This window comes from Salvelinus sp. IW2-2015, linkage group LG2 (genome assembly GCF_002910315.2).
Source record: "Salvelinus sp. IW2-2015 linkage group LG2, ASM291031v2, whole genome shotgun sequence".
In the NCBI taxonomy this organism is placed as follows: Eukaryota; Metazoa; Chordata; class Actinopteri; order Salmoniformes; family Salmonidae; genus Salvelinus; species Salvelinus sp. IW2-2015.
In genome coordinates, this window is record NC_036839.1 from 18,183,216 (window position 1) to 18,325,975 (window position 142,760).

The following is a 142,760-nucleotide window of genomic DNA, read 5'->3' on the forward strand; positions in this document are numbered from 1 at the left end:
GCAAGTTTACAATATAGGTGCACACAGCTTGAGAGACAAATTTGAGGTGACAGACAGTGACACATGGACAGACAGTGACATTCAACACCGCCTTGCACACTCTTGCCTGCATCTAGCTGATATAGGGTGTAACCATTAGTCCAACTGTCACAAACTATAATTTCTATTGGACAAATTCTGGTTTGTTTATCCCCGTTTTGTTCCATTTGCTTCTGTTTAAGAAATGTTTTTCAACAAAATTGGTGGAATGAGTATGCGTAAAAACAGTTCACTTTCATAGGAGCCACGTTGTATTCCTTCTATGCGCTCTCCTCTCACCTTGTCCCTTTGCTTGTGGCCTTCAATACAACACATCAGCTGCATGTGACCAGGTGAAAAAACCTTTCCAAGCCAAACCACTACACACAGCCTACATCATTGTCACCATATTAGCTAAAGTAAAGTCATCGTCAGCTTAACTAATAGAACTAATGCGTTAGTAAACCCGCTAAAATCATGCAGTAATGTTAGTGTACAGTCAGTAAGCAGTTACACCGGCGGGACCCGGTGGCAATAAATGAGTAATACCAAAAGCTTACCTTGACTTGGAAGAGTTCCAGTGTTCTGTTGGATAGTCAGAGCCAGCTAGCTAACATAGCATCCTCTGTTTGAGCAGGGTGTTTCAGTAAGCTAAACTAGCTAGCTGCATTTGCTAGCTAAGGAAGTGAAACTGAAAGTGAAAAAAATGATAATATCTCTCTCCCGATTTCTCTCTGGCTTCTCCTTCATTTTGGAAAAATGTATTTGTTCAAGACTGTTCAACTATTGTCTTTCTCTCTCTTTGAGTCAACTACTCACCTCATTTTATGCACTGCAGTGATAGCTACTGTAGCTGGTGCTTATGTATTCAGTACTAGATTAATTCTCTGATCCTTTGATTGGGTGGACAACATGTCATTTCATGCTGCAAGAGCTCTGATAGGTTGGAGGACGTCCTCCGGAAGTTGTCATAATTAATGTGTAAGTCTATGGAAGGGGGTGAGAACCATGAGCCTCCTAGGTTTTGTATTGAAGTTAATATACCCAGAGGAGGTTGGAAGCTAGCTGTCCTCCGGCTACACTATGGTACTACCCTACAGAGTACTATTGAGGCTACTGTAGACCTTCTCTGCAAAATTGTTTTAAACAATTGTTTGGTGACGTGATTATATTCAGTATTGTTTTCTTAATCAATTGTTTGGTGACGTGATTATATTCAGTATAGTTGTATCTAAAAAGGATAACTTTTTAAATGTTTTAGAATTTACATTTTTAGGAAATTCACTGAGGAGGATGGTTCTCCCCTTCCTCCTCTGAGGAGCCTCCACTGGTTTACACAGTATACTAATACAAAGTAGCTCCATGCTGGCTGTAAACAGAGTGAGAGAAGCTGAAGCACAGGGAGATACAGAGGGAGAACTGGTCCTGCATGGCTGAGTTGGTAGCGCATGGCACTTGAACCACCAGGGTTGGCGGGCCACCCATACTTAAAATTTATGCCCGCATAACTGTATTTCGGTTTGGATAAAAGTGTCTGCTAAATGGCATATATTATTATTAACTGATAAATCACAGTGTGTGTCCACAGGGATCCATGTCACCATATAAGTATTTTCTATAGATGCATATTACAGTGATCTAGAGTCTGCATCATGTATGTCACAGTAACCCTCATCTGTCTCTGCAGTGCTTTTGGCTGGGAGAAAGGCCTGCTGCGTTCTTCCATCTTATTCATGTACCTTCACAGGAACACAAAGGTCCTTCCCCAGGACAATATCATGATGCCGAAACCCAGGAATAGATATACCAAGTGAATTGATGCTACAGTACACTGTGTTCTAGATATGAGGGGGAATCTCAACAAAAAAAAATATATATGTTAAACACAGTGGTGGTAAAATAAATGTCTCCCCAAAGATCAGTAAACACAGCATTATCCATCTTTGAAAATACTCCCTTTCACTGAACACATATTTTACAACCGTACCTTGAGCAACCGTAATAGATCTGGAGGAATCCAGCACGCAAAAGGGGTTTTCTCAGGTGGCTTTCCACTCATTTACATTTTGTGATTAAACACACCTAGCAATATGCAAAGTATTTTAGCTGAACGTAAACTTCCTTGGCCTTGCCCATTGCCACACTACTAAAGCCACTCATGGAGACACCATGTTATCTTATGATTGACAGAACCATGGGTTAGACCAGGATATAATAGAAAAAGGGGAATATAAATGGGTACTCCACTATAATACATTTATGATGCAATTAATTAAATAAAATAGCAGGAATTCATTTTTTAATTGGACACTTAATTGGATGAATAAGAATATATTCCGGTGTTGTAAAATTTGACTAGACTGGTCAGGATAAAATACTGCAGAAAGCACAATTAATTTAGAGACAATACAATTTTACACCCATTAAAGTAATTAAATACTGTGGCTTTGTGATTGAATTAGGTCAGATTCCATTTTGCACATTTACCATAACAACATTTGTAGGAAGGAGGATGTAGTTTCACAGCGCATAATGAATGTTTCTACTATATCAGAATAGAAAAGGACCACCTCTTGGCTCTTACCATCCTTGGTCTATGAATGCTTCTACACACATGTAAAAACAACACAATCACACATAAAAAGAAAATAAGAAAGTTAAAGATTGAGATACAGGTTATGTAGCATAAAACTTCTCTGAAAGAGATCATTATTTTTCAAAAAGAATGTTTGGTTTTATTAAACATATATTCATAATATACCTGTACAATTATAGCCATACAAAATGGGCCCTCAAAATAACCACAATATCAACATGAGTACAAAAAGGATTTCAGAGTCTCAGAGGTTAACCATAACTTGCTGTCAAGGACACTTTAATATGAAAGAAGAAAAAAAATTCAGGCAATACTTCCGCCAATTTCATTATTTTGGTGATGGTGTGTTTATGAACTGTTGCTCATCAAAGATGTTTGCGTATACGATTTTCATTCTCATTCTCTGTTTTATTATTGATAAACTGTCAAACTGTGTTATTTTGCACTTAGTGCCGATTATCCTTTCCCACTTAATTTTCAGAGAAAAATTACACTAAACTAAGCATCAATATCCAGCATTAAATACCAGTATATACTAATCACTTTATACTGTAGATCTAACACAGGGATACTGTTGACGTCAAGCATTAGCAATGAATTTAAAACTTTTAATAAAAAATACAATATAAAATGGTAGCAAATGCGTGAACAGATCAAACATGTGACAGAACAAAATGTTTAATGAAGGAAAAAAATAAAACAATAAAAATACCCCCAAAAATCTAAAAAGCTTGGGTGAACAACTAAAGCTTTGTATATGGCAGCTCTTTGAAGACTCCTCTAACCCTTGGCCGGCAGCCACTTCTGTGGTATATGATGGTTTGGTTTTCTTGCTAGGGGACCGCTAGCAGATGTTCCAGTTAGCTGGGTTATTTTTACAATCCCTTTCTTGCAGCAATACAATCCAGCCCAGCATGTGTCTTAGAAACATCAAGAACATTGTGGAGAAAGAAGAATTTTAAATCAAACTTTCAAATAATTATAATGTAGGAAACCGGTCCGGGGCACCTCATTTTTAAATGGCTTTATTTAAGGATATATTAAAATGGAGATTTAATTTTAATATCAGTTCTTTGTGGAATTCATTTAATCTGAATTAATCACTGCATTATCAAGATCAGTAAAACAATACTTATCTTACTCTGTGTTTTTCAATAGTATATTATCTAAGATGGCCTTTGCGTTTAGTCTTTTCAACCATTCCATTCTGTTGAACATCTAACCATTTTCTTAAGAATTTGAAATAGATTCATTGCATCTGTGCGTAGAATCTCTGCGTCAGAACATGAGATTTCTTCCCCACATGACAGTGGGAGAGTTTAATCTTGGCCATCTACATACATTGAGCCACCAAAACATTGACACTGTCCATGTTTTCCTCTATGTGGCTTTATACCATAACATTGCCTACACTTCCTATAACATTGCCTGCCTATTCTAACCCTTCCAGGCTTTGTATTTCTATCATTGGATAAATCCGTTGCACCATACCCATATGCTTCAATCTCTTATTGCACCCTTTTCCTGTCCCATCACCAGCATTCGTAAGCCGACCAATCAACATCTTTGCAGCTACAAGTCCTGTCCTACGAAATATCTAGACAGAAATGGGAAGACGTTCCCCACCAGGATATTCCCACAGTTCCCTAAAGGAGAATGAATTCTTCATTTCTACCGCAGAGGAGCGAGGAAAAAGTCTGGGTGTCTCCTCCCGTGCAGACAGCTGGACAAAACAGAATAAAGGTAAGCAGCGATGGCTAAAAGGCTTGGCTGGATGCTGTGGTCAGATGTAGTACTCCCTGTTGTCCCTGAGGGTGGCGCTGTCGTGGAGGTGGAGCTCTGTCCGGTAGGCTGATTCGGCCCGGTAGACCGGTTCGGCCTGGTAGGCTGCTTCTCTCCGGTAGGCTGTTTCCAGGTTGTGTCGGTGCTCCTTCTCCTTGATGCTGGCATCTCTCTGGGCTTGCCGGTGTTGGTAAAGGAAACGGGTCATCACCGCCACCACACACAGAGTGATGAAGACCACCGCTGTCACCACTCCTGTAGACGAGCAAGTGTTAGATATGACATCACAGGATATGTTATCAAGGAGACAACCACAAAAACTAGAGTAAGGTAAGAGAGCGAGAGAAAGGAAGAAAGAAAAATAGGCTAATTTCATATTAAAACAGGAACAATAAATAAAGACAAAATAGAGAAACAAACCTCCTATTACTGCTGAATCATGCCGGGTGTCATTGCCTTGCTGCTCCTTATCTTTGTTTGCTTTCGCAGCTTGATCTGGCAGAGAAGAAAAGAGAAGCCGGCTAATTAATTAACTTTCAGTAATGAGTGAATGAGCTGTGCAGCCAATGGATGTTCCTCAACAGGGTGTATGTGGCAGAAGATAACGTATTTTTGTAACTGTGTAAACAATGATAACAAAACTTCCATTAGGCTGTCAGGCATCAGCTCATTGTGGTGTTGATTCGTTCCTGATTTATCCCTAAAATGTAATAATGATGCTTTAAGCCGGAGACAAAACTGAACATCCACAGTTGATTCCACACACCTTCAAATGGCTTCCAGTATGAAAGCTGAAAAGCTGTGGCATAGTAAACAAACAAATATATTTGTTCGACCTGAGTTTTATCCAGTTAGCTAAGTGGAGACTGTGTTTTACAATAGCTTACCTGAGAGTGGGTGTGAGGTTGTTGAGTCAGCCAGCACCCCACAGTTAGACTCCACCAGATGACCCCGTACGCTGACCAATGAGCTGCCACGGTTTAGTAGTGCCGCCTTCAGTGGAGCCACGTGATTGAACTGGACTGATGAGAGGCAGCCAATGAAGCCCTTAGATCCTGCCTGCATCACCTCCTCATCAAAATTCTCTCCTCCTGTAATTCATAATTAACATTGAGCTGTTAAAGCAGTATAGTCTCTCACTGGAAAGAAAGTTATCCCACAAGAGAACAAGTTTATTGTGAGCTAAAACAAACAAAACGTATATCAAATCAAATCCAATTTTATTTGTCACATGCGCTGAATACAACAGGAATACAACAGGGCTACTTACAAGCCCTTAACCAACAATGCTTTAAGAAGTTAATAAAAAATAAATAAAAAGTGTTAAGTAAAAAATAGATAATAAAAGAAATAAAAATAATAACATATAATTAAACAGCAGCAGAACAATAACAAGCGAGGCTATATACAGGAGGTACCGGTACAGAGTCAATGTGCACCGGTTAGTTGAGGTAATTGAGGTAATACTGTATGTAGGTAGAGTTAAAGTGATTGCATAGATTATAAACAGAGAGTAGTAGCAGAGTAAAAGAGGGGTCTGGGTAGCCCTTTGATTAGCTGTTCAGGAGTCTTATGGCTTGGGGGTAGAAGCTGTTTAGAAGCCTTTTGGACCTAGACTTGGCGCTCTGGTACCACTTGCCGTGCGGTAGCATAGAGAACAGTCTATGACTAGAGTGACTGGAGTCTTTGACAATTTTTAGGGCATTCCTCTGACACCGCCTGATATAGATGTCCTGGATGGCAGGAAGCTTGGCCCCAGTGATGTACTGGGCCGGACGCACTACCCCCATAGTTATTGCGGTCGGAGGCCGAGCAGTTGCCATACCAGGCAGTGATGCAACCAGGTCTCTGACCTCCTCCCTATAGGCTGTCTCTTCGTTATTGGTGATCAGGCCTACCACTGTTGTGTGGTCGGCAAACTTGATGATGGGGTTGGAGTCGTGCTAGGTTATGCAGTCATGAGTGAACAGGGAGTACAGGAGGGGACTGAGCACGCACCCCCGAGGGGCCCCCGTGTTGAGGATCAGCGTGGCAGATGTGTTGTTCCCTACCCTTACCACCTATGGACTGCCCGTCAGGAAGTCCAGGATCCAGTTGCAGAGGGAGATGTTTAGTCCCAGGGTCCTTAGCTTAGTGATGAGCTTTGAGGGCACTATGGTGTTGAACGCTGAGCTGTAGTCAATGAATAGCATTCTCACATAGGTGTTCCTTTTGTCCAGGTGGGAAAGGGCAGTGTTGAGTGCAATAGAGATTGCATAATCTGTGGATCTGTTGGGGTGGTATGCAAATTGGAGTGTTGTTAGGCACAGGGACTATGGTGGTCTGCTTGAAACATGTTGGTATTACAGACTCAGTCAGGGACAGGTTGATCAGCGCATGCTCGAAGTACACGTCCTGGAAATCCGTCTGACCCTGCGGCCATGTGAATGTTGACCTGTTTAAAGGTCTTACTCACATCGGCTACGGAGAGCGTGATCACACAGTCGTCCGGAACAGCTGGTGCTCTCATGCATGTTTCAGTGTTACTTGCCTCAAAGCGAGCAAAGAAGTAATTTAGCTTGTCTGGTAGGTTCGTGTCACTGGGCAGCTTATGGCTGTGCTTGCCTTTGTAGTCTGTAATAGTTTGCAAGCCCTGATACATCCGACGAGTGTCGGTGCCGGTGTGCTAGCAATTTGTGCTTTTATGATGTACAAATGAGTCATTGTGGAAGATATGTATGTAGAGCATATTTAATAGATCTTCATTTGTATGCTTTTGATTAGAGGAGTGAGTGAGTAGGATACAGCGAGAGAGAGAGTGAGTTGGCTTTCTGTTTAGTTCATTGTATACAACTTTTATTTGCTCTCTGTCAGAATCCTTTTAGTCCCCATTAATGAATCTTTATTCAGCCTATATTAGATTCAGCCTCCCCATCAATTAATCTTTATACAGCCTTTATTAGATTCAGCCTCCTTTGCCTCCTGAATTAAAGATAAAGGTTTCTATGGCAACAGCAGTGAGGGATATACAAATAATTATGCTACAACATTGATGGTAAAATCTTTAAATCTACATGTCCGGATTTACAAAAGCTATTCTGAGAACGGGTTTGAAAATGTGGAGAAATAGGTGTGAACAGCATCACATAAAGTCATGAAACAACACACGTGTGTGCGTGGTCCTCATTTCATTATTCAAAATAGCTCCATGCATGGCAGTATCATTTCATTGGCGGGCTTACCGATGACTTTGCCCAAAGTCAAGGATCTGATTAAGATCAACTCCGCATCAGATGACAGGGTGTACTTTCTGTGGATGTCCTGATCGATCTGGGGGAATGTGGAAAGCAATCAAGTAATAAAAACGAGGAATACAGGAAATACTGATTCATCTAAATGGCTGCAGATTGCTGTAGTCCAGCTAAATTGATTGGGAACTAAAGCACTTTCATAACAGTATACAATATTGGCCAGATGCTGCGAAGGAATTACACTGCACAGGATCTACATCTCTTGTACATTTATCCATTGCTCACCTGTAGGTAGACATCTTTTCCCTGACGGTGGATTCTGATACGGTGGAGGCGTCCGTCTGCCAGGCTGCTGGGGCTGGGGCTGAACACATCTGGCTTCCTGTACACATGGAGACGATACCAGATCTGGAGACTCCCTGCAGAACACAACACAAACTGGGTGAAAACCATGCATTGAAAGATCTAAAACTCACAGTGCCTTCGGAAAGTATTCAGACTACTTGACTTTTTGCACATTTTTTCCGTTACAGCTTTATTCTAAAATCGATTAAATTACATTTTAAAAAATCAGCAATCTACGCACAATATGCCCATAATGAGAAAGCGAAAACAGTTTTTTATTTTTTATTTTGCAAATGTATTATTTACGTAAGTATTCAGACCCTTTGCTATGAGACTCAAAATTGAACTCAGGTGCATCCTGTTTCCGTTGATCATCCATGAGGTGTTTCTACAACTTGATTGGAGTCCACCTGTGGTAAATTCAGATGATTGGACATTATTTGGAAAGGCACACACCTGTCTATATAAGGTCCCAAGTTGACAGTGCATGTTAGAGCAAAAACCAAGCCATGAGGTCGAAGTAATTGTCCGTAGAGCTCCGAGACAGGATTGTGTTGAGGCACAGATCTGGGGAAGTTTGGAACCAAGTTTGGAACCACCAAGGCTCTTCCTAGACCTGGCCGCCCGGCCAAACTGAGCAATCGGGGGAGAAGGGCCTTGGTCAGGGACCAAGAACTCGATGGTCACTCTGACAGAGTTCCAGAGTTCCTCTCTGGAGATGGTAGAAACTTCCAAAAGGACAACAATCTATGCAGCACTCCACCAATCAGGCCTTTATGGTAGAGTGGCCAGACGGAAGTCACTCCTCAGTAAAAGGCAAATGACAGCCTGCTAGGAGTTTTCCAAACGGCATCTAAAGACACTCAGACCATGAGAAACAAGATTCTCTGGTCTGATGAAACCGAGACTGAACTCTTTGGCCTGAATGCCAAGCGTCACGTCTGGAGGAAACCTGGTACCATCCCTACGGTGAAGCATGGTGGTGGTAGCATCATGCTGTGGGGATGTTTTTCAGCGGCAGGGACTGGGAGACTAGTCAGGATTGAGGCAAAGCTGAACGGAGCAATGTACAGAGAGATCCTTGATGAAAACCTGCCCTAGAGCACTCAGGACCTCAGACTGGGGCAAGGTGCACCTTCCTACAGGACAACAACTCTAAGCACACAGCCAAGACAACACAGGAGTGGCTTTGGGACAAGTCTCTGAATAGTGTTCCAGTCAAGTCTCTCTTTAGTGGCCAGCCAGAGCCCAATCGAACATCTCTGGAGAGACCTGAAAATAGCTGTGCAGCAAAGCTCCCCATCCAACCTGACAGAGCTTGAGAGGATCTGCAGAGAAGTATGGGAGAAACTCCTCAAATACAGGTTTGCCAAGCTTGTAGCATCATACCCAAGAAGACTCAATGCTGTAATCACTGCCAAAAGGTCTGAATACTTATGCAAATGGTATATTTCATTTTTTTWAATATGAAATACATTCACAAACATTTATAATAACCTATTTTGCTCTGTCATGGGGTATTGTGTGTAGATTGATGAGAATTATTATTTTTGTTTTAATACATTTTAGAATTAGGCTGTGATGTAACAAAATGTGGAAATTCAAGGGGTCTGAATACTTTCTGAAGGCACTGTACCTTGATGCGTGGGACTATTGGACTTGTTTAAATCATGCATCGAAGTCAATGTGAGGACTATGCAAATATCTCTAATTATCATTCGGGCTAAAGTGTCACGACTTCTGCCGAAGTCGTTGCCTCTCCTTGTTCGGGCGGTGTTCGGCGGTCGACGTCACCGGTCTTCTAGCCATCATCGATCCATTTTTCATTTTCCATTGGTTTTGTCTTGTCTTCCCACACACCTGTTTTCAATCCCATCCATTACCTATTGTGTATTTAACCCTCTGTTTCCCCTCATGTCTTTGTCAGAGATTGTTKTTTGTCAAGTGTTGTGTTTATGTGTATAGGTGTGCGACGGGTCATCGTACCCATATTTGTTTTATGTTTTCCTKTGAGTGTTATGGAGCAGATTACTGGGACTATAATTTAAAAACTCCATTCTACACTCTATTTGACTCTCCTGCGCCTGACTTCCCTGCCACTTATACACGCAACTGTGACATAAAGTATGCACCAAAATGAAAACGTATTTTGAAATATCCATTCATTGCCCTTTTGGTGCTTTGGAAATGTTATTGCCTTTGTTTCTTTGAATTTGGCAATTTTCCATGAGCCGTGCCGATGAGATTTTCCCGAGAGTTGTTAATTCATTAAAACGCCAGAGGCTTGACAATAACCTTTAATTTAAATAGATAAACTTATCTCATGAGGATCACCTCACCTTAACCTATTCAATGCCTCACGCACATCTATCAATCTAAATTAGTTTGGAATGCCAAGAACCATATAAATGAAAATAGCATTATGACTGAATGAAAGAGGAGACAGGTTAAAGAAGGATTTTAAGCCTTGAGACAATTGAGACATGGATTGTGTATGTGTGCCATTCAGAGGGTGAATGGGTAAGACAAAAGATTTAAGTGCCTTTGAATGGGGTATGGTAGTAGATGCCAGTCGCATCACTTTGAGTGTGTCAAGAACTGTAACGCTGCTGGGTTTTTCACACTAAACAGTTTCCCGTGTGTATCTAGAATGGTCCACCACCCAAAGGACATCCAACCAACTTGACACAACTGTGGGAAGCATTGGAGTCAACATGCGCCAGCATCCCTGTGGAATACTTTCAAAACCTTATAGAGTCCATGCACTGACAAATTGAGGCAGTTCTGAGGGCGAAAGGGGGTGCAACTCAATATTAGGAAGGTGTTCCTAATGTTTTATACACTCCAGTGTGCTTCTCTATTGATGCCCCTCAACAAAAGAGTGATGAAATTAAGATCCTACATCTGTAGATGTATAAATAGCTATCCTCGAACAGCCTCAATGTTCCTCCCACACACACGACACTAGATCAGAGAGGCAGAGAGCTTTGCATTATCAAGTGAAGATGGGTCAATACTACAATTCCAGCTCAGTTCGGCGACTGGTTTTATGTTGTGTTTGAGAAACCCCTGACAGTGCCCGGGTGCCGGAGATTACCGTGGATGAAATGTCCTCCTGATCCTCCAATATTTACAAAGGCGTGACTCTTCCACATGCCCCGATGAACACAAACGAGCATAAAGGAGCAGCGACTTAAAGAAAAACGGGTGTAACTCAACACGATGCTGGTGGGCTTTCTGTTCTACTTGGAAGGATGTCAGATTAGAGGTCTACGGTGCGTGATCTGGAGTGTCCATGGCTTCGTTATGGATGAGGCTGAATAGGCCTAGACGCATTGCTGAACCTGGATCTGTCAAGGTTCAATTCTTTTTTTATTCCTGCCCGTTATGTAATGGATGGAAATATTCTCAACATTCCATATTTGTGAAGGGACTATAATTCCATCATTCTATAAAAAAAGACAGATTGCATTTTTTGTGTTGAAAGTTGTGCAAGGCAACTTGGTTCTTTCAGCCTTTTGCTGTGAGGTACAATGGGAGAAAACACTCCATATAATGAGATTAAATTCTGAATTTAGAGTTGCACTCTACTAGCTAATTGAGCCATTATAACCCCCTTTGCTAAAGCCTTGGTGGAGTGCCAACTTTTTCCAGAAATCTGGAAATATGTTCAAAGCATTGACAGGACACATTAGAAATTATTCAATTATTGTACGTACTACAGACCAGTGGAGGCTCCTGAGGGAAGGACGGCTTATAATAATGGCTGGACTGGAGTAAATGGAATGGTATCAAACACGTGTTAGATACCATTCCCTTCACTCCATTCTAGCCATTGCACTCCATTCCAGCCATTATTATAGCCCATCCTCCCCTCAGCAGCCTCCACTGTTACAAACAAATGAATGGTAGAGGTGTCCCTACCATTGAGTGCCAGGATTACTGCTATGTACTGCTGGCTGAAGGTGCTGACAGTGAGCAGCATGGCAGGGCTTTGTGTGGTCATGAAGCTGAAAGCCATGTTCTCTCTGGCCCTAGTGCTCTCTCTGTAAACTCTGGACGCCTGGGAGCTCCTGTTCTGCATCACAGAGAAAGGCTCCTGGAAGGTGTAGGTCACCGACGACTCTCTGTCAAATGACACAGACACCTCTGCATGGACACAGAGAGAGAGGACGGATCATTAGGGGAGTCATGCTATTATACACTGAATTCATTAGATCAATTGTTGATCACATTTTATAAGTTGTAGCTGCACTTAGCTGAACCTAATCACCAGTCAGAATTTATAAAAATCACCAACACTCCTGACAAATACACGTTCTGTCAATGTCATCGGACGAAATAGAACGACATGTACCTCCTATAAGAAACAGAACACCCTTTGTTAAGGAAGTGTCTGCTCCATGATAATGGAGGCGTAGATTAGTGTGCATGTGAGAGCCGGATCCTCTCAGACAGACCAGAGACAGCAGAGCAGTCATCTCATCTTCTCCCTCTTTGATGTCTTTTTCAGATGGACTCCAATCTGCACTCTGAATGCCACTGATCTCAACACCTCCACTTTAAGAGCAAAGTGAACACCTCTCAAAACATTCTGTTCTTTTCTCTTCCCCCGTTCTCTTCAAAATTATTCATGGACAAAGACAGATATTGCATAATTATAGCTTTGTCTAAGCACATTCTCAGCGAGTTTTATGTTTTCATAACTAAGTTTCATAACAAGTCATGACTTAGTGGAAAGAGAATGAAAAGCGCTCCACCCACACAAGAGCAGACGGTGGAAATAAAGAAGAATCTACAAAGACAGAACAGGGTTATGATAAGTCAATATTGCTTTCGTTCTTAAACATGATTGAAGGCAAGGATTGCTTAACTGGAAAGAGGCTCAGGAACAAGTATATCCAGTGCTTCAGAGAAAAACAAGCTATCTCAAAATATGCAAGAATCCCACAAGTCCCATAAGTCAATGGCATCAATATGTGTCAATGATTTTATAGAACGGGATGATGATTTAAATGGTTTCACTGTGGAGATCCGTCTACACTTGTAAGATTTCCAGATACAATGCATCTGACTACCTCGGTAGGTGTTGAGGAAGATCAGATCACAGTCAGATCTTTAATCATATACACTTGTCAAAAAAATGTGGGCACAATCAGAATGTGGAAAAGATCAGGACAAAGGATGCACGTTAGAACCAAGTATTAACAGGGCTTCTGTTGTAAAGTATGACTGTTCAAAACCTGGCAAGGTAAAAAAAGAGTTTCCACAGGGGAGTGGAGAAGTGTACATATGAGTGTAGTGGTTCACCAAACCCATGGTTCGGTACCTATTGTGGTTTTGTGGTCACGGTTCGGTTTGGTACAGCGGGAAAATGAAATGCCATTCACAATGTTCCTGGCATTGTCTGTTGTTACAGGGTTGTTATGTTGGGCATCTCAAGTTTCCACTCTGATGCTGCGTTTGTAACCATGTGGCAGGTGGAGTGCCAGGTAGCCTTGTGGTTAGAGTGTTGGGCCAGTAACTGATAGGTTGCTGGATCAAATCCCTGAGCTGACAAGGTTAAAAAATATATATATAATAATTCTGCTGTTCTGCTCCTGAATGAGGCTGATAACACACTGTTCCTAGGCAGTCATTGTAAATAAGAATTTGTTCTTAACTAATTTACCTAGTTAAGTAAATAAAAAAAGGTGGGAGTGTATTAGTTGTGAAGTTGTAAATACCAGTTAGATGCGTTCATGTGATTTGAACTCGTTGAGAATCGGCTAATGGCCAACAAGCTGCATAAAGTACAGCTATCATGCTAACAAAAAATTATAGAGTTAAAACACAAACAATAATAGATTGCTTTTTATAAATAATGTTTTGCTGTTGCATTTAACTGCCGGAAATGCTGTTCTATAGTCTGTTTCCTTAGTAGGTGACGTCAGAGGTCACCATGTGGGAGAAGTGGGTGCTCAGGATGATAGATGAGTTTCCCACTAGTAATTACCATTTGGAGGGCCGTTCAAGTGGATTTTTCCCAGTCGTATGTGGTAAATTCCCACTTAGTTAGGAACGCACCATGATACTGCCTCCTTGAGTGCCAGATGCGCAGTTGTGACTCTCATAAAGGGGGCATGTCTGTAGCACGGTACCTTTCCCACTCTGGGGTAATGTGATGGGCTGTCACTGTTAAGTAAGCGCAACACAGGGCGAATTGGCCAATTCATTGAAAACTTTGGCTTTGGCTTGTTTAAATAGCTGGGTTAGCTGGCAACGTCACTAACACAATGGGGCAGAAGTCCGTGAGTTGTTGTGACTCTGGATGGCCAGATGGCTAGCAACAATGACAAGACTGCCATGTGGGGAATCGTGAGTGTCTAGTTTCAGCTAGTTTCATCTTGTTCTTGATACCATGTCTTGTTTGAGGTGTTTTGACTGATTTCATGTAAATGCTAATATGGTTAGCTAGCTAACCAACAAATGTAACGATGTATTTAAGAGACAACAAGTGCTCATTGTGCACATTTATTTATGTTTTCAATAAACATTGAAGACTAAATATTGTTTACATGTTGTCAAGAATCTAAGCCAGCCCCGTATGTTTTGCCCCATATTTGCGCATGTCTTGGTATTTGTTGCTAAACAACAAACCCGTCTATAGAGCGGGTATTAACTGTTTGCTGAAATGGGTGCTAGTGGGAAGGTTGTAACGTGGCTCGAGCACGTTCACGAGGTGCTGAAACCCCTCATTCTCAACCACCATGAATGGTCGCATATCCGTATCTATAAACCAACGACTACAAAATATAAACACAGCCTACCAATCACTCTCTTTTTTGGCCCGGTCAGAATCAGCTGGCAAGGAATGCTTGAATGCAGAGGGGAGAAGATGTTGTCTTGTTTTTTCTTTGCGTTTCCGTCTTGCTCTGGCTGTATAGGCTATTCTCATTGAGTGTGGCGACATACTGTTAACGTTTAATCCACAACTCTCTGTCCATCATCGTTGTAATCTACTGGGAAGCCAAAATGGTCCCAAATTGTAGATTTAAACGATGCCGGAGGATCGGCCATCGAACCGTTCGGCATGAATATGTGTACTGTTACACCCCTAGCTGTACAGTACCAGTTGCATATGGATGTCATCACTCTATTGTATAATACATGCAGTGTGATGAGGACCTGGAGCATGTTCCAAGTACCAACTGTATTGTTGTACTGTACTGTAAATTATTAATAATTTCAAAGTTTAAGCCTATTCTTATGTCTTAATCATTGTGTTTTAAGTGTTTTTCCATTAAATAATTAATCATAGACAATCTCATGAGTGATCCCATTTACATCTAGTTTTTTGGGGGCATATCCTCACAGACCTTCCTTGCAGGAGGGTCCCCCGTAAGCAGACTGGGAACAGTCACAGACGTAGCCGCTGTTCTTCTCGATGCACCTCCCTCTGTTGTGGCAGAGACTGCTGGAGCCGCTGCAGTGGCCGGGGCAGCCCGCACTTACGCCCGGGGTCATCTTAGCCCGCTCCTCCAGGTTAAAGGTCATGCCGTTTATATTCAGAGTTCTGATGCAGCCCATGAAGCCCCTCTGCCTGGCCGCTGTTCCCCCTGGAGGAGGGACCACAGGTTATAATGACTTGATATGGCTTTTACAGTGTAACACATTTACAATTAGTATATCATGCATAATATTCCATAGAGTACTATCTGCTGTTCCTCCTAGAGGTGAGACTGCAGGTTATAACTAGTTAATAATGCCTAATAGAATGCTATAACAGATGTATAACTACTCTATATACATAATACAGTCCAGGAAACCCCTCTGCCTGGCTGCTGTTCTCCCTAGAGGAGGAGATGACACGTTATATACATTATAAAACATTTCTAACTAGTCTTTATACATATGAAAGCACCCCACTGATTTACTGCAACCCTTGATTTAATTCCAGTAAGCATCTAAGACATCTCTGGAACTATTCATGTGTGAGAGGCCTCATTAAGACTAACTATATGCAAATATGGAAGAATATCTATAACGATGAAGTGTTGGGCTGACCTTTCAAGCCATTATGAGCAGAAGAAACTGTATAGCCCCCGAATGACAAATCAAGATTTATGGCCAAATAAAGGTTTAATCTCAGGAAAAGCTCATTGGGAATTTCTTATAGGGAACCCATTCATGTGTGTAATGCCTTGGCATAACCAGAAAGTTGCAGTGAGATAATGATAATGAATATGAAAAAGAATATCTAATAGCATTATAATTCATACCTTGACCTACTGTCAAATTTGAGGACACTGTAAATCCTGAGATTGCAACTGTACCGAGACAATACAGTATATCTCTGGTGGAACTTGAGGGGGAAAGGCCACAATTAAAGGCCTACCAACACACAGCTGGTTGTTGAGACTGAGACTGAGACTAAGAGCAGAACAGCCCTATCCACAAACAGCTGGCTGTTGAGACTGAGACTAAGGCTATGAGGACAAGCCAGTCCTACCCACAAACAGTTGGCTGTTGAGCCGGAGGCGGAGGTGTCCATCAGATGAAGCTTCCAGGAAGCGCAAGGGCAGCTGGTCCACCTGCAGAGAGGCCTCCTTCACATTGCGCTCTGCCCTCACATAGTGCCACTGCCTGTCATTCAGGGGCACATGGGACTTGACGGCAAGGACCACCCCCCCGTTTCCCACGTCAAAGGAGAACGTCACCACGGACGGAGCTGAGGGAGCAGAACAGGATGAGAATAGCTGACAGTCAGGTCACAGAGAACTCATTCTTCACATTTTGTACTTCCATTTTCCTGTCAACGGTTTCTCACATTTTCCCTTCAATAGAAGTATATCCGCACAATGAGTTCTGAGAATTTCCTTTCCCACCCCCTGCCACCTCTCCAACCCTCTTTTATGCTCTTTCTCTCTCCAGGCACATGGGTCATTTTCTGCATCTTTTCAAAGCTAAGTTGACAGCTTGATGATATACCGCTGCAATTGTGCTTTATAATACATCTTATAATTTGGATTACATTATGAAGTTTATATCTGGATGGACAGCTTGGACAGCTTTTTGAAGCACATGTCATCCTATATAACTACTGCTGTACACACCTTTTATATTAATATATTGTACATAATGTCTATACACACCATTATATACGTAAAGTATATTTCAATTACAGACTCAGACATTGCTCAACCAGATATTTCTTAATTCCTTTATTATTTTGGGGGGGATTTGTGTGTATTGTTTTGTATTCTTAGGTATTACTGCACTGTTGGAGCTGGAAACATAAACATAAGCATTTCGCTGCACCTGCGATAACATCTGCAAAATATGTGTACGCGACCAATAAAATTGGATTAGATTTGTGATTTTATGTCACATGTAGTGCTCTCATGAAATTAAGTGCATATTATTTCTGAGCGTGTGTGTGTTTGTGCGTGCGTGCGTGTGTTTGTGCGTGCGTGTGTGTGTGTGTTTGTGCGTGCGTGCGTGAGTGTGTGTGTTTGTGCATGCGTGCGTGTGTTTGTGCGTGCGTGCATGGCCCACAAACTCACAGCTAAGCTCCACTCTGATGAAGTGCTTGAGGCCCAGGTTCTCCAGAAAGACTCCTGATGGGACGCTGGTCTTGAAGTAGAAGGAAATGTCAGCGCTGAGCTCTGCCTGGAGGGTCGGGAAGTGCAGGTAAGAGGACTCCTGGTAGAAGGACGCCGCATTCCACACAGACTCTAGAAAACAGGAAATAGACAATTCTTCTTAGATGAAAGTCTTGACTCATAATAAGGATACAGAGATGAGTGAAAAAGGGTTTATGTCTTGGAACTAAGTGGAGCGTTTGAACATACTCAATATTTAATCAGCATTTGGCCTGGGAAAACAAGGATGTTTAAAGGGACCATCTGTAAGATAAAAATTTAACAAAACAGAAGAGTTCACCTACTGTCACCATAACAACGCAGTGGGCCGATTCTGTAGAGCGCCTCAGAGCCTGTTCTGTTGGTGTCTCCAATCACGATCTCACTCACTGGTAAGTGCTCTTTGTAGGAGAGGACTCCTGTGTCATTAGCCCTACAATACAGAGAGGAGAGCATGCTCTATGTGGAAGGAATCAAACAATGATGGAACCCTCGCCTCCCCTGTCGTGACCCACTTAATCTCAATATTTGACACAAGGTAATATACTGAATACTGTACAAATGTGGAAATATAAGATGAGACAAGAAATATAAGATATGCACACAGATTCATAGCTAAATCATTTTGATGGACAGGGCAGTAGATACACAGACAGCTATATTTGCCTTGTTACCATGAGTCTGTGTCGGCATCACAGTTGCAGAAGTAGTTCATGTCCATGCAGTTTTCCTCCAGGCTGCAGGAACACTGCTGAACCCCCGGCAGGAAGCCTCCCCAGTAAGTCCGTCTCTCTCCACCCTGGTCCACCCACCAGGACAGGGGGCTGCCATCTGCACCAACCACAGTATTACAATTAGGTCCACATATAGAGTAGCATAATCTGTACAGCATCTGTTGGCATCCCATGGCATTGTGTCAATGAACCCTCAGTGATGCCAGTCAGACAGGCAGGGCTCATTTCCTGGAGCATCTGTAAGTGGCCCTGCTACAGTCATCCGTCAGACAATAGGACTCTGCATTAGAGACACTCCAGGCCTGTAGGGAGCAGCCCCTTAGCTCTCAGACTGTACTCTTAAGACAGGAGAGTGGTGGGAGAGTGGGGACTGTATAATAGGAACATTACATTGAGAGTAATTTGATAAGTGTGGGCATGGGGGGTTTGTAATAGTGGTACTGGTCAAGTCACACTGACTGACATTGACAGTGTATGTTGTGGGATAACGGAATACAGTGTACAAAAGTATGTTATCCAATATTCTCCTGCCTTTYGTCATCATGTCAAATTGACATTGTTACTCAATTGAAACAAAGCAGAATAGACCACCGAATACAGAAATGGTTTAGGAATAACAAATTATATGGAAATAAGATGAGTATATACAGTTGAAGTCAGAAGTTTACATACGCCTTAGCCAAATACATTTAAACTCAGTTTTTCACACAAAAGTACGTTAATCTCTAGACAGAACGCGTCTCCTTCCTGAGCGGTATGACGGCTGCGTGGTCCCATGGTGTTTATACTTGCATACTATTGTTTGTACAGATTAATGTGGTACCTTCAGGCGTTTAGAGATTGTTCCCAAGGATGAACCAGATTTGTGGAGGTCGACAATTGTTTTTCTGAGGTCTTGGCTGATTTCTTTTGATTTTCCCATGATGTCAAGCAAAGAGGCACTGAGTTTGAAGGTAAGCACTGAAATACTTCCACAGGTACACCTCCAATTGACTCAAATGATATACATTTGCCTATTAGAAGCTTCTAAAGCCATGACATAATTTTCTGGAATTGTCCAAGCTGTTTAAAGGCACAGTCAACTTAAACTTCTGACCCACTTGGAATTGTGATACAGTGAATTATAAGTGAAATAATCTGTCTGTAAACAATTGTTGGAAAAATGACTTGTGTCATGCACAAAGTACATGTGCTAACCGACTTGCCAAAACTATAGTTTGTTAACAAGAAATGTGTGGAGTGGTTGAAAAACGAGTTTTAATGACTCCAACCTAAGTGTATGTAAACTTCCGACTTCAACTGTACTATAATTTATGAGTTTGGAGTGGTGGTAATTCTACACCAGAGGATTTCCCCATATTCGTGCATTGATGCTAAAATTATGTTTGATATAGAAGGTAGCAGGTAGCCTAGTGGTTAGAGCGTTGGGCCAGTAACCGGAAGGTTGCTGGATCGAATCCCTGAGCTGACAAGGAAAACGTCTATAGTTCTCTCCCTGAACAAGGCAGTTAACCCACTGCTCCCTGGTAGGCRGTCATTGTGCATCAAGATTCTTTCAAAAAAGTTCAACCATCATGATGAATCGCAATAAATCAGTTGTTTGCTTTCCATTAGTGTCAGATATAGTTTGAGGATATAATTATGGTTTTGGCGAGTCTGGGATAAGAGCTAGGTTAATAATTCAACAAAATGCAGGGCATACACTTCCATAGATCAGCTTAACGGAAGTGGTGTCCGTGTCTTGTTTTCCAGTTAAATCAAAGTAATCACGAGGAAATTGGTTTCCAAACGTGCTCAAACAAAAGGGGAGATCTGATTAAATCTATATTTCCGTATAGGGATATGAGCTACCGTCTCAAGGAGTTAGGAAGAACTTATTTATCAAGACCCTTCCAGAGAATAAATTACTTGGAATTTTCAAATGACAGGAAAGACAAGGTGATGCTTTCATCTAGATAAATGGTGAGGGTAAATGTTTCCTGTTACTCAAATATGATGTTATGTAAGATCTTCCTGTCATTATCGTGAAAAGGTGAGCAATATAAAGTTTCCCTTTTTCATGCAGATGAAACATGTACATATGAAGTAGAAGTTATCATGTTATGATAATCCGCTTTTTACAAATCCCTTGTTTGCTTCGGTTCAACCTCTTTTAGTTTTACACATTATGCAGCTTATATTTAGCATTTGGATCTATTTCTGTCTCTGGGAAATGAAGTGTAGGCCTGGCCATAATGATAACCTTTTTCTAAAGCTTCTTATGATGTAGCATGAAAAAAGCCATATTTTACACAGCAGAATAGAAAGTGCATCACTAGCTAGGTTTCCATCCAATTGGCGACAGATTTTCATGCAAATATTCTAGAATCTGCATTAAAAAAATATTAACATTTCCCACCAGAGCTATGTTTCCACTAAACAGACTTTTTGAGGATAAAAAACAGTGTGTGATGACGTAGTCAAGACGAATGTACATTTTCGCTTAAGTTTTCATGTACTGAATAAAACCGAAGGTTCAATGCGTTTCCATTGCATTTTCAACTTTACCGACAGTTTTGTCACAAAAACTGTTGCATTAAATGGCAAATGTGCCTACTCTGGTCTTGGTACCTGCGCTCTAGCCAACAGCTCGCAGATACAGTGCGGGTAGGCTGTGAGGGTAGGCTAGTCTACATGATGAGATTATTATGGATAAGAGCGAGAGCAGTCAAGCATCGATCATCATGTCACCAGAATAAGACCTGCGATATTTATTGGAAAGCAGCATCAAGCTCATCACCGTGCACTTTCACCACCCTGTGAAGTTTATCATAACTTATTTTATCTGTAGCCTAATAAACTGAATGGTTTCCAGAGTCGTAGTGGTAGGACCACACACCATATCATCGCATGACTCCTAATTCACTTCGATATGATGGTTATTATATCAATATTTGTGCATTAAAGGCGTTTCCTGCATTATACATTTTACCGACACAAAAAGATCCCAACACGTTGAATGAACAAATGCTCTGTCTGCATTTATAAAATTACACCGAATCTTCCTGTTTCCATTATAGCTGTAATGATTTTTTTTTGTACTTTATGACTTTACTTGCATAAAAAACTGGATGGAAACATGGTTACATTGGTAATATAAGGAGCATCTTTTGTTTGCAAGTCCAATTACAGTGAGCCGTGTTTTTAAATCTCTTCTTTTTTAGACAACAACGGTTTCTGAAGCATTCAAGTAAACAATGAAAGCAATTATGTTTTGTTTCATATCTACTGGGCCTGAAAATAAAAGTATTTTCTTACTTTAATGATCTTGTTGTTTGGGCATAATAAAGTTGTTTATTGTCTGCGGTGACATTGTATTCACCTCATAGAGATCTGACTCCATACATTTTTCATAAATGATTAACCTATAGTTGGGTTCTCCCCAAGCGATGAGAAAACTGAGGGAATAAAGGGGTCTCACTAGCTAGATGAATTCTTCAACTCCCCGTGCGACGGCACACAAACAATGTTCAATAGAACTTATACAGCTGGGAATAGACAAACTCTACATGGACAAACAATGGGTATTAAATGGGTTGTGCTTCGGTTGCCTGCTAAGTGAAATGTGCTAAATATCTGTAACTGAACTGTTTTGAGGAGATAAAGTTCCAGTCATGTTACAAGCCAATACTGGAAATGCTCACCCCAAGTGTTAAAGAGGCGGGACTTCCTGCAGCTGTATACTACTTCCTGTTGACACTGCTCTGACCCGGCCACGAGGGCCATCAGTTGTTCAGGTGAGGCGCTGTAGTTGAACTTCATAACGTAGGGCTTTTGGAGAGTAGAACCCTGGACCCTGACTGGATCTGTGCTGTTGTGGGCCACCACTGTCCACACCTTGTCCTCTACACACACAATATGGAGCAAATAAACAGGTTTWAGTTTAGTTTATTTTGACACTTTTAAAAACAGATGTAAAAAGGCACATGCATAAATAGAATAATTGAGGAAGAGGAGTGATTTGAATATGATGTATGATTATTCATGATCCTGTACCAAACTGGGAGGTATTTACATATCTGACAGTCCCCCTAATTACCAGTCAGTCTCTGTCAACCTCGCTAGAGTGCATTCTGATTTTACAGATATGAAACGGTCTAATGTGGCTGCTTCCCAAATAAAGGGATAAAGGGAAAAGAAAAATGCATTTAATCCAGAATGTACCTATCTTAAATAAAGCCCATGAAGATCAATGAAATAGACTGAGATTGATCTGAATTATCATAATATTGTTGGATTATGATCAATGGCAATCCGATCTAAAGTATAATTCTGGCTGAAAATCTAGATTAGTCTGACAACAAGATCATAAAGGCCATGTCTAAATGTCTATGTAGGGTTGAGGGCCAGGATGGCAGCTCACCTGTCATGTTGCAGTAGACCTGTGTCGCCCCCAGAGGTCCACTGCCATCTGGATCAATGGAGAAGTAGCCCGAGGAGCTGCCAGTCAGCCTGTAGGCCTCACATGATGCCTCATAGATGGCTACAGAGGAACACACATGGGAGTAGAGAATGAAAATACAATTTGAGTAGGGTAAATGTAATAAAATATACAGGCTGTTACAAAAAGAAAAATGCTTGCAGAAATAGTTTTATTATGCGGATGTGTATATTTTTATTTGTTTCCATTTAAAATGTGATGGTGGCCTAGCAATAACTAAAGTGTCTCGTATTTCATCAAACACTCTCTAAGTATGCAAAACAATCTATGGCTAAACCTTAAAACAACATATTAGATATGGAAATAGTGAGACTAGATTGTTTATTTACACAGTGAAACAGAATGGGAATAGTGGTCAACCCTGTCGCATATACAGTGGGGCAAAAAAGTATTTAGTCAGCCACCAATTGTGCAAGTTCTCCCACTTAAAAAGATGAGAGAGGCCTGTATATCATAGGTACACTTCACTATGACAGACAACATGAGAAAAAAAACCCCAGAAAATCACATTGTAGGATTTTTATGAATTTAATTGCAAATTATGGTGGAAAATAATATTTGGTATTTTACACCTACAAACAAGCAAGATTTCTGCTCTCACAAACCTGAACTTCTTCTTTAGAGGTCTTCTGTCCTCCACTCGTTACCTGTTTAATGCACCTGTTGAACTTGTTTCAGTATAAAAAACACCTGTCCACACCTCAACATCCCACTCCAAACTCCACTATGGCCAAACCAAAGCTTCAAAGGACACCCAGAAACAAAATTGTAGACCTGCACCCGCTGGGAAGACTGAATCCTGAATAGGTAAGCAGCTTGGTTTGTAGAATCAACTGTGGACAATTTAAGGAAATCGAAATATACAAGACACTGATAATTCTTCCATCTGAGGCTCCACGCAATAGCTCACCTGGGTCCAAAATGTCACAAGAACGGGAGCAAAATCCCCAACACACGTGGGGACCTGTGAATGACCTCAGAGAGCTGGACCAAGTAAAAAAAAACCTACCATCAGTAACACCACTACCGCCAGGACTCCAATCCTGCAGTGCCAACGTGTCCCTGCTTAACCAGATAATGTCCAGGCCCGTCTGAAGCTTTACTAGAGAGCATTTGGATGTATCAAGAGAAGATTGGGAGAATGTCATACTGGTCAGATGAAACCAAATAATACCTTTTGGTAAAAACTAAACTCGTCGTGTTTGAGGACAAAAAATGCTGAGTTGCATCCAAGAACACCATACCTACTGTGAACGCATTGGGTGGAACACATCATGTCTTTGCGTGTTTTCTGCAAAGGACCAGACGACTGATCCGTGTAAAGTACAGAATGAATGGCCATGTATCGATTTTGATAAAAACCTCCTTCCATCAGCAAGGCATTGAAGATGAAACGTGGCTGCGTCTTCAGCATGACAATGATCCCCAACACACCCCCGGGCAACGAAGAGTGGCTTGTAAAAGCATTTCACAGTCCTGGGATCCTAGCCATTCTCCAGATCTCAACCCCATAAAATCTTTGGGAGTGAAAGTCCGTGTTGCCCAGCCACCAGACCCCCAAACCATTCAACGCTCCAGAGAATCTGCATGGAGAATGCGCCCTAAATACCAGCAACATGTGAAAACTGCGTTTGAAGACTTACAAACGTTGACCTTGTCATTGCCAACAAGGGTATATAACAAAGTATTGAGAGAAACTTTTGTTATGACCAATACTTATTTCCACCATAATTTGCTAATAATTCATTAAAATCCTACAATGTGATTTTCTGGATTTCTTCTCATTTGTGTTCATAGTTGAAGTGTACCTATGATGAAATTACAGGCCTCCTCATCTTTTTAAGTGGGAGAACTTAATGTGGCTGCAATGTGTGCTGACTAAATACTTTTTGCCCCACTGTAAACTCAGCAAAAAAGTCCTCTCACTGTCAACTGCATTGATTTTCAGAAAACTTAACGTGTAAATATTTGTATGACATAACAAGATTCAACAACTGAGACATAAACTGAACAAGTTCCACAGACATGTGACTAACAGAATGGAATAATGTGTCCCTGAACAAAGGGGGTCCAAATCAAAAGTGTCCAGTATCTGGTGTGCCACCAGATGCATACGTACTGCAGTGCATCTCTCCTCATGGACTGCACCAGATTTGCCTTCTTGCTGTGAGATGTTACCCCCTCTTCCACCAAGGCACCTGCAAGTTCCCAGACATTTCTGGGGGAATGGCCCTAGCCCTCACCCTCCGATCCAAACAGTCCCAGACGTGCTCAATGGATTTGAGATCCGGCTCAATGGATTGAGATCCGACTCTTCGCTGGCCATGGCAGAACGCTGACATTCCTGTCTTGCAGGAAATCACGCACAGAACGAGCAGTATGGCTGGTGGCATTGTCATACTGTAGGGTCATGTCAGGATGAGCCTGCAYGAAGGGTACCACATGAGGGAAGAGGATGTCTTCCATGTAACGCACAGTGTTGAGATTGCCTGCAATGACAACAAGCTCAGTCCGATGATGCTGTGACACACCGCCCKAGACCATGACGGACCCTCCACTTCCAAATCGATCCCGCTCCAGAGTACAGGCCTTGGTGTAACGCTCATTCCTTCGACGATAAACGCGATTCCGACCGCCACCCAAGGTGAGACAAAACCGCGACTCATCAGTGAAGAGCACTTTTTTACCAGACCTGTCTGGTCCAGCGACGTTGTTTCCAGTGATGTCTGGTGAGGACCTGCCTTACAACAGGCCTACAAGCCCCCAGTCCAGCCTCTCTCAGCCTATTGCGAACAGTCTGAGCACTGATGGAGGGAGAGTGCGTTCCTGGTGTAACTCGGGCAGTTGTTGTTGCCATCCTGTACCTGTCCCGCAGGTGTGATATTCGGATGTACCGATCCTGTGCAGGTGTTGCTACACGTGGTCTGCCACTGCCGAATCAGCTGTTCGTCTTGTCTCCCTGTAGCGCTGTCTTAGGCGTCTCACAGTATGGACATTGCAATTTATTGCCCTGGCCACATCTGCAGTCCTCATGCCTCCTTGTAGCATGCCTAAGGCACATTCACGCAGATTAACAGGGACCCTGGGCATCTTTCTTTTCGTGATTTTCAGAGTCAGTAGAAAAGCCTCTTTAGTGTCCTAAGTTTTCATAACTGTGACCTTAATTGCCTACCGTCTGTAAGCTGTTAGTGTCTTAACAACCGTTCCACAGGTGCATGTTCATTAACTGTTTATGGTTCATTGAACAAGCATGGGAAACAGTGTTTAAACCCTTTACAATGAAGATCTGTGAAGTTATTTGGATTTTTAGAAATTATCTTTGAAAGACAGGGTCCTGAAAAAGGGACGTTTATTTTTTTGCTGAGTAGTATACACTATATATACAAAAGTATGTGAACAACCCTTCAAATTAGTGGATTCGGCTATTTCAACCTCACTCGTTGCTGACAGGTGTAGAAAGTCGAGCACACAACCATGCAWTCTCCATAGACATAGATTGGCAGTAGAYTAGCCGTACTGAAGAGCCTAGTGACTTTGATAGGATGCCAGCTTTCCAACAAGTCAGTTCTGCCCTGCTAGAGCTGCCCCAGTCAACTGTAAGTGGTGTTATTGTGAAGTGGAAACYTCTAGGAGCAACAACGGCTCAACCGCGAAGTGGTAGACCTCACAAGCTCACAAAACGGGACCAAGGAGTGCTGAAGGGCGTAGCGGGTAAAAATATTCTGTCCTCGGTTGCAACACTCACTACCAAGTTCAAAGCTTCCTCTGGAAGTAACGTCAGCACAATAACTGTTCTTTGGGAGATTCATGAAATGAATTTCCAATGTCGAGCAGTCGCACACAAGCCTAAGATCCCCATGCGCAATGCCAAGCGTRGGCTGGAATTGTGTAAAGCTCATGCCATTGGACTCTGGAGCAATTGAAATGCTTTCTCTGAAGTGACGAATCATGTTTCACCATCTGGCAGTCCGAGGGAAGAATTTAGGTTTGGCGGATGCCAGGAGAACGCTACCAACCCCAATGCATAGTGCCAATTTTAAAGTTTGGTGGAGGAGGATTAATGGTCTGGGGCTGTTTTTCATGGTTTCGGGCTAGGCCCCTTAGTTCCAGTGAAGGGAAATCTTAATGCTACAGCATACAATGACATTCTAGATTATTCTGTGCTTCCAACTTTGTGGCAACAGTTTGGGGAAGGCCCTTTCCTGCTTCAGCATGACAATGCCCCCAGTGCACAGAGCACTGACCTCAACTCATCGAACACCTTTGGGATGAATTGGAACGCAGACTGCCCGACATCACTAATGCTCTTGTGGATGAATAGAAGCAAGTCCCCGCAGCAATGTTCCAACATCTAGTGGAAAGCCTTCCCAGAGGAATGGAGGCTGTTATAGCAGCAAAGGTGACCCCAACTCCATATTAATGCCCATGATTTTGGAATTAGATGTTTTGACATGCTTGTCAAAACATCTAATTCCAAAATCATGTCCACATCATGTCCACATACTTTTGGTCATCTAGTGTATTTACACAATAAAACACAATGGGTACAGAGGTCAGCCCAGTCATGTCCCATACAGCCGGAGAGCAGGCAGGGACTCACAGTTGTGGCATGTGGCTCCAGTGTATCCTGTTCCAGAGCAGTCACAGTAGAAGGTGTTCCAGGACTGGGAACACTGCCCTCCATGTTCACAGAAGTTGGGCAGACATCTGGAGAGACAGGGAAGATCAGACAGTGGGAAGGAATCCAAGTAACCTGGTACTAGAGAGGCAATGTCATGGAGACAGCAATGCTAAAACAATGTGGTTGTTCCTACTCTCTGACTGAACTGAACTAGCTGGAGATAATGGTTTTGATGACAGTGTTTTGATATTTGTGACATCTTCTTATTAACAACAAAACGACTAAGACTTAAAATTTTATTTATTCCAGACACAGTCTAATTTCACAGGGAGCGGTTTAAAGACGAGCATCTGCATACAAAACTCTCCAGTGACAATAGATTTAGCAAACAGAATATTGAGTTTYGATTTTCATAACAATTTTGTTATTGTTGATTTTTGTGTGGGGCTCAAATTCAAGTAAAGCAGGTGTTTGTGCKGGCAGTTGTTTGTAAACATGCATAGCTATGGCAGGTGCAAGCAACCCAACCCAACCCCACTCTCRTCACCCCTCTCCCTCTCTACCATGACATTTCTGCAAATCGTCTGAGGTCTCTGTAAATGTTAACAATATGCAGAAAAAGTACCAGTGAAACTGGCTATGGAAAGACACTGATTAATAGTGCCTTCCTCYTGCCTCTGTACCTTCTAAAATTACCTGCCTTTTAAGCTTGCATATATTAGTTAATTCCGCTTCAATTGTGAAACCTGTCCCAGGGGAGCTCTGGTTTAGTGGGGGTTGTACATACAACACAGCTATTACAATACCCATTTACCTATTTAGCACTACAAAAGGAGTCAACTGTTCMCCGAAAAATGTTCAGGTGATGGTTTAATTATTGCTGTGCTATTTTTATTCATGCACACAGAAAAGGCTTTCGTGGACCATAAAATTATGCTGCTCAACTTGCAGAACTGTTCCTCRGCAATAAACCGGACAATAAAGTTTTAGTGGTCGGAGTGAATGGCAAGGAAAGCTCTTCAACAAAAGGTACTATAATCTCTRCGAGTTTTTTTGTGTTATGTAATTAGTTCCCTCGCTGACAAAGAAATGAATTGCTTTTCTTTAAAGTATGTCACAAGCCAAAGTGCTGAGTTAGGTTGGGCATGTCCCTTAATGGCTTTATTGAACATTCCTAGGCACCCATGGCCCCCACCTCCACGGTGGCATGCGGAGGCCGCGGTCTTCCAGTCAACCTGCGCTGGCTGTTAGGGGACTGCCATCCTGAGCCTGGCAGGGTCCTGGAGGGTGACAGCTGCTCATGCATGTTTTAAAGCTGGAGAATTGGTGATGGAGAGAGACAGAGGGAGGCCTAGCTTTGCTATGTTATACTATTAATATACAGGCAGTGTTGAGCAGGGGGYAGGATAAATCAACACTGTTTCTAAAAAGGTAAGACGATAGAAAGAACAACTCCCAGGGTATGTCGTAATCTTGTTTGATTGCAGTGATTTGTCCGTTACAGTGGAGGTTACGCAATTATAAGTAGGTTGTCATTATATTGAAAAGGTTGAAGATGGAAGCTTTTTTTATTATGTTGGTTATTGGAACACCACAAGCATAAACACAGTGCTTAATCCTCACCACAGGAACGAAATACAAAGTCATTCAGAAATGGGTGCTGTTTAAATCACCAGTTCTCCAAAAACACTCCGTGTTGCAGATCCTGAAATAGTGTATAGTCTAATTACAGTATAGCTCTGCATGTAGACATCTGATTATTCATATTGTGCTTTGACTAATGTATTGGGCGCTGGTTCTATACATAAAAATAGCGAAACAATGTTCAAGATTTTAACACTAAGAAACAAGTTGCCTCTTTTGAGCTTTGCCACATAATTATTTTTGCTTACTGTTTCTCATGTTGGGTTCCCAATTAAAATATGTTCGGTGTGGTGTCATAACATGAGAAATTTCGCTCCCGACACTTTTGGAAACACTAAAGAAAAATAAGCTGCTCTCCTCATCATCACTTCTCAGTGGATCTTAGGTTAACTGGCTCCTGGGTTTCATGCATCCCAGTAAAAATTGTACAGTAAACTGTCAGTCTGGCAATCAGTCAATCGGCATTCTGACTCCAGTCACAGTTAATTAGAGACACAGTCGAAAGCAGAGTCCCAATCAGCTGCTTTTTCCATTGGGCAACATAGGAACCTACCACGTTTCTATAATTACTCTACCCTCCTCAGTAATTACTGTAGACCCTGTAAAGGCTGCTGACTTCAAAAGTCCCCTGCCTTAGAACATGTGTTAATGTTCATTTGCTCACACTTCAGCTGTGAGAAAAGGATTTCACAAGCTTCAGGTCCAAAATAAACTACAATGTTTTATACCAGCGCCATAAAATCAAATGAGGAGACAGCAATTATGTGCTTGCACAATCCAAACAGAGTTGCTAGAACATACCATATCAAACAAGGTCTGAAAATAATCAAGTGTTAAGTTTTGTGTTAGTTGCATAAGCAAAAAACAAAAGTCCCGTGCATATGCTTTGAGTTGAAGGTTGTCACCTTGGCACATCATTTCAAAATTCTAATATTGTATACAGCAATTGTGATACCTGTCATGGATGCCACATGTGTCAAACTGCAGCTCCTTGTACTTTCCCAGCCGTCCTTGTTGCACCCGGTTCAGGTCCATGGGCTGGCTGTTGATGGAGATGAGACGCATGCAACCCTGGAATGCCAATGTGGGGTTCTCACAGCCTGGTTCAGCTGGGGACAAGGAGGGACAGCCTAATGGAACACACAGCAGAAGGATGTTTACGTAACAAAACATCTGCCAAACCAGCTTCTACTGTAATAATGCAAAGTATTCAGACCCCTTGACTTTTCCCACATTTTGTTACGTTACAGCCTTAAAACGGATTAAATAAATTACATCTACAAAAAATACCCTATAACCTATAAAAACAAAAATACCTTCCTTTAAAAGTTACGAGCTTATGCCGCGACCGTTAGTGGTAGATGGTGGCATTCTGTCATCACAAGGGGGAGTTAGAACGCGGAACTATTGGTAGTCTAAACTGTGGCACAAATTTACTATCTTTTCGTAAATGAATGGAAGTGTTTTCAGTCTGAGAGTCTCTCTTCTCTGGCACTAGTGTCCTGCATCAGGCAACAACAACAAAAAACTGTTGGTGGTCCTGGAGTTAAGAGAGAACTTGGGTAAATACAATTGGGGAATTTCATTTGACATGTGGACTGACGATTTTTGAAAAATAGGCACGGTGGGCTTTTGGTTTTTCTCCCTCTAAAAACATAAATAAATCGTTCAAAATAACAAACTGGCTTTATTTACAAATTAGTAAGAATGTCTCACCCCATGTTCAAGTGTGGCCTTTTCCCCTTTATTCAGATTACAACAGCTCTCTTTCGGTTATTTGAAAACGAAATAATCTCCAAAATATCGTTGGTTGCAATTTCAGTTTAATCCACCAGAAAAGACAGAACAAATAATACAACAAATACTGTGGRTAAACTCAAATATACTATTTGATAATAAAAAAAAGTTATCAATTGGAACCTTTATCAAGTGGAAGGGGGAAAAAGTAAGGAACACGTCTGGCGGCCCTGCATTAAAGAACAAAATTGGTTAAAGAAAATTGTGATAAATAAAAATATATACCGGTTTCATTTCAGAACCAAAAAATTGACAGCTGTGCCATATAGATTGCAAAATAGTTGGGAAGAGATTTTAGATGTACCGATTCCATGGCACATGGTTTATGAATTGACATGCAATTTTCCGTTAGTTATAACCTACTGCAGGCCACCTCTGGGTTTGACCTTCAGAATTAATGATTATATTGAAGATAGAAGCCCCCTCTGAAATGAGTTCTGAGAGATGATCTGTTATCCAACAATTATTATTATTATTATTACTGAATGACAGAGCTGGTCTTGATAAATCAATCAGATTTTTATTTGGAAATGTTAGGATTATGATTGTAAAATTAATCTGATTGTGATTGTAAAATGAATCAGCTGATGCATTGGTCCAGAGGCAGGAGGTATTGGGGGAGACGTCATTGGCGGAGAATCAGGCGGCATTGGTGGAGAGTCAGGCGGAGAATAACGAGTTGAAGAGGGCGAGGAACTCTGGAACTCCACCTCCTGTTTGTGGACTCTTCAAACAATGTGCCATTGATGAAAATACCTGTTTATTTGTGAAAAAAATCACCCTTATTAACTCTTTAGTCATATCACAGTTCACATATTTACTTATGGTTTTGACTACACCTAGCAACCTGTTTAAATTATATGAGCAAAAAATATTCCATTTAAGATCCTATTATCTCACCCCATGTTCAAGATTGGCCTTTTTACCTTTATTCAGATTACAACCGCTCACTTTCGGGTATTTGAAAACAAAATCATCTCAAAAATATCACTGATCTATCGGTAGTCTAAACTGTGGCACAAATTGAATATCTGTTCGTAAATGAATGGAGGTGTTTTCATTCTGTTAGTCTTTAATAAATACATGTTTTGACGGTTTTGACAAAGTTAATCTGCTCATGTTGTGTGTGTTCAATAATTTGTGACATTGTGGTTCCAATAAAGAATGTAAACAAAATAAATCCTAATCATATTGAATAATCAGATGCGTGTTGCACTTTAAACATTTGGATAATAAAGCATATTTAAATTGGTTGATTTTAATACTTCTGACATCCAAAATTCTAACTCCACCCATAACTTTTGGACATTTAAACATTCCCAGAAGGCAGGGATTATTATAACCTACTGCAGGCCTAAAACCTATGGGTGCAAACAACGTTTCCATGATGGGCTATTAGCAGGACAACAGACTCTTCAACCTTTACAAAAGGATAGCTTGGCTAGGTGTGAAAAAAAATCCCCCCAACTTGAAATGTATTAAGTATTCTAAAGTTTTACATTTCTATCTCCAAACCTCATGCAACCGCAAAATGTCAGATAAAGCATATACTGTACAGTACTACTTCATCAACATCTTTATGCTTTCGTTAATAAAAATAATGATAAACTATTTCAAAATGCAGACGTTAATTTCAACTATCAGCAGGACTATAGACTCTTGCCGAGTTTAGGGGCTTTAAATATATTAACAGGTCCGTATCGATTTACTATGCGAATAAATATCACTGAATTACATAACATGGGGACTGGTCTTGATACATCAATCCGATTTTTATTTGGAAATGTTTGGATTATTTTGCTCTTCATTATCACAATATTGAAAACTTTCAAATGCATTCATGAATTAAACCGCTTTAGCCGACATGTTGCGGTTCATCTGATGAAGGTGCACATGGACCTATTTATATAATGAATATCAATTCGGAGGACAGAAATGATTAAATATTAAAGCATTAGACCTCTCACTAAAGGCGTCAGTCATACAAAAGTTATACTTAAATCCAAACTGGTTTTCTAGCAGATTAGTAAGTATGTCTCACCCCATGTTCAAGAATGGCCTTTTTACCTTTATTCAGATTACAGCTGTCACTTTCGGTTATTTGAAAATGAAATAATACAATAAATATTGTAGTTAAACTCAAATATAACAATTGATTAAAAAAAAACATTATTTTTCAATAAAATGTTTAAAAAAGGTTAAATCTTTGGAAATTATATCATAAATAGGACTGGTAGAGTTATGTCACACATGCAGCTAACATGGAAATGTCTGCTCTACCCAAAATTACAACCAACTAATTGCAGCATTACTGCAAAAATGGAAGCGGAAGGTGGAAAAAGTAAGGAACTTGTCTATCGGCCCTGGAGGTATTTTGAAAACAATAACAAATTATTGTTTTTCACAAGGGCTATTAGTAGGACACAATGTGGTCACAAAAACACCTCTCTGACATAGGGTCCTGCATAACTCTTGATGATGTCATTGAATGTCTCACCAGCTTTGATTCATACCTGGGCCTGCAGCACGCAAAGTTCTCTGTTTGTCAGACAAATTATTGTGACAAAACTACAGAACAGTACAAAACAAGAGAACACACATGGTTAATGTTCAMATTTTTTWAAATATATACTGTACATACAGTTGAAGTCAGAAGATTACATGCACGTTAGCCAAATACATTTAAACTCAGTTTTTCACAATTCCTGACATTTAATCCTAGTAAAAATTCCCWGCCTGTCACGCCCTGACCATAGTTTGCTTTGTATGTTTCTATGTTTTGTTTGGTCAGGGTGTGATGTGGGTGGGCATTCTATGTTGTATGTCTAGGTTGTCTGTTTCTATGTGTTTGGCCTAGTATGGTTCTCAATTAGAGGCAGATGTCAGTCGTTGTCTCTGATTGGGAGCCATATTTAGGTAGCCTGTTTTTCCTTTGGGTTTTGTGGGTGGTTGTATCCTGTGTTAGTGTTTTCACCATACGGGACTGTTTCGGGTTGTTTGTTTTGTATTTTTGTTATTTCATTAAGTGTTCTGTTTGATTTATTAAATTATCATTATGGACACTTACCACGCTGCATATTGGTCCGATCCTTGCTACTCCTCCTCAGACGAAGAGGACGAAACCRGTTACACTGCCTTAGGTCAGTTAGGATCACCACTTTATTTTAAGAATGTGAAATGTCAGAATAATAGTAAAGATAATTATTTATTTCAGCTTTTATTTCATCACATTCCCAGTGGGTCAGAAGTTTACATACACTCAATTAGTATTCGGTAGCATTGCCTTAAAATTGTTTAACTTGGGTCAAACGTTTCAGGTAGCCTTCCACAAGCTTCCCACAATAAATTGGGTGAATTTTGGCCCATTCCTCCTGACAGAGCTGGTGTAACTGKGWSAYGTTTGTAGGCCTCCTTGCTCGCACACGCTTTTTCAGTTCTGCCCACACATTTTCTATAGGATTGAGGTCAGGGCTTTGTGATGGCCACTCCAATACCTTGACTTTTTGCCACAACTTTGGAAGTATGCTTGGGGTCATTGTCCATTTGGAAGACCCATTTGCGACCAAGCTTTAACTTCCTGARTGATGTCTTGAGATGTTGCTTCAACATATCCACATAATTTACCTTCCTCATGAAGCCATCTATTTTGTGAAGTGCACCAGCCCCTCATGCAGCAAAGCACCCCCACAACATGATGCTGCCACCCCCGTGCTTCACGGTTGGGATGGTGTTCTTCGGCTTGCAAGCCTCCCCCATTTTCCTCCTCAAACATAACATAACATAATAGTTCTATATTTGTTTCATCAGACCAAAGGACAATTCGCCAAAAAGTACGATCTTTGTCCCCATGTGCAGTTGCAAACCATAGTCTGGCGTTTTATGGCAGTTTTGGAGCAGTGGCTTCTTCCTTGCTAAGCGGACTCTCAGGTTATGTCGATATAGGACTTGTTTTACTGTTTCCTCCAGCATCTTCACAAGGTCTTTTGCTGTTGCTCTGGGATTGATTTGCACTTTTCACACCAAAGTACGTTCATCTCTAGGAGACAGAACTCGTCTCCTTCCTGAGCGGTATGACGGCTGTGTGGTCCCATGGTGTTTATACTTGCGTACTATTGTTTGTACAGATGAACGTGGTACCGTCAGGCYTTTGGAAATTGCTCCCAAGGATGAACCAGACTTGTGAAGGTCTACAATTTTTTTTCTGAAGTCTTGGCTGATTGTCTTTGATTCTTCCATGATGTCAAGCAAAGAGGCACTGACTTTGAAGGTAGGCCTTGAAATACATCCACAGGTACACCTCCAATTGACTCAAATGATGTCAATTAGCCTATCAGAAGCTTCTAAAGCCATGACATAATTTTCTGGAATTTTCCAAGCTGTTTAAAGGCACAGTCAACTTAGAGTATGTTAACTTCTGGCCCACTGGAATTGTGATACAGTGAATTATAAGTGAAATAATCTGTCTGTAAACAACTGTTTGATAAATTGCTTGTGTCATGCACAAAGTAGATGTCCTAACCGACTTGCCAAAACTATAGTTTGTTAACAAGACATTTGTGGAGTGGTTGAAAAACTAGTTTTAATGACTCCAACCTAAGTGAATGTAAACTTCCAACTTCAACTGTATATAAAACGTGTAACAGAGCCTTTCCATAAGTCCACTCAAGTTTCTTCAACTGTCTTCTGACTGTGATTAGAGCGATGTTGACGTTGTGCTGTGATGCCAGCAGATTCCAGATTGCCTTTGCCGATCACTCATCATCTTCAACCATCAGTTAGTTGATGGCTTGAATAGTTTTGTTGGAAATGGAATACAATGTAAAAATGTGTAGCATACAGTAAAGACCAGCAGTCAATTTATTTAAGCATTCTTTTTTATCATTATTAGGCCAACTTTACAGTATTGTTGCCTACTGTACCTGTTCCCTTTCCTGGGATTTCGCGTTCGGCGTAACACAGGCGAATAGCACTGTCCGTGACCATATTCCCCAAGTCTAACAGTATTTTACTGACATGTTTAATTATTCAAGGCTCCTTTCTCTTCTCTGTGCTGGAGTTCTTTTAAGAATACAAAAGAAGCCATGCACCCTTGATGGGCTATCAGCAGGACAATAGACTATTACGGGTCCACCAAATGCATTGTTTTCTAACCACATCTGGATGGATCCATAACGAATACTATGGGAATAAATARCACTTAATGACAGAAATATTGGAATAAAGTAGGCTAATGAAGGCAACAAATAGTTGCTTACTGGAACACCCAAAGTCATCCAATTGTTATAATAGGATTTGGCGGAGAATGACGCGTTGAAGAGGGCGAGGAACGAAATGGAGTKKCAATCCATGCCAGGCACACCTGTGAGCTCTGGAATTCCACCTCTGACAGGCAGAGTCAACATATGTGGCGGGTTCGTCAGGTCYTCGGTTCACTCTGACATTTCCAGTTCTCTTCTGACAACAAAACTTGAGGAACTGCTCACCAGGCACAGCAAGGTCCGTCCGGACTGTTATGCTGTTCTGCTATTCCAAGGATGTGTAACCGAAGAGAGATAACACGAGTTGACACAGAATACCAACTGGGATGGATAACAAGGCAAATGTGGCTTACKAGTGAACCTCCGGGTGTTCATCATTAATACTGACTTTCAGAAGTTTCTGTCCATGACTGATGCAACCCGAAAAAGCATTAAAGACWGAGTTAATGAGTWSTTCAGGTCATCGAGAAAGTCTGGAAGTGGCCTGCTCTCCCTTATGTAAGGAATTAGGCACATTACCATGTTTACTATGTAATGTAGGGTATGTTTACTTGTCAGACTGCACAGTAYCCTAATAAACATATGCATTTTGAAATAGTAAAAAAATTCAATAGAATACAATAACGTATTTCTATCACGGTAGATGCTGTGTTTTTGGTTGATGGCCAATATTAAAAACAGTCAAATGCATTTGRGAATTCAATCGCTTTATTGTTGAATTATTTAAGACTCCTTTCTCTTCTCTGTGCTGGAGTTCACTTAAGAATAAAGTAGGCTAATGAAGGCAACAAATTGTTGCTTACTGAAACCCAAAGTCAAAATTGGTCATATAAGCTTTGACATGCTACCCGCGTGAGGTTAAACTTTTCAGCACAGTTTCACGCTGCTCTGAGAAAAGCATGGGGACTGGTCTTGATAAATCAATGAGACTTTATTTTCACTGAATCTCCCATTTGGGTATTGTTTAGCCTACAATTATGGTGTGGAAAGGCAAAGAGGCAAGAGAATCCGAGCAAATTACAAGAGAGACCCTTGTGAAAACTGTTCACCTTCCAACAGACAATGACCCTAAGCACACAGCCAAGATAACACAGAGTGGCTTTGGACAAGTCTCTTGTATGTCCTTGAAATGTTAGGATTATATTTGCTCTTCACTTTTACATGCCTGTCCACTTCCGCCGAAGTCGGCTCCTCTCCTTGTTTCGGGCGCGCGTTCGGCGGTCGACGTCACTGGCTTTCTAGCCACTCGCGCTCCATTTTTCATTTATCCATTTGTTTCGTCTTGTTCGCTGCACACCTGGTTTTCATTCCTCAATCACACTACATGTATTTATCTTGTTCCCCCTGTCTTTGTGTGAGATTGTTTTGTGTTACGTGTCTATTTTGACGCTCTATACTGGTATGCATTCATTTCCGTGTTTTATTTCACGACGGTATTGTTATTTGTTTGTACATATTATTGGGACTGTTTGCAAGTTTCCACTTTTGCCAATTGCTGGAGGTTGACAGTGGCGTACGTCTGTTGGTTTCTCCTGCCTAAATAAAGTGTGCGCCTGTTCACAACTCTCTGCTCTCTGCACCTGACTCCCTCCCAGTACGCACATCATTGACAGCGCCATATTTTACTAACGAAAACTCTGAAGTTTAGTTTTTAGTTTTTTTGGAATAGAAACACCATATATTAATCAAATTAATTAAGTTACAATTTCTTAAAAATCATATCATTACTCATGATCTTACAAAAAAGGTATTAAATTCTCTCGTCAGCCAATATTGAAACAGTCAAATGCTTTCCAAAGATCCCTCTGGTGGTCAAACTAGCACTAACTAGCATTAATGGCAACAATGGCTGACACATAACGTGCCATAGAATTCTGCGGCAGCCCGAAGCTGCTTGCCAGTATGACGCAACTTCTAAGGAAGATTCATGTTAAATTACATTTATTGGACATGATTTGAAAAGCACACACCTGTCTATATAAGGTCCACAGTTGACATGCATGTCAAGGCAAACCAAGCCATGAGGTCGAAGAATTGTCCATGGAGATACGAGACAGGATTGTGTCGAGGCACAGATCTGGAGAAGGGTACCAAAACATTTCTGCAGCATTGAAAGTCCCAAGAACACAGTGGCCTCCATCATTCTACATGGAAGAAGTTTGCACTGTTCCTGAGCTGTCCACCCGCCAAACTGAGCAATTGGGGAGAGGGCCTTGGTCAGGAGGTGACAAGAATGCGATGGTCCCTCTGACAGAGCTCTACAGTTCTCTGTGGAGATGGGAGAACCTTCCAGAACACACTATTCTGCAGCATTACACAATCAGACCTTTACGTAGGAGTAGCAAGACGGAAGTCACTACTCAGTAAAGCACATGACAGCCCACTTGGAATTCTCTGGTCTGATGAAACCAAGATTAACTATTGGCCTGAATGCCAAGCTTCACGGTCTGGAGAGAACCTGGACCCATCCCTACGGAGAAGCATGGTGATTGCAGCATCATGCTGTGGGGAAGTTTTTCAGTGACAGGACTGGGAGATTAGTCTGGATCACGAGCAAAGATATCCCCAGCAAATTACAGAGAACCCTTGATGAAACCTGTTCACCTTCCAACGAGGACAATGACCCTCAAGCCACAGCCAACTGATAACCACCAGGGTGGCCTTTTGGGACAAGTCTCTGTATGTCCTTGAGTTGCCCAGCCAGAACCTGGACTTGAACCCTATCGAATATCTATGGAAAGACCTGAAAATAGCTGTGCAGCAGCGTTCCCCATCCAACCTCACAGAGCTTGAGAGGATCTGCAAAGAAGAATGGGAGAAACTCCCCAAATACAGGTGTGCCAAGCTTGTAGCGTCATTCCCAAGAAGACTCGATGCTTTAATCGCTGCCAATGGTGCTTTAACAAAGTACTGAGTAAAGGGTCTGAATACTTATGTAAATGTGACATTTCAGTTTTTTTTTGGAATAAATTAGCAAAAAAAATCTAAAAACGTGTTTTTGCTTTGTCATTATTGGGTATTGTGTGTAGATTGATGAGAATAAGGCTGTAACGTAACAAAATGTGGAAAAAGTCAAGMGGTCTGAATACTTTCCGAAGGCACTGTATGTTGTATGCTAAGAGTGCTGAACTGACTTACTGACTGGAGACATGCAACCAGAAAATACAACATTTGTGATTTAGTGACAATCATGTACAGTTGTTAAACCTCTGTTATGGCAGAGAGAGAAGTCGCCCCAAAAAAGGAGAGCAGAGTTAAACCTGCCAAGACATGCCATTATATAAGTTGAAGCCTTTTAAAAYCAGCTTAGTAAAACGCCAGCTATCAGAAGATTTGAGATGTACAGTAAATGGCAAGTTTTGGGAAGCTAAAGTTTGTACAGGGATGTATTAAGTACATTTCTGCTTACAAGCCAATGTAAATTAAGAGCCACTAAGGCACTTGAGTGACGATGCCAAAGAGTGAGGCTTCTTAGGTATTACAGTCCCCAGTTTAATCAAGTCATTGCCTTTCTACTGTAAATACTAGAACATATATTCAAACCTAACGAAGTATTGGTCATATTATCTGTCRTCTTACCTCCAAAGTAGACGTTGTCTCCTGCGTCCATGTGGTCCGCCAGCTCGATGGTTGAGGACGGCTCGTTGTCCAGAGTCATGGTGACCTGGAGACTTCGGGAGCTGAGACTCACGGAGTGCCACAGTCCATCATTCACTCTGTGACCTGTGGAGACAGCAGGGTGTAGGTTCTGGGTGATTTGGAGACTTTAAAATACACTATCAATCTCTGCACATCACTGTTATTTTACCATAGCAACTACACTGTTCTAAAAACAATTTACGAAAAAAACGTACAGTTTTATATTTAGATATACAATCTGTTTGTCTGCAACAAACCTCTGCATTCACTCGGTTGCTCTCGCAGCTGTTGACTTTATGGCTCTCCCTCCACACACTACACACACATTTCATATAGTTTCCCTTACATTATCAAATAAACAAAGGATCACCCACAACCCCCATCTGTTGTGTTTGTAGTTCCATTCTGAGAAGGAACCAATGGTAAACCTCACTGGTATAATCTTTGGTTTTTGATTTAATTAAGCTCAGGCCTTTACAGTGAAGGGCATCCAAGCTCTGTGTGTGTCTGCTCTGTCTACAATCCCCTCTGTGCTTGCCATCTGCTCGCAGGGTTGCAGGCTAGGAGAATTACAATGGAATGTAATTAAATGTGCTAGATTTCAGGCAGTAAATTGTTTGAAACAAACAAAAAAGCACACCTGGTTCAAACATTGACTCTGAAAAGCCTCCAACATGCAACAGATGGAGGACAACCTCGGATTGTTACAGATAACATCTTGATTATGTTGCAGTGAGTGAGATCAGTCTCAAATGAGCACACAGAGACGGGTCAAACATAACTCTGTCTGACTGCTATGTCTTGCTAAGCATGTAAAAATAACTAAATCCAACAATATGGAATCCCACCTCCATGCATATTTCATCTCCCCATTGTTAAAAAATTGACAAAACCAAATGTTTATCTTTTTGTGTGACAGACCTGGGTTCAAATACTATTTCAGGCATTTCAATTACTTTTCAATACATTTCAAAACAAGTATTCAGATAACCTTGATTTGAAAAACAGACATTTTTCTCAATACATTGCAATCAATGGAAAAAGACAAGTGTCACAAGGTTGATGTTTATGTCAATACATTGCATTCAATGGCAAAAAGATGAGTGTCACAGGGCGGTGTATTCATTCCGCCGATTCTAGGGCTGTCCCTGACTAAAACAAATGTTGGTCAACCGGGAGTCGTCTGTTTTTGGTCAAAAACTATTGATCAAAAAAATAATTATGTGTATTTTCCATATATAGACCCACCCTATGTTTGAATAGAATTAACTATATGTATGTTACTTGAGCATGTCTAATGCTTTAAGCACTGCGATTTAAAAATGAAGACACAAATTACTAGAGGGAGCCAGAGATCAATTCAGAGAGATCAATTCCACCAGAAGACAAAAACCTGTTCCTGACCCTCCTGCTTCTSCTGCATGCTGCTGCTGGCCTTATGCTCCTGAAGTTGCCAGTAATAAGCAACATTTTACATTTGGAGTGGCAAGTTATCATACCATTTCTATTGATCTGCGTGCCAGTTATGATTTTCATATTCACATTTTCATTTCATGTGTCATGTGGTTATTCAAAATTATATATAAATGAAAATGATACAAATATAAAATTAACTTCTATTGCCATTGCCAATATGTAAAACATTTCCTACATAAAGCCATCAAATAAAAACATTGCAGCCTGCAGGTAGAAGATATCCTGATAAAAAAATGAATATCCTATAAATCACATTGGATATGCATGGCCTGTCTGCAAGGAACTTGAAACATTGTATCAGCTATTAACTTGGTCAGCCAAAAGCTCCTGCTAGCAAACTTGCAACATTGTATAAAATATTCTGGGCCCTCAGAGTTTCAGGTGCCAGTGAGCTCCCGGACAGACAGACACAGCTGTAGGCTATTTGCCCAAGGGATAAAAAGTAATCAGGTAGGCCATTTTTATGACGTTTCACCGGATCAGAGCATTACATTTTTTCCCCTTTCATGCTGAGTAGTTATTGAAAGGGAGAGAGCTGGAAAGATTTTTCAAATAAGCTAGGTTGAGGAACTATTCTCATTCTCAATGGATGTAAAAACAGACTTGTTTACTTGCTGTTTGAGGCGAAGAAAAATGGTGAGTTAAGACAATCTGAAATAGTATCAGATCCCCAAATGGGCACATTTATAAGCCTACATTTGCGCGCAGGCCAGGTAGCCTAGGCCTACTTCTATGTGTAAACAGGTGCGTGTTCTTACTCAAGACTGACAGGAACGCTCCAAACAAAAGACAATTAATACTTGTAAATGGAATGAAATAAACCAAAACCTTTTTCTKACAAGTGTAGCCTAGGTTGTGCGCTCCGCAAATAATGTGTCCACTCCTACGAACACAACGGTAAGACTGTAATAATAATATATTGAATGTATTAACAGAAATMACCGTAACCAAACAAACATAGTCCTCTCAGACAGGCCTGAATCCAACAGGTGTCTCGTGTGCCATATGTATATATTTTTTTATATATTTGCAACTGCTTCACTAAAAGAATCTTGGTTGAGCAACAGCCTATCGACCAAACAATCGACTAAATTGGGTCAGCCCAAGCAGATTCTGTTGAAAAATGTTTCTTAAAAGTTCTTAGGGATCAAATCCCCTTAACGGGATCGATTTGACAACATCCGGTGAAATGGCAGAGCGCCAAATTCAAATTAAATTACTCTAAATATTAAACTTTCATGAAATCACACATGTAATACACCAAATGAAAGCTACACTTGTTGTTAATCCAGCCAACATGTCAGATTTCAAAAAGGCTTTACGGCGAAAGCAAACCATGCGATTATCTGAGGATAGCACCCCACCAAACAAACACATGACATTCATATTTCAACCCGCCGGGCGCGACACAAAACTCAGAAATAACGWTATAATTCATGCCTTACCTTTGAAGATCTTCTTTTGTTGGCACTCCAAAATGTCCCATAAACATCACAAATGGTCCTTTTGTTCAATAAATTCCGTCGTTATATATCCAAAATGTCAATTTATTCGACCGCGTTTGATCCAGAACAATACCGGTTCCAACTCGCGCAACATGACTACAAAATATCTAGTTAGTTACCTGTAAACTTGTTCCAAACATTTCAAATAACTTTCCTAATACAACTTTAGGTATTTTTTTACGTAAATAATCGWTCAAATTTAAGACTGGAAAACTGTGTTCAATACCGGACGAAAACAAAGTGGAGCGTGCTTTCAGGTCGCGCGCCTCTAACAAACAGTACACTTCACTTGACCCTCGTTCTGAACTGCCCTACTTCTTCATTTCTCAAAGGAAAAATATCAACCAATTTCTAAAGACTGTTGACATCTAGTGGAAGCGATAGGAACTGCAAGCAAGTGCCTTAGAAATCCAGATCCCCATAGAAAACACATTGAAAAGAGAGTGACCTCATAAAAAATTATCCTGGATGGTTTGTCCTCAGGGTTTCGCCTGCCAAATAAGTTCTGTTATACACAGACATCATTCAAACAGTTTTAGAAACTTCAGTGTTTTCTATCCAAATCTACTAATAACATGCATATCCTAGCTTCTGGGCCTGAGTAGCAGGCAGTTTACTTTGGGCACGCCTTTCATCCGGATGTGAAAATATCGCCCCCTAGCCTTAAGAAGTGGAAGCAAAAGGAACAAAACGTGGATAAACATATCTGAATTTGTACAATAGAAACTATAGTTTCAAACTGTTGGACTAATGATTACACCCTAGATCAGCAAGATGCAGGCGAGAGTGTGCAAGGCGGTATTGAATGTATCACTGTCTATCACTTTGATTACTCTCATTTTTCTCTTTACCTGTGCACCTATGTTGTAAACTTTCATTCATAGGCTAGGTTGTAGCAACTTCATGGTGGATTTAGGGAAAATGTAAGTATCATGTAGTAGCCAATGTTACACTGAGCTGGGTGGAATATGAATGAGAGTCATCCAATATGCTGTAATAGAAATGAGGCTGTGCTCATAAAAAAAATATTGCCCTCCCTGATCTTAAACGGCACCGACCGCCACTGCGGTTAGGATAGGGTAAGGGTTGAGCTGGGAGTGGACATGAAGCTAGGGTTAGGGTTAAGGCCTAGAGTTAATGTGACCTCGAGTTAATGTGCTTTTGAGTGACATCGGGAGAACGGTTGAGACTAGAAACAAAAAATGTTGAACAGACGCAAGCCTACATATGACCATGTGCAATTAATTATTCACAGTGAAAACTTGGTCCACAGTGAACAAGGCTTTTCTTTCAAAGAAAAGCATTACCTACAGCCCCCACATAACTATGACGGCCCATTGACTGCGATTGAGCTAGCTAAATATCTGAGGCTCGCATCCGACCCTAACCCGCTAATATAGAAAATGTGCTGTAGGCTACAGTCAGAGACGACATTACAATTCTTTTGACAAGGGGATAGATGTATTTGATATTTGGTATTTGATAGTCAACTTGTCTATAATTAGATACATGCAGCTTCTCATCTGTCATTATATGTTGCTCTAGAATACTGAAATAAACCTTTGCTCACCAGAATAATGTCATAAATTGATAGAATAAATGCTTCAATCAAGTTGACATCGGTAAAGTTTTCTCTGTCATCTCTGCTTCGTTTGCAGAGCAAAGCCATTTAAGGACCGGGGAGAAAATGTAATAACACAAAACAAATTGAAATATATTCTGTGTAAAATTTCCAAATGACATCAGTTTGACCAGTTGTAAGAAATTATAAAGCTGTAAAAAATTACACACCATGTTTCTGATAAGATTTCAGGTTGGCTTGGGTGCACATTTTATGTGGTTGAAATACTATCAGCTTTAATGAAGCTGATAAAGATAGCACCTCTACAGATGGTCCTTAACTGGACATTTGCATTCTCTCAAGATGGTGAAATGAATAAATCATATTTCTTCACTCCAGTTCCCGAGTCAAAATGTACAGTTGAAGTCGGGAATTTGCATACACCTCAGCCAAATACATTGAAACTCAGTTTTTCAAATTCCTGACATTTAATCCTAATAAAAAATCCCTGTCTTAGGTCAGTGAGGATCACCACTTTGTTTTAAGAATGTGAAATGTCAGAATAATAGTAGAGAGAATTATTTATTTCAACTTGTATTTCTTTCATCACATTCCCAGTGGGTCAGAAGTTTACATACACTCAATTCGTTTTTGGGTCTAACATTGGGGTCTAACTTGGGTCTAACTTGGGTCTAACATTTCGGGTAGCCTTCCACAAGCTTCCCAGAATAAGTTGGGTGAGTTTTGGCCCATTCCTCCTGACAGAGGTAGTGTAACTGAGTCAGGTTTGTAGGCCTCCTTGCTCGCACACGCTTTTTCAGTTCTGCCCATACATTTTCTATAGGATTGAGGTCAGGGCTTTGTGCTGGRCACACCAATACCTTGACTTTGTTGTCCTTAAGCCATTTTGCCACAACTTTGGAAGTATGCTTGGGGTCATTGTCAATTTGGATGACATTTGCGACCAAGCTTTAACGTCCTGACAGATGTCTTCAGATGTTGCTTCAATACATCCACATAATTTTCCTGCCTCATGATGCCATCTATTTTGTAAAGTGCACCAGTCCCTCCCGCAACAAGCACCCCCACAACATGATGCTGCCACCCCCGTGCTTCACGGTTGGGATGGTGTTCTTCGGCTTGCAAGCCTCTCCCTTTTTCCTCCAAACATAACGATGGTCATTATGGCCATTATGGCCATTTTTGTTTCATCAGACCAGTGGACATTTCTCCAAAAAGTACAATCTTTGTCCCCATGTGCAGTTGACTTACACTTTTCACACCAAAGTACGTTCATCTCTAGGAGACAGAATGCATCTCCTTCCTGAGCAGTATGATGGCTGCATGGTTCCATGGTGTTTATACTTGCGTACTATTGTTTGTACAGATGAATGTGGTACCTTCAGGGGTTGGAAATTGCTCCTAAGGATGAACCAGACTTGTGGAGGTCTACCATTTCTTCTGAGGTATTGGCTGATTTCTTTTGATTTTCACATGATGTCAACCAAAGAGGCACTGAGTTTGAAGGTAGGCCTTGAAATACATCCACAGGAACACCTCCAATTGACTCAAATAATGTCAATTAGCCTATCAGAAGCTTCTAAAGCCATTACATAATTTTCTGGAATTTTCCAAGCTGTTTAAAGGCACAGTCAACTTAGTGTATGTAAACTTCTAACCCACTGGAATTGTGATCGTGAATTATAAGTGAAATAATCTGTCTGTAAACAATTGTGGGAAAAATTACTTGTGTCATGCACAAAGCAGATGTCCTAACCAACTTGCAAAAACTACAGTTTGTTAACAAGACACTTGTGGAGTGATTGAAAAACGAGTTTTAATGACTCCGACTTCAACTGTACATTTGATATATAATTTTACTGCAAGAAAAAATATTAATTCTGCAGGAGTTAATATTAAGGCTATGGGAGAGGATATAGACCTACAGTCAGTCTCCAGATTTCGGTTTCCATTTAACCCATCTGAACAGTAGGCTACAGTTCCATTGACGTGCCATAGACATATTCGAAGTCCCCGTCTTGTGACTGTCAAATGTGTATAGCATGCTACACAATCATCACACATAACTGCAACCATATTCTTTTACCACTTCCCAAACTCTCCATTTCACAGCTTTATTCTTATTGAATTAAACTCCGACATTGTCCTTTTTGCCTCAGTGGATCGACTAACTTTTTTCACCAGTTCCCAAAAGCTTTTGGCGATTGGCGTGTAGGCTATTTGGCACGCATAAAGCTTAGGCTTACGCAATATTGCCAGATAGACAACAAAATAATTATAGAAAAAGCTCAATGTAGCCTACCCATCCTTTAGCCATAAAATATTTAATTACCCTAACCTCGCTCGCCCTTCGGATATACAGTGCCTTTGGGAAGTATTCAGAGCTCTTGACTTTTTCCACACTTTGTTAGGTTACAGCCTTATTCTAAAATAGTTTTTATCTCCTCATCAACCTACACACAATTTCCCATAATGATGAAGCAAAAACATGTTTTTAGACATTTTTGCTAATTTATATATTTTTTAAATGAAATATTACATTTCAGAACTATTCAGACCCTTTACTAAGTATTTTGTTGAAGCACCTTTGGCAGTGATGACAGCCTTGAGTCTTCTTGGGTATGACGCTACAAGCTTGGCACACCTGTATTTGGGGCATTTTTCCCATTCTTCTCTGCAGATCCTCTCAAGCTCTGTCATGTTGGTTAGGGAGCGCTGCTACACAGCTATTTTCAGGTCTCTCCAGAGATGTTCAAACGGGTTCAAGTCCGGGATCTGACTGGGCCACTCAAAGACATTCAGAGACTTGTCCCAAAGCCACTCCTGTGTTGTCTTGGCTGTGTGCTTAGGGTCATTGTCCTGTTGGAAGGTGAACCTTCGCCCCAGTCTGGGGTCCTGAGCGCTGTGGAGCAGGTTGTCATCAAGGATATCTCTGTACTGTGCTCCATTCATCTTTCCCTCGATCTTGACTAGTCTCCCAGTCCCTGTCGCTGAAAAACATCCCCACACTATGATGCTACCACCACCATGCTTCACCGTAGGGATGGTGCCAGGTTTCCTCCAGACATGACGCTTGGCATTCAGGCCAATCTTGGTTACATCAGATGAGATAAAGGACTCTCAGACCATGAGAAACACGATTAAGTGCCTTTTGGCAAACTCCAAGCGGGCTGTCATGTGCCTTTTACTGAGTAGTGGCTTTCATCTGTCCACTACCAGAACAGGCCTGATTGGTGGAATGCTGCAGATATGGTTGTCCTTCTGGAAGGTTCTCCTGTCTCCACAGAGGAACTCTAGAGCTCTGTCAGAGTGACCATCAGGTTCTTGGTCACCTCCCTGACCAAGGCCCTTCTCCCCGATTGCTCAGTTTGGCCGGGCGGCCAGCTCTAGGAAAAGTCTTGGTGGTTCCAAACTTCTTCCATTGAAGAATGATGGAGGCCACTGTGTTCTTGGGGACCTTCAATGCTGCAGAGATGTTTTGGTACCCTTCCCAAGATCTGTGCCTCAACACAATCCMGTCTCGGAGCTCAACAGACAATTCCTTGAACCGTATGGCTTGCTTTTTGCTCTGACATGCACTGTCAACTGTGGGACCTTTATATAGACAGGTGTGTGCCTTTCCAAATCATGTCCAATCAATTGAATTTACCACAGGTGGATTATAATCAATTTGTAGAAACATCTCACGGATAATCAATGGAAACAGGATGCACCTGAGCTCAATTTTGAGTCTCATAGCAAAGGGTCTGAATACTTATGTAAATAAGGTATCTGTTTTTTATTTTTAATACATTTGCAAACATTTCRAAAAACCTGTTTTTCGCTTTGTCTTCATGGGGTATTGTGTGTAGATTGCTGAGGGATTTATTTAATTTAATACATTTTCGAATAAGGGTGTAACGTAACAAAATTTGGAAAAAGTTAAGGGGTCTGAATACTTTCCGAAGACACTAACTGTGGGGACATCGGGCTATGAATCAACCTGCACATCACTACCCTGTAACACTCACATTTTACKATTGATGGCAATGTATTGAGAAAAACGTCAGCTACTGTGACATTTTACCTTTTGCAAAAAACGTGACAGGATGACATTTTCCTACGATATCATGTATACAAGAAGTTGAATATTGCAATGAATTTGGAAATACACTTGGTAAGTATTTGAAAATAGTCAAATACACTGACTCAAATACATTACGTTGCATTAACTCAGGTATTTGACAATTGTATTTTAAATAAGTATTTAAAAAAAAAAATACATTCAAATACAATTTGGTCGACTATTTGGTACTTGTTTTGGGCTGTGTATTTGAAAATAATTAAATACACAGAAAAAAGCATTAAAATACGTAATAATCAAAAACATAATGTATTTGAACACAGGTCTGGTTTGTGAACTCAGAACTGAATGGATTCTCTCCTCTTATAAGCTTTACTCAATCTTTACTATCTCTATCAGACTATCTGTGTGTAAAACCACAAACATACTCTGCAGTAATAAAATGGGTTTCTCATTGTCTGCCTGCTTCACTAGAAAACAATAGCCTTTTATAATCTGAGTCCCCATAGGCAGAACCACTGATTCCAGCCCATAGTGTGGGTCATCTAGGCTAGAGGCTGTTGGCCTGGCCCTCACCGGTCGAGACCTCTTCTTTCTGCTGGGCTGACGTGTGGTGGGTCAGGCGCAGCCGGCTGTTGCTTATCTGCAGCTCCAGTCTCTGGGGCTCCAGGGACAGCTGGGTGGAGAGCAGTAGCCCGTCTGGGTTCCATGTTCTGAACTGGAAACGCACCGCGAAGCCTCCTGAAGCAGACGGCGTGGCCGGGAGCGACAGGAAGCTGCTGCTGGAGCTCAGGAATGTGGTGGACACCAGCTGGGGCTGCGAGCACGAGAAGGTCACGTTGCCCTGGTGACACACATGGAACACATAGTCTTACAGTCACCTTGCCCCGATCAAGATCAACTTTCAACATTTAGGGGTTAATTAAAAATCCTTACTAGCCCCCTTCTAGAAAGAGAGAAAGAAAATGGTGGGTATAGTACGAGACCAAAAAAAAGGAGAGAGAACAATAGAGAGAACAGTGGAATGAGATAAAATCAACTCTGTAGGGAGCTAGGTTACATGCCACTGCCAACCCCACTATGACTCCTAGGGACAGGAAGAGCCAGTACAGAGGACATGAGTTCCTGTACACAGGAAAAGGTCAGAGCAGTGTGGGGATGAACACATCATCGATCCTGGTGACATGGAGTGGCAGCGACATGGAGCACGTTAACTAAACCCTCCACAGGGACTCTTCCATCAAATCAACCAAACTTGATTTCAGTATCCTTCTATTTCAATAGGCTGACACTAACTCACACGAGTTATTGATAACTTATTTATGCTAATGCTATTTCAGTGTTAGCGGATTTGTTGTTAGAGGTTGGGTGACACCCGTTGTGTGTCACACCTCTTGTGTTTGGGGCTGTAATACCACTGAGACAGAGGTTTTCTCAAGGTTAATATCCATTAAGATGTATCATTTAGGGGCTGCACAAGGCCCTGACATCTCCGAGAGGACTACCTTAAATAATGCAATTTACCTCGGGCTACAGGAGGTAATAATACCTCTATATTGAATGGATCACTGAATACAGCTCCTGCTCCAACTCATCACTGAGCCCTGATCTCTTTCCAAAATAAGAGTAAGAGGAGAAAATAGAAGACTATTCTCTCAGCTCTAAGTGGTTCTTGCCATGCACCCTGTATTCCCATGGATACCTATCCGCAGTCTGTAATTTGTTATGCAACAACTGTTATGGTTCACTAGTTCTCTAAGGTTAGGTGTTGTTAACCTCCACTTCTAACACAATGGAGCATTATCACTTACATAAGTTAATATATTGGTAAWTCAGCGCAAAATAAATGTGGCCTTGGCCTACAGTTTATGCATTAAAAATGAGTAGCTGAAAAGCTTTTACCACACTGTAGATCTGAGGCTTGCGTCTCTTGGCTAGGTCAATGATGTTGATCCCGTTGTAGTAGAGGTTCTCGATGCAACCATGGAAGTTCTTCCTCAGGAAGGTGCCAGGCTTACCTGGGAGTGGGATGCCCCCGAAGCTGAGCTTTGATGAGGAAAGAAGGTGAAATATATAAAGAAATAGAAGAAAAGTCCTACGAAAGTATAGTGTCAGGTGTCAGGTTGAAACGAGATGCCAGGTTCTAATGAGATAGACCAAGTATTATTCTTAATCTCACCCTGGTATTGGGTTAATGTGTTTTTCTGACTGGATGCTGGTGGTGTAATCTACTCAGACCTACTGTAAGGAAATATTATGGATGTTTGGATAGACACACCTCATAGTCCACCTCAAGAGAGTCTCCTTCCCCCTTGGTCCTGAAGTGTTGCGTGTGGGTGTCCACGGTGAGGTTGACCTGCTTGTTGAAGCGCTCGATGAGAACAGAGTGCCAGTGCTGGTCATCCAGAAGACTGCCCAGAGTGACCGCAACACGACCACTGCTGAACCGCAACCGGGTGTCATCTGAAGACAAAAAAACTAATTGAAAATAGAAGCATGGCCTTTTTAGGATTTAGGACTGGTCGGACACCACAGAGTGTGCYAACAGAGGCAGCTGTTGTCTGTGTGTCTTGTGCTTTTTCTCCGAGTTGTAAAAGCAAGCAGACCAGAAACTGGCTACTCTTTATTTGACTGATGTTGCTGGCAAGATAACTGCTGTTTGACTCAACAGAAAAAATATATATTTATTCCCCCAGTGCTGAGTTAGTAGTGTAACGGACATGTAATGTTAGCCAATGCATTACATGTTTCATCCCCTCTCGATGAAAGTGCTGTCTGAAGTGAATTAACTAGCTAGCTAGCTATTAGCTACCAAAGCCAGTTCAGCTCTCGGGTCTAGCTACAGTATCWGTCAGGTAGCAGTATTTAACAGTTCTTGTGTGTATGGGAATGTTTTGTAGCCTTTGTTTCAATCTTGAGTTGATGGGTAGGTTACAGTCTGTGATCTGGGAATAATGGTCATTTCAATTATTGAACCATTGACTCTATTCTTGGATAATATAATGTATAAATGTACAGCAAGGTACATCTTTGTCATGCGTCATCTGAGCAGGATCAGATGGCGACAGGGTTCTCAGCAGGATCAGGCAACCAGGGAAGAGCAGTCTGTGATGGCGTGGAGGTGAACTTTTGCAGATGCAATACTTTGTCTGTGCAGCAAACACTGGACAAGCCAGAAGCTTCAAAGYTTTAAACAATTTTAAGACAATCTGACAAACCTCTAAAGATGAGTTCCAAACTGTATTAAGGGCTGATAGAGACCACGTAAGTTACTGTAGTTTAATACCATCCATAGAACGTACTATATACCAGTGAACATGAATATAATGCACACAGAAATGTAATTCCACTGCTGGAGGTGTAAAACACAAAAGGGGGCATATTTGCTTTTGTTACACCCTTGTGAAGGCTGGATGAATTCTGGCGAGGAGTATGTGCTTTTATCTCAGCATGTCTACAGATTCTCCCTTCTACCTGTTTTTGTTTGCTTGGAAATGTTGATACTGAAGACTGTTATCAGAATAAACTATTTAACCTAGCATTTATAGCGACTAAGAAATGCATTGCCATTAATTGGAAGGTTGATTATCATTCCACAAAGTCACAATGGATGGCAGAAATGTCAAGTTATATATCACTCGATTTGATTTATTACATGATTAAAGGTATTCATGTGCAACTTTCATAAGGTCTGGATGCCTTATATGGAATAATGTATGACAAAAGGAATCTGTATTGAAAACATGCCCACGTCAGGGGAGATCAATATTTAAGAAATCCCTAGCTGTTGGGCTGCTCAGTCCTGGCCCTGGGAGTCTGCCATACTGTTGGTTGTCACTCTGGCCTTAGACAAACACACCTGAAACCAATAATGAATGTTTCACTAAAATCCTAAAGCTGAGCGGGGTGTGTTGGATTTGGGCGCTGCAGGGCAGTGGACCCCTAGGGACAGCACGGGGCAATCCAGCTATATTGTGCAAGTAAAAACAGCTCTACAGTACTATTAGGCCTGTGATATGAATTACAGTGTCCTCCATATTTATTGGACAGTGATTTTTTTTCCCTTCTTTTGGCTCCATACTCCAAAAGTTTGGATTTGAAATCAAACAATGACTATGAAGTTAAAGTGCAAACGGTCAGCTTGAATTTGTGGGTATTTTCATACATAGAACGTAAAAAATGGGCTTCCATAAAGTTGTTCAACAATCTTGAGCAGATGGCCAGGATATGGATTACATCTACTTTCTACTTGGCCTGTCAACCGTCAAACCAGAGACAGGTGTGTTGTTGGTAAGTAGCTCAATTTGGTTTATAGCTATGTCATTACTTGACAGGCTATGCTGCAATGAAACTAGGCTATTATGCTGTGATATAAATAGCCTCTACCTGACGTGTAATGTAAGAGGAAGATTTGCATAGGTAACGTTGCACTTTTAGACAGGTCTGAAGAATGGCGTTGAAAAGTATAGTGGCCGTTTTATGGGCTCCTGACCAATTCTGCTATTATGTGTGTTTTCTTGTACATAATGTTTCCGCCGTTTCCTATGACGAAAAGAGCGTCTGGACATCAGAACAGCGATCACTACTCTCACTTTGAATGAAGATCTCTACTTCAAAGGGTTGGCGGCGCAGGACATACTGATCACTCCGGACCAGGCCCTAATACCGGACAATCGGAAGAGAAAGAGACGGCAATGTAGAGGCCGACATGCGGGCACCCTGATGAAACTACCCTCTCTTCTATTGGCAAATGTACAATCACTGGAGAACAAACTGGACGAGCTCCGTTCGAGACTACCCTATCAATGGGACCTGAAGAACTGTATTATCCTATGTTTCTCTATGTATCGGCAGGACAGAACGGCAATGTCGGGTAAGCTCAAGGGGGGGTGGTGGTGTGTGTCTCTTTGTTAACAACAGCTGGTGCGCAATCTTTAATAGTAAGGAATAAAGTGTCTTCGTTCTGTTCCCCTAATAGAATATCTCATGATAAGCTGTAAACCATACTATTTAACAAGAGTAGCTTTCTATTACCAGTCTATCTACGACCACAAACCGATGATGGCACTAAAAACCATCAAACAGACAAAGCGACAATACAGAACTATGATCGAATCCTACTACACCGGCTCTGACACTCGATGCTGGATGTGGCAGGGCTTACAAACTATCACGGATTACGAAGGGAAACCCAGGCATGAGCTGCCCAGTGACGCGAGCCTACCAAACGAGCAAATACCTTCTATGCTCGCTTCGAGGCAAGCAACATTGAACCATGCGTGAGAGCACCAGCTGTTCTGGATGACTGTCTGATCACWCTCTCCGTAACCGATGTGAACAAGACCTTTAACAATAGAAACGCTAAAAAAGTCATTTTGACTGCTCTTTTTTTATTATTATTACTCTACCATTTTCTTGTTGTCATGCTCCCCTCTGTCCTTGACTTTTCCTAAATAAGTCTATAAACACACTTTTGATGTTAGAATCTTAATATCACCAACATAACTTGAGTTATAACCAGTTTAAGGAGGGTCATTTTCTTAAATGGTTTCCCCCTTTGGTCCCTCCTTCTCCCAAGGGCCTGCTCCGCTCCTTCTTCCGACAGTTGAAAGTGCAGTGCCCAGCTGATAACCACCCCAATAATTGCATTGAAACTGAACTTAAACTATACCTAAACTATTTTCACACATATAGCAACAGATTAAGTCTTTCTTTTTTTTTTTTTTCTTATTTCACCTTTATTTAACCAGGTAGGCCAGTTGAGAACAAGTTCTCATTTACAACTGCGACCTGGCCAAGACAGCAAAGCAGTGCGACACAAACAACCCAGAGTTACACATTGGATAAACAAACGTACAGTCAATAACACAACAGAAAAGTCTATATACAGTGTGTGCAAATGTAGTAAGATTAGGGAGGTAAGGCAATAAATAGCCCATAGTGGCGAAATAATTACAATATAGCAATTAAACACGAGTGATGGATGTGCAGAAGATGAATGTGCAAGTAGACATACTGGGGAGCAAAGGAGAAAAAAAAAGAACAATATGAGGATGAGGTAGTTGGGTGGGCTATTTACAGATGGGCTAAGCACAGGTGCAATGATCGGTAAGCTGCTCTGACAGCTGATGTTTAAAGTTAGTGAGGGAGATATAAGTCTCCAGTTTCAGTGATTTTTGCAATTCGTTCCAGTCATTGGCAGCAGAGAACTGGAAGGAAAGGCGGCCAAATGAAGAGTTGGCTTTGGGGGTGACCAGTGACGGTGCCGGGTTGGTCCCTCTGGGGGTCGAGGCAGGAGGCAGGGCACTCTGGTGTCACCCCAGGTGAGAAGGCACCATTCTCACCCACAGCTCTCTGTTGCACACATGTTTTTGTTTGTTACTTTTTCTGAGTTTTCCCCGCATAAGGCGCTCGTCGATTCAGGTGCGGCTGGGAATTTTATAGACAGATCATTTGACCATAGTTTAGGGATCCCCATCGTTCCAGTGGCTATGCCCTTCCCAGTTCACACCCTAGACAGTCGACCATTAGGGTTAGGGTTGATTAGGGAGGCCACCGCTCCTCTGGGCATGGTGACGCAGGAGGGACACAAAGAGAGAATCAGTCTCTTCCTCATTGACTCCTGCGTTTCCCGTGGTGCTAGGCCTACCCTGGTTAACTTGTCTTGACCCCACTGTTTCATGGCAACGAAGGGCTCTTACGGGGTGGTCGCGAGAGTGCTCGGGGAGGTGTTTAGGGGTTTCCGTGGGAGCTACTATGGTGGAAAGTCCAGACCAGGTCTCCACCATGCGCATTCCCCCCGAATATGCCGATTTGGCTCTCGCCTTCTCCAAAAAGAAGGCGACTCAATTACCACCCCATCGACGGGGAGATTGTGCGATAAATCTCCTGGTAGACGCCGCACTTCCCAGGAGTCACGTGTATCCCATCACAGGCGGAGACGGCGGCTATGGAAACATATGTCTCCGAATCCCTGCGTCAGGGGTACATTCGGTCCTCCACTTCAACCGCCTCCTCAAGTTTATTTTTTGTGAAGAAGGAGGGAGGTCTGCGCCCGTGTATTGACTATCGAGGCCTCAATCAGATCACTGTGAGGTACAGTTACCCGCTACCTCTGATCGCCACAGCGATTGAGTCAATGCACTGGGCGTGCTTCTTCACCAAACTAGATCTCAGGGGCGCGTACAACCTGGTGCGTATCCGGGAGGGAGACGAGTGGAAGACGGCGTTCAGTACTACCTCAGGGCATTATAAGTACCTCGTCATGCCGTGCGGGTTGATGAATGCTTCATCAGTCTTCCAAGCCTTTGTAGATGAGATTTTCAGGGACCTGCACGGGCAGGGTGTAGTGGTGTATATTGATGACATTCTGATATACTCCGCTACACGCACCGAGCATGTGTCCCTGGTACGCAGGGTGCTTGGTTGACTGTTGGAGCATGACCTGTACGTCAAGGCTGAGAAATGCCTGTTCTTCCAACAGTCCGTCTCCTTCCTAGGGTTCCGCATTTCCACCTCAGGGGTGGAGACGGAGAGTGACCGCATCTCAGCCGTGCATAATTGGTTGATTCCCACCACGGTAAAGGAGGTGCGGCGGTTTCTAGGGTTTGCCAATTAATACCGGAGGTTTATCCGGGGTTTTGGTCAGGTAGCGGCTCCCATTACCTCACTGCTGAAGGGGGGACCGGTACATTTGCAGTGGTCGGCTGAGGCGGCCAGGGCTTTTGGTCACCTGAGGGCTCTGTTTACCTCGGCTCCCGTGCAGGCCCATCCGGATCCCTCTTTGGCATTCATAGTGGAGGTGGACGCGTCCGAGGCTGGGATAGGAGCCGTGCTCTCGCAGCGCTCGGGTACGCCACCGAAGCTCCGCCCATGTGCTTTCTTCTCGAGGAAGCTCAGCCCGGCGGAGCGAAACTATGACGTGGGGGACCGGGAGCTGTTGGCTGTCGTCAAGGCTTTGAAGGCGTGGAGACATTGGCTTGAGGGGGCTAAACACCCTTTTCTCATCTGGACTGACCACCGCAATCTGGAGTACATTGGGGGGCGAGGAGACTGAACCCTCGCCAGGCAAGGTGGGCCATGTTTTTCACCCGTTTTGTTTTCACCCTTTCTTACAGACCAGGTTCCCAGAACGTGAAGGCAGACGCACTGTCCCGGCTGTATGACACAGAGGAGTGGCCCATGGATCCCACCCCTATACTCCCGGCCTCCTGCCTGGTGGCGCCGGTAGTGTGGGAGCTGGACGCGGACATTGAGCAGGCATTGCGTGCAGAGCCTGCTCCCCTCTAGTGTCCCACTGGGCGTCTGTATGTTCCGTCTGCTGTCCGTGACCGGCTGATCTATTGGGCCCACACGTCACCCTCCTCTGGTCATCCACGCATCGGTCGGACGTTGCGCTGTCTGAGGGGGAAGTACTGGTGGCCCACTTTGGCTAAGGACGTGAGGGTTTATGTTTCCTCCTGCTCGGTGTGCGCCCAGTGTACGGCTTCTAGGCACCTGCCCAGAGGTAAGCTACACCCCTTACCCATTCCACAACGGCCATGGTCACACCTGTCGATCGATTTCCTGACCGATCTCCCCCCATCACAGGGAAACACCACAATCCTGGTTGTTGTGGATCATTTCTCTAAGTCCTGCCGTCTCCTTCCTCTGCCTGGTCTCCCTACAGCCCTACAGACTGCGGAGGCCTTGTTTTCTKACGTCTTCCGGCACTACGGGGTGCCTGAGGATATAGTGTCTGATCGGGGTCCCCAGTTCACGTCGAGAGTCTGGAGGGCGTTTATGGAACGTTTGGGGGTCTCGATCAGCCTTACCTTGGGTTTCCACCCCGAGATCACGGGCAGGTGGAGAGAGTTAACCAGGATGTGTGTAGGTTTCTGAGGCCTTATTGCCAGGACCGGCCGGGGGACTGGGCGGCGTTCGTGCCCTGGGCAGAGATGGCCCAGAACTCGGTCCGCCACTCCTCCACTAACCTCTCCCACTTCCAGTGCGTACTGGGGTACTAGCTGGTTCTGGCGCCGTGGCATCAGAGTCAGATCGAGGCTCCTGCGGTGTACGACTGGTTCAGGTGCGCGGAGGAGACATGGGACGCCGCTCATGTTCACCTTAAGCGGCCGTGCTGCGCCAGAAAACCAGCGCAGACCGTCACCGCAGTGAGGCCCCGGTGCGAACCGTGTCTGGCTCTCGACCCGAAACCTGCCCCTATGCCTGCCCTGCCGGAAGCTGGGGCCGCGGTTTGTGGGGCCATTTAAAGTCCTGAGGAGACTGAACGAGGTTAGTTACAGGTTACAACTTCCCCCCGATTACCGTATTAACTTCTCTAGGATAGGGCATAGCATTTTCACGTTAGGATGAAAAGCATACCCAAATTCAACTGCCAGCTACTCATCCCCAGAAGATAAGATATGCATATTATTAGTAGATTTGGATAMAAAACACTCTGAAGTTTCTAAAACTGTTTGAATCATGTCTGTGAGTATAACAGAACTTATTTAGCAGGCAAAACCCAGAGGACAAACCATTCAGATTTTCTTTTTGAGGTCACTCTCTTTTCAATGGGTTTTCATTGGAAATCCAGATTTCTAATTGACCTTCTTGCAGTTCCTACCACTTCCACTGGATGTCACCACTCTTTAGAAATTGGTTGAGGTTTTTTCCTTTGTTTAATGAAGAAGTACGGCCATCTTGAACGAGGGTAACTTGAAGTGTACTGTTAGATAGAGGCACATGACCAGAAAGCTAGCTACAGTTTGTTTTAATCCTGTATTGAACACAGATCATCCCATCTTCAATTTTATCGATTATTTACGTAAAAAAATACCTAAAGTTGTATTACAAAAGTAGTTTGAAATGTTTTGGCAAAGTTTACAGGTCACTTTTGAGATATTTTGTAGTCACGTTGCACAAGTTGGAACCGGTGTTTTTCTGGATCAAACGCGCCAAATAAATGGACATTTTGGATATTTATCGACGGAATTAATCGAACAAAAGGACCATTTGTGATGTTTATGGGACATATTGGAGTGCCAACAACAGAAGCTCATCAAAGGTAAGGCATGAATTATATTTTTATTTCTGCGTTTTGTGTCGCGCCTGCAGGGTTGAAATATGCTTCTCTCTCTTTGTTTACTATGGTGCTATCCTCAGATAAGAGCATTGTTTGCTTTAGCTGAAAAGCCTATTTGAAATCTGACACGTTGGCTGGATTCTCAACAAGTGTAGCTTTAATTTGGTGTATTGCATGTGTGATTTCATGAAAGTTTAATTTTTATAGTAATTTATTTGAATTTGGCGCTCTGCATTTTTACTGTCTTTTGGCCAAGTGGGACGTTAGCGTCCCACATATCCCAGAGAAGTTAACCCCTCGTTCCATGTGTCTCTCCTCAGGCCGGTGGTGGCTGGCCCGCTCCAGGAGTCTGAGGTGCGGGAGGTTCCTCCGCCCCCTCTGGACATCGAGGGGGCCCCGGCGTATTCCGTCCGCTCCATACTGGATTCGAGGCGTCGGGCGAGGGGCCTTCAGTACCTCGTGGAGTGGGATGTTTTGTTATTCTGGATGCCGTTGGTTTTGATAATTAAACTGCTCTGGTTATTACCCAGTTCTGCTCTCCTGCGTCTGACTTCCCTGCCACCAGTTACGCACCCCTTACATCTGTAAACAATTGTTGGAAAAATGACTTGTGTCATGCACAAAGTAGATGTCCTAACCGACTTGCCAAAACTATATTTTGTTAACAAGAAATTTGTGGAGTGGTTGAAAAACAAGTTTGAATGACTCCAACCTAAGTGTATGTAGACTTCTGACTTCAACTGTATTTACATTATGAAGCTTACCGTAGTCCCCCAGAACAGTTGAGCCAGTGTATTTGTAAATAGCACAACGGGAGAAAGCGGGAGCAGCTGAGTCCAGCTGTGTATTGACAGGGGTCATGTTTTATATTGAAAGTCAACATATATTTTTTTTCTTCAATAGAGTGATCAGGGACATGCAGCTATAGTTTTCCTTCACAGAAAATCCACACATTTGGCAGCTTCGTTTTCATCAGATGACAACAGAAGTGTAACACTGTTTGGCTGGTAGTCACACAGGTAAATGACCTTACAATGAAAAAGCAAGGTATCTTTTGCAAAAATTATGCATGGCCACCATATTTCTCATGTTTATCATAGAAAGAATGTAGCCAGCTACAGTCAATTTTGCATTTTACCAGAGAAAAGTAGGCAAAAAAAGTAGAAGATTATCTACACATCAGTCAGAGCCAGGTCTGCTGATAGAATGCCTGTTATTGAATTATCATCTGAGTTGAGAAGTGCAACTGAAGGACGAAATGTGTCTGATGCCATGCAGAAATTACAATAAGAAGCTATTTACATCTGTGTTTACAAAATGCAGCAAGTATTTCTTATGCGTTAAATTTTTTTTCCTATGTGAAAAACGCAGAATTCTGTATTAATCCGACCCCTACATTTAATTTGCTAGTTAATCTAAGTAAGTTGCTGAATTAATAAAGTGACAGGGCATCATATTGTGTTAGCTTTCTGCCATGTTTGAGAAGTCAAAGCCCTTTGGATTAGTTATGTGTACAGCTGCCAATGCTATCTTGAATTCCTTGCGTATTTTCTCCTCTCCGTTCTTGGCCCATCTTCTCCTCTCTCCTCTTCTCCGAGCAGGGTGCATCTTCAGCTTTCCCCTCTTCTCTAAGCAGAGAAGGCAGGCCTGTCGCCCTAATGACTACACACAGATTTAGCGTGTAGCCTACACATGCTGCTCCAGAGCCAGTACTGTTCTTTCAGACAAGCATGCCTCAAAACTTTGTTCAGTTGCAAAATGTCTCTCTCACATTCACTTGTAAATGTACATGCTGGATTGCCTATATTTGCAATTTGTTTGCAATTTTGTTTGCGCTCCCTAGCATATTTAGCTAGCAGCCTCCATTGAAATTCGCTATTACTTATGCTCATTTTGTTAGCAGATAGACACACAATGGGCTTTTTCTGTGTTTTTTGGCGCCCCCTTGTGTACTAAGCCAGTAATACTGTATARCCTGGTATGAGAGAAGGACATTGTGACGATACGAAAATCTGAATACCGCCCAACCCTAATTCTAATGTTACCCAAGGCCTTCATAAACACAACCAAGTGATTATTTTTGCATTAGCATAAATTAAATGTATTAATTWCACTGTGAGAATATAATTAGCTTGAAGGGGGGTCCGTCAAGGCCCAGCGGTTCTACTGTGAAACAGGTTAACATTCACAAGGCCGCAGGGCTTGAGGGATTACCAGGACGTGTACTCAGAGCATGCGCTGACCAGCTGGCAAGTGACTTCACTGACATTTTTAAACTCTCCCTGACCCAGATTGTTATACCTACATGTTTCATAGACCACCACCATAGTCCCTGTGCCCAAGAATGCCAAGGTAACCTGTCTAAATGACTATCGCCCCGTAGCACTCACATCTATAGCCATCAAATGCTTTGAAAGGCTGGTCATGGCTCACATCAACACCATCATCCCAGACACACTGGATCCACATACCGCCCCAACAGCTCCACAGATGATGCAATCTCTATTGCACTCCACACTGCCCTTTCCCATTTGGACAAAAGGAACACCAACAGTATAGTGCGTTTAGAAAGTATTCATACCCCTTGACTTACACTGGCTTGCGAATGTATTCACCCCCCTTGGTATTTTTCCTATGTTGTTGCATTACAACCTAGAATTTCAATTTATTTTTATTTGGATTTCATGTAATGGACATACACAAAATAGTCCAAATTGGTCAAGTGAAAAAAATTACTTATATATATTACTTATATATTACTTACTTATATATAATATATATATATATATTTAACGGAAAAGTGGTGCATGCATATGTATTCACCCCCTTTGCTATGAAGCCTCTAAATAAGATCTGGTGCAACTAATTACCTTCAGAAGTCACATAATTAGTTAAATAAAGTCCACCTATGTGCAATCTGTCACATGATCTCAGTATATATACACATGTTCTGAAAGGCCCTAGAGTCTGCAACACCACTAAGCAAGGGGCACCACCAAGCAAGCGGCACCATGAAGACCAAGGAGCTCTCCAAACAGGTCAGGGGCAAAGTTGTGGAGAAGTACAGATCAGGGTTGGGTTATAAAAGAATATCCGAAACTTTGAACATCGCACGGAGCACCATTAAATCCATTATTAAAAAATGGAAAGAATATGGCACCACAACAAACCTGCCAAGAGAGGGCCGCACACCAAAACCCACGGACCTGGCAAGGAGGGCATTAATCAGAGAGGCAACAAAGAGACCAAAGGTGAACCTGAAGGAGCTGCAAAGCTCCACAGCGGAGATTTGAGTATCTGTCCATAGGACCACTTTAACTTCTTATGGCTGCAGGGGCAGTATTGAGTAGCTTGGATGAAAGGTGCACAGAGGTGCCCAGAGTAAACGGCCTGCTCCTCAGTCATAGTTCCTAATATTTGCATAGAAAACACTCTGAAGTTTCTAAAACTGTTTGAATTATGTTTGTGAGTATAACATAACTCATATGGCAGGCAAAAACCTGAGAAGTTCCACTTCCTGTTTGGATTTTTTCTGAGGGTGGCAGATTTTCAACCAAGCTCTCATTGAAATTACAGCGAGATATMGATGAGTTTTCACTTCCTACWGCTTCCACTAGATGTCAACAGTCAATATAACTTTGTCTGYTGACTCTAATGTGAAGGGGGGCCGAAGGAGACAGGAATTAGTCACCACTGCCACGAGCTGACCATGCTTTGACCACGCGCGTTCACGTGATAGGCAGCTCCGTTCCATCGCTCAACTGAAGTCAATCTAATTCTCCGGTTGGAATGTTATTCAAYATGTATGTTAACAACATTCTAAAGATTGATTCAGTACATCGTTTGACATGTTTCTACTGACTGTTACGGAACTTTTGGACATTTCGTCACGTTATAGTCACGTTCATGCACTGCTGCTGCTGCAGCATAATGAGGTGTGACGCATCAGACTAAATGGCTAATGGAGTGTGCGTTTTGTCACCAACCTTACTTTGCTACCTGACAACTTTACGGTTTTTACTTTTTAATTGCCGTTTATATTTTTAGTTTTTCCTTCAAATCTTTCTTTTTTTTCATTCAACTTTTTCACTCCGGACGCTTTATCTGGACATGGTTCGTCAGCACCTTCAACAGCCGAAGCTAAGTAGTAACATTAACATGGTGCCTTCTAATTGCAGTCGCTGTACTCATAATATACAGGAGAACGATCGCCTTACGGCGAGGATAGCTGTGCTACAAGCCCAGCTTCAGACGCAATCGTTAGGCAAGGGTAATTTCAGTGTAGGAAAGGATGAAACAGCGTCTGTGCCACCAGTAAGTACAGATAGTAGTAGAAATCCCCTCACACAGTCCCCGCAGCCGGACAACTTTCTCATGGCTTCTGGAGGGAAATGCTGTAGGAATGCTCAACCGGTGTTGCTCATTCAGCCGACAGAAACTTTCAACCGGTTTTCCCCATTAAGCAGCGAGTCGGAGTCTGAGCCTTCTCTTGTCTCTACTCCTCCCGTTACGGGGTCTGAGACGCCGAAGCTTCCCACCATTAGCTCTGACAAATTGAAAACCCTAGTCATTGGCGACTCCATTACCCGCAGTATTAGACTCAAAACAAATCATCCAGCGATCATACACTGTTTACCAGGGGGCAGGGCTACCGACGTTAAGGCTAATCTGAAGATGGTGCTGGCTAAAGCTAAAACTGGCGAGTGTAGAGAGTATAGAGATATTGTTATCCACGTCGGCACCAACGATGTTAGGATGAAACAGTCAGAGGTCACCAAGCGCAACATAGCTTCAGCGTGTAAATCAGCTAGAAAAATGTGTCGGCATCGAGTAATTGTCTCTGGCCCCCTCCCAGTTAGGGGGAGTGATGAGCTCTACAGCAGAGTCTCACAACTCAATCGCTGGTTGAAAACTGTTTTCTGCCCCTCCCAAAAGATAGAATTTGTAGATAATTGGCCCTCTTTCTGGGATTCACCCACAAACAGGACCAAGCCTGGCCTGCTGAGGAGTGACGGACTCCATCCTAGCTGGAGGGGTGCTATCATCTTATCTACCAACATAGACAGGGCTTTAACTCCTCTAGCTCCACAATGAAATAGGGTGCAGGCCAGGCAGCAGGCTGTTAGCCAGCCTGCCAGCTTAGTGGAGTCTGCCACTAGTATAGTCAGTTATACTAGTGGCAGACTCAGCTATCCCCATTGAGACTGTGTCTGTGCCTCGACCTAGGTTGGGCAAAACTAAACATGGCGGTGTTCGCCTTAGCAATCTCACTAGGATAAAGATCTCCTCCATTCCTGCCATTATTGAAAGAGATCCTCGACTCTCAAATAGGGCTAACTTAATGTTAGATCCCCCTCATTCAAAGGCAGTTAAGTCAATGAACTTATCACTGATCATAATCTTGATGTGATTGGCCTGACTGAAACATGGCTTAAGCCTGATGAATTTACTGTGTTAAATGAGCATCACCTCCTGGTTACACCTAGTGACCCATATCCCCCGTGCATCCCGCAAAGGCGGAGGTGTTGCTAACATTTACGATAGCAAATTTCAATTTACAAAAATGACGTTTTCGTCTTTTGAGCTTCTAGTCATGAAATCTATGCAGCCTACTCAAATCCCCTTTGTATAGCTACTGTTTACAGGCCTCCTGGGCATATACAGCATTCCTCACTGAGTTCCCTGAAATTCCTATCGGACCTTTGTTTTAGTTCATAGCAGATAATAATTTTAATTTTGGGTGATTTTTAATATTCACATGGAAAAAGTCCACAGACCCCACTCCAAAAGGCTTTCGGAGCCATCATCGACTCAGTGGGGTTTTGTCCAACATGTCCTCTGGACCTACTTCCCACTGCCACAGTCATACTCTGGACCTAGTTTTGTCCCATGGAATAAATGTTGTAGATCTTAATGTTTTTCCTCATAATCTGGACTATCGGACCACCATTTTTATTACGTTTGCAATCGCAACAAATAATCTGCTCAGACCCCAACCAAGGATCATCAAAGTCGTGCTATAAATTCTCAGCAACACAAAGATTCCTTGATGCCTTCCAGACTCCTTCTGCCTACCCAAGGAACGCCAGAGGACAAAAATCAGTAAACCACCTAAACTGAGGAACTCAATTTAACCTTGCGCAATCCCTAGATGCAGTTGCACCCTAAAAAAACTAAAAACATTTTGTCATAGAAACTAGCCTCATGGTATCAAGAAAATACCCGTGCTCTGAAGCAAGCTTCCCAGAAAAATTGGAACGGAAAATGGCCCACACCAAACTGGAAGTCTTCCGACTACCTTTGGAAAGAACAGTACGTGCAGTTATCGAAAGAGCCCTCACTGCTGCTCGATCATCCCTATTTTTCCAACTTAATTGAAGGAAATAAGAATAATCCAAAATTGATTTTTGATACTGTCGCAAAGCTAACTAAAAAGCAGCATTCCCAAGTTGAGGATGGCTTTCACTCCAGCAGTAATAAATTCATGAACTTCCTTTGAGGAAAAGAATAATCGAATCATTAGAAAAGCAATTAAACGGACCTCCTCTTTAAAATCTGCGTATCCCTCAAAAGCTTCCAGCTTGTCCCTGAGGTTCCCTGCACAACTCTGCCAAGGACCTAGGAATCAAGAGAGACAACTTAAGTGTTTTAGTACTTATTCGTCTGACACAAATGATGAAAATAATTCCATTGGCCCTTACACCTTCAAGCTGCATACTGGGGAACCCTAATTTCCATCTAAAACCTACTTAAAGAGCTTTTGGGCTTCATGTGCTTTGGCCCTCCTATGTTTGAAACCAATAATAAATTTGGCTTCTTCTATCCACCAGATGTGTACAAAACTCCCCTAAAAGTGGCAAGTTTAATTAAAGCCCTCTTGAAAAAAGGCCAAACTTGACCGCAGAAAAAAAAAAAAAAACTATCGGCCTATTACGATCTTCCATTCCTCCCTCAAAAAAATTTAGAAAAAGCCTTGTTGGCGCAGCAACCTCAACTGCCTTCCCCCTGAAGACAAACAATTTGTTATACGAAAGCTTTTCAATTCTGGGTTTTTAAAGACCCCATCATTAGCACCTGGCGAACTGCACTTGTGAAGGGTGGTAAATGGACCTTTTTTAATGGCGGTCCAGACCGAGGCTCCTGGCAAATCTGTCCCCCTCGTGCACCTAGAACCTTAGTGGCTGCCTTTGATTACCAATCGATTCACCCACCAATTCCCCCTTTTGGAGAGATTGGAACCCAAAATTGGTCCTACACGGACAAGTTTCTGGCCCCTGGTTTTAGAATCTTATCTTGTTGGAAAGATATCAGTTGTCTCCTGTGAATGGTTTTCCCTCTGAACAAATCAACTGTAACATTCGTTGTTCCTCAAGGTTCCGTTTTTAGGACCCTATTGTTTTCACTATATATTTTACCTCCTTTGGGGATGTCATTCGAAAACAGTAATGTTTAACTTCCACTGCTATGCGGATGACACAGCTGTTACATTTCAATGAAACATGGTGAAAGCCCCCAAAATTGCCCTCGCTAGAACTGTGTTCAGACATAAAAGAAGTGGATGCTGAAAACGTTCTACTTTTAAACTCGACAAAACAGAGATGCTTGTCTAGGTCCCAAGAAACAAGAGATACTTCTGTTAAATCTGACAATTAATCTTGATGTTTGTATAAGTCAGTCTCAAATAAAACTGTGAAGACCTCGGCGTTACTCGAAACCCTGGATCTCTCTTTTGATGAACAATATCAAGACTGTTTCAATGACAAGCTTTTTCCATCTACGTAAACATGCAATTGAAATTTTCTGCACAAAAATATGCAGAAAAATTATCCATGCTTTTTGTTACTTCTAGGTTAGACTACTGCAATGCTCTACTTTCCGCTACCCGGATAAACACTAAAATAACTTCCAAGTTAGTGCTAAATACGGGCTGCTAGATCCTGACTAAGAAAACCCCCAAATCATATTGATCATATTACTCCAGTGCTAGCCTCCCTACACTGGCTTCCTGTTAAGGCAAGGGCTTGATTTCAAGGTTTTACTGTTAACCTACAAAGCGTTACATGGGCTTGCTCCTACCTAATCTTCCCGAGTTGGTCCTGCCATACATACCTACACGTAGCTACGGTTCACAAGACGCAGGCCTCCTATATTTGGTCCCTAGAATTTTCTAAGCAAACAAGCTGAGGCAGGGCTTTTTCTCCTATAGATCTCAATTTTTATGGAATGGTCTGCCTACCCATGTTGAGAGACCGCAGACTCGTCTCAACCTTTAAGTCTTTATTGAAGACCTCATCTTCTCAGGTCCTATGATTGAGTGTAGTCTGGCCAGGAGTGTGAAGGTGAACGGAAAGGCCTCTGGAGCCAACGAACCCGCCCTTGCTGGCCCCGGGTTTCCCTCTCTTCCACTGGGATTCTCTGCCTCTAACCCCTATTACAGGGGCTGAAGTCTGGCTTACTGGTGCTCTTTCATGCCGTCCCTAAGGAGGGGTTGCGTCACCTTGAGTGGGTTTGAGTCACTGACGTGATCTTCCTGTCTGGGTTGGCGCCCCCCTTGGGTTGTGCCGTGGCGGAGATTTTGTGGGCTTTACTTGGCCTTGTCTCAGGATGGTAAGTTGGTGGTTTGAAGATATCCCTCTAGTGGTGTGGGGGCTGTGCTTTGGCAAAGTGGGGTGGGGTTATATCCTGCCTGTTTGGCCCTGTCCGGGCGTATCATCGGATGGGGCCACAGTGTCTCTGACCCCTCCTGTCTCAGCCTCCAGTATTTATTGCTGCAGTAGTTTATGTGTCGGGGGGCTAGGGTCAGTCTGTTATATCTGGAGTATTTCTCCTGTCTTATCCAGTGTCCTGTGTGAATTTAAGTATGCTCTCTCTAATTCTCTCTTTCTTTCTTTCTTTCTTTCTCTCGCAGGACCTGAGCCCTAGGACATGCCTCAGGACTACCTAGCATGATGATCCTTGCTGTCCCCAGTCCTGGCCGTGCTGCTGCCCAGTTTCAACTGTTCTGCTTGCGGCTATGGAACCCTGACCTGTTCACCGGACGTGCTACCTGTCCCAGACCTGCTGTTTTCAACTCTCTAGAGACCGCAGGAACGGTAGAAGAATACTCTTAATGATCGGCTATGAAAAGCCAACTGACAGTTACTCCTGAGGTGCTGCACCCTCGACAACTACTGTGATTATTATTATTGGACCAAGCTGGTCATTTATGAACATTTGAACATCTTGGCCATGTTCTGTTATAATCTCCACCCGGCACAGCCAGAAGAGGACTGGCCACCCCTCATAGCCTGGTTCCTCTCTAGGTTTATTCCTAGGTTTTGGCCTTTCTAGGGAGTTTTTCCTAGCCACCGTGCTTCTACACCTGCATTGCTTGCTGTTTGGGGTTTTAGGCTGGGTTTCTGCACTTTGAGATATCAGCTGATGTACGAAGGGCTATATAAATACATTTGATTTGATTTGATATAGGGGACGCGCTTTGTGACTTTGGAATTGTTTACCAAACGTGCTAACCAAAGTAGCCAATTGGACATAAATAACGGACATTATCGAACAAATCAAGCATTTATTGTGGACTTCGGATTCCTGGGAATGCATTCTGATGAATATCATCAAAGGTAAGGAAACATTTATCATGCATTTTCTGGTTTCTGTTGACTCCAACATGGCGGCTAATTTTACTAATGTTCTGAGCGCCGTCTCAGATTATTGCATGGTTTGCTTTTTCCGTAAAGTTTTTTTGAAATCTGACACAGCGGTTGCATTAAGGAGAGGTATATCTATAATTCCATGTGTATAATTTGTATTATCATCTACATTTATGATGAGTATTTCTGTTGAAACAATGTGGCTATACACTATCACTGGATGTTTTTGGAACTAGTGAATGTAACGCGCCAATGTAAACTCAGATTTTTTAATATAAATATGAACTTTATCAAACAAAACATGCATGTATTGTGTAACATGAAGTCCTATGAGTGTCATCTGATGAAGATCATCAAAGGTTAATGATTCATTTTAGCTATATTTCTGCTTTTTGTGAAAGCTATCTTTCGCTGGAAAGATGGCTGTGCTTATTGTGGTTTGGTGTGACCWAACATAATCGTTTGTAGTGCTTTCGCTGAAAAGCATATTTGAAATCGGACACTTTGGTGGGATTAACAACAAGATTACCCTTAAAATTGTATAAAATAAATGTATGTCTGAGGATTTTTAATTATGAGATTTCTGCTTTTTGAATTTGGCGCCCTGCACTTTCACTGGCTGTTGTCATATCGATCCCGTTAGCGGGATTGCAGCCATATGAAGTTAAGCCGTTAACTCCGCAGAGCTGGGCTTTACAGAAGAGTGGTCAGAAAAAAGCCATTGCTTAAAGAAAAAAATAAGCCAACACGTTTGGTGTTCGCCAAAAMGCATGTGGGAGACTCCCCAAACATATGGAAGAAGGTACTCTGATCAGTTTAGACTAAAATTTAGCGTTTTGCCCATCAAGGAAAATGCTATGTCTGGCGCAAACCCAAAACCTCTCATCACCCTGAGATACCTTCCCCACAGTGAAGCATGGTGGTGGCAGCATCATGCTGTGGGGATGTTTTTCATTGGCAGGGACTGGGAAACTGGTCAGAATTGAAGGAATGATGGATGGCGCTAAATACAGGGAAATTCTTGAGGAAAACCTGTTTCAGTCTTCCAGAGATTTGAGACTGGGACGGAGGTTCACCTTCCAGCAGGACAATGAGCCTAAGCATACTGCTAAAGCAACACTCGAGTGGTTTAAGGGGAAACATTTAAATGTCTTGGAATGGCCTAGTCAAAGCCCAGACTTCAATCCAATTGAGAATCTGTGGTATGACCCATCCAACTTGAAGGAGCTGGAGCAGTTTTGCCTGGAAGAATGGGCAACATTCTCAATGGCTAGATGTTCCAAGCTTATAAAGACATACCACAAGAGACTTGCAGCTATAATTCCTGCTAAAGGTGGCTCTACAAAGTATTGACTTTGGGGGGTGAATAGTTATGCACGCTCAAGTTTTAATTTTTTTTGTCTTATTTCTCATTTGTTTCACAATAAAAAATATGTTGCATCTTCAAAGTGGTAGGCATGTTGTGTAAATCAAATGATACAAACCCCCCAAAAATCTATTTTAATTCCAGGTTGTATGGCAACAAAATAGGAAAAATGCAAAGGGGGTGAATTATTACACAAGCCACTGTATTCCACATTTTCTTGTGTTATTGCCTGAATTCAAAATGGATTAAATCGTTTTTTTCTCACCCATCTACACTGCCCTACCAAGCAAAAAGGCAGTAACTGCTCATTTGGTCGAAAATGAATGTCATTTTTGCTACATTAAATACATGCTTAATCATGTGGACAAGTATCCTGCCTCTATTGTATTGTGTTTTGGAGAAAATGGGGGTCATGTTAGCAGTAACTGCATAAAGTTACTGTGAAACAAAGGTAAATAAAAGCCATTTTTCTCAGTTCCACACTATGTGCAAGCCTTTTTTGCATATTCCAAAATATGCTGTAACACACAATACCCAATAATGACAAAGTTGAAACATGTTTTGGACATTTTTGAATATGAATTGAAATGGAATACAGAAATATATCTAATTTACATAAGTATTCACACCCCTGAGGCAATACTTTGTAGATGCACCTTTGGCAACAATTAAAGCTGTGAGTCTTTCTGGGTAAGTCTCTAAGAGCTTTCCACACCTGGATTGTGCAACATTTGCCCATTATTCTTTTTAAAATTCTTCAAGCTCAGTCAAATTGGTTGTTGATCTTTGCTAGACAACCTCTTTCAGTTGTTGCCATACATTTTAAAGTAGATTTATGTCAAAACTGTAAATTGGCCACTTAGGAACATTCACTGTCTTTTTGGTAGCAACTCCAGTGTATATTTGGCTTTGTGTTTTAGGTTATTGTACTGCTGAAAGGTGAATTCATCTCCCAGTGTCTGTTGGAAAGCAGACTGAAGCAGGTTTTCCAATAGGATTTTGACTGTGCTTAGCTCCATTCCATTTATTTTTTATCCTGACAAACTCCACCGTCCTTAACAATTACAAGCATACCCATAACATGATGGAGCCACCACTATGCTTGAAAATATGGAGAGTGGTACTCAGTAATGTGTTGTATTAGATTTGACACAAACATAACACGTTGTATTCAGGACAAAAAGTACAGGCTTTATTCTGTACAGGCTTCTTTCTTTTCACTATGTCAATTAGATTAGTATTGTGGAGTAACTACAATCTTGATGATCCATCCTCAGTTTTCCCCTGTCACAGCCATTAAACTCTGCAACTGTTTTAAAGTCACAATTGGCTTCATGGTGAAATCTCTGAGCGGTTTCCTTCCTCTCCGGCAACTGAGTTAYGAAGGATGCCTGTATCTTTGTAGCAACTTGGTGTATTGATACACCATTCAAATTGTAATGAATAACTTCACCATGCTCAAAGGGATATTCAATGTCTGCTTTTACATGTTTTACCCATTTACCAGTAGGTGCCCTTCTTTGTGAACCATTGGAAACCTCCCTGGTCTTTGTGGTTGTATATGTGTTTGAAATTCACTGGTCAACTTATAGATAATTGTATATGTGGATGAGGCAGTCATTCAAAAATCATGTTAAACACTATTATTGCACACTGAGTGAGTTCGTGCAACTTATTATGTGACTTGTTAAGCAAATATCTACTCCTGAACTTATTTATGCTTGCCATAACAAAGGGGTTGAATACTGATTGATTAAAGACTTTTCAGCTTTTCACTTTTAATTAATTTGTAAAAAGGTCTTAAAACATAATTCCACTTTGACATTATGGGGTATTTTGTATAGGCCAGTGACCAAAAARCTAAATGTAATCAATTTTGAATTCATGCTGTAACACAACAAAATGTCAAGAGGAGTGAATACTTTCGGAAAGAACCTAAGGAAAGACCCAAAGGGAGTGCCAGATATAGGGGAGGTAATAAGTGAGGTAATGGAGTCCAGGTGTGTCTGATGATGACTTGCAGGTGCACATAATGATGGATACCAGGACCGGTAGATAGTATACCAGCATCACCAAACGCCGGAGGGGAGGAGTGGGAGTAGAGGTGACACTGCTACCGCATGGCAAGTCTGGAACCAACAGGACCTTGAACAGCTACCCCCAAGCAATGACTGCTAAATAGTTAGTTAAATTGTTCACCAAATAGCTACCCAAACTATCTGCATTAAACCTTTTTCACTAACCTTTTTTACTCATCACATACCCTGATGCTACTGTTTGCTATTTGTTACTTTATTCCTAGTTATACGTACAGTTGAAGTCGGAACATTACATAGACCTTAGCCAAATTGTCTGTCTAAAAACAATTATCATGTGCTTTCACCCATGGAATTAGCTGTCAGGGGGTCAAAGGTTAAGGGGGTAGGATGACCTGAAATATTCTGCTTTTACAAAATGTGATGCTGTTTTCAAATGAAACACAATACCTTGCTCTTGTTAAAGCTTTTAYAATTGATTTGTTTCACAATTCCTGATATTTAATCCTAGTAAAAATTCCCTGTTTAGGTCAGTTAGGATCACCACTTTATTTTAAGAATGTGAAATGTCAGAATAATAGTAGAGTGATTTATTTCAGCTTTTATTTCTTTCATCACATTCCCAGTGGGTCAGAAGTTTACATACACTCAATTAGTATTTGGTAGCATTGCCTTTAAATTGTTTAACTTGGGTCAAACGTTTCGGGTAGCCTTCCACAAGCTTTCCACAATAGATGGGTGAATTTTGGCCGATTCCTCCTGACAGAGATGGTGTAACTGAGTCAGGTTTGTAGGCTCCTTGGCTTTGTGATGGCCACTCCAAAACCTTGACTTTGTTGTCCTTAAGCCATTTTGCCACAAATTTGGAAGTTAGCTTGGGGTCATTGTCCATTTGGAAGACCCATTTGCGACCAAGCTTTAACTTCCTGACTGATGTCTTGAGATGTTGCTTCAATATATGCACATCATTTTTCTTCCTCATGATGCCATCTATTTTGTGAAGTGCACCAGTCCGTCCTGCAGCAAACACCCCCACAACATGATGCTGCCACACCCCGTGCTTCACAGTTGGGTGGTGTGGTTTACTGTGGATATAGATACTTGTACCTGTTTCCTCCAGCATCTTCACATGGTCCTTGCTGTTGTTCTGTGATTGATTTGCACTTTTCACACCAAAGTACGTTCATTTCTAGGAGACAGAACGCGTCTCCTTCTGAGCGGTATGATGGCTGCGTGGTCCCATGGTGTTTATACTTGCGTACTATTGGTTGTACAGATGAATGTGGTACCTTCAGGCATTTTGAAATTGCTCCCAAGGATGAACCAGACTTGTGGAGGTCTACAACTCTTTTCTGAGGTCTTGGCTGATTTCTTTTGATTTTCACATGATGTCAACCAAAGAGGCACTGAGTTTGAAATACATCCACAGGTACACCTCCAATTGACTCAAATTATGTCAATTAGCCTATCAGAAGCTTCTAAAGTCATGACATAATTTTCTGGAGTCTTCCAAGCTGTTTAACGACACAGTCAACTTAGTGTATGTAAACTTCTGACCCACTGAAATTGTGATACAGTAAATTATAAGAAAGTTTTTGCTAATGTTTTTGCTTGATTATGACAAGCTCATAATCAAGTAAACCTGACAACATTTTTGATGAATGTTGCCAGCTTGCTTTCAGTGATATTTCAACTAGAACTGGCTAGCTACTGTCCTTGTTTGTTCTGATAGAATGGCAAAGACAAACCCAAGAAACACCCACATCAAACCACACCCCTTAAGATAACTCTCATTTGCATTCAGTGATGGCAGCAAGTTTTTCTTAATGAGCATTGATGAAAATGAGGCCAAATCAGGAAGTGCAGTTGTCCTTTAAGAATTATCTTTCCCTGCTCAACTGCTCACAATGTGGATCCTTAACAGTCTGAGTCCAGCTAGTAAATGGAGCTCAGGTGCAGTGGTAATTGGAAGGGGAGTAGAATACGAACATCCAGTTACCCTTTCCAGACTGCTTCCCAGACTCCTTTTAAGGTTCAAAGGACTCCTCCATCCTTACCCAGAGTGCCTTGTGTCCTGTTACCCATGATCCCTAATCTCTGACCTCTAACCCCTGACCTATGTGAGCAAGTTTGAGGTGCAGGGCCAGCAATTTACCTAGGTTGAGGTAGAGAGCCAGCCTGCCCCGGTGTGACAAACTCACCCAGGTTGAGGTAGAGGGCCAGCCTGCCCCGGTGCAGCTCCAGAGTGATGTAGTCGCCCCTCTGACCCTCTCCGTGGAGCAGCACCCCCTCAGCCTGGCGGCTCTTGAATCGCAGCGAGATCACATCCTTCACCGTGCTCATGGACTTCTGGTTAAACCGGTAGAGCAGGGAGCTTCTGCCATCAAAGTCTGCCACGTACGATTCTAGATGAGGATTGAAAGAAGATCAAAGAATCATTGCTTTTTAGAAAATGTCCTCAGTTATGGCACTCTGTGTCAGGTCTGAGCTGTGAGTTTTCTGTTGCCAGTACTTTTGAGAGGAATTGAAGTGGCAAGTTACATTTCTTTTTACAGAATTGACTTTTCACCACAAATTCTGATTGGAAGTATATGTCAAACTTTTTCTATTTATTCTGAGGTACTTTTATCACAACTCTCTAGCTCTGTCTAATACATTATCTAACACTGTGCCTCGGCTCCATGCTCAGTTCATGTGGATGGGCCTGAACTGAAGATATACTGTATTGAGGTTCAGCAGCAGGAGAAATGTTGAATTCCTGTTTTTAAAGCCTGAATACATTATATTTTCTGATGGGATTCAGTTTCTGTAGGCAAAGCTGTCTGAATAAATAATGCAATCTCTAKCATGCACCTGCTATTCCAACACAGAACTGAGGGAGGGTGATGTGCCTAGAGAAACAAGGGAATCAGCAATGAGTAGGAGAAAACTTGACGTGTTTGGGCAAGCTGTTCAAATAACGTTTACATTACATTGTATCAAAGACATGACTTTGCTATCATGTATTTAAAGAATGTTTAACACATTCGTAAACACACAAACACAATTCTAGAATCCCCCTACCTCTTAGAATTGTTTACTCAATCGAATAAGTAAAAATAATAACAAAAATCTATGTTTATTGGTCACGTATACAGATTTGCAGATGTTATCTCAGGTGTAGCGAAATGCTTGCGTTTCAAGCTCCAAAAGTGCAGTAATACCTAGCAATAAAAAACAAGACACACATAATCCAAAAAGTAAGGAATGAAGAAATTAGTCCGGAATATAAATATATATATACAGTACCAGTCAGAAATTTGGACACACCTACTCATTCCAGGGTTTTTCTTAATGTTTTACTATTTTCAACATTGGAGAATAATAGTGAAGATATCAAAACTATGAAATAACACATAGTGAATCATGTAGTAACCAACAAAGTGTTAAACAAATCAAAATATGTTTTATATTTGGGATTCTTCAAAGTGGCCACCCTTTGCCTTGATGACAGCTTTGCACACTCTTGGCATTCTCTCAATCAGCTTCACCTGGAATGCTTTTCCAACAGTCTTGAAGGAGTTCCCACATATGTTGAGCACTTTTTGGCTGCTTTTCCTTCACTCTGTGCACCAACTCATCCCAAACCATTTCAAATGGGTTGAGGTAAGGTGATTGTGGAGGCCAGGTCATCTGATGCAGCACTCCATCATTCTCCTTCTTGGTCAAATAGCCCTTACACAGCCTGGAGGTGTGTTGGGTTATTGTCCTGTTGAAAAACAAATGATAGTCCCACTAAGTGCAAACCAGATGGGATGGCGTATCGCTGCAGAATGCTGTGGTACCCATGCTGGTTAAGTGTGCCTTGAATTTTAAATAAATCACAGACAGTATCACCAGCAAAGCACCCCCACACCATCACGCTAGAGGAACCCCTCGCCAACAGCCAATGAAATAGCAGGGCGCCAAATACAAATCAACAGAAATCTCATAAATCAAATTTCTCAAACATACAAGTATTTGGCACCATTTTAAAGATAGAATTCTCGTTAATCCAGCCACAGTGTCTGATTTCAAAAATGCTTTACAGCGAAAGCTACACAAACGATTATGTTAGGTCACCACCAAGTCACAGAAAAACCCAGCCATATTTATCGCCAAAGAGAGGAGTCACAAAAAGCACAAATAGAGATAAAATGAATCACTAACCTTTGATGATCTTCATCAGATGACACTCATAGGACTTCATGTTACACAATACATGTATGTTTTGTTCGATAAAGTGCATATTTATATCCAAAAATCTCATTTTACATTGGTGTGTTATGTTCAGTAGTTCAAAAACATGCTATGATTTTGCAGAGAGCCACATGAATTCACATAAATACTCATTATAAATGTTGATGAAAATTCAAGTGTTATGCATGGAACTTTAGATACACTTCTCCTTAATGCAACTGCTGTGTTAGATTTTTTTTAAACTTCACGGAAAAAGCATAATCTGAGAACGGCGCTCAGAGCCCAAACCAGCCAGAGAAATATCCGCCATGTTGGGTAGTCAACATTATTCATATTATTCATATATAAATATTCACTTACCTTTGACGATCTTCATCAGAATGCACTCCCAGGAATCGCAGTTCCACAATAAATGCTTGTTTTGTTCGATAATGTCAATTTATGTCAATTTATGTCCAATAGCTTCTTTTGTTAGGGCGTTTGGTAAACAAATCCAAAAGCGCGATCTGGTCCATTCGGACGAAACGTTCAAAAAGTTATATTACAGGTCGAAGAAACTTGTCAAACTAAGTACAGAATCATTCTTTTAAGGATGTTTTAATTCATAAAAGTTCAATAATGTTCCAACCGGAGAATTCCATTGTCTGTAGAGAAGCAATGGAACGAGAGCTAACTCTCAAGTGAAAGCGCGTGACTTGAGAACGAGGCTGTAGGCAGACCCCTTAGTCAAACAGCTCCCATCGGCCCCCTTCACATGAGAAGCCTGAAACCACGTTCTAAAGACGGTGACATCTAGTGGAAGCCTTAGGGAGTGAAAAATAACCCATATCCCACTGTGTATTCGATAGGGGTGAGTTCAAAAACCCACAAATCTCAGATTTCCACTTCCTGTTTGGATTTTTTTCTCAGGTTTTTGCCTGCCATATGAGTTCTGTTATACTCACAGACATCATTCAAACAGTTTTAGAAACATCAGAGTGTTTTCTATCCAATACTAATAATAATATGCATATATTAGCATCTGGGACTGAGTAGGAGGCAGTTCACTCTGGGCATCTATTTCATCCAAAAGTGAAAATGCTGCCGCCTATCCCAAAGAAGTTAAGTGTGCCTTAAATTCTAAATAAATCACAGACAATGTCATCAGCAAAGCACCACCACACCTCCTCCTCCATGCTTCACGGTGGGTACCACACATGCGAAGATCATCCGTTCACCAACTCCGAGTCTCACAAAGACACGGCGGTTGGAACCAAAAATCTCAAAAATGGACTCATCAGACCAAAGGACAGATTTTCATCYGGCTAACATCCATTGCTCGTGTTTCTTGGCCCATCAAAATGTCTTCTACTTATTGGTGTCCTTTAGTAGTGGTTTCTTTACAGAAATTCGAATATGAAGGCCTTATTCACGCAGTCTCCTCTGAACAGCTGTTGTTGAGATGTGTCCGTTACCTGAACTCTGTGAATCGTTTATTTGGGCTGCAATTTTTGAGGCTGGTAACTCTAATGAACTTATCCTCTGCAGCAGAGGTAACTCTGTTCCTTTCCTGTGGCAGTCCTCATGAGAGCCAGTTTCATTATAGCACCAATGATGGACTGTCGTTTCTCTTTGCTTATTTGAGCTGTTCTTGCCATAATATCTTAGTATTTACCAAATAGGGCTATCTTCTGAATACCACCCCTACCTTGTCACAACACAACTGATTGGCTGAAACGCATTAAGAAAGAAAAAAAATTCCACAAATTAACTTCTAACAAGGCACACCTTTTAATTGAAATGCATTGCATGAAGCTGGTTGAGAGAATGCCAAGAGTGTGCAAAGCTGTCATCAAGGCAAAGGGTGGCTACTTTGAAGAATCTCAAATATAAAATATATTTTGATTTGTCTAACACTTTTTTGGTTACTACATAATTCCATATGTGTAATTTCAAAGTTTTGAAGTCTTCACTACTATTCTAAAATGTAGAAAATAGTAATAATAAAGAAAAACCCTGTAATGAGTAGGTATGTCCAAACTTTTGACTACATTTTGTTATGTTACAGCCTCATACTAGAATGGATTAAAAAAAACATAGAAATAAAATCAATACCTTATTTACGTAAGTATTCAGACCCTTTGCTATGAGACTCAAAATTTAACTCAGGTGCATCCTGTTTCCATTGATCATTCTTGAGATGTTTCTAAAACTTGATTGGAGTCCACCTGTGGTAAATTCAATTCAATTGATCATTTAAAAAGGCACACATCTGTCTATATAAGGTCCCACATTTGACAGTGCATGTCAGAGCAAATACCAAGCCATGAAGTCGAAGGAATTGTCCGTAGAGCTCCGATACAGGATTGTGTCGAGGCACAGATCTTCTTTTTTTTTTACAGCAGTGGCTTTCTTCCTCAGGGCCTGGACAGCTTGATATCATCGATGGAAAAATGAATTCCCAAGTTTATCAAGCCATTTTGCAGGAGAATGTAAGGTTATCTGTCCGCTAATTGAAGCTCAACAGAAGTTGGGTGATGCAACAGGACAACAACCCAAAACACAGAAGTAAATCAACGATAGAATGGCTTCAACAGAAGACAATATGCCTTCTGGAGTGGCCCAGTCCTAACCTGAACCCGATTGTGACCCGACTGATCCACAACTACAGAAAACATTTGGTTGAGGTTATTGCTGCCAAAGGAGGGTCAACCAGTTATTAAATCCAAGGGTTGACAAACTTTTTCCACCCTGCACTGTGAATGTTTACACGGTGTGTTCAATAAAGACATGAAAACGTATAATTGTTTGTGTGTTATTAGTTTAAGCAGACTGTGTTTGTCTAATGTTGTGACTTAGATGAAGATCAGATACAATTTTATGACCAATTTATGCAGAAGTCCAGGCAATTCCAAAGGGTTCACAAACTTTTTCTTGCCACTGTATTATCGATGTCTACATCGCGCATTGATGTGAATCACACTGTTGCTCTCTCATTTAGCTATTTGCGCCTTACGTGGTTGTTGTGGATGGCTGTTCACGAATCTAAATGTGTATTGAACCCAATAATGGTTGAATTCAAGAAGTTTAAGCTGCCTATCAATCATTGTTTTTTCTGCATAGCGCGGATTCCAGCCTAAAAGTCAGGCTTTTATTGCATTTAACATTTACATTTAAGTCATTTAGCAGACGCTCTTATCCAGAGCGACTTACAAATTGGTGCATTCACCTTATGATATCCAGTGGAACAACCACTTTACAATAGTGCATCTAACTCTTATTGCTCAATCTAATTCATGCTGATAAAAACAAAAAAATCCAGAGGCCTAATGGACACATGCTCAAACTCGCACACTTTTATTAGACTTAAAGGGGCAATCTGTAGTTGCTACATCAAGTGTTGGACTGTAAATATATCATTTAATCGTATTATTATATGTAGTAGAAAGCGATGGGTTAGAAGAAGTCCACATAACCAACCCATGAAGTAAAATGTAACATCCATATATGGCCAGCTWTGTAAACTTTAACAATGATTTATCCTGCAATAGATGTCATTAAATTGGTAACATACATTTTTGTCTTCTTCTAATGCCTCTTAACTGAATGTAATCAGATTACGTTACTGAGTTTATGTAATCCAAAAGTTATGTTACTGTTTACAATTTTGGACATGTAACTCGTAACTGTAACAGATTACATTTAGAAAGTAACCTACCCAACCCTGTCAATTACAATAAGGCATTATGGCAATTATGGGAAATATTCAGAACAAAAGTAAGAATTGTTCACGTGATTAGCTGTGAAAGTAAGTTAAATCGTTTTTACCCTTTATAGATCTGAAGTCTGAGGGTCTAGTGAATGAAAAACAAAATGAGATGGAGAGACATGGGCGTGACTCAGTCTACAGGCAAAGGACGGCCCTTCAGATGACATTAACAAGATGTGCAATAAGTGTGTGAACATTAAGAAATTAAATCTGCATTCTAATGTTGAAATATTTCTTCTGTTGGTGTAATTAAAGTAGACATGCTATGTTTAAATTATGCTAATTTGGGCAGTACCGACCACAGTCATTGATTGTGCCCGGATCCTATGCATGTCTGTAGATCATTTTAGAGGATGTATAAAAGTCAGACCTTCCTATCAGCAAGATTTACATAATGATTATGATGAGCCCAATACAGATTCCAAGGGCTTACCTATAAGTGCAACTTTGTCATCTATGACATGTTCAATGGTAATGCGTGGCTCCAAGATTTTTCTCTTCCCCTCTGTATTTGCTCGTTGTTAGAGCACTCCGGAGTTTCATTTTAACATTGAGGTGCATGTCACGCAGCATTTATTAGCAGAGCACACATTCATCCAACATTAATACAGGGATCATGCTGTGGAACAGTTCGGCATTATGAAAGTGCTCACTCAGGGTTAATTGTAACTGTCTTTCACAGAGCAGTAATTCACTGGCTGATCCAGTTAATGCTGCTTCAGAATGTGTGTGAGAGGCGTCCCAGTGACTCCCCTTTATTTATTTAGCATTACCCAGGCAGAGACTGGCTCTCAACTGGCACGCCTGGCTGGCTGTCACTGTCTGCCTCTATTAACTGGTGAGGACTGTGTTCCGTCAGTATTTGCTTTGATCTTGTATGAAGGAAGGCATGCCAGAAGGAAATGTCTCTTCAGTTAGCAGATACTGTATATCTTATTAAATAGTGGGCAAAAATGTACAGGATGGTTACAATGACATTACTGGCTAGCATAATGCTATTTTCTCATGGATTCCCCCGTCAACATGGGGATACAATCAGCCCCATGATAGATGACAAGCCCCAATGACAAGTGTTAGAGTCTGGACAGGTCTGAACATGCTCTTGTTAGAGCAATGTCCAATGCAGTCCAGGAGTCCCACAGAGTGAATAACCAAATGGGTTGGAATCACAGTTGCCAGAACATTATGATATTAGCTCAATGTGTATGGAGTTATTGTGAAATTAGCTGAACACGTTTGTTTTCTGTAAGGTTGGTGGTCTGGTCACTCACTGTAGGCACAGCCGTACACCTCCACTCTGAGTCCCACCCAGCCACTGGGGTTCCAGTCCAGCGGGACGAAGCGCAGGAAGCGGCTTCTGATAGAGTGGGACAACTTGTGGTGGACGACACCATCAGCGTTCACGTTCCCCACAAACTTCTGGAGACACACAGAGAGGAAGGAGAACAGGCAGAAGGGTTACATAAGATGCATTAAGTGTCTTTCATCATTCATGCAGCGTCACTACATTAACCTGAAACGAACCTTGAGAGGTGGAAAAGTAAAATGCAAATTTAATGAAGATACTCATCATATTTATCATCTTAATCACATCATCGACTCTACTGTGTAAGCCATGACTGAACATTCATCCATTCTCAAAGGAAACATTGAGGGCAACACAAATGGACAAACTCTCTTTGTTCTCCATCCATTGTACAGATGGTACTTCTCAACTGTACAATAAATGTTTTGTTACATATTTTGTTAACAAGTCCCAGTACATATCAACACCTTCCACGCACGTGTCATAGTGTCTTTAGACACATAGGCCTACACCCACACGCACACAGTATGCAAAATATCATGGTCACTAGATACGGACTAAGGACACCCATACAGTGAATTCATAATCATGCAGATTCTGTCCTGCATGTTGCGATGTTGTACTGTGGCTTCTGTGCACACTGTTTTACTTAATGAAAACACTTTGATACCACAATATGAATAACAACATGGCAAAAGCTATTTACAATTCAATTTGCATGAAGTCATTAGTATTATGTTTGAATTAGAATGGCCTGGAACATATACTATACCCTGCATGGTGCAATTTCATCATAGTTTTCCTTTTTCTATTTTCCAAGTGTCAGCTTTCATAATATTGGATTTRCCCCCCCCCCCCCCCTTTCATTAGGATTTATATAGCAGGATTTGTTTATTTATATATATATATTTTCAAGGCACCCCCTCCCAAAAAATGTTTTTCCCCTAATGACTATAATATACAAATGCAATACTATATTGCCATCTAATTTCTTGATATTAAAATCTCTCCTATATGTCCAGGATATCTTAGCATTTCATAATCATCTCATCAATAGCATACAAGAAAATGCCTTACCTAGAACGTAGATAATAATTCAATAGAATAGATCTATCAGCGTTATCTAGTGTGGTTTGGGTCAATGATACTCTTCATTAAATCCTTAAATCAACAGTATAGGCATGCAATACTGATCGGTCATTTTCTCTTTGTAACATTTCTGTCTCTTGAAAATGAAGTAAGGGAATCAGCACTAAAATGACTTATAATGAATGATTCAATCATACTGTCAAGCCCAAAGGTTTGTGTTGAACTGGGTAAGACCCAGAGACAGTATCTGCATGTCTCCCTGTTGGCTGCAAGAATCATGGTTAAACTCTATTCAGTTAGAGAAAGTGAGTTGAGTGAGTAGTGAGTGAGTGAGTACACATACAGGCCCTCGAAGGTAATACAAATCGTCARGAGCGGCATCTCTTTCTCTCAAATTAGTAATATACAGCAGACCTAAGACACATTTTTTGTTTGGTGTTTGGAGCGAAATGGATGAGTGCATTTATTGATTTATTTCTACTTGGTGTGTGTGACCTTGGAAACACATGTACAACAAGTGATTCAGCAGGGACAGTGACCTTAAGCTTTGCAGCTTGCTTTACAAAAGTCCCAGCAGTCATCTTGCGTCATATCAGGAACATCAGTCTCCCGCAAGAGTGATCTATTTTAAAGCGCAATGGAAACTCAACCCTGTCCCAGAACAACCCTTGTTATTCCAGATCTGAAAAAATGGCGACAACACATCCGACCAATTACCGTGCAGATGTGAACCAGAGTCTTTGGCTGGAACCCTGAGGGGACAGAATATCTCCCATTGGACCACAGGGGTTTAGGTTTGTCACTGTCCACATAAACAGCTACTAACCCCACAGTGACTTCATTATTTCTATTCCTGTATCGACTCTTGAACCAACGGCCTCCCTCCCATTCATTAGGACTCTTTACTCTTCCTCTACTGTGATGAGGTCCCTAACGTCATGCACGTCAGCACATGAATGCACACTAGCTCTAGGGTAAAATATTCACTCCCCTGCTATACGAGAATTTAGGATAACAAAATTCTAAGACAATATATTGTAACAACATAGGCAAATGGCATGTCTCCTCGTGTCTTGTAGACATTTGAAAAGATATGAAAGCTCTCTGAGGATAGTTTCTACTATTTTGAAGCATTGTTCACTCGATGCAAAACAAACATACAAACAGTACATGAAGATGTATTGAGTTTTAGAAAAGAATGCCCCAGTGTTTTTTAGCTACTGTACAAGCTTTAACGTATCTTCCTTCCCCTTGCAGAAAGATGCTTTATATGGTCCCTTGAGCCGGGCGGACTTAGCTATGTGTCAAACACAAAGAGCACCTGAGTGCCATGGTTACCGGGCTTACAGGGGAGGCAAAGGCAGCCAAGTTCTCCCAGGGGGTTACGCCAAGCGCTTCTTCATTCCACTGTCTCTGATGCTCTGCTACACTTGCACATAGGCAAACATCAGAGACAATCTATTATTTACTCTGTTCAATGAGGAAGAAAACACAGAATAGCACCTGGGACAGAAACTTTGAGAAAAGATGAGTTCATTATTCATCACAGTACATGTTGCATCACTTCTGTCTGAGGCATCAGAAACTGAAGATAAAAATTTAACAAAAACATACTTGTAAATACTGATATATGATTAGCCATTCTCTGATATGGAATCAATATGAGTTAATAATCACAGATGTTGTGATCTGATGAGATGTTGGTATGTTTTGTTTAAGTAAGTAAATATCTATTTATCTGAAAGGATGCTGTCTCCCATATTGATATCTACGGAATCAAGCTCTTGCTATCCTCAGAACCGCCATTGAAACAATATTGACTCATAACAACAATGGAGACAGAAAACACATTGACGCATTAACCAAACATGTACTACTGCTACTCAAGAAAAGCATATTTCTTAGGATCTAAGGAAAAACTGATGAAGCTCCTTAAAAGATCCCCAGTGAAAGCAATTATAATTTCCTGACGTCATCATTTGAAAATTAGAAAACTAGTAAAATGCAGGGAAGTAACTAGRCTGGCTGACTCACGTGGTACACAGCAAGGGAGAGATGTGACACACTAGTCTGGACAGGAGTCCGTTGTAAATGGAGTATTCGTGCAGAAATGTGCTGTTGTTTGATTGGTTCTCTCTCAAAATATATATCTCCTGGGGGGTTGAGACCTCATGTTGTTTGGATTTGAAAATCAAACAGTTGTATTGTAAAGGGGCGGAGCTCGAGGGCTGTGGTTGTGTGGTTGTACATGCGGGTGTTTGAGTCAGAAAGACACAGAGGAGAACCAATCAGTAAAAAAGCCCAGATCCCATTATCGATTGCATCGTGCCTACAACATCACGCAGCCTTCCCAGACTCTGAAGTCAGAAAGACTTTTAGTTTGTTGTTAGCTAAACTAGAAAGCTACTACATTGCAGTGACTATGGACCATAATCATTGCTAATTCTGCTGCTGACAAGTATTCTGCATGTGTGAAATGGGACCAACTAATTCCTGTTTGAGGACAACTAATGGGCCAGTATGTGACATTATGGGTCTAGTTAAAGTACCAGATAGGGAGCAATATCARCATGTCTACTTCTTCACAAATACTTGCCAGATGTTGATATGGGGTGCGTTTGTAAATTAATTCTGGCTACTCCGATTTGAGTATGCCAGAGCGCAGAACAATTGATTAATTTATGAACTCGGCAAAAAACAGAATTAAATGGTCGCCAGCAGCACAGTTACAGTCACTAACCCTCTTGATAACATGAAAACAGTCTAACCAGCTCTGCTAGGGCAAGTAAAATGATCAGAGTTAGGTGTTCTCTCATTTGTTTCTGGAAGTAGCTAGCAAGCTAGCCAACTTTAGCCAGTTTTTGGTGCTTGACTGCCATTGTGAGGTCAGAAGGCTCGGAACAACCCTAATACTTGGCCAGAGCCTCCAGTGCGCTCTGAACGCTCCAGAGCGAAACACTTTGAATTTACGAACGGCCCAGAGCGCACTCTGACACACTGGAGGCAATTTATGAACACATCCTTGGACAAACAGCTGCAGACGGAATTCCCACCTCAACTGCACTAAGTAACAGAAAATTCTGTTTCATTTCCTGGATTTTTTATGCACTAGAAAAAAAGACAATACATTTACGATGTAGTGCAAAAACAAATTAATAAATCATTACCAAAACCAAAAAAGGGATTTTTTTTAAATATTCATGTTCATATTTTTCTAAAATGTATAAACGTTTGTGTACGTTGTCATTCAAATATAATCCAAGCTAACCGTTAACCTCTGTTTCTTGGAAGTTAACTTTCACTCATCATCAGCATCACCAATCTTTGTTTAATATTAAGCTATGTGTTAAACAAGTGAGATATCAAACCATGGAGATAAATGTGTCTTCTTCTCGCCAACTACTCAGCATCAGTTTGGAGCTTCCGATCCCCTCGACAATCCCAACGAACCTTCCATCAATTAGACCCGGAGAAGATCTACACTGACCACCAGACCATGCTCTTGCACCCAATCTTCACATGGTAATAGACTCCATATTGATTGGCCTGTGGGCTGCTCAAGCCTCCCTGTAATGGAAGACTTGAGAGCTGGATATTAGAAATGAACCGAAAGTATGGAGAGCACATGATCTGATGTATCTGGTCATGTGGTCAATCAGGGGTAATGAGAGCCTGGGAGCAGCATTCGGCACTAATGGGAGGTCTGTTAATCTGTTTATCGGTCACACTTTGAATGTTTAATGAAGCCTCCATAAGCCCTTTATAATGCCTACATAATTGCATGACAAATCATGTATGCAAATGTCCTTATGTGACCCTTTTCGCAAGGTTCAAAACATACATAAGACATAAAATGTAAGGTAAAAGATGGCTTCAAGAAGCAAAGGCTTTAACAAAGCACAACCTGTTTATATCGTCGGCTCCGTTTTCTCCACATTTGTATGCAGAAAGGCCAATGTTGTAGCTGCTCTGGCCTTTCACAGACTTTGATCTTGGAAACCTGGTGAAAATTACCAGCAGCATGTCAATGAATACCATTTTCTAAAAAAGGTGCCCCTGTCAATTAAAAAATAAAATAATATGCTTCTGAAAAGTGCTGTGCTCCTACATCAAAAGAATCACTGAAACACTTCATGGAAAAATGAAGAGTGGGTTGAACCTGGGAAACCTTTTCAGCACAATGGTTTGAATGAGTGACATCCGCTGCTTCTTTATCAAGGGCAAAGTCTCTCGGAGAATAGAAGCACAAACCTAATGAGATTTGCTAGTGGCATAAAGGTTCAATGAAAAAGACATGTTCATTCTTATGGTTATCAGCACCTTTTAGAACATTATGGTGTGCAACATAATTAATGTTGTGTTAACCCTTTCATACATGTCCTGTAGGCGGAATTAACCTATGACCTCTGCTATAAGGTTATCATTTATCATCTCAAATGTCAAATACATAACCATCAAACAATTACGATGTAACTTGCGTGGCAGAATTGTAGTTCATTTCGTGAGAAATATTTCATTTTCAAATGCTATATAATGGTTAACCAAAAATAACCATCATTACCTTGATCTATTTTTTTAATTTGTTAATCTGTCAGAAAAATATGATGCTCTCTCAAAGTTATAGCTTTTCTTTTTATTAACAAGGCTGTTGACATTTATTTTGGCAATTTCCATTCCTTTCTTTGAATGGCAATACTTTCATGACAGACAAAGTACATGCATTTATGTCAAGCAAAGTACCACTGAGTATAGACTATGCCCTTGAAAACTATTATTGAGATGACAACCTATGAGGCATGAAAGCGTCTAAAATGCATGTCTTTGGGGAAGACATGCGATGACAGTAATAACTGTGTAGCAACAAGCACTCAGAAAGCCACTGCACTCAGCACTTTCCACTACGAGGAATCAAGGTTCACCTGCCGTTAAGTGACAAAGGCTAGGAGATGAAGAGAGATGAGGTTGTGGAGAGATATGTGTCAATGTCAGCTCTATAAGAGCCCTAAGCTGGCTTGTCAGCACAAGCACAGTTATGGCCACTACTCTGAATCTAATGGATCCTACACCTCTCACACCAACAACAATACTGCAAGGTTTATGACTGCTTGGTTTCGAGTGACACCAACTAATAGAGAGGTCACTGAAATTGCCGTGGCACCCATCTGCAACGCCTCTATGATATAGGAGTGTCATTGGTCTATAGCTGGACCTACCCTATATGACTGCTACATGAGCAGCAGCTGAGCTCAGTCATACTGTACCAGAAGAAGAAAAGGTGTTCTGTCATCCATGTGCTTCTGAGCGTGTGAGTGATGAAAAGTTCACACCTCCAGGTCGAGATGCTGCATCCATTTTGACGAGGCCAAAAAAATGGACATGATAAGTCAATCAATCTTTTCTCCTGTAATGTGACTTTGCATTGGCCATACAGGTGCATGTTTTTCCTCTCCTCCCTGCTCACACACTGAATCTGAGAGGAAAAAATAGAGCCAAGTGCAATATTTATAAATCATCAGTGGACATGAATAACAATTCTTATTCCACACTCTGGAAGGGTGTGATAGAGGAACATGTGTGTATGTTTGTCCATGGGGTATAGTTGCCTGATGAGTACGTGCATCTGCAAAAGCCCTCCTTTGTTAGGATTTCAAATCCAAGTTGGGATTTCCAAACCACAGGAACAAAAAACAGTCAGACTCAAAAAATCTTGATCAACTGTTACTCTGTCCCTCATGGGAATGCTAAAATGAAGTAAAGACTTGAAAGAGCGGATTAAAACTCCCTGGTAACTGGCAGAGTGAAGATAGAGAGAGCTCAGACACTGAGTCATATGTTTCTTATCCAAGAGTCTTATTTAGCAGTGTCACTCTTCCATAGACTTTTTGTCATTCTTTCATACTTTTAGTCTGACTCAAATCCACTTCAGCAAACCCAAACATTGCAGTCAGCATGTAGTGCTTCTGAGTTGACAGATAGGTGGCAAACTAGCTAGCTACAGTGGGGCAAAAAAGTATTTAGTCAGCCACCAATTGTGCAAGTTCTCCCACTTAAAAAGATAAGAGAGGCCTGTAATTTTCATCATAGGTACACTTCAACTATGACAGACAAAATGAGAAAAGAAAATCCAGAAAATCACATTGTAGGATTTTTAATGAATTTATTTGCAAATTATGGTGGAAAATAAGTATTTGGTCACCTACAAACAAGCAAATTTTGCACTCTCACTAACCTGTAACTTCTTCTTAAGCAGGCTCCTCTGTCCTCCACTCTGTTTACCATTAATGCACCTGTTGAACTTTTATCAGTATAAAACACCTGTCATTAGACCTCAAAACCAGTCTACACTCATAACTCCACAGCCAAGACCCAAAAGCTGTCAAAGACACCAGAAGAACAAAATTTAACCTCACCAGCGGGAAACTATAATATTAAGCAGTTGGTTTGAAAAAATCAACTGTGGAGCAACTTTAAAAGGAACAATCAGACCACTATAATACTCCCTCGATCCTTGGGCTCCACGCAAGATCTCCACCGTCGGTCAAAATATCACAAGACGTGAGCAAACATCAAAACCACACTGGTGGACCTGGTGAACTGGCAGGAGAACTGTACCAAAGTAACAAGCTCCTACCATCATACCAACACGCTCGCCAAGGACTCAATCCTGCAGGCAGAGTTCCCCCCTTCTTAACCAGTACATGTTCCAGGCCGTCTGAAGTTGGCTAGACGAGCATTGACTACGACCAGAAGAGATTGGGAGAATAGTATTATGGTTCAGATGAAACCAAAATAGAACATTTTTGTAAAAACTCAACTCGTCTGTTTGGAACAAGAATGCTGAGTTGCATCCAAGAACACCATACCTACTGTGAAGCATGGGGTGGAAACATCAGCTATTCGGCTGGTTTTTCTGCCAAAGGGACCAGACGACTACCTTAAAGGAAAAAATGAATGGGGCCAGTATCGTGAGATTTTGAGGTGAAAACTCCTCTCCATCAGCAAGGCATTTGAAGATGAAACGTGACTGGTCTTTCAGTATGACAATATCCCAAACACCCGCCGGGCAACGAAGGAGTGGCTTCGTAAGAAAGCATTTCAAGGTCCTGAGTGGCCTAAGCCATTCACAAATCTCAACCCATAGAAAAATTTGGAGGAGTGAAACAGCGTGTTCGCCACAGCAACAGCCCAAAACTCAACTGCTACTAAGAGAGAATCGCATGGAGGAATGGGCCAAATACAGCAACATGTGTGAAAAACCATTGTGAAGAACTATACGAGAACACGTTTCTGACACTCTGTCATTGCAAAAAAGGGTATAACCAAAGATTAGATAAACTTTTTGTTAATTGGACAAAACGTATATTTCCAACCATAAAATGCAAATAAATTCATAAAATCCACATACTGTGAATATTCTGGAATTTGTTGTCTACATTTTGTCTGTCATAGTTAAGGTACTCCTATGATGGAAATTACAGGCCTCCCTCATCTTTTTAAGTGGGAGAACTTGCACAATTGGTGGCTGACTAAATACTTTTTTGCCCCACTGTATGTATCTTCCCAAGGATGTCTGACATTACTGTCAGATACAGCTTTATTTGACGCCTCTTCCAGGCGTTGTCATGGGGAATGATAACGACAGTTATAGAACAGAAGCTCTCACATATTATTGAACACAGCCTGCAAAAATGTTTAAAGGATTCAAATGGAGAACAGAGCCTTTCATGGTACAGAAATCATTAGCGAGGAGACTCACCCCAACCCCATCCTCCTGTCGGTATTGCTTCCAGGTAAGGCCAGTGTCACTGAACAGCAGCAGGTAGCCGCTGACCCAGTCTGAGCTGCCGTAGCGCCCCTGTGTGGCGACGGCCGTCACCTCCATCCTGTCCCTGAGGTCCAGCTGCAGCCACGGCTGGCTGTCTGTCACCTGGGGAGACCAGCCTCCCGCTCCTGAGACCAGAGAAAGAAAAAACATTTCAGGACAGGAAGGTGCAAAGAGTGACCTAGCATGGCTAGGTGTGACACAGCATGAGCAGATAGACAGACACACACACAAACCCAAACAGATAGGTAGTCCAGACAGCTATCTCCAGTGAGAAAGATTATTTTCCTTAAAGCTCCAGCCAGAGATAAAATAGAGTGTGTGGGAGAGAGTGGGATTGTATTTGGTCACTGGTCACTGTTGCAGTTATTATGTCTGTAGGGCTGTGAGTCAGACAGAAATAATAGAGAATTTTTCAGATTTGGCATTTGGGTTAACTCATACAGACTCACTGGCTGTACTCTACTATATGTGTTCATGAGCACCGCACGATTGTCTAAACCCTGTCTAAAAGCAGTTTAATGTAGCATTATTGGAGGTGATTCAGACAGTGGTAAAAGGCTATCTCTTATTTATCAGTTTTGGTAGTGCCTTTGCACCCTTAGACTAGTCAGTCCTTTGAGCCGGATCGGAAACAATTTGAACCAAGGGTTTTTCTTTCTTGTCTTTGTAGTAGTGAACCATTAACGACTTCAATAATGTAGTTGTCCCTTAGAAAAATAACATGAAACAAAAGCAACTAACTTTGATTCTGGTCTGGTATTCAGCATTCTATTACACATAGCCGTTACTCTAAAATATGGACACAGTCTTGATAACCCTTAGCCTGTGGACCTAGTCTCCCAGAGAAACTAACAGAGAAACAGACATGCTAGCAGAGATGGATTAATAGCCTATCCTCCGACTGCATTGAGATTCTGATACAGTAGTATGTTTTTCCCAAAGCCTGAAATGACATACAGTGTAGAAAGTGTATTAATCTGACTTTAAGCTATGTATTTCCAGTATACAGTCGTGGCCAAAAGTTTTGAGAATGACACAAAAATTTATTTCCACAAACGTTTGCGCTGTCAACGACTTTAGATATTTTGTCAGATGTTACTATGAATACTGAAGTATAATTACAAGGCATTTCATAAGTGTCAAAGGCTTTAATGACAATTACATGAAGTTATGAATATTTGCATGTTGAACCTCTGCAATCTGCCCTGGCATGCTGTCAATTAACTCGGGCCACATCCTGACTGATGGCAAGCCATTCTTGCATAATCAATGCTCGGAGTTTGTCAGAATTTGTGGGTTTTTGTTTGTCCACCCGCCTCTTGAGGATTGACCACAAGTTCTCAATGGGATTAAGGTCTGGGGAGTTCCTGGCCATGGACCCCAAAATATCGATGTTTTGTTCCCCGAGCACTTAGTTATCACTTTTGCCCTATGGCAAGGTGCTCCATCATGCTGGAAAAGGCATGCTCGCACCAACTGTTCCTGGATGTTAGGAATTGCTCTCGGAGGATGTTTGTACCATTCCTTATTCATGGCTGTGTTTCTTAGCAAAATTGTGATGAGCCCCACTCCCTTGGCTGAGAAGCAACCCCACACATGAATGTCTAAGGATGCTTTAGTGTTGAGACACAGAGACTGATGGTAGGCTCACCCTTGTCTTCTCCGGACAAGCTTTTTTCCAGATGCCCCAAACAATTGGAAAGGGGATTCTAGAGAGAAAATTACTTTACCCAGTCCTCAGCAGTCCAATCCCTGTACCTTTGCAAATATCAGTCTGTCCCTGATGTTTTCCTTGGAGAGAAGTGACTTCTTTGCTGCCCTTCTTGACACCAGGCTATCATCCAAAAGTCTTCGCCTCATTGTGCGTGCAATGCACTCACACCTGCCTGCTGCCATCGAGCAAGCTACGTTACTGGTGTGCCCCGATCCCCAGCTGAATCAACTTTAGGAGACGGTCCTGCGCTTTCTGGACTTTCTGGGCCCTGAAGCCTTCTTCACAACAATTGAACCGCTCGCCTTTGAAGTTCTTGATGATCCGATAAATGGTTTATTTAAGGTTGCAATCGATACTGGCAGCAATATCCTTGCCGTAACCCTTTTCTGCAAAGCAATGATGACCGCACTGTTTCCTTGCAGTAACCATGTTGACAGAGGAAGAAACAATGATTCCAAGCACCACCTCCTTTTGAAAGCTTCAGTCTTTATTCGAACTCAAATCAGCATACAGGGTGATTCCCAGTCCTGTTCCTCGTCAACACGAGGAGAACACTGAACATTATGTCAGCTGTCCTTTCTGACGGGCTAGAATGCAGTGTAAAATGTTTTGGGGGATTCATTAATTTGCATGCAAATAATTGCAAATTCATCGATCACACTCTTTATAACATTCTGAGTATATGCAAATTCCATCATACAACTGAGCAACAGCAAAATTAAATTTGTTCATTCTCCAAAACTTTTGGCCACGACTGTACAAGTATGAAGAAGCTTGTCAAAGTGTAGATGGTAGATATCTCTTCATTGATGTGTGTTGTGTGAGAAGAAAGAGACAGTGTGTGTGGGTGGGTGTGTGTGTGGTGTGTGTGTGCTGGTGTGTGGTTGTGTGTGTGGTGTTGTGTGTGTTGGTGTGTGTGTTGTGTGTGTGTGTGTGTGTTAAACTACTTAAACATTGGGAGCATTAATAGCTGTATGTTGCAGTGACTTTTGTGTTGTTTATAGTGAAAATGCTATTAAAACATTCTGATGTAGCCTAAAAAAATCTGACAATCAAAGCAAAGTATACATGTTACTCAATTAACTGCTTTTTTTCTTTAGGGACAAATTGGAGCAAATTCAACAACAAAAAATGAACTAATGCCATTAACTTGATTCATTATGTTAATCGTTTGAGTAGTCCTAATTGTAATGTATGTTATGTTCCTTAAAGATGTGTTTAAGCCCCACAGCTACTCAGCTATCAAGAAGAAGAAACAGGTCAGCTCAGGCAGAGATTCATTACTCAGCTGCTGTGGGCTGGGACACAACACCATGGGAGCAGATGAGTTCTGAATATCAAACCAGAGTCTCAGCCACAGAGGAAGCATCGTTTACGGAGCCCCCTCCCGAGAGAGAAGGACCATTCAGGTTCTTACAGACTCACAAAGGGAGGTCGGCTGTGGCTAAAAATAACCTGGGGTACAGTCAGTGTTTGATGGACAGGGTGTGAAAAATATATGTGTATATACAGTATGTTTCCCTGGAAGGCCTCTGGTTGTTATATATGTATAAGTACTGTATGTTAAAGGCCAAACAGCATTTTTTAAGTCAGGCAAATCCAACAACTCTGTTGTTACCACATTGACTCCTTGCCAGACTGAGACTGAGGAGTATGGAGTGTCTGGGACAATTAGGTTGGCCTTTGGAGTTCATCAATACTTTGACAAGTTCTCATTTACGTGAGTGAAAGCCATTGATGTTTAGTGATCAAATGCAGATGGCGGACTCTAAAGAAAACAGCTGGCAATTAACTGCTCACAACCATATAATTAAATGACAAGCAATTGTTGTTTACAATCCATCTATCAAATCAATTACAGCTATACACAGATCATTTGTGTTTATTACGCTACATGTGGAAATGAAATGTTAAAGCAACATGCTCTGCACAGGATGTTCATGGGAAGTTGACTCGGCGTCAAGAGGTTATTACTGATGGATATGTACTTATACACAGCGTTGAGCATGGCCTTAATCTTTACTCACCATCTCTTCTGTTGAGCTTGGAGAAGTGTGGAACGTTACTGATGGAGGACTGCGAGGATCTCTGAAATGAGGCCTGGGGCAGATTTGATACCAAAGGTCCATCACAGTTATCTAAAGAGATCAAAACCAGAGCAATCAGGTTAGCGTGATAATACAGTAGCCTTGATACACTTCTGAAAACTGCAGCAAATATGCTTTCAACATACATTTTGTAACATTGAATGATCCTGTTTCCTGTGATCTCCTTGAGCATGTCTTATACTGTCTCTAGTGAATGATTGATAACATTCAAGTGAGGTTCACTGCCCCCAATGTATGACAAATGACAGTGTATTGTATATGCAGACAAATGTGACAACCAACTCATTAAATTCTGATTGCATTAGACACAAAAGATGGGAAAGACAAATGGTTCTGAGAAGGGTTATGCCTAATGCTTCATTTCAAAGTCATGCACACGCTGATGAAATATGAGTTCTTGTAACCTTTTCTCTTCATTTAACAAAGCTCTGCTCTTCTATGTTGACTGTGAGATGTAACTAATTACATGCGTCTTAATCAGTCAAATATTTGCCATGTGATGGAGCACTACAGTGAAAGTTAATTTACCCATTGTTGCTAGACAACCCATTGTTGCTATAATCTTTGAGAGGAGAATGATGGGAAATAACAGTATTCTCATTAGAAGGGAACAGTCAGTCATATGTGTCATATATCATATTGGATTATACCTGGTTTCCAACATGTTGAAGCTAGCTCCCTTCACCTAGGACTGTGCACCATTTTGTTTAGGTTTGTCTTTAGAGGAGTTGGATGCTTTGAGGATTGGTTATGCAGAAAGTAACAGAGCCCCTTCAAATGACCAACAACATACCGCCTCGAAAGTGTTTGACGTGATCTGTCCTGGTTCAAAGGGGATACAAGTCTCTTTAATCTCTCATTGTTTGGACAGAGTCATTTTCAGTTCAGAGGAAATCAACAAGCAATCGCCTCCTTGTTCACATAAAAGACCACAAGCGCTTTTTCTTATTTTGTCTGCTTGCTGCTTGCCCTTSCTCCAGCAATTGACACATTAATTTATCTGTTTAGAATAATGTCAAGAAAACCCAAGAGACAATCCATTATTGTTCCTGTTTTCAATTGTGGCTTCTATTGAAGCATCTGCGCTGAATTTGATTGTGTCGCTGCAGGGCTTTTATCTCGCATACCGAGCAAATATCACTCAGTTCTCTCTTCACACATTCTTCTTTTCCCTCCATTCTTATCTCTATCTCTCAGACTTTCTCTCTTTCCTTGAGGCCAATTAGTATTCCGAGGTTTCATTACATCACTGATTCAGTAGTACCTCATTGACCTGCTGAGACCTGCTGCTTTCTATTGCACCTTATTGGCCTTCACCATGGGTACGCCGAGAGCGGTTTGTTTACAGACGAGTGAATGCCAGCATGCGATTCAGCTCCACAGAGAAGCGTGGTATACAGTATATCTATAATACATCATCTCCTTTTCATAGTACTGTATTCTCTCTGGCTCTCTTTTCTTGTTCCCACTCCCTCTTCTATTTCCTAGTTTTTTCCCCTTTCTTACTCCTCTTCTCTCCTCTCTGCACACTTGCCTGCCCCCAGCTCTACTGTCTATCTCTCTTTCTCATTAGAGCATATTTCCTCTCATCTCCTCTCCTCTGTGATTGCTGGGGACAGCTTTTTCCCTCGTCATCTGGATGAGGCTTTGCCCTCAGACTGCAGTCTGGGACCTGTCACTGACCCCCTCCTCCCCTCCCTCTACCTCCTCCCCCTCCCTCCTTCACTCCTCCCCTCCCCCGCTGTCAGCCAAGCCATATCCCATGCCATGAGGTATCTGCAGGTGAGCTGAGCAGGCTCCAACATCAACCAAGGCAGTGACACGCTTTTTGGGGGGGCTCACCCTTGCCTCACCCCCATATGCATGATTACTGATTTATTTGACCTGTAATAGCATGGGACAGGAAGTACTCTGAGCAAAACTCAATGTTCTTCCCAGGTGACCATTCATGGGATCGCCTATAGCTGTACTAGCAGTATGGTTAAACACAGAGGAAGAGCCCCTAACCATGTCTGATACACTCCATAGAGGCCAACAGTTTAAGTTGCCAAGCAGTACCTAAGCTGATTATTCAGCTAATTAACCTTTTCACAGGTCTGCTCAATGAGCCCCACATCAAAAATGATGGCTCCAGGTTTTATGAATTGATTTCCAACATCATCATGAGAGAGAAAGAGAGGTGAGGGTGACAGCAGGAAGAAACACACGATGAAAGCATGGAGAAAGGGTGCAGGGTGGAGAGGGGCCCAGGAGTGTGTGGAGGCCCTCTTGTTATCGCTCAGTGTGCTGCATTTCCACTAAARATCAGAGCTAATATACTTCAGAGACTGATAGGGTTTTAAGCCTCAAAGTAGGCTTTACATTCAGTTATAAAACAAGAAGAAGAAATGCTGGAAGATGTGGTTGTGGAGTAAGTACTACGCTGTGAGGCTGTAGTGGCCAGAGAATTATATGATACCCAATGGTAATCTCTCAATGAGGGCTCTAAGTACCTAAAGAAATGGAGAGCAAGGAGGCTCCAATCTGCTCAGAGACATACAGGGTACAGTAGAATCACTGGGATATATCCCCAAGCCTCACCCTCCATGATTTGGAGAGAAAAACATTCAGAACTTCACACCGACCACACATATTTTGTGGTGTTACTTTCTGTGCTAAAATAGGTGAGAGGTGAGAATGAGGTAGGTGTCCCTCGCCTTCTCTGTCTTTCTCTCTTTCCAGTTCTCTTTGTTGAAAGACCTCAAGCAGTTTGCCTACCATGTCCTCACACACACTCTTATAAAAAAAGGGTTCCAAAAGGTTTCTTCGGCTGTCCCCATAGGATTTTTTTCTTGAGAGTATGGTTAAGGAGCCGGAACATAATAAAACAAATTGACCACAAGAAGCCTAAACGGATATAATATTTGACTAAAACATAATAATTTCAAACCTTGATTATATTTGGGAGCATTGTTAAGCGTAGGGTGCCGTCTTTCGGATGGGACGTTAAAACGGGTGTCCTAACTCTCTGTGGTCATTCAAAATCCCACTTATTGTAAGAGTAGGGATGTTCACCCCGGTGTCATGGCTAAATTCCCAACCTGGCCACATTCCCTCATGGCCACCTAATCATCCTCCTCATTCCTAATTGGCATATATCACTCCTCATCTCACCAACTGATAGCTGATGTGTGGTGAGAGTTCTTGCACAAAAATGGTTGCTGTGCATCACTGAGGTGGGTGCTACACATTGATGGTGGATAAGGTGAGTTTCCTCCTACTATGTAAAACACTTTGAGCACCCCAGTTGGTAGAAAAATTGTATATGAATCCAATCAATTATTATTATTTGTATACAATCACATGTCTCTCTATATTTTTTCCCAAATGAAAATCACTTGGAGCTGATTTCCTGGTCTTTTTACAGTATTTTATTTCCAACAATGAAAATTCAACAACAAAAAAATATATTTGTTTTATTATTAGTTTTTGCTCAGAAAACCACCAGTGGGCCAAATTCGGCACACGGGCCGCCAGTTGGGGAACCCTGCCATAGGAGAACCCCTTTTTGGTTCCAGTTAGAACCTTTTTTGGTTCCAGATCAAACCSTTTTGGGTTCTATGAAGAACCCTCTGTGGAAAGGGTTCTACATGGAACCCACAAGGGTTCTACCTGGAACAAAAAATAGTTTGTCAAAGGGTTCTCCTATTGGGATAGCCGATGAACCCTTTTAGGTTCTTGATGGTGCCTTTTTTCTAAGAGTGCACCGTCCTTGGTGGCGGTCACATCTGCAATAAGTCTTAAGGTTGGCGTCAACAGTATTGGACTACACAGTCTTTGAAAGTAAGGAGGGCCTTGAGTGCAATTCAATAGACTCCTCTTATCGATCTGCATATTGCACTGTTGTAATACCTTGTTTATATAAGCACTTTCTCTTTCTCTCTCACGCTGTCTCTCGTGCACTGTGATAATAAAAGTGAGTAATTGTTTCCACTTCCGAGATGTCAGGTTTAGTCATGCAAAGTAATTAAAACAGGACCGCCTGCTTTGTGTTTGGCATATGCCAAACTGCATTACATTGATCAGCTTTTTAATTTATGCATTACCTCCCATACATTGTCAAAAACAAGTTTTAAACTAAATCAATTCTCACAATATTGTACCTAACATGCAAATGATTTGGATGTCTATTCCATTTAAATTAACAATCTAAACAACTCTTGAAACTGGTATATTACACTGTTGGGTCCCGGGCAATAGTTGCTCGTCCATCGTGTTGTTGCACGGTATGCCAAAACTTCGATACTTTTTCTATACAAAAAAATATTTGGCACTAAACTTTTTGTTACGTTCGGTACWTCTGTCAAATGTGTCTCACGTGATGGAGAGGATCAAGTCTGTCTATCAGCGCAGCCCCTTTACAGTGCGAAGAGCAAAGTGCATGCTCTACTTACTCATTAATTGCTAGAGCTGTCGGGGCTGCATTGGTTGATCCCCACTCATGATGCACAAAGGTTAACACACTTGAATACTGCAACATGGCATGCAGAAATGTTGAAACTGTTCATTACTGTTCACAAAACAGTAATAAACAGACAATACTGGTAGCTTCCAGCTTTACTTGTAGGCTACATTTCCTTGCTAGCTTACACCTAAAGCAACATCAATTCAAAACCCTAGTACATGTTTGTAATAATATGCAAACCATAATGCAAAATATGCTGATTTCAAAGCTAATTGTCACCAAAAACTTTATTAATTCACTTCGTCTCCTGTGCCACCAAAAACGAATTTACTTCTTTGTCTCCTCCTGAATGACATTACTTTCTTAAAGAGACAACGCACACTTTTCTAAAACAAAAGACTGCTTCTTCTATGCAATGTTGTTGATTAGTACAATAAAATAATACAGTTGAAGTCGGAAGTTTACATACACCTTAGTCAAATACATTTAAACTCAGTTTTTCACAATTCCTGACATTTAATCCGAGTAAAAATACCCTTTCTTAGGTCAGTTAGGATCACCACTTTATTTTAAGAATGTGAAATGTCAGAATAATAGTAGAGAGAATTATTTATTTCAGCTTTAAATTATTTCATCACATTCCCAGTGGGACAGAAGTGTACATACACTCAATTCGTATTCGGTAGCATTGCCTTTAAATCGTTTACCTTGGGTCAACTGTTTCGGGAAGCCTTCCACAAGCTTCCCACAATAAGTTGGGTGAATTTTGGCCCATTCCTCCTGACAGAGCTGGTGTAACTGAGTCAGCTTTGTAGGCCTCCTTGCTCGCACACACTTTTTCAGTTCTGCCCACATATTTTCTATGGGATTGAGGTCAGYGCTTTGTGATGGCCACTCCGATACCTGGACTTTGTTGCCCTTAAGCCATTTTGCCACAACTTTGGAAGTATGCTTGGGTTCATTGTCCATTTGGAAGACTCATCTGCGACCAAGCTTTAACTTCCTGACTGATGTCTTGAGCTGTTGCTTCAATATATCCACATAATGTTCCTGCCTCATGATGCCATCTATTTTGTGAAGTGCACCAGTCCCTCCTGCAGCAAAACACCCCCACAACATGATGCTGCCACCCCCGTGCTTCACAGTTGGGATGGTGTTCTTCGGCTTGCAAGCCTCCCCCTTTTACCTCCAAACATAACGATAGTCATTATGGCCTAACAGTTCTATTTTTGTTTCACCAAACCAGAGAACATTTCTCCAAAAAGTATGATCTTTGTCACCATGTGCAGTTYCAAACCGTAGTCTGGCTTTTTTATGGCGGTTTTGGAGCAGTGGCTTCTCCCTTGCTGAGCGGCCTTTCAGGTTATGCCGATATAGGACTCGTTTTACTGTAGATATAGATACTTTTGTACCTGTTTCCTCCAGTATCTTCACAAGGTCCTTTGCTGTTGTTCTGAGATTGATTTGCACTTCACACCAAAGTACGTTCATCTCTAGGACACAGAACGCATCTCCTTCCTGAGCAGTATGACAGCTGCGTGGTCCCATGATGTTTATACTTGCATACTATTGTTTGTACAAATGAACATGGTACCTTCAGGCATTTGGAAATTGCTCCCAAGGTTGAACCAGACTTGTGGAGGTCTACATTTTTTTTCTGAGGTCTTGGCTGATTTATTTTGATATTCCCATGATGTCAAGCAAAGAGGCACTGAGTTTGAAGGTAGTCCTTGAAATACATCCACAGGTACACCTCCAATTGACTCAAACTATGTAAATTAGCCTAACAGAAGCTTCTAAAGCCATGACATATTTTCTGGAATATTCCAAGCTGTTTAAAGGCACAGTCAACTTCGTGTATGTAGACTTCTGACCCACTGGAATTGTGATACAGTGATTTATAAGTGAAATAATCTGTCTGTAAACAATTGTTGGAAAAATGACTTATGTCATGCACAAAGTAGTCTTAACTGACTTTCCAAAACGATGGTTTGTTAACAAGAAATTTGCGGAGTGGTTGAAAAACTTGTTTTAATGACTACAACCTAAGTGTATGTAAACTTCCGACTTCAACTGTATGTTTTGCAGTTTCCAATAAAACAAGTCCTAAATGAAATGGATTGTTTCATCTGTTGACCAATGAAATCAGCTAAAACCAGCTCAATAACACAATGCATGCACACACTATTGAATAATATGCATTCACCTGTATTGTGAATAGACCTAGGCTACATCTTGAGTCACCCAGATTAACAATAGAGATTTACCTTTCAAATAAATGTTTACCATTATGTTGTTTTGTAGTCACATTTGTAGTTAGATTGTTAAAAAACAAAGTCAAATTGATTGTATGATTGTCTTATTGATTTCTTCAGGCATACAAAAAAAAGATGCCCAGCGATTGAACAGAGCAGTAGCTGAGTTTATGTCTGGAGCAAGTGCCATTCTGTAACTTTGGCTTAAACGCCTCATTTTCTGTTGTTGTGYTATCGTTTTGGAATCGAGTATTGTGATGGTATCGTGTATCGTGATACTAAACCTGGTAGTGCTATCGAAGTCAAAATTCGGGAATAGTGACAACACTAGTCTATCGTCACTTGTGTGGGATCCATGAGAAATGCTTGGGTTGCAGAAGAGGATATACAACCATATTCTCAACCGTGACCTTCAATGCTGTGCAGTCCACAAATGTGACTGCAGCCATGTCTATCCAATGTAATATTGTACAGTACTTCAGGGGAGCATAAACACACATACTGTAGATGGGTTAGCTGACAACGTCACAAAAGTGATGTAGGCGCTTCCATGGAGCAGAGGTCACCGTGTTGTTGTGATTGCTAGCAAGAATGACAAGAAACTGCCATGTGGGCAATCGTAAGTGGCTCGTTTCATCTTGTACTTGATACCATGTCTTATTTTGAGGTGTTTTGACTGATTTCATGTCAATGTCCCAAATATGCCAAAAAATCTAGCTAAGCAACAACTGTAACGTTGTATTTGAGAGACAACAAGTTCTCATTGTGCAAATGCAGTCACATTTTCAATAAACATTGGAATTGAAAGATAGCTCACAATCTYCAATCTAAGCCAACCCTGTCAGTTTTGCCCCCATAGTTGTGCACGGGTCATAAAATTGGGTTTCTAGAGCAATATTAACAGAGGTCAAGGTCATGGCCATGGCAACAGCTTTTAGGGCATAAATGTCCCAAATATCTGTTGTGCACCTCTCCTCTACACCTTGACAGGTCATGTATAGGATGTTTGAGMATTGGATTGGCATGTGAATATTGTAGTTATCAAAAACATTCCACAACTTGGAATATAACCGTTAGTTATAAAACACCATCCATGTCAGTGTGTGAGACTGCCTGTGGACTCTAATGACTTGGGGCAAGCTGCACAGCATGGCTTTGCAGGCTCTGACACACTGTGGATCATCAGCTATCTTTAAAATGAGGCCTATTCTGGTACTGGCAGCCAGGCACCTCTCTCTCAAGGTCTCAGACCCTTTTGAACAAAGGTTGTGGGGAGGGAGAAAACAAACAGGGATTCAGTGATCCATTGCTTTTTCAGAAGAAACAACTAAACTGCTTCAGAATATACAGTATTCTTTAGAATCTTTCTTCTGAGTTGTGTAATACTCAATACCTTGTTTTACTTTCAGTTCTCTGTCTTAGCATATTACTATTGTATCATAGAMGAAAGGCAGATATAGCTAGTGACGTTAACTACTGCAAGGTTTGACGTTTCTTGACCTTTCTGGGGAATTTGCATGTAATTGCAAACACATTTCCACTAAGCTCTCAGCAGCTCACAGCGGCAGCTACCTCTGCATCTACGACTCTCACAGGAGTCAATGGCCTTGAGAGGGGGGAAAAAATGATAAAAGGAATAGAWTATCAATATTTACTCAAGGGAATTCTTAGTCAACCCAGCCCACTGCTGATGCAGGTCATGAAACCCATTTTCATTTTAATATAGTCAAATGTTTCCTTTCACACATTAGTTTCTATAGCAAAGCTCCACAAAACACCCACAGATGGTTACATTTGCAACAATTACTTTTCTGATTAATAACATCTCCTTGACCCTTAGGTGGCTTTGATATCATTGCCAAAAAGCATTGTTATATCCTCCTGTCTGCACAGATTTAAGACAAAGGAAAACGAATGCTGCTGCTACCACACAGTTCAACCAAGGTGCATGACTTGGAGATACAAAGAGATTTTAAATAATAAATCAATAATATTTTGCTGAATTTCCACTGTCCTTCAGGAGTAGCTGAATATCTCCAGCATGTATTTTTTTTTTAAATAAAAAATATGCGACTGAATACACATTTTCTAGTACACGGTGGGCTATAAGCAAATACAAGGCAACTAGGTAATGTTACAGTAGTTTGTGGATTCATGGATAACAACATCTAACCTTTTAAATCAATGAGTGGTTATATGAAATCAAACTATTTTCTACACCCATTAAATCCTGAGATTGATTTTCTCCGCTGGTTCTACAAATCACCCACCGGCTTTGATTAGCCTATTACCTGCTTTCTGAGGCCTGAAAATCATCTAGAGATTAACACCTGAAGCAGGGCCTGATTAAAAGTGCTCATTAAAAGTGAAATAAAACTCAAATTACCATGGCGATTAGATAACGACAATATCGGCCAAAGATAAACCTGATAACATGACATTCATTGTATCATTCAGTCAGATTGTTGCGTGCACGTTAAGTGAATCATAAATCCAAATTGAGTTGAGTTATAGACGGAACCGGTGGCATCCTGCACGAACAGTTGTCGTGTTCCCCTAATCCATCAGTGTGAGATTAGATCACTTCCACCAGGCAAATGGACATTAAGAGTCCAGTGATCTGAACGTGTCGGACACATCTCCACTGATCCAGCTCTGCCTGCCAGGCCCCAATAAGAGCAGTGAGTGGGGTGGAGCTCATTCACTTCGCTAGCTACTGCACCACAACTCTCCGTTATTGTTTCCACTGAGCAGTGTGGCTTCTGGAGCATCACCGTGTGGCTGCTAAAGAGGATCCCAGGACATAAAAAGAACTGYCAACAGCTTGATTACAATGATCACTGTACTCTCTCCATCAGTGACTCATTCATCGATTTCTCTCTTGTTTTAGATGCTGTCTCCATGTTGGAGCTCTCCTCCTGGAAACATCTGCATTGGCRAATGACCACTCATCTAGTAGACAACAATGTCATGTTGAAAAAAGACAGCATTAAGTCTGTTTGCATACTTTGGCCCACTGGATCTCATCTGACCTGATTTGGCGGCACTCAGATCACTCGCCAGTAGATGCCTCTGATGTGGATCAAGCCATTTTTTAAGACCCAGATACAGTCGGGCAGTGAGATATCTGCCAATGTACATTACGCACATCACTACAGCAAGTGCCAATGTGCTCTGAAGGGATTTTGATGTTGACGCTCTCCTCTTTATTCTGTGGTATGCTGCAGGCTACCGTGCATGTTGGCTGTTTGCTTTCTCTCCCTGCCTATCTCACTCTCTGCCCCTCCATCTCCCTCTGCTACTCTCTGAGCTGAGATGCATGCCATAGCTCTGCAGGGTTTACATCTTCACATCAACATCATGTAAGAGGATCAAGGTTTAGTGATTTAGGATCAGGAGTACATCATATTTTACTTTAAATAGATAAGTACTTGTTTTTCTCACCAGTCAAGTTCCAAGTAAACAACCTGATTTGGGACGGCACATACAGTTCATCTACAGTATGGACGCATGTTCCGTCAGATTACCTAACTTACATCTTTGGTAACACTACCTTTATTATTAAACAACTGAAATAAGGTAAATTTTCTATTGCACTTCCACAACAAAAACAGCTGTTTATAACATGTTGTTAGTATAATTACATTTTTACTACATAGGTATTATAGTAACTTAACAAGTCGCTTGTGCAGTGTCAACAATACAATCCCCGTCATCACTATAGCACAACATGTGTCCAAGCACATGGTTAAACACTATCCCGCCCCTGTGGCTTAAGTCGTTAGGCAGGACTAGAAGAGAGCCCCAACTGCAGCAGTGACTCAGCTCAAACGGTCGGTGGTCGCATAATTACATTTCCCCGCAGTCAGCACATTGAGGCTGATGGAGGAAGGCTGGAGCATTGTACTGTAATAGAAGGTTTTAGGCAGCAGCGCTGGACTGGGCAGCACTGGGATGTGCTATTCTCGTCTGCCTGTTAGACCTGAACAAAAGGGCTGGTATTAATTCAAATCCAAAATGACCACCCCTTCTCTGAATAAAGGCTAATGAAGGGATTCGCCTGTTGGATTTTAGTCAGAAAGGGATTTGTTGAGTTGACACAATACTAAAAGTAAACAGATGTAATGGGTTGATACCTAACGGGGAATCTGATTGATTATTTAGGAATTGCCAACTTCAGATGTAAGCAGTCTACTCCTCCACCTGAGATGTGAGCTTACAGTAGTTACATACTCAAATCAAGTGCCCTCTTCTGTCTGAATCCATGACAAGTTCTGACGCAGTCAAACAAATCCCTGAAGACATAATCCCAAATCCAGTCTGTTTGCGTGGAGAGGACTGTCTGGACTATAGTATACATATTCCTGAGGGCAAGACATGGTTTCATATGAACTCACCAGTAATGAACCAAACACAGACTGAAGGGCATAGAGGCTGCTGGTAGTTTGTGAGCTGAATACTAAATATATATACAGTCAGCAACAACTACAGTACGTGYATCATTGAGATACACAAGCATAACATTACAAACACCTTCCTTATATTGAGTTGTACCCACTTTTGCTCTCAGAACTGCTTCAATTCGTCAGAGCATGGACTCTACAAGGTGTCGAAAGCGTTCCACAGGGATGCTGGCCCATGCTTCCCACAGTTGTGTCAAGTTGGCTGGATATCCTTTGGGTGGTAGACCGTTCTTGATATACACGGGAAACTGTTGAGCGTGAAAAACCCAGCAGCGTTGCAGTTCTTGACACACTCAAACCGGTCTGCCTGGCACATACTACCATACCCCATTCAAAAGCACTTAAATCTTTTGTCTTGCCCATTCACCCTCTGAATGGTGCCAATGACATCGACGTAAATTAAGGCAGCCCCGTGCACCTCTCTGATTCATAGGGGTTGGATTAAATGCAGAAGGCACATTTTGGTTGAATGCATTCAGTTGTGCAACTGACTAGGTATCCCCCTTTCCCTTTCTCACATACACAATCCACGTCTCAATTGTCTCAAGGCTTAAACATCCTGTCTCCTCCCCTTCATCTACACTGATTGAAGTGGATTTAAGAAGTGACATCAATAAGGAATCATAACTTTCACCTGGATTCACCTGGTGAGTCTATGTCATGGAATGAGTTCCTAATGTTTTGTGCAAAGTGTATCTTCTGCAGTTGAATCCTCAGTCCCCTCCCTAACAATATGTATTTCTAACCACGTTACATAAGATTGGTAACATGGAGAGAAACTAGTTGTGTTTCTATCACTAGAGCTCTCAAAATCATGTTCCAGCTCCAGCATATTGGTTCCATTGGGATATTCCAGGTGGTATAAAATGTACATACTGGGACATTAGAAAAGGGCCACAGTCTCATATATACAGATGACTAACAATGATATGCCAACTAAACTGTGTTTAATACTAGTAGGCCTAAATTCAACCAGGAGAAAAGTACTAAGTACTTTTAGAGGCTGAAGTAAATATTGTTTATGACCTATTTTTTAACCAGTGGTGCCAATTTTTGCCTTTGGCTCCAACTTCTTTGTCTGTCCTGATGACGGCTTTGATCTCCTCCTGATATCATGGGCCCATTTGTCTGTTTGACAGTGCTTATCAACAGATCTCTCAACTCTCTTTGCTCATTAGCAAGCTTCTTAGACACCAAACAAACATTGCCCTACAATGAAACCAGACTAATTTACGGTAACAAATTGCCCTATTTTCACAAGATAGCTAAGGTTCTTTCTCTAGATAGTCAGATGTTCAAACTGTTTCTTTCTTCCACAGACTATATGCCAACGTTTTCTTGGGTTTTGATACTAAATGTTAACATCAGTTCACCCAAACTCAGACCTGCCTCAGATATCCACGAGGAGTTGACAGGATGGGAGAACGAATATCACAAAATATCACAGAAGTTATATTTTTACCATTCAATTTAGCAAACCTTCTCAACCATAGCCAATGACTCCAGGGTGGTAATTCCAATCATATTTGACACTCCAGGTGATCCTGCCTCACCTCCACTGAATAGCCCCAGTGCTGGGGAAAAATATGGATCCTAGTTGGTCCCAAGTGACCCCACACATTAGCCCTCACTGGAAGTCAGCAACCAGGGGTTATTGGCTGATTAGCCCCACTGAATACTAGACTGAAGGAGGACTCCCATTCAAATAGAATCATGTATCCCAGCAGCCCCAGATGGTGGGTCTGACACTACAGCACTCTCTGTTTCCTGTAAAAATGTCTGCCAGCACACTCACATGTAAATACACTGGAATAATATCACAGATATTGTCACGATCGTCGAAATAACATTCGGACCGAGGCGCAGCGTGATATGGGTTCCACATCTTTATATTCGTGAAACGCACAAAACAATTAAAAAAAGGCAAACGATACGTGAAGCTATGGAGTGCTCACAGGCAACTACACAGAAACAAGATCCCACAAAACCCAGTGGGGAAATGGCTGCCTAAATATGATCCTCAATCAGAGACAACGATAAACAGCTGCCTCTGATTGGGAACCATACACGGCCAACATAGAAATAAAACAACGTAGATTACCCACCCTAGTCACACCCCGACTTAACCAAAATAGAGAATAAAAAGGCTCTCTATGGTCAGGGCATGACAGATATTGGAATACATGGTGCTAATATCATGTGGCGACCCCAAAATCTAAATAGGTATACTGTAAATCATGTATAGAATGTACACTATATGAAGCTGTAAAAGCCCACAGAAAATCCAGTGTTTCTATGTCAAACGGTTTGTTACATTTCAGACTTCTGTGATGTACACTACCGTTCAAAGGATTGGGGTCACTTAGAAATGTCCTTGTTTTGAAAGAAAAGKACATCTTTTGTCCATTAAAATAACATAAAATTGATCAGAAATACAGTGTAGACATTGTTAATGTTGTAAATGACTATCTGTCGCTGGAAACTGCAGATTTTTTTATGGAATATCTACATAGGCATACAGAGGCCCATTATCAGCAACCATCACTCCTGTGTTCCAATAGCATGTTGTGTTAGCTAATCCAAGTTTATCATTTTAAAAGGCTAATTCATCATTAGAAAACCCTTTTGCAATTATGTTAGCACAGCTGAAAATTGTTGTCCTGGTTAAAAAAGCAACAAAACTGGCCTTCGTTAGACTAGTTGAGTATCTGGAGCATRAGCATTTGTGGGTTCGATTACAGGCTCAAAATGGCCAGAAACAAAGAACGTTCTTCCGAAACTCGTCAGTCTATTCATGTTCTGAGAAGTGAAGGCTATTCCATGTGAGAAATTGCCAAGAAACTGAAGATCTCGTACAACGCTGTGTACAACTCCCTTCACAGAACAGCACAAACTGTGCACAACTGAGCAAGTACATTATAGTGTCTAGTTTGAGAACAGACGCCTCACAAGTCCTCAACTGGCAGCTTCATTAAATAGTACCTGCAAAACACCAGTCTCAACGTCAACAGTGAAGAGGCGACTCCGGGATGCTGGCCTTCTAGGCAGAGTTGCAAAGAAAAAGCCATATCTCAGATTGGCCAATAAAAAGAAAAGATTAAGATGGACAAAAGAACACAGACAGTGGACAGAGGAACTCTGCCTAGAAGGCCAGCATCCCGGAGTCGCCTCTTCGCTGTTGACGTTGAGAGCATGGAGGGCTTAAGTTACAGTGGAGGGGCACAGTGTGGATTTATACGGTGAAAAGTGTACTTTACAGTAGGCTTGAGCGATATACCGTATACTGGGTTATTTCGAAATACCAACAGTAAGATTTTCAATACTGTAAAATGTTTTAGCATTTATAAAGCAGTGGCATAGCACGCAACCCCACAGCAACATTCAAGCCCKTCCTGGATCAAGATCCCTATTGCCTAAATAGTTTTCTGGGTAAAAAAAWWAAATAAAATAATATCATAATAAATAATAAAATAAAAATAGCGCCCCTTGTGTGCACTTCCGGTAATACCGTATACCCAGTATGGTACAGAAACGGTATGATGGTATGAAAATCTGGATACCGCCCAACCCTACTTTATGGTACTTGATTAAGTCTCCCGAATTAAAGATCAAAGGATACAGAAGGAGCATCTGGGACCGCCTGGCCAGTTGGGATTACACCACCGCTGCACGACCGCTGCACCACCGCTGCAGTGTCATCTTGACTGCGAAACTGTCCCCAAATATGTTCAAACAAAAATGGATTAATGGATCAAATATAAACTCTTACTATTTTGGGGATTTACAAAGTCTAAAAACAGATTTGTGGGAATTTTTACTTGGTGGTTAGTTACTGTATGCCATGAATTAATTCGATTTTAAAGCAAATGAATAGACTAATATTTACAGCTAATGTATAGGACTCAATAGATGGAGAGTGGTGTTCCATCAGTGTAGGAGTGATTAGATTGTAAATGCAAAGACCTCCACTAGCGCCACATTTGTCAAATAGATAGTGTGTGTATGTTTGTGTCTGCACAAGTTGGCTGCACAGTGTGTGTGAGTGTGAGCACACTCAGAAGTGGTGTAACTGAGACCCCATTATAGCTAAATTGAACTGTAATGCTGTAGTATTAATTAATTTGGGCACCCTCAAAAAGAGAGAAACTTATCTCATGCGTGGTGATTACAGTCAATGCATGCAAATTGCTCAAGTTGATGCAAGTGGATAATTTATTTTCAGGCTGCCATAATTTGTAGCGATTCATCATTTGACGTTATCACATGAAACACCAGCTTAATGAGAAAACACAACCGTGGGGTGAGATGCCCTCAGCTGACCAGAGCTGGCCTACAGCGTCATCTTCCACACATTGGAAGACGAAAAAGGCTTGTCATATATGGGTACTAATTTAACTAGAAACAGCTCATCTCCCCAACTAACTCTCTGTGTAGTACTCAGACTGTGGCAACTTGAAGACACAGCTATTTAATAACAAGAAAACTAGTATTAACAAAACTATACTAATTAGCTCATAGCAATGAACATGTAAATGCTCTTTTGTGAGTGCGGGTCGTTAGGTTACAGACAAATTTAGTTTAGTCTTAAAACTTCATCAAGTGTGATAAGTCAGAACAGAACAGCAATAACAGTCTGCCCTGCAGACCTATTGAAAAGAAAGCACAATTTACTTGAATTGTCATCTGACACAATATAAAACCATAATCCAAAGCCTAGGGTAATACAAAGTGGACCAGGCACCAGCAAAAACTTATCAAAGAAAAGAGAACTCTAATTTGATCATGAGCTCTGTGAGAGGAAGAAAAAGCTTTTCTCTCTGCCTCTCTTTGCTTTGGTACTCAATTCACCCGGAACAGCTGCAATAAGTCAAACTCAAGAAAATGAATAGCCACGTTCTCATTAATACAAAAAGCAATGAATTCGAACAGTGGGGGCTGAACCATTCAAACAGAATAAGTCTGGTAGAGGAAGACATGAACTCTAGTCAGTGAGAATGAGGCAGTTACGGCTGTGGGTTTATCCAGAACAGTTGTGTTTGTAATGGATTTAGATAGAAACCCCTTTAGGATAAAGCCAGCTCTATTTTCCCTGTGCCAACTGTATCACTGTCCTGTTCTTTGTGTCTTGCCAACGCAAACATTTTAATGCCCCCCGAGGCATATCATAATCTGCATTATCTGTGATCCTAGCAGAGGGCTAGCCATGGTGAGGCAGACGATCATGATCCTGATGATGATAACGGTTTATCACAATGTCTTCTTCAGCACCAGGTCAACAGCTGATTATCATTTTGGAAATATAGCACATCAGCTGATAGGAATGTCCCTATCATAATTAAACAACACCACAACAACATCCCTCTGCATAATTTATAGTGACATTTTGTCCTACTCCTAACTCCCTGATCACTTAATGGATCCTCATCTGTCTTGGAGATCTGGAGAAGGGGAGAAGGGGAGAAGGGGTGAGTGATAGGGKATTTTAGAGGGCAATTCAGAACATCTCTAGAGTGACCAATCACTCACTAATTTAAATTACCCCTATAGAAACACCTGGAATAAATTAGCATGGGGTAAAGAGAGAATTACGGCCACATACCACTGCTATTGTATTTGTCTTCCCTCGCAAGGTCATTCATACTGTAACTTCCCCCGCTGTGTGTGGTGATATGGTCTATCTACGATAAGAGGTATTCATTTACATTTTAGAGGGTTTCAAAGGTTGGCAGGCTCGCTATGTCTGACAGTCTTTGTGTGTCCACATGCACACGCTTATGTGCATGGCTGTAGGTGTGTGCATGTTTAGGTGTGTGTGTGCATGTGTAGGTGTGTGTGTGTTGGTGTGTGTGTGTGTGTGTAGGTGTGTGTCTAATGTGCTCTTGTATAAATCCCTTTGACTTTGTGTGGGTTGTCAAGACCCATTTCCCCATGGTATTGACAGGATCTGGAGCAATATGCTGGAGCCAGACCCTAGGGTATGTCATAAGTTCTACTATCAGTATGAGTTTTTGAAATGGAAACTCCCCCCGCTGTTCCTTGCCCAAGGCAACCTTCACAACCGTACTCTCCCAGCAGGGTGACTCCATTTAAAACACCTAACATGTTTGACCTCATAATAAAATTGAGGTAAAGACTCTATTACACTAATGGTTTGGTCAAAATTCCACAATCCCCCACAGAGAGTGGGGATGTATTAGAAAATGTGAAATTAGCCACTGCTTTCACAAATATAGTGACATATTACATATACCGTTTTAACCTTTTGAGTGCTCACTTACAGTATAATATCAGAATAAAATCCTCTCCTGGTTTTAACTCTTTAGCTCTACTTTGTAATAGCCTACACCATTTGCAATCAGACAGTACAAGTTGTAGCAAGAAGTTCATACGAGAGGATTGTTTACTCTATTGCTAGTGTGGCGGCCCTAAACAAGATTGGCCCAATATTAATATTGGCCTAGTCAACCCAACACAGCTTATGTTGAGCCTCTATTAATCCCATTACACACAATTATAAACTTGCTTCTATCACAGCTACTGTAGGAGAGACACTTCCCTCTCTCAATTTCAATTCAATTCAGTTCAAATGGCTTTATTGGCATGGGAAACATATGTTTACAATGCCAAAGCAAGTGAAATGTGAAATAAACAATCAGAAATGAACAGTAAACATTACACTCACTAAAGTTTCAAAAGAATAGAGACATTTCAAATGTTATATTATGGCTGTCTACAGTGTTGTTACAATCTGCAAATAGTTGAAGTACAAAATGGAATATAAATAAACATAAGGTAAATATAGGTTGTATTTACAATGGTGTTTGTTCTTCACTGGTTAACCTTTTCTTGTGGCAACAGGTCACAAATCTCTCTCTCTCTCTGCGAGGAGTGCATGAGGACATGCTCCTCTGAGAGGATGTGGCTGCCATTATCTCTGTCACCAGACACAGGGGCCACACAAACCACCCATGATGGATATCTGGCTTCTCCTTTTGTTTCTCAAAGGTAAATATGAGAACAGTCATTTGCTTGTCCTCTAGGAGAATCTAGATGTTTTATCTCTGAGCAGCTTGTCAATCCTGATCACGGAGTGAATTTGATATGAATGCAGAATGTTCGTTCAGACTTGTGTTTTGATTCACCCCGTATAGACTAAGCAAAACTATAATACATGTCTATTTATGCCCATTGTGCATACCTGTTTAATTCACCTTTTTTTTTACTTGACCAAACATTACAAAAACTGGATGCACCGAAACATTTTGGATGGCTAAGCGAAACAATATTTGTTTTGAACTGCGGCATGACATTCTTGCTAAAAGACCCAACCAATTATCTACATCAGCAAATCGGTCAGGTTTTGCACATGTTTACTACCATCTGAAATCCCACATGTGCAAGAGCGGCTATCAACATTGTTTTTATAGATTAGCCAAAAWTGGTGTTTGAAAAGTAAGAATTTACRTCTCGAGGAGATTGGATTAGTTCATAGACATTGGATGAAATAATTCACAGATGAAGAGGAGGATGGAAAATAAATCTCCAAAACACATGAATGGTAGCAGTGGACCAAATGATGGTATGTGTGTGTGGTGCCGTTGTAAAGTTTGTAGGTGCTTTTCAACCGTACCGTGTTGAATGATTCATTGTGAACGAAGGGTAGCACTTCATAATAACGCAGCGTAATAAAACATTTATAATGGATTAGTAAATAGTTGATTTATTATTTATTAATCATTACTCCAATTATAAGATGTTTAATATAGGTCCTTACAAACCATTTAATAATCAATATGATATATATATATATATATATATATATATATATATATATATATATATATATATATACAGTCAAAAGGGCTGCAATTTCTGAGGCTGGTAACTCTAATTAACTTATCCTCTGCAGCAGAGGGAAATCTGGGTCTTCCTTTCCTGTGGCTGTTCTCAAATCAAATCAAATTGTATTGGTCACATACACATGGTTAGCAGATGTTAATGTGAGTGCAGTGAAATGCTTGTGCTTCTAGTTCCAGCAGCGCAGTAATATCTAACAAATAATCTAACAATTCCCAACAACTACCTAATACACACAAATCTAAAAAGTAGTCWAAAAATTCCCCAACAACTACCTAATACACACAAATCTAATGGGGTGAATGAGAATATGTGCATATAAATATATGGGTGAGCGATGGCCGAGCGGCATAGGCAAGGTGCAGTAGATGGATTAAAATACAGTATATACATGTGATATGAGTAAGATATGTAAACATTATAAAAGTGGCATTATTTAATGTGGCATTGTTTAAAGTGACTCGTGATCCATTTATTAGTGTCCAGTGATTGGGTCTCAATACAGGTGATATGAGTAATGTAAGATATGTAGACATTATTAAAGTGACATGATTTAGAGTGAAATTGAGAGCCAGTTTCATCATAGCGCTTGATGGTTGCAACTGCACTTGAAGAAACTTTAAAATGTTCCATATTGACTGACCTTCAAGTCTTAAAGTAATGATGGACTGTCATTTKTCTTTGCTTATTTGAGCTGTTCTTGCCATAATATAGACTTGGTATTTTACCAAATAGGGTTATCTTCTATATATCACCACTAACCTTGTCKCAACACAACTGATTGGCACAAACGCATTAAGAAGGAAAGAAATTCCAGAAATGAACTTTTAACAAGGCACACTTTTATGTTTACTACATGATTCCATATGTGTTATTTCATAGTTTTGATGTCTTCACTATTATTCTACAATGTAGAAAATCGTAAAAATAAAGAAAAACCCTGGAATGAGTAGGTGTGTCCAAACTTTTGACTGGTACTGTATATATATATATATWTTTTTTTTAATGTTTATATATTTTCCTTTATTATTTTCCCCTAACTGGAGTAAACTAATGGACAACAACACTTAGGATTCTACTTCCAGCTTATACATACTATACAGACATTTTACAATAGTTATCTTTTGTTTGTTTTAGTCCCATCCTTCAACTTCACTCAAACCCTCCCATCGATCTCTGAACACCATCACGTTTTGATTTCTATTTGCCATTTATTTTTCAGCTGCGCTCTGATGTTTCACAAAAGTACAGATCCTTTCTATTTTCAAAGTTTCTACAGATTGTAATCTTAAAGATAAACATTTTTGCTAGAAGTATTATTACATTATTGATCGATTGACTATGACTTTTTAAATCGCCCAGCAGTGCTATTTGCAGAGTTAGCTCCACGTAAATGTTGAAATTCATTAGCCATACAAGCTACATATGGACAGCACCAAAACAATCGATCTCATGATTATGTCTCTTCATAGCAAAATCTGCAGAGCTGGGATGATTGTATCACCCATATATACTCAGCAAAAAAAAAGAAGTCCTCTCACTGTCAACTGCGTTTATTTTCAGCAAACTTAACATGTGTAATGTGTAAATATTTCTATGAACATATGTGTAAATATTTCTATGAACATAACAGGATTCAACAACTGAGACATAAACTGAACAAGTTCCACAGACATGCGCATAACAGAAATTGAATAATGTGTCCCTGAACAAAGGGGGGTCAACATCCAAAGTAACAGTCAGTATCTGGTGTGGCCACCAGCTGCATTAAAAGTACTGCAGTGCATCTCCTCCTCATGGACTGCACCAGATTTGCCAATTCTTGCTGTGAGATGTTACCCCACTCTTCCACCAAGGCACCTGCAAGTTCCCGGACATTTCTGGGGGGAATAGCCCTAGCCCTCACCCTCCGATCCAACAGGTCCCAGACAGGCTCAATGGGATTCGAAGATCCGGTGCTCTTCGCTGGCCATGGCAGAACACTGACATTCCTGTCTTGCAGGAAATCATGCACAGAACGAACAGTATGGCTGGTGGCATTGTCATGCTGCAGGGTCATGTCAGGATGAGCCTGCAGGAAGGATACCACATGAGGGAGGAGGATGTCTTCCCTGTAACGCAAAGCGTTGAGATTACCTGCAATGACAACAAGCTCAGTCCGATGATGCTGTGACACACCGCCCCAGACCATGACGGACCCACCACCTCCAAATCGTGAGGTGAGGACCTGCCTTACAACAGGCCTACAAGCCCTCAGTCCAGCGCTCTTAGCCTATTGTGGACAGTCTGAGCTCTGATGGAGGGATTGTGCGTTRCTGGTGTAACTCGGGCAGTTGTTGTTGCCATCCTGTACCTGTCCCGCAGGTGTGATGTTCGGATGTACCGATCATGTGCAGGTGTTGTTTCACGTGGTCTGCCACTGCGAGGACGATCAGCTGTCCGTTCTGTCTCCTTGTAGCGCTGTCTTAGTCGTCTCACAGTACGGACATTGCAATTTATTGCCCTGGCCACATCTGCAGTCCTCATGCCTCCTTGCAGCATGCCTAAGGCACGTTCACGCAGATGAGCAGGGACCCTGGGCATCTTTCTTTTCGTGTTTCTCAGAGTCAGTAGAAAGGCCTCTTTAGTGTCTTAAGTTTTCATGACTGTGACCTTAATTGCCTAGCGTCTGCAAGCTGTTAGTGTCTTAACGACCGTTCCACAGGTGCATGTTCATTAATTGTTTATGGTTCATTGAATAGACATGGGAAACAGTGATTAAACCCTTTACAATGAAGGTCTGTGAAGTTATTTGGATTTTTACAAATTATCTTTGAAAGACAGGGTCCTGAAAAAGTTTATATGTAACATTCTATTGGTTGCATAAATGTTGTATAATAGTTTAAATTGAAAAACTCAAAGTTTTGAATCCAGCATAGTTTTTTTCTCTCGTTTTTCTCTTTAAACATAGTGAGATAGTTCAGTGAAACAATGTATTCACATATTAGACTCTACGGAGTGACTGCTGCAATTCACACTTTGGTTTTGGTAGAAATGTAACACTTATTTTACTCAGCATAGAGTCTGTCTGAAGTTACACATCTTACTATTACAACAGTGTGACTGTTTTGGAATAAAATGTTCAATATATTTTCTTAAACATCCTCCATATTGTGTGCCTATTATTTAACCATTGGTATGTTCTAGGGCCCATTTTGAGACCTTAATGAGCATCAAGTAGCGCTGGAATTGTCTACCAATGGCATGTCTATCTTTTTGTGAGAAATTACATTTATAATGTATAAAGTAGAAATAGCTAATCAAAAGGGGACCATATAAATAGCCCACACTATATGAAGCCACGCAAAAAAATTAACTAACTAAACCTCTTTTGAGTAATCATAAAAATAGTTTTTAAGTACTTTACAAGTTGTTTATACATGTGTGAATAACTAGGTTACTAACATTTACAAATGTGTGAGTAATGATTGATAAATAATGAATAAATAATTTACTAATCCATTATGAATGTTATATTACGTTGAGTTATTATAAAGCACTACCAAAAGGAGTGCTTTGTTTGTAAAGCACAATTTGTATGTCCTTTTGATGTTTGTTATAACTTTGTATTACTTATTTACAAACAAAATATATAAACTAATAGTAAACCATGAATTGCTTGAACAAAAGGAACGTTCTAACGTTTGATGTTTCATGCTTCAGGTCAATGCACACTGTTGACTCAAGTCCATATTCTTTGAATAAATGCAGGATGAGATGATGAGCAGCTATCACAACTGATGGATGAGGTCATTGAACTGTTAGGCCATGAAATGAAACGAGCCACACACATATGCACAGCACCAGTACTCATGCATGCAACCAGTTACAGTTACAGTTACACACACACACACACACACACCACCACACACACACACACACACACACACAGCACACACACACACACACACACACACACACACACACACACACACACACACACACACACACACAGGAAAGGGTAAACCGCCAAGTGAGTTTGCTATCTTTAGTCCTCTTTAATCATCCGTTAGACACCATGTCAAGATAAAATACTGTAAAAATCATTGACCGAAACATTGATATGCATTTTAATGTCAGATCAACCACTCTTCTACGCATCCTGTGCTGAGTACATTTATTTCCTCGAGTTGAAATTGAAGCTTTAAAAATAGGGGGAGGGATGGGGAAAATGAACCATGATGATCAGAGCACTGTCTGGGAGGACCATTGAACAGAAGCCTCAGTTGATGAGACTCTGATCCAAATAGAGAAGAGCAGCATGCTGTTCAAACTGTGAGGCACAAACACACTGTAGTGTTTCCCCCTGCTTTCTCTCTCTCGGCCAGGCTGCCTGCCAGGTTGCCTTCCAGCACCAGGTAGAGCTACGGCAACACAATGCCTGTCCGACGGGAGACATTGAGCTGCCACCAACCACATTAATACATTACTGTAGGTGAAAAAAGGGTACCAAGTCACAGACTAAATGGGTCCCAGGCACTAACATTAGCAGCAAAGCCCCCAATGCACCGTTTTTGTGTCAACCTTAAACAAGGTTGCATACAGTAATGCCATTTCGACAACTCCCTGCTTGAAACAAGGTTTCAAAGAATTATACGAACAGTAAATGGATTCCGAACTACAGTGCTACCAAATCAATATCAGAGACTAATTGCTAATTCTATTGTGTTTATTTAAGTTTGAAAAAAGCTTTGACTTATGAATGTATATTATTTCTACTGATTACTGAACCTTTTATGCTGATAATCATGGGTGACATCTGGCATCTACTGTTCAGATGAGGAACCATGTCATAMTTTTCTTAGCTTTGAGAATATAGTGTTCAGAACTGTCTCATTCCACTTCAAAATGAACATTTACATTTACATTACATTTAAGTCATTTAGCAGACGCTCTTATCCAGAGCGACTTACAAATTGGGACAGTTATATTCTCTGATCGAAGAGCTTCCTGCACCTAAGTAGAATAATTCTGACCTCTAGTGACAGTGCAGACATGGTAACACAGATTGTAGCCYAAGCATTTTCACTTGAGAATGTCATTCCTCTTAGTAAGTTTGATGACCATGGTAGGATGTGCTTCTCTAGCAGCATAGGCCTCTAGTCGAATAGGGTTCACATAGGTAGTAGGTATAATGCACATGAATTGTGTTTGAGTGTGCTCTCTGAAAGAAACAGTAGCCTATAGCAATTAAATCAAATAAAAACAGCTCATCCAATTGGGCAAAACACTGGTTGAATCAACGTTGTTTCCATATAATTGTAATGAAATTAGGCTGAACAAACGTGTAATAGAAGTTGAATTGACGTCTGCYCCCAGTGGGATGTAACCCTACACAGCTCTAGGTTTTCGCAAGGACTTCACAAACCCCGAGATAGGAAAGTGATGTCGAAAACTTAATTTCGAATTTTGCTCCTGCTGTTAATTCAGAACACTGCAATGGGAGAAAGATGGATCTATGCGACACATGTTTACTCAAGTGACATGTGCTAAAACGTGTCTCCCAAGTACAGGAAGTGTGTTGATTGATCTGAGTATTACAAACAATCGATTAGATCCGTTTACATCCATTGCAATTGTAGAGACAAAGACCGATCTGTAGTTTATCTGACTGAGTTGAGGTTATCATTTGTTGGGGACGCAAGAGGTGGCATGTATGGAACTCCATGCTCCAATTTCTGCTGATTTAAGATTGCGAGAGATAAAAAATGCCATACAAACTTAGAAAACAGAACCAACAATCTCGATACAATGTATGTTGTATTATTATCAAGTTACTTACAGTGACTGGCCGCCAGCGCAGCACTGACAACGCCAAGCACCATGAGAATAAAGGCGATACTTGATAATAATACAACATACATTGTATCGAGATTGTTGGTTCTGTTTGCCATACAAACTTAGAAAACAGAACCAACAATCTCGATACAATGTATGTTGTATTATTATCAAGTTACTTACAGTGACTGGCCGCCAGCGCAGCACTGACAACGCCAAGCACCATGAGAATAAAGGCGATGGCCAGAGATGACATTTCCACCTTGCTTGCCACAGATATCCAGGCTTCTGTATATCCTCAGTGAAAATACCTCCGATGACTCGTACTTCCGAGCAGTGTGTTATAATTCCAGCTGCTTCGACTTCACCTATTCACTGCAGAACCATCACGAGGCAGGTCTGCTAGCGCGCGCACAACACCCTCTACTCTGCTGCTGCTCCCAAATCTCCGTCACATCGGTGCGTCTCTCTCTCTCTCTTTCTCTCTCTCTTTCGCCCTCACACAAAAACGCCTTTAATCATTTCGAGTTTATTTTTGGACATTCTGCACGATTAAGCAATGGTATAGCAATATTGACATATTTTGCATTAGTTATGGAAGTTTTTGAAGGTTATATGGCTTATTTAAGAGAAATGGGCACTGGGGGGGGCTTCGATGGATGCTATCGTGAGCTCCAGTCGCGCTCTCAACCTCCGCTCACACTATTTCAGCATCACAGCAATAGACAGATCCGCATGCTGCATTCTTCACAAAGCACAGCCAGTAGTCAAAACAATACCAAGCTGCTAGCAGGCCTGGCTCAAATGAATACTTCATATATACCTCTCTCAACTTGTTTGGCTTAATTTTGCAGTTTCTCTAAGTTTCCCTTCAGATATTGTGCCACAGGCTGTATGTTTTAGATGTTGAGGCTACATAGACTACAGAGACGGTACAAAGAAACACACGCGTTTTTTCTTCTGTCTCTTTATTTGCTTCTGCCCACAGGCGGTAACCGAGCCGTGGATAACCTACAGTCTCGCTGTGATTACCGTCTATTTCGACTTCTACTGTCTCTATTATTTTATCTAAAAACACATTTCCCTTTCGGATGATAATTGACAAATATATGGGGATCCTTGGGCAACGAATATTCACGTCAGGAAGGGTAGGTAGGGTGACATTAGCTCGATCGTTGTAATTTATTTCATGGTAACACATTGTGAAAAAAATACCTTCAACACAACAGGGCTTTTCACACGCAGACCTAAACTGTCGATGCAAATTGTTCAGCTATGCATCAATATTGTTGAAAATTCCACCTTACATCTATCTATCTACTGTATACGCACTACACATTACCTGCTATATTATCACAGTTTAGATCATATTGGCCACCTTTTGGACTTAGAAGACATTCCTCTCTATTGTATTGATTGTTATGGTGCATTATTGTATTATTATTGTATTATATTATCCTGTGAATCATGGAAAAATCATGGAAAACAGCCATTTCAGAGTAATTTACTTCACATAACCGTCCACCTGCTCTCGTCTGCCTTCTTTTTGACATCACCCTGAATACTCTGGCAGAATTCACCATTAGCATAAGCGCATGCAACATTCATTTATCTAACACCMCTATTCCTCAATGCATAACCCTGGGGTTCTTGTCAGGTGTCAAGATATGAGGCCTACACTAAAGTGCTATTAAATTACAGGGCCATATTTGTCACCTTTTTAAGGTCTACAAATATGGTACCGGGTTCAACACCATTTCCACTTGACAAGAGCCCCATGAAAAATGTATACTTTCTTTTAAGATCTCCAAGGTAGCGGAAAATTGAATATTGAATGAGAAAGAGTAAAAAGTACATGCATCCAAGAAMCCCTAAAATCACCACATGTGTAGGTCCATTCTACCACATAGTCAGGCATCAGTGTTCCGTCAATTCTTTGCTGATCTGAAAACAAAATGGCTTGTCTCAAGGAGTTAAAAGATCACTTTTATTTTAGATTGACTTATTGATTTATTGAAATGCTGGTTGGATGACTGATTTATTGGGTGGTTGATTGACTAATTGTGATTTGTTGGTTGATCATTGACTAATGGATAGAGAAAACTAGGTTGATGTTGAAGAGCTGTGTAGAACTAATGACAGTGACTCATCTCACTATGCCGGTAATGGTTATTAGTGAAGGACTGTTCTACTGCAAAGGAAATTGAAAAACCTAATGCTGAATATAATGAATATAGTAATCAGAGAGATGGCTACGGACTTAATTTAATTTGATTTTCACAATAGTCACACATTAATAAACCCATTCATCATTTGTGCCCTGCACTGGTTTGAAGCAATGGGTGTTGTTGGAGGTGTCGAGGGGCTCCATCTGCCCTGTCTTGCTGATGTCTCTGTACCCACTGGGAACAGCTGCTCCCCCACCTGTCCTACACCGCTCCCTTCTACCTCACTTTACCGCTTTGCTGCAGATCACCTGAGTCTGGTATAATCAATGCAGAATCAGGACTAGACTAGCCGATAAGTCCTACATGTTCTTGACACACTGTAGTAGTGTGGTGATATTTATAGAACATATCTCCTTGTGTTGTGTCAAGTGTGGAAAGGAGTGTTGATGATTGTCCACTGAACAATGAAGGTGTGAGCTTTGATGCCATACAGATGTAGGATCTTAATTTGATCAATCTTTTGTGGGTGAGAATTTTCCTGCGCAGCAGGAAATGCAAACTTGTTGTGTATTTGAGTTTTAAAAACACTTCTATAGTTTGTAATTGCCACTTTGAAATGTCAGACTGGATTTGCCCTAACAAAAAATGTATCAACCCTTACAAAAAGGTGCATTAATTATAATCCACATAATAATTCACATTTCCTGCTGCTGCAGGATTATTTTCCTGCTGTAGAAAACTATCTCCATTAAGATCATACACCTGTAAGTATTGATGACCATATTTGATAGCTATAGGAATAGCCATGTATTGACAGTATTGTTTGTACATGTATTATAGCTAAATAGAAGTCCACTGAATTGTATAATTTACTAGCTTTCATTAGCAGCCTGTTTAAACAGTCTGTGTCTAAATGCACCTAAATGCTACTCCTCCATTGATTAGAGTACACCATAATGGATATTGGCACTTTCAGTGGTTACAAGGTAGAGCATTACGAGCAGCATTAGGAGTGCAGTACATTAGCAAAGACAGAGTCCTTTTCATTAAAGATGTTTTGTAGAACTGTTCTAACTTGAGATGTTAAAGTACAAAGATGCTAGCTTTAAATATTCTATCTGCCATAAATCTACACTGAACAAAAATATAAATGCAACATTCTACAGTTCATTAAGAGTTACAATTCATATAAGGAAATCTGTCAATTGAAATAAATTCATTAGGCCCTAATCTATGGATTTCACATGACTGGGAACACAAATATCTGTTGGTCACAGATACCTTAAACAAAATTTGCCTCACAATGGGAGTCAGGATCTCGTCAAGGTATCGCTGTGCATTCAAATTGCCATCAATAAAATGCAATTGTGTTTGTTGTACGTAGCTTATACCTGCCCATACCATAACCCCACCGCCACCATGGGGAACTGTTCACAACGTTGACATCAGCAAACCGTTGGCTCACACAACCGCCGTACTGCCAAATTCTTAAAAATGACAATGGAGGCAGCTTTTGGTAGAGAAATTACATTTAAATTCTCGGGCAACAGCTCAGGTGGACATTCCTGCAGTCAGCAGGCCAATTGCACGCTCCCTCAAAACTTGAGACGTTTGTGGCATTGTGTTGTGTAACAAAACTGCACATTTTAGAGTGGCCTTTTATTGTCCCCAGCACAAGGTGCACCTGTGTAATGATCATGCTGTTTAATCAGCTTCTTGATATGCCACATATGTCAGGTGGATGGTTTATCTTGACAAAGAAGAAATGCTCACTAACAGGGATGTAAACWGATTTGTGCACAAAATTAGAGCGAAATAAGCCATTTGATGCATATGGAACATATCTGAGGTCTTTTATGTCAGCTCATGAAACATGGGAACAACACTTTACATGTTGCGTTTATATTTTTGTTTAGTGGTAAGTCCAGGTTTCTAACTCAGGTGGAGAAAGTGTTCAAGTTTAGTGATTTCACAAAGGGCAAGTTTGTTCATTTTATTAGCTTGAAAATATCATGTTACGGCACTAGTCAATAGAGAAGGTCGTTGACCGTTAAAGTTTGCTCAGTAACCTTAAGCTTCCCAGATGCTCCACCTAAATTGTTGGCAAGGTGTAATGTTAAACTGTACTAATGGACCCACTTGAGGAAATCTGCAGATAATGAAAATGTGGATAAGTAGATTGAGCTCCTAAATTTTTTATGAGAGGAAGATATAAAGAGAAAAATGCAGATGAAACAAAACAGAACTGCTGAAATATTATTCCTGATCAATAATTGAACATTTATTGTTGTATATTAATGGATTTTCCTCTTATTTCATCTACTACATTCTCCATAGTGTATTGTTTTACCCAGAGAGAAATGCCAGCCTCAACATTTGAATTCTGGAGTAAAAACAATTGATTTATGGATTGATGATCTCCCAAGCTACATACTGTGGCTAGTATCATGGCTGTGGTATTCATTCAGATAATGTATGTAACCTTTATTTAACTAGGCAAGTCAGTTAAGAACAAATTATTATTTACAATGACGGCCTACACAGGCCAAACCCGGACGACGCTGGGCCAATTGTGCGCCGCCCTATGAGACTCCCAATCACGGCCGGTTGTGATACAGCCTGGATTCAAACCAGGGTGTCTGTATTGACACCTCTATCACTGAGATGCAGTGCCTTTGACCWCTGCGCCACTTGGGAGTCCAATTGAGTGGTAAGATCAGCAATAGTGATGGTAAACAATCYCATCAAGTGCCTGCTTGTTGGAGGAAGGATCAGGAAGAAACACAAAACCAATAAATCTTAGAAGGCAAAGTGGAATGACATAACTGGTTATCAGCCAAAATCACTTTGGGCCCCTGTCTGTATCTCTATCATGGATTTTCCTTCCAGAGGCAAGATACTATAACCAGCAGCAACAGATGCTTGAAATAGACATTTGCCTTAAACCGCTATGTAGACTTGTGTAAAATCATTGGCATAATCAGGCGAATACCTTCACCTGACAAAAAAACAGAAATGTCCTTCTGGGACTCACAGATCACCTAGATCTCTGACACCTCCCTGATTGCTGCATTCTCAGGTTGTCCTCTCCGCCACATTACTCTTCTGTGGACATCCTCAGATGCAGCCACTGTGGAGAATTTAATTTGGGAAACTGAGAGCTGCCTATAGTTTCACTCATATGGATGATGGATGAGGCTGAGATCTCAGATGCAAAGAACTCGCACATTTAGGGCTGAGTGATTCTGATGAGGATGCCCTGGAGCATTTCTCAATCACCACAGGCCTCTGTCTTTAATAAAAAACTCAAGCAGTGCTTTTTAAAGAATGCTGCCATAAGGAGCCACCAACCCTTTGGCCACAGTGCTACTCATTTCTGTGTCCCAAATGCTCTATCAGTTGTCTGTGTTTAATTTGTTGTCAGCTCGGTGTTCCTTTCCTTTGATCTCAATTACATTTACCCGGACACAGAAAATAAACAAATGTGGAGGAGAGATCTGAGTCACAGAGTTCTTAAAATGTCATATTAGCTGCTGTGATACAATAACCGTTCATTTCTCACCATTAGATGTATTTGCAATGATATGAAGGTAATATGAGCTATCTGCTTTTGTATTACCTAGAGACGGAGGGCAGATTTTTCTTTTAATCATGGCTGCATTAGCCTTTTCATATTAGCTCTGGTCCTCTCCCTCAGCTGAAGTAATATTGTTACAAAGGCAATAAGTGACAGGGCTCACGGTGGGCGTGCGTTTCCATGGCACTGGATTTGACAAGCCAACCTTCCCAGCAACCCAGACACAGAGAATAGAACTGACAGCCTTATCAGATCAGAGTGAAATTGGGAACGTCCTGACTTTGACATTGATATCATTACGCAGATTGATCCACTTACAACTAAATGTTGTTGCTCAAAAACAATAGTATTTTGTCATATATATAGTCTCTTAATTATACTCATTTAGTGTACTGTACTCTCATGTATATAAAATGATTGTCAGGATAACAAATTAAAAAACATTCCTCTAGTATACTTGTTTGTTCATGGTGGGAAGATGGAGGAGTTGGCAGATAGATATACTGTAGTCTACATATGACATTGTCATATTCTTAAGCCACAACACTTGCTGAATTGATGCTGTACCCCCTGGAGATTGTTCCACCATAACTTATTTTCTCACTTGTTTTCTCACTTCAAATCCAATTTATTCTAAATGCATATACAGTACGTCTGGAATTAACTAGGAACCACAAGCTGATAAATCCTATTAATAAGCATGGAAGACGGCTGCCATTTTAAATGATGACGTTGTCATGAGGATCCTTGACTTCATGACTTGCTGTATAACTCGACATCTCACCCAGCCCAACTGTGTGACTGGGCATAACTTTAGTTCGGTTTAATGGCACGTCTCATCTCTTCTGATGTATCACCCTAGGTCCCCGGGGGACTGTGTGTGTGTGTGTGTGAGTGTACGTGACAATGTCCTTCACTGGCTGAGCCAAGAGCTAATGTTGAGACAATGAGCCTGCTCTCCTCCATTTCCTCTTCTCACTTATGTTCGAGAGTCTGTTTGTCTTTTTTATTGATGGTCATTAAATCAGTCCAGGCACATATGACATCATGTGATCTACACTGTGTGGTTGGCTACTGTTTCTGCTACAGTGTCTAGCTGTGGTGTGTGTGTGAACTCTGTGGTGTGTGTGTGTGTGTGTATGCGCGCGTGTGTGTGTGTGTGGACATGTTTAGCTTCTGTTCCCCACAAGAATAGAAAACTAACACAAATTTGACCAACTGGGGACATTTTGTTAGTCCCCACGAGGTCAAATGCTATTTCTAGGGGGTTTAAGTTTAAAGTCAGAACTAGTGTTTGGGTTAGAATTACGTTAAGGGTTAGGGTTAGGAGCTAGGGTTAGTTTTAGGGTTAGGCTTAAGAGCTAGGGTTAGGTTTATGGTTAAGGTTAGGGTAAAGGTAAGAGTACGGGCTAGGGTTAGGTTTAGGGTTAGGGTTGAATGGGACTGAATTGTGTGTCCCCACAAGGTTAGCTGGGTACTGCCCGCATGTGTGAGAGGGGGCGAGAGAGTGCTATGCACAGCTTCGTGGCACATTGATCAAAGGCAACAGTGGCCAATACTGCTAGATTTCCTAGCCTGTATTTACTCACCTAAATAGGTTTAGAGTTAGCTTGGAGGAAATAATGACCAGAACAATAAATAAGCCTTGGTTATGAAAATAAAATAAATGATGGGGCGTCCTTTTGTGCGCTGTGTGTGGGTTTAGGGGTGTTGGGATCGCCCTCTCTCTCTCGCTCTCTCTCTCTCTGTCTCTGTGTGCGTGTGCGTGTGCGTGTGCGTGTGTGTGTGTGTGTGCTCTGTGTGCTGTATGTGTGTGAGAGGGAGAGAGTCTGTTTTACCAAAACCTTATTATGACTTTAAGTTATCCTTCATTTTTCATTTATATTAACACACGTTGTTATTATTATCCTACAGGTCAATCAAGAATTCAGACGCTGACACAGTGTTTTGTCGAAATGTTCTGCTGGAGAAGGAACCGAAGTTCTCCACGATTCTAAAAAAAAACACTCCAAGCAAGGAGGGAGTGTTCCTGCAGCTTCCCATATGTGCAGTGAATACCTAGCTGAACTGTACCCACCATACACCCAGAATATCAAAGATGTATTGAAGGGTCAGGATCTCTACGTGATCTTGGACGAGACCACCGACACAAGGGTCAGGTGCGCCTTGGTCATTCTACTTCAGCCAGTAGAGGAGAGACCCATAATGGCAGACTGGACCTTTTTGGATAAGTCTGAGTAGCAATAGGGTGAGCTTCAATCAGTTGTGAGCCGTTGTATCAAATTCAGCCAGATACATGAAAAAGGCCTTTAAGAAGCTCCCGAAGGGCCTCTTTCCCAACACAACCCATGTGACATACGTTGCACATCTCCTAAACTTTGTTTTAGAGGTCTTGCCTGAAGTGGTCGTGGAGATGAACACCTTGTGTGCTCTTGTTAAGAGGTATTTTTGCCCTCCACTGTCGCCAGCATCATGCTAGAAGTGGACCTCACTCTTGTAATGCCAGTCTACACAGTACAGACCAGGTGGTGCTCTTAGGTCAGTGCTGTGGAGTGGCTGGCAGAGCACATGGATGTCCTCTCTGTGTTCCTGGACACCTTTGCCAAGTGTGTCCAAGATCTGAAGGAGCTGCTGGGGATCCACAAATCTTCGCTGAAGGCCTAGGCTGTGTTTATTGTAGAACACAGTCTGGAGCTAGTGGTCCTCCTTAAGAAGCTGGAGAAGACATCCGAGCCATTCTCCCACAACATCGGCGACAAACTGCAGGACCTACTCACGAGTGGAAGGGTCCAGGAAAAGAGAGGAAGGACTATGTACACGTCATCCCTGCTTTGAGTGAGGTGTCTGAGGAGGAGTGGCACAGGTACACGTCAATAGACAAAACTGATTTCAGAGAGGTGAGAGCAGTGGACTGGTGGGCAGCAACGAAAGACAGGCTGCCAACTCTGGCCCGCATTGCTTCTCTTTACTTGTGGATGTTGAGAAACTCTTCTCATATCACCAGAACCTGTTAACTCAGAACAGAAGAATGCCAAGTTCAACGGCAGCACTGAAGAATGAACTCTCTCACGCGGTCTCACTCCTCGAAACATTGGACATCACACCTCCCTCTTTCCTCTTTCTTTCTTTCTTTCTCTCTCTTTCTTTCTTTCTATTTCTCTCTCTCTCTCTCTCTTTCTTTCTTTCTTTCTTTCTTTCTCTTTCTCTCTATTTCTCTCTCTCGCTCTTTTTCTGTCAGAATTACTTACATCCTACTCTTAGAGTGTATTGTATATTATAAACTGAGTGGTTCGAGCCCTGAATGCTAATTAGCTGACAGCCATGATATATCAGAACGTATACCACGTGTATGACAAAACATTTATTTTTACTGCTCTAATTACGTTGGTAACCAGTTTATAATAGCAATAAGGCACCTCAGGGGTTTGTGGTATATGGCCAATATGCCTGTATCCAGGCACTACACGTTGCGTCTTGCTAAGAACAGTCCTTAGCTGTGGTATATTGGCCATACCCCTCACCTCCTCGGGCCTTATTGCTTAAGTATCTTGCTCACCTGGAAGGTGAGCCTTCTGAAGAACCCTGGAAGGTGAGCATTCTGAAGAACCCTGGAAGGTGAGCCTTCTGAAGAACCCTGGAAAGTGAGCCTTCTGAAGAACCCCTGAAGGTGAGCCTTCTGAGGAACCCTGGAAGGTGAGCCTTCTYAGGAACCCTGGAAAGTGAGCCTTCTGAAGAACCCCTGAAGGTGAGCCTTCTGAGGAACCCTGGAAGGTGAGCCTTTTGGCGAACCCTTGGTCTAGCAGGTTGCAAAGTTATGGAATGTTATAGGCAGAAATGTAATTTGTTGAACAGGTATTTAGGAAATGATGTTGGTTGGCGCTTTCATAATCCTGTCTACACCTCTCCAGGTTTTGTTTATTTATCTGATGGCCTGATTTACTCTTCAAACACAAGTGATTCAAGTGATTCAAATTCAGATGTAAGTGTTCAGGGTATTATAGTCTAACACCTATTTTGTCAATGAAATTCTTGGATCTTAGTTCATACATACAAAAACATAATATGTTATTGAATTGAAGTTTGCAGTCTGAGTTGTATAGGCTACATGAATGTATTTCTGTTTGTTGTTTCAATTTGAAATATGTACATCCTCCAGGCAGAAAAGAGCTGACTCTTTCCACCGCACATTTCTCTCTCTCTCTTGTCTTTCACACTCTCTCTCACACAAAAAAAGTATCTAATTCATTACACTTTATATGAAACTATTTATATGTATTTATTCATTTATTTATTAACTTACTGTTTTCATATCTGGTTACACAGATTGTACTTAAAGAAAAGTTAAGTAAATGTTCGAAATCGAAAGTAAGTGGGTTAATGTCATTTTACATGTAACAGGTGACCTTTATTTGTATAAAATGAAGTGCCCCATTACACTGCATGATGTACACTTACACCAGAGGTTAAACAAAAAAAAAGCTTTCCGCAGAATTCTGCAGATTTTCAGCAGAAATCTCTGCAGAAAATAGAAAAAAACTGCAGATTCCGTTTGGGCCTACACAACTTACTTTAGCTAGCTAGATAGCATCCACCTGGGGCTGTTTTTCGACTGCAGCAGTTTACTGTATATGTCTCTGTTGGCAGAGGTCCCCTGTTCTGTCTGGTTTTGCCTGTTTGAAGTCTGCTGTAGCCTCGGCTTCGTCTGTATTCCTCTCATCTCCTCTCTGGCTGTCACAGTGCTCAGGCGGGCCAGACAGAGACAGGGAGACACTTGACGGGTATTGAACGGTTCTGTCTCCAGCTCTGATGCCCAGTCAGTGGAGAGGTGATCACTGGGTCACACAAAGAGAGGGCATCCCTCATTTCTTGTCAGTGTTGTAACCCGTGACAGTATGCCAGCTTCATGTGAAAACAGTAATGTAATGCTGTAGGAGTGAATCCTTGAATTAAGCACACTTCTGTTTTCTGTTCCTTTGAGTGTTTTTCTCTGAATGCATTGGTGTAGAAATGATTAGTTATTCGATTGAAAATTACTCGTATCCCTAACTAACACGCAAGGGATAATCCTCATCCATCACCCATAACCATGCCAAATTGTTTCCCTCTGGGAGGTTCTGGTGCTTCCATAAAAACAGTGATGGAGGAAGCAGCCACTCGTTTCTCCGCTGAACCCACCGCTGCTCCTCCAGGGAGGCCAGTCTGCAGGCAGGCTAAAGGCATATCCAGGCCAATCCTGTAACAGCTGCCTGCCATGGGTGCCACCGCCGCAGCTAACCACTTCTGACTGGAAGGGGAGTGGACTGGAGGGATAGAGGTGGGGGTGAGGGTTGCCCAAAAGTTCACTTTAAAACCCAGGGGTGGGACAATAGAGCTACGATTGATGAGCCAATAGACCCTGGCACCGCATCCCTCGGGAGCCAATGAGATGAAGGCGCTATTATTGAGTTTCAACATGGGAGGCACTAACTGCGGCTGACTGGGATGGGAGCCCCCATTTGCCCTGGCAGGCTGTTAGAACCGTCGAGTCATCACTCCAAGGATTAGAACAGGGGATGAATGTAATGGTTGATGTACTGAGTCAGGGTTCCTTCTCACTGCTATCTTCTGCCTGTGGGCTGAGCAAGTGGGTGGGTTTAGTTTCCATCACACAAATGAAACATTACAAGTCTCCCACATTGATGGTGCCTGTGCGTTATATGCAATCATAATGAGGACATTGGTGTTTCATTCTGCGCTAGAGAGGAACCGTTCAAACTGACTGCAATGACCAGACACCTGCATGCATGATAATTTACCATATTATTATTCATTACTTTTATGGTGGACATTTGACACTGCACTCCAAAATCAGCTGTTGTTTAACATTATTATAAAGAACTGCATTGTCTTTGCCATCTCAGAGACCCTTCCAAATCCTTATGTCCTTATAATATAGTGTATATCCTTGTAATATACCATACACATTGAGAGCAAATTCGGGTCGTGTTCCCCATTGCATCAACCAATGMGCGATCTCCTGCAGGTTCACGCTGGGTTCATAGCTGAAAAAMAACAATTTTCCCGGTTGTCCCAAAAAATGACACATATTGGAGTCATCACCTGCATCTGCAAAATGTCCATGCGCTGCACAGCGCTGTAGTAGCTCTCCGCCACATAGCTCACACAGCAACATCTAGCTCAGTTGGCAGAGCATGGTGCTTGTAACGCCAAGATAGTGGGTTTGATTCCCGGGACCATACATAAAACATTTGGGKACCCATGACTATACAGTGCCTTGCAAAAGTATTCACCCCCCTTGGTGTTTTTCCTATTTTGTTGCATTACAACCTGTAATTTAAATYTATTTTTATTTGGATTTCATGTAATGGACATACACAAAATAGTCCAAATTGGTGAAGTGAAATGAAAAATATAACTTGTTTAAAAYAATTCTAAAGAATAAAAKAATCTGAAAAGTGGTGCATGCATATTTGCTATGAAGRCCCTAAATAAGATCTGGTGCAACCAATTACCTTCAGAAGTCACATAATTAATTAAATAAAGTCCAACTGTGTGCAATATAAGTGTCACATGATCTGTCACATGATCTCAGTATATATACACCTGTTCGGAAAGGCACCAMAGTCTGCAACACCACTAAGCAAGCAGCACTATGGAGACCAACGAGCTCTCCAAAGAGGTCAGGGACAAAGTTCAAAGTTGACCAGTAAACTACCAACATTTTGGTAGCTTTCAAGTTTTGTATTTTRATTTTTTAAAGATGACATCTACTGGCCTTTTTGGGAACATCAAAATATAATGTGTCTAATTAATGTAATGACATATTTGTAAAACATGATCTTAAATACAAAGCATCATCTAAGTCAATACCATTGGGGTTTACTATGAGGGTTTCAGCATGAAATATATATTTTTTACACATTTTTATGTCTTTGTTGTAAATGTTTTGGAGCCTAACTGGAGGCAGTTTAGAAAAAAAGTAAATAGTTGGAAGATTTGCAGAGTTCATTAAAAAAATGACATTATTGATTAGATGTTTTTTTTTCAATAATTAGGCTATTTTCTCTTGAACCATATGGTCTATCGCCTGGAAACTCATGAACACAGATCTGAAAACGAATACTATATATGAATACATTTTTTAAAAGTTATTGTGTGATACAGAAGTAGTAAAACAGAAGTTTTACTAAAGTTACAGAAGTAACTTTAGTAAAATACTAATAGCTTTGCAACCCTAGGCAGGCGGCATGCAAGGGAGGGGCAACTGCTCCTGCGCCTGACCTAGAAATACTGGAATGACCTCTAGTTCTGTTTGTCTTGGACTCAATCATTTGATTGTGACAGAAGTCAAACTAATCTGCACACCTTTTTCTGATTAGTTTTCTGTCTCCTCTGAGGATCACTCAGCCTCTGCATCTGTGCTTATAATTGTCTCTCTGTCTCCTCTGAGGACCCTCAGCCTCTGTATCTGTGCTTCTGATTGGCTGTCTGTCTCCTCTGAGGACCACTCAGCCTCTGTATCTGTGCTTCTAATTGGCTGCTGTCTTCTCTGAAAACCCCTCAGCCTCTGTATCTCTACTTCCGATTGGATGTCTGTCTCGTCTGAGGACCACTCATCATCTGTGGAGCTAGAGAGGGTAAAACAAAGCCGACGAACAGGTGACAGGATCTGGCAGTACCCAAAGCTTAATTACCCTACTGAGGCAGTCAGTAACGGATTTGATATGCTCCTGTCTACCACAGCCAGATGCTTATGAAGCCTGATGGATGGGAGTGTGTTCATTTTATATTTCAACTGCTTTGATCAGAAAAAATAATATCTTCTGTTGAATTCATGGAGTTCCTAATATAAGTGGATGCAAATGCGTCATTCTAAAATGGAGAGGTAGCACTCGCCGCAGAGTGTGCACCTGAGCTCCATTTAGGCACAAAGCTTAACAAAAGCACATGTTTCTCACTGAAATATAGGTCCTCGAGAGTAACTTAAMCTTTACAATGGTATCAGGAATGTGTAACCGAATGCACTAGCAATAGAAAAAGAGCTTGSAGTCTCTATAAAAGCATATCACATTGGCCCAGTTCATGGCACACTCTGGGATGAGTAGGTACGGATTCTGSCTGGATCCTCTCTGTCTTTCTGCACTGGAGTGAGAGGGCAGAGTCAGAGCCACTGCATTGAGTTGCCTAGGGGGAGGGCTGCAGTCACTCTGATGGATGGGGAGGAAAACAGTAAGCTGAACTGACGAGACTGGGGATCACATTTCTCCATACGTCTTCCACAGGMTAGATATGATGAATATTCATCCCTCCCATGGCAGTGGCCAAGCCCTGGCCCAGGTCCATTGCAGATCCCTGAATACCCTGGCCTCTACATCCAGGGGGATCTCCACATAGACAATGGCACTGGGAAGGAAAACAACAGTGACTAATACACATACTGTATACACAGAGAGAAAGTGTTGTAATTCTGAATAATTTATACTCATTTTATATTGCTCTGACAATGCAGATCTACGTTGTTTTAAATGTGGACAATATCAATAGAAATACTCATAATTCAACCTAGGCTTGAAACAATATGAAATCTACATATTGGTATTATTACATAATCAGGATGAGTGGAAAACTATTCAAATGCAAGGGAATAGGGAAATCACAATTTACTGTACTTTATGAACTGTACCACTGGTAACAAATTCCCCACATTAATTCATTTTTGCTGCAGCAACAGAGTCCCTTTACAGATCCAGTCAGCAAAACTGCATCAATGTTTACCGTTTCAACAATCAGTGTTGTGGAATTTATATCCAACGTAAAAATAAAACACTCTTCTAAAGAATTCACGCCTGACCTTTCTGGTAAAGGAATGCACAACTATTTCTACTTCACCCGCTGTAGCTACATTACACTGTGTATGCTACTCTACTTTCTGCATTTCAAACTGGCAAAAAGTCCGTACAGAACTAAGATAGAATCCTACTATGCCATCTCTGACGCTTGCTGGATGTGGCAGGACTTGCAAAATATCACGGATTACAAACGGCAACCAAGCCGCGAGCTGCCCATAGACACGAGCCTACCAAAACTACTGCTCCAAATTTGCTCCATTCATWAAAAAAAAGAAGATAATTTAACAAACACCCCACCTACTTTTGTGACTATTTACCATTTGGTTTTGAAGTAGGTTATCATAAGAAGCTTCAACATTTCAACAGCATGTCATAGGCTATTAAACAAGGACCTACCTGATGATAGGCTTGACTTTTTTCTAATCTATTAATGATCAGATATTTCAGTTGTAACTGGTTGCTCTTTTTTAAACAATAGCCTATACAGAAATCAAAGCATCTCCGGTGCTGCTTCATAGGCTCATTCGTTGTCTTGCCATCAAGTACACAGGCTGTGTGACCTATTTCTTGGTGGACTCATATCAACATCAGTCACGGATTCCCCCGATACTTCTGCAAATTCCGTTCACCAGCTCCGGAGGTCTAAGTCACCGGCCTTCTAGGCGTCACTGAACTGGATCATTACCACCAACCCTGGACTGTCTTGTCTCATTACGTCCACCTGGTTCCCATTCCCCCTGATTAGTATGTGTATATATGTGCCCTCTGTTCCCCATTGTCCTGCTTGATTATTGTTCCATGTCTGTTGGTCTTGTGAGTATCTGTTGTATCTGCTTTGGTGTTACCGTGTTAGTGTGCACTTGTTATTACGGGTCTCGTCCTGTGTATTGTTATTACGGGTCTCGTCCCGTGTACTGTTATTATGGGTCTTGTCTCGTGTATTTACTAGAGGTTTACACCTCACTCTTTGTTTGGGTTACAGCCCTGTGATATACTGTATATATATTCATATATATATATAAGTATTTGTTTTGGGCTTCGTCCCTGTCATGTTCATGATGTACGCTATTTTGGGTAGAGAAATTTAAAAAACGATTTCATATTCCTGTGCCTGTCTCCTATCATTATACAACGTGACAACATCTCAGCGCATTAGTGGTGGGGTAGGCTAAATAAATACAACATAATGGGCCTGATTAAAAGAACAGTGATGAAGGAAATGAAAAATGCTGGACAAAGCATGGCCACACACACACACACACTTTCACACACACCACATACGCTGCTGCTACCGTATATTATCTCTCCTGTTACCTACTCCCTTTTCCCCTACCTATATCTATACAGCTACCTAAATTACTTCCTACCCCTGGACATTGACTTTGTACTGGTACTCCTTGTATATAGCCATGTTATTTTTTACTCGTTATTGATTCGTTATTCTCTGTGTATGTGTTCCTCGTGTCACTATTTCAATGTATTTATTTATTTTTTATCTTTAACTCTGCAATGTTGGAAAATGACCCGTATGTAAGCATTTCATTGTTAGTCTACACCGGTTGTTTATGAAGCATGTGACACAACATTTTATATGATTACTGTAGATTTTATGTTGTATTTCTCATTCTGTTTGTTGGCCACAATACTGCTGTGTGATATTGTACTGTATGAATCATGTAATCAAATTGTTAAAAAGAAAAATGCTATTGCAACCTCTTTGCAATAAGTAATTGAGACCAAAAGCTCAAGAGAAGTTTCAAGTGTTTATTAACAAGGATGCCATCAGCTGAGTGCATGCATTTAGAAAGCTCACAACACATCTTATACTCTTCCCTCCTTTTGGTCACACACTCTTGTAGGTGTAACCTCCCCAGCTATACATTTTATGACCCCAATGAGTTTCCCCTATTTCCCCTGTGGAATGTCCATGGCCCTTACTTTGTTTAGCTAGATGTCAGACTCACACTCCGTCCATCTTCATTGTCCTAGGTCTGATGCTCTCTGATCCTAGGCAATTTACTTTTATTTTATTAGGTCAAACTTTCCAAATTAGCATACACACAGTTTCATGACCTAAACTCATTAATACTCACAGTAATCATTCACTAAACAGGATAAAAACAAATTACAGTTTAACGTAAAACATGTTACATTTTAACAGAATCRGTCACCGGCTTTCTAGTCACCACCGATCCATGTTTCATTTTCGTTTTGTTTTGTCTATTACACACACCTGGTTTCAATTCCCATATCATGTTCCTTATTTAACCCTCAGGCATACCTTTCTGTTCTGTCAGTGATTGTTGGTGTCTTTGTGGTTGTAGGTGTTTGTATGTATTTTCCTATTTGGAATATTGCTGGATTTTTGTGAGTAAACTCAGTTGTGTTGCTCAAACCTGTGTCCTGCGCCTGACTCCGCTACATCTCTGCACCCAATCGCTGACAGAATCACGGACCATTCAAATGGAGTCAGCAGGTGCAGCCAGCCCTTCTCTCCCAGTAGAGGAGCGCGTRCAGSAGCACMCGACCATGTTACACAGTCTAGGGACAGCCATGGATCGCGTGCTGCAAACAATGGACAGATGGGAGAGAGGAGGCRTTCCTGTKAATCCWACKTCATCACCTCCYCCCGCACCTCAACCTACACCGATGTCCACCCCTCCGTCGTCAGYACRCAGTGGGATTCGGCTCTCGCTCCRGGGAGCGTATGACGGAACAGCTGCCGGGTGCCAGGGGTTCCTACTCCAGCTGGAGCTCTACCTGGCAGCTGTTCAGCCGGCCCCTTCGGGACGCGAGAGAGTGAGCGCCCTCATCTCCTGCCTGACTGGAAAAGCCCTGGAGTGGGCCAACGCCATCTGGGGAAGGGAAGGCCTGACTCTGGATGACTACGAGGACTTCTCCCGCCGCTTCCGGGCAGTTTTTGATCATCCACCTGAAGGGAGAGCGGCGGGAGAGCGATTGTTCCATCTGAGACAGGGGATGAGGAGCGCTCAAGAGTTCGCACTGGACTTCAGAACTCTGGCCGCTGGTGCGGGATGGAATGAGCGGGCCCTGATCGACCACTACAGGTGTAGTTTACGAGAGGACGTTCGTAGGGAGCTAGCCTGCAGGGACACCACTCTCAACCTGGACCAGCTGGGGGCCGGAGGGGGGACCATTCCCTGCACCAGCTGTGGCCGCAGAGGGCACACTGCTGGTCGGTGCTGGGGTGGTTCTCCAGGAAGTCGAGGTAGCAGGCGGAGCACTGGTGGGTCATCCCAGGTGAGTAGGCACACAACTCACCCAGAGCACACATGTGGTTACCTATAGAATTTCCTGAGTTTCCCAGCATAAGGCGCTAGTAGATTCAGGCGCAGCTGGGAACTTTATTGACCGCTCCTTGGCACATAGATTAGGGATCCCTATTGTTCCTGTTGATGTTCCCTTCCCTGGACATGCCTTAGATAGTCGTCCTTTGGGGTCGAGGCTAATTAGGGAGGTCACAGCTCCCATTGCTATGATAACGCAGGGGGGTCACGAGGAGAGAATTAGTCTCTTACTGATCGACTCTCCTGCATTTCCTGTTGTGTTGGGCCTTCCCTGGTTGGCCTCTCATGATCCTATTATTTCGTGGCAACAGAGGGCTCTCAAGGGATGGTCCTGTCAGTGTTCAGGGAGGTGTGTAGGTGTTTCCTTAGGTGCCACTACGGTGGAAAGGCCAAACCAGGTTTCCACCATGCACATTCCCCCCGAATATGCTGATTTGGCATTGGCCTTCTGTAAAAAGAAGGCGACTTAATTGCCACCCCATCATTGTGCGATAAATCTCCTGGTAGGCGCTGCACTTCCCTGGAGTCACGTGTATCCTCTGTCACAGGAGGAGACGGCGGCTATGGAAACATATGTCGCCGAATCTCTGGGACAGGGATACATTCGGCCTTCCACTTCACCTGTCTCCTCGAGTTTCTTTTTTGTGAAGAAGAAGGATGGAGGTTTACGCCCGTGTATTGACTATCGAGGTTTGAATCAGATTACGTTAAAATACAGTTACCCGCTACCTCTCATCGCCAGTATGACAGAGTCATTGCACGGGGCGCGCTTCTTCACAAAATTGGACCTCAGGAGCGCTTACAACCTGGTGCGTATCCGGGGAGGGGATGAGTGGAAGACGGCATTTAGTACCACTTCTGGGCACTATGAGTACCTCGTCATGCCGTATGGGATAATGAATGCTCCATCCTTTGTGGATGAGATTTTCAGGGACCTGCACGGACAGGGTGTAGTGGTGTATATAGATGACATTCTAATATACTCCACTACCCGCGCCGAGCATGTATCCCTTGTGCGCAGGGTGCTTGGCCGACTGTTGGAAGATGACCTATACGTCAAGGCGGAGAAATGTCTGTTCTTCCAACAGTCCGTCTCCTTCCTAGGGTACCGCTTTTCTGCGTCAGGGGTGGAGATGGAAAATGACCGCATTTCAGCCGTGCGTAATTGGCCGACTCCCACCACGGTAAAGGAGGTGCAGCGGTTCTTAGGGTTTGCCAACTACTACCGGAGGTTTATCCAGGGTTTTGGTCAGGTAGCGGCTCCCATTACCTCCTTGCTGAATGGGGGACCGGTGCGACCGCAGTGGTCAGCTGGGGCGGACAGAGCTTTTGGTCACCTGAAGGCTCTGTTTACCTCGGCTCCCATACTTGCTCATCCTGATCCCTCCTTGGCATTCATAGTAGAGGTGAACGCGTCCGAGGCTGGGACAGGAGCTGTGCTGTCTCAGCGCTCGGGTACGCCACCGAAGCTCCGCCCCTGTGCTTTCTTTTCGAAGAAGCTCAGCCCGGCGGAGCGAAACTATGAAGTGGGGGACCGGGAGCTGTTGGCTGTTGTCAAGGCTCTGAAGGCGTGGAGGCATTGGCTTGAGGGAGCTAAATACCCTTTCCTCATTTGGACTGACCACCGCAATCTGGAGTACATCTGGGCGGCGAGGAGAATGAACCCTCGCCAGGCAAGGTGGGCCATGTTTTTCACCCGCTTTGTTTTCACCCTATCCTACAAACCAGGTTCCCAGAACGTTAAGGCAGACACACTGTCCCGGCTGTATGATACAGAGGAGCGGTCCACGGATCTCACTCCCATAATTCCAGCTTCTCGCCTGGCTGCACCGGTGGTATGGGAGGTGGACGCGGACATCGAGTGGGCGTCACGTGCAGAGCCCACTCCCCCTGAGTGTCCAGCTGGGCGTCTGTACGTTCCATTTGATGTCCGCGATCGTTTGATCTGTTGGGCTCACACGTCACCCTCCTCTGGTCATCCTGGCATCGGTCGGACGGTGCGCTGCCTTGCTGGGAAGTACTGGTGGCCCACTTTAGCTAAGGACATGAGGGTTTATGTTTCCTCCTGTTCGGTATGCGCACAGTGCAAGGCACCTAGACATCTGCCCAGAGGGAAATTACAACCCCTTCCCGTTCCACAACGGCCGTGGTCACACCTATCGGTGGATTTCGTGACGGATCTTCCCCCGTCGCGGGGTAACACCACAATCCTGGTCATTGTGGATCGGTTTTCTAAGTCCTGCCGTCTCCTTCCTTTGCCCGGTCTCCCTACGGCTCTACAAACTGCGAAGGCCCTGTTCACCCAAGTATTCCGGCACTACGGGGTGCCTGAGGATATAGTTTCTGATCGGGGTCCCCAATTCACGTCTAGAGTCTGGAGGGTGTTTATGGAACGCCTGGGGGTCTCGGTCAGCCTTACCTCAGGTTTCCACCCTGAGAATAACGGGCAGGTGGAAAGAGTCAACCAGGATGTGGGTAGGTTTCTGCGGTCCTATTGCCTATTGCTATTGCCCCTACTCCCCTATTGGGGAGTGGGCGGTTTACATCCCCTTGGCGGAGATGGCCCAAAACTCCCTCCGCCACTCCTCTACCAACCTATCACCGTTTCAGTGTGTGCTGGGTTATCAGCCGGTCCTGGCACCATCGCATCAGAGCCAGATCGAGGCTCCTGCGGTGGATGAATGGTTTCGGCACTCGGAGGAGACATGGAACGCTGCCCATGTGCGGCTACAACGGGCCGTCAGGAGGCAAAAGGCGAGTGCCGACCGCCACCGCAGTGAGGCCCCGGTGTATGCACCGGGGGATCGGGTCTGGCACTCGACCCGAAACCTGCCCCTTCACCTGCCCTGCCGGAAGCTGGGTCCGCGGTTTAACATTATTAAAAAGACTAGTGTTCCGTTTATTAAAGTTGCCAATGATTTCAAGTCTGTGTAAACAGACAGAAGCCTCTCTGTGCTAGTGATGGCTATTTAACAGTCTGATGCCCTTGAGATAGAAAGTTTTTCAGTCTCTCGTCCCAACTTTGATACACCTGTACTGACCTCGCCTTCTGGATGATAGTGGGGTGAACAGACAGTGGCTCAGGTGGTTGTTGTCCTTAATGATCTTTTTGGCTTCCTGTGACATCGGGTGCTATAGGTGTCCTGGAGGGCAGGTAGTTTGTCCCTGGTGATGCGTTGTGCAGACCGCAGCACCCTCTGGAGAGCCCTGCGGTTGTTGGCGGTGCAGTTGCCGTACCTGGCGGTGATACAGCCCAACAGGATGCTCTTAATTGTGCATCTGTAAAAGTTTGTGAGGGTTTTAGGTGACAAGCCAAATTTCTTCAGCCTCTTGAGGTTGAAGAGGCACTGTTGCACCTTTTTCACCACACTGTCTGTGTGGGTGGACCATTTCAGTTTGTCAGTGTTGTGTACGCAGAGGAACTTAACACTTTCCACCTTCTCCACTGCTGTCCTGTTGATGTGGATAGGGGGTGCTCCCTCTGTTGTTTCCTGAAGTCCATGACCATCTCCTTTGTTTTGTTGACGTTGAGGGAGAGGTTATTTTCCTGGCACCCCACTCCAAGAGCCATCACCTCCTCCCAGTAGGCTGTCTCGTCGTTGTTGGTGATCAAGCCTACTACTGTTGTGTCGTCTGCAAACTTGATGATTGAGTTGGAGGCGTGCTTGGCCACCCAGTCATGGGTGAACAGGGAGTACATGAGGGGGCTGAGCATGCACCCTTGTGGGGCCCCAGTGTTGAGGATCAGCGAAGTGGAGGTGTTGTTTCCTACCTTCACCACCTGGGGGCGGTGCGTCAGGAAGTCCAGGACCCAATTGCACAGGGTGGGGTTCAGAACCAGGGCCCCYAGCTTAATGATGAGTTTGGAGGGTACGGTGGTGTTGAATGCTGAGCTATAGTCAACAGCATTCTTACATAGGTATTCCTCTTGTCCAGATGGGATAGGGCAGTGCACCGTATAATGGCGATTGCATCGTCTGTGAACCAATTAAGGCGGAAAGGAAATTGAAGTGGATCTAGAGTGACAGGTTAGATGGAGGTGCTATGATCCTTGACTTGTCTCTCAAAGCACTTCACGATGACAGAAGTGAGTGCAACGGGGCGATAGTAATTTAGTTCAGTTACCTTTGCATTCTTGGGTACAGGAACAATGGTGGCCATCTTGAAGCATGTGGGGACAGACTGGGATACAGAGAGATTCAATATGTCCGTAAACACACCAGCCAGTTGGTCTGTGCATGCTCTGAGGATGCGGCTAGGGATGCCGTCTGGGCCGGCGAGGGTTAATAACACGTTTAAATATCTTACTCAAGTCGGCCATGGAGAAGGAGAGCCCACAGTCCTTAGTAGAGGGCCGCGTCGATGGCACTGTGTTATCCTCAAAGCGGCCAAAGAGCGTGATTACCTTGTCCCGAAGCAAGACGTCGGTGTCCACGACGTGGCTGGTTTGTAGACCCTGCCTCATACGTCTCGTGTCTAAGCCATCGAATTGTGACTCCATTTTGTCTCTATTCTGACGTTTTGCATGTTTGATTGCCTTGCGGATGGAATGACTACTTTGTTTATATTCTGCCATATTACCAGTCACCTTGCCATGATTAAATGCGATGGTTCACACTTTCAGTTTTGCGTGAATGCTGCCATCTATCCACGGTTTCTGGTTAGGGTAGGTTTTAATAGTCACAGTGGGTACAACATCTCCTATACACTTCCTGAGCTACACTGCGCATAAAGCCTAACATTCTTTCTCTTGCTTCCGCTCTCCCCCAATATCACCAACAACTCATCAAATGTCTCATAATCTCCCATCCTTTCACTTTCCTCCAATCTGCCAATAACTCCTCCACATTTCCGACTCGTACCTCAATTTAGCCCACTGCTCCTTCTGGTAAGCACGGGGAACTGGCTCAAATCTCCCACTTGACCAGCACATTCCCGTGTCCCTCCCCCCAAGAATTTTTTTGGGGAGCCTCTCGGGCTTCCAGCCATTCTGCCTTGCTAGCTCCCGCTGCTGCTGCTGCTGCCGCCGTTGCTGTTGCCACGCTGCTTGGTCCGGGTTTGGTGGGTGGTTCTGTAAAGGTTTTCTTCCAGGGGTGAAGGAGAGGACCAAAGTGCAGCGCGGTTAGTGTTCACATGTTTAATTTGACGACAAGTGAACACTCAACAAACAAAACAACAAACCGTGAAACACCAATACAGACCTATCTGGTGCAGAACAAACACAGAGACAGGTAACAACACCCCAACGAACACAGTGAAAACAACCTACCTAAATATGACTCTTAATTAGAGGAACGCAAAACACTGCCTCTAATTAAGAGCCATACCAGGCAACCCTAAACCAACATAGAACCACACATAGAATCCCACCAAAACTCACGCCCTGACCATCACACACATACAAACACACAGAAAACAGGTCAGGAACGTGACAGAGGGCATCATGGTATCGGCTTGAGGGGGATATACCGGCCGTTACTTTTTTATTTGTATTTTTATTTAATAACCAGGTAGGCTAGTTGAGAACAAGTTCTCATTTGCAACTGCGACCTGGCCAAGATAAAGCAAAGCAGTGTGACACAGACAACAACACAGAGTTACACATGGAGTAAACAATAAAAAGCCAAACACAATAAAAAAGTCAATGACACAGTAGAAAAAAGAAAGTCTATACAGTGTGTGCAAAAGGCATGAGGAGGTAGGCAATAAATAGGCCATAGGAGCGAATAATTACATTTAGCAGATTAACACTGGAGTGATACATGAGTAGATGATGATGTGAAAGTAGAGATACTGGTGTGCAAAAGAGCAGAAAAGTAAATAAAATAAAAACAGTATGGTGATGAGGTAGGTAGATTGGGTGGACTATGTACAGCTGCAGCGATCGGTTAGCTGCTCAGATAGTTGATGTTTAAAGTTGGTGAGGGAAATAAAAGTCTCCAACTTCAGGATTTTTGCAATTCGTTCCAGTCACTGGCAGCAGAGAACTGGAAGGAAAGGCGGCCAAATTGGCTTTTGGGATGATCAGTGAGATATACCTGCATGGAACGTGTGCTACAGGTGGGTGTTATCGTGACAAGTGAACTGAGATAAGGCGGAGCTTTACCTAGCATAGACTTATAGTGACCTGGAGCCAGTGGGTCTGGCGACGATATGTAGCGAGGGCCAGCCGACTAGAGCATACAGGTCGCAGTGGTGGGTGGTATAAGTGATTTGGTAACAAAACGGATGGCACTGTGATAGACTGCATCCAGTTTGCTGAGTAGAGTGTTGGAAGCTATTTTGTAGATGACATCGCCGAAGTCGAGGATCGGTAGGATAGTCAGTTTTTACTAGGGTAAGTTTTGCGGCGTGAGTGAAGGAGGCTTTGTTGCGAAATAGAAAGCCGATTCTAGATTTGATTTTGGATTGGAGATGTTTAATATGAGTCTGGAAGGAGAGTTTACAGTCTAGCCAGACACCTAGGTATTATATAGTGTCCACATATTCTAGGTCGGAACGTCAGGGTG

At 41.9% G+C, this 142,760-nt stretch overlaps 1 protein-coding gene across 1 annotated transcript; it reads right to left on the reverse strand.

Annotated features, from left to right (window-relative positions):
• Nucleotides 1-2,285: 2,285 nt before the first annotated feature.
• LOC111976258 (contactin-associated protein-like 5) lies at nt 2,286-118,405 on the reverse strand. The gene is made up of 24 exons (XM_024005031.2): nt 118,354-118,405; nt 93,433-93,543; nt 89,623-89,816; nt 80,743-80,890; nt 73,707-73,910; nt 50,672-50,856; nt 50,296-50,439; nt 48,970-49,237; nt 39,708-39,851; nt 30,029-30,203; nt 27,409-27,515; nt 22,731-22,850; nt 22,012-22,212; nt 18,269-18,425; nt 17,900-18,027; nt 17,517-17,687; nt 16,463-16,681; nt 15,330-15,569; nt 11,896-12,120; nt 7,912-8,045; nt 7,618-7,705; nt 5,284-5,487; nt 4,817-4,891; nt 2,286-4,651 (listed from the first exon to the last, which is right to left on the reverse strand). The coding sequence occupies exons 1-24, from the start codon at nt 118,394-118,396 to the stop codon at nt 4,398-4,400; spliced, it is 3,939 nt and encodes a 1,312-aa protein (XP_023860799.1). The 5' UTR covers nt 118,397-118,405; the 3' UTR covers nt 2,286-4,397.
• Nucleotides 118,406-142,760: the final 24,355 nt, after the last annotated feature.

Coding starts and splice junctions, on each gene's coding strand:
- LOC111976258 (XM_024005031.2), bottom strand. CDS start 118,396: ATGGTGCTTGGCGTTGTCAGTGCTGCGCTGGCGGCCAGTCACT. Junction 93,544..118,353: donor TGCGCTGGCGGCCAGTCACT/GTAAGTAACTTG, acceptor TGATCTCTTTAG/ATAACTGTGATGGACCTTTG. Junction 18,426..22,011: donor CCGCCTCTTTAACACTTGGG/GTGAGCATTTCC, acceptor TGGTTGGTGCAG/ATGGCAGCCCCCTGTCCTGG.